General features: G+C 42.5%; 2 protein-coding genes across 4 annotated transcripts; one reads left to right on the top strand and one right to left on the bottom strand.

Moving 5' to 3' along the window:
- The first annotated feature begins 36,839 nt into the window (after window positions 1-36,839).
- RAF1 (Raf-1 proto-oncogene, serine/threonine kinase) lies at window positions 36,840-114,847 on the top strand. Of its 3 annotated transcripts, XM_027582244.2 has the most exons (18): window positions 36,840-37,168; window positions 53,461-53,621; window positions 86,020-86,252; window positions 90,410-90,522; window positions 92,728-92,830; window positions 93,140-93,297; window positions 94,585-94,683; window positions 96,473-96,626; window positions 100,138-100,165; window positions 100,274-100,401; window positions 100,762-100,879; window positions 108,759-108,843; window positions 109,584-109,760; window positions 111,455-111,501; window positions 112,752-112,870; window positions 113,234-113,365; window positions 113,475-113,609; window positions 113,803-114,847. In XM_027582244.2, exons 3-18 carry the CDS (start codon window positions 86,046-86,048, stop codon window positions 113,944-113,946), a joined length of 1,947 nt encoding a protein of 648 aa, XP_027438045.1. In that variant the 5' UTR covers window positions 36,840-37,168; window positions 53,461-53,621; window positions 86,020-86,045; the 3' UTR covers window positions 113,947-114,847. The 3 variants fall into 3 exon arrangements, with proteins under 3 accessions (XP_027438045.1, XP_027438044.1, XP_027438046.1); XM_027582243.2 differs by lacking the exon at window positions 53,461-53,621; XM_027582245.1 differs by lacking the exons at window positions 36,840-37,168; window positions 53,461-53,621; window positions 90,410-90,522 and having other exon boundaries at window positions 86,176-86,252.
- Window positions 114,744-142,274, bottom strand: MKRN2 (makorin ring finger protein 2). Its single transcript, XM_027582246.1, has 8 exons — window positions 142,134-142,274; window positions 128,432-128,560; window positions 126,823-127,004; window positions 125,326-125,630; window positions 123,975-124,189; window positions 121,981-122,091; window positions 116,409-116,553; window positions 114,744-116,252 (listed from the first exon to the last, which is right to left on the bottom strand). The coding sequence occupies exons 1-8, from the start codon at window positions 142,157-142,159 to the stop codon at window positions 116,115-116,117; spliced, it is 1,251 nt and encodes a 416-aa protein (XP_027438047.1). The 5' UTR covers window positions 142,160-142,274; the 3' UTR covers window positions 114,744-116,114.
- Window positions 142,275-144,179: the final 1,905 nt, after the last annotated feature.

Below are 144,179 nucleotides of genomic sequence, written 5' to 3'. Positions count from 1 at the left end.
GAGGGAGAAGCAGACTCCCTGCCGAGCAGGAAGCCCGATGTGGGACTCGATCCCAGGACTCCAGGATCATGACCTGAGCCGAAGGCAGTCGCTTAACCGACTGAGCCACCCAGGCGCCCGAGGTTGAGCACTTTTTTACATACTTAGTATCCTTTTGGATTTCCCCTTTTAGAAAGAGCTAGATCAAGTTTTTAGCCCATTTTTTGTCTGTTGTCTGCCTTTTTTCCTGTTGATTGTAAGAATTCTTGATGTATCTTTGATACTATCCTCTGTTTAATATTTGATGACTAAATATGTATGTCTCGATGATCTTCTCTCACTCCATGGCTCACCTTTTCACTTTTAATGATGTTAAAATCCCTAATCTTATATTCAACAGTCTCTTGTCTCTAAATGAATGAATGAACACGTATTAGATTGATCTCGGGATTTAAAATGATGCTTTGGAAAATAACATCACTCTGTGATATTCCTGCCTAAATACATAAACTGAATCTCATCATGAGGAAATATCTGACAAACCAGATGGAAGGACTTTTTTTTAAAGATTTATTTATTCACTTATTTGAGAGAGAGAGAAACAGCAAAGTGAGAGAGGGCATGAGTGGGGGGGGCGCAGAGGGAGAGGGAGAAGCAGGCTCCCTGCTGAGCAGGGAGCCCGAATGTGGGGCTGGATCCCAGGACCCTGGGATCACAACCTGAGCTGAAGGCAGACGCCCAACCAACTGAGCCACCCAGGTATCCCTGGATGGAGGGACATTTTACAAAAATCTGATCCACACTCTTCATAAGTGTCAATGTCATGCAAGACAGAAAAAGGAGCTGTTACGGATTAATCAAGGCTGAAGAGCTATCATAAATGAGTATAAACATGACCTTGAATTTTCTTCAGTTATAGAGGACGTCTTATTAATGAAAAAAAAGACATTATTAATGTATCATTTTCAGTCTCTTGGCTTTGATCATCATACTGTGGCTATGTAAGGAAACGTACTTGTTTTCAGTAAAGACACACGGAAGGATTTAGGATAAAGAGGCATCATGTCTGCAAGTTGCTCTTAAATTCAGGGGAAAAAACATACTTACAGAAAGAAGGATAAAATAAATGTGGTAATATGTTAACATTTGGGAATCTGGTGAAAGAGATATTTGTTCTATTCTTGCAATTTCTCTTTATGTCTGAAATTATGTCAAAATAAAGAGTAAAAAACAAATCTGTTCATAATAGCTGTTGAAATCAGAGATTAGCCAAGATCAGGAACTAGAGATTTCTGCTACAAACACAAACAACCCAAAAGCAAATGGACAAAAAATTTTAATAGACACTTCAAATAAGAGGAAATGCGCCTAGCCAATACGCATATGAAAGTATGCTTTATCTCATTAATTATCAGGAAATAAATTAAACAAATTAAAATAAATTAAATATAAATGAAGAAAAATAAAAGTAAATCAAACAAAATGACAATGAAATACCACTCCACACCCACCAGATTGGTGAAAATGAGTTGGTATCTGAGGATTCCAACTGTAGCCCCATGGTGCAGCAGGAATGAACACCCACCACTGGGTGGGATTGTACATTTATTGGTTCACTCACTTGGGAAGCTGTTGGGGATTATCTAGTAAAGCCAGAGATACACATTCTGTGGTCCAACAACTTCACTCTCAGATATGTAACCAGAGAAATGCATGCATATATGTGGCAAGACACATGTATGAGAATGAGCACAGCAGGGGCGCCTGGGCGGCTCAGTTGGTTAAGCGTCTGCCTTCGTTCGGCTCAGGTCATGATCCTCGGGTCCTGGGATCGAGCCCCGCATGGGACTCCCTGCTCAGCGGGAGGCCTGCTTCTCCCTCTGCCTGCAGCTCCCCCTGCTTGTGCTCTCTCACTCTCTCTCTGGCAAATAAATGAATAAAATCTTTAAAAAAAGAAATAAAATAAAAATATTAATTAAAAAAAAAAAGGATGAGCACACTGTCCAAAATAGCCCCAAACTGGAAGCAGTCCAAAAATCCGTGAACAGGAGAATGGATAGTTGTGGTACAGTCATACAGTGGAATGTTTTACACCAATGAAAATGAACACACTACATCTGTAGGTAACATATAATAAATAATTATATGTTGTTACAAATATAATATGTACAGATACAAAATATATGTTTTATACAGATAAAAAATAGTATGTTTATATTCTTACAAACATAATATCGAATAAAGCCATACGGTTTTGTTTACATAAAGTTTCCAAGTAGATAAAATCAAAGCTATATTGATTACAAATACATAAACAGGAAATAAAGCTATGAAGGAAAGCGACAAACAGATCCCTAAGCGCGGGGAGAGTGTTTAATCTGTAGGAGGAGTGTGATTGAGCAGGGAGAGGGGGCTGGCGCTGCGGGGGCCTGAGGTGCAGGCAGCGTTCTATTTCTTTACCTGGGTCGTGGTTGTTACACGAGAGTTTACTTTATAACTATTTTTCAACCCGTGTGTCTATCTTGGATACTTTTCTCTGTATTGTATTCCACAATAACAATGGTTTAAATCAAGTACTGTATTAAAAACAAAAAGTAATCTTTGCTCTTTGCTCAACTGAGGTGCTATTACAGCATGTGGACACAAGAGGGAGCGCTAACCAGCGAGCAGCGGCGAAATGAGGTTTCCTAGCAACGGAGAAAAACATTGAGGAGTTGTTAACAGTATTCTGGCTCCTGCACCTGCCAGGGCGGCCCCTGGTCGGCTTCTGGTACCTGGAGTGTCTCTGTTGGGTCTAAGAGCGTCTCTGACCTTTCCGGATGGGCTCTTCTCCCAAACGCGAGGTCAAGTCTAGGGAGGCTGGGGAGGTTGCGCCCAATGAACTTGGTTTTCTCGCCAGTGTCAGATAATGACACCTTCAGGCCTTGACCGAGGGCCCTTCTCCGTAAGGCTATAAACGCGTCGTAGTGTTTCCCTCAAAAAACGGAAGAAATTAAGAATGGGGCTTTGCCCCCAGCCTTCTAAGACACCAGGTCACAAAGGAAGAAAGATTTCAAGATTTGGACTGTGGTGAAGCTTTTCTGGATTGTTGACAAAACAGGTTTATGAATAGGTAACTCTCATGCTAAGTGGGGTCATGGTGACGCGCATGTGCAGAATACACTGTGTGAGAGAGCTTTCCCATACTTCATCTTACTTCACAACCATTCTGGTATCACTCCATTTGGTAGATGAAGAAACTGAGACTCAGAGACATTAATGGGGCAAAGTCCAGAGCTTTCCTCCCCAACCGAATTTACGAAAGGATAAATATGAGTTTATTCTGAAAGAGGAGAAGCTGTTGTCTCAAAGATTTTATTTTATTTTATTTTAATTTTATTTATTTATTATTTGTCAGAGAGAGAGAGCGAGCAAGCGCACAAGCAGGGGGAGCGGCCGGCAGAGGGAGAAGCAGGCTCCCCGCCGAGCGAGGAGCCGGATGCGGGACTCAATCCCAGGACTCTGGGATCGTGACCCGAGCCAAAGGCAGACGCCCAACCGACTGAGCCACTCAGGCGTCCCTGTCTCAAAGATTTTAAACAAGTAACTTATTTTCTCCATTGATTAGCAAAACTATTTCAAATCATATTTCTCACTGTTGGGAAACTGGCACTCTTGCACAATGTGTCTTTAAAATGTTTCTATCCTTTGATCTGGCAACCTCACTTCTAGGAACCTATCCTAAGGACAGAATTTGAAAGCCGGGGAGAGGTGTATGTGCAAATATTAGTGGCAGCATTATTTATGACGGCAAAAATTGAAAACAACACAGAGAAACAGGTAGCCAAGGGAACAAAGTAAAATTAATTCCTCCATTTAAAAAAATGATGATACTGAAGCCTGTGGCATCATCAGAAAGGCCACTGTGAAATATTAAATGAGAAAAAAAAAACAGCTGCAAAATGTCCTGGACACTCAGCAAGTTTGTAAATACATAACATCCCATTGGTGTAGGGGTAGGAATAAAGTGGGGGAAAAGAAAAAAAAATTGGAGAAGTGGGAGTGCTTTTTTTCTGTTCTGTTTTTTTCTTAACTTTTTTCCCTCCCCTTTCACTTACACTCAGTTTACTTCTTCTTTTCATTTTTTTCTTTTCTTAGGTATCTTTCTTATATCAGTTGGCAATGTAATGCTCACTCCAGGGAAGTCAGAGAATATAAGAACATTAAAACACTCCCACTCACAAAGAAACAACCTCTAGTAACACCTTAGAGCAGTGTTCTTAAACTTGAACATGTAAACAGGATCACCTGGAAGACTTGTTAAAACCCAGATTGCTGGGCCCCACTCCAGAATTTCTGTAGGTGTGAGGCTGGACTCAAGAATTTACATTTTTTTAAAGATTTTATTTATTTATTTGACACAGAGAGAGAGAGAGAGAGACATCACAAGCGGGGGGGGAGGGACAAAGGGAGAGGGAGAAGCAGCCTCTCTGCCGAGCAGGGAGCCCGATGCGGGGCTCGATCCCAGGACCCTGGGATTATGACCTGAGCTGAAGGCAGACGCTTAACCAACTGAGCCACCCAGGTGCCCCAAGAATTTACATTTTAAACAAGTTCCCAGGTGATACTGCTGCTACTCGTCCCCAAGCCACACTTAGATGACCACTGTCTTAATGTATAACCTTATAAAGTCTTCCTATGTGTCACACATATAGATTCCTCACCAAAATACAATGGACATTTAGGTGGTTTGTCCAGGAGCATTCTCATATGTTAAATCTTTGGTGTATCCTTAATTATTATCTGAATAATTAAGACTGTCATAGTTATTCATTAATTATCTTATTTTTTTCTTAACATATATTGCATTATTTCAGAGGTACAGATCTGTGATTCAACAGTATTGTATTATACAATTCACAGCTCTCACCATAGCACATACCCTCCCCAATGTCTATCACCCAGTATCTTAATCTTTAAAATTATTCAGATGAAGTTTCCAGTTCTAGAAACAATCAGTGGGTCAAAAGACCTGTGTGCTTTTAAGGTTTTAATCTTGTCAAATTGCCACCATAGAATCTCATGTTTGCCATGTGCTGTGCAAATGTGTCATCTCATTTAATCGTCACAATTTATTCATTCATTCAGCATATATTCATTGAATGCTACTTTTTTTTTTTAAGTGGTCTCCATGCTCAGCTTGAAGCCCAAAGCCAGGCTTGAACTCATGACCCAATCAAGACCTGAACTAAGATCAAGAGTCAGACACCTAGCTGACTGAGCCACCCAGGCACCCCTCACTGAATGCTGCTTTGTGCCAGGTACTTTAGGGACTCAGGAGTGAGCAAGATGGAGCAACTCTATGAGGTAGATACTATTGTTATTTCTGTTATATAGCTGAGGAAACCGAGATCCACGCGCTGACTTGCCTAAAAAGACTCAGCGAGTAGAGTAGTGTATCCTGGGGCTGGCTGCTTCAATCATTTGCACAAAGAAAGTCACCGCCTGCTCCAGGAGGCCTCATGCTGCATTGTTCCACAGCAAAGGGAAGATTTTAATTTTGGGTGGCAACTCTTTTCCCTCTTTTTTTTTTTTTTTCATCACAATCCTGGAAAAGTCAGATGAGGAAACAACCTGGCACACAGCATTTGGAAATAAAACTCATCCATAAAGCTGCCAGGAATAAAAGCTAGCCAAACTTTCTCAACTGAGTTTGATTTCCCACTCTTAAGAAATTAGGCAGAACTGGCCCCATTTGATCCCAAAGTTAGACTTGTTAGAAAAACCTCTAACATAGATGTGTATGGACATGTAGCAATTCAGTCAAATCTTGTTTTTCACTTTCCTAAATTAACTAATTAAACTGTGGGCTGTGTATCTCATAGGGTTAAATGCAAAAGCTTGTGAGTCAAACAGATTTGACAAAACAGAAGGTTTTACAATAAATTATTATAACCCTGGAAGCTTCAGTTTCCTCATTTGCAAAATGGGGCTAAGAATACTTTCTTGATAGGTCTCATATAAGACCTAAATGATTCAGGGGTAGTGGTCACCATCTATCTCCCTTTTAATCCACTAATCTGCCTTCTTGCAAAAACCAAACAGTAACCCACACTGCAATTGCTGTGTTGGATGAGGCAGCTTTGCTAGACAGAGTAACATAGCTTGAAGTTCATGGTATCCAACCGTTGATTGACTTATACATTCTTTTTCATCCCTAACAGGAAAAACGTCCAGAAACAGTCCACTCTTTTTTTTTTTTTTTTTTTTTTTTTTTTTTTAAAGATATTATTTATTTATTTGAGAGAGAGAGAGAGAATGAGAGATAAAGAGCATGAGAGGGAAGAGGGTCAGAGGGAGAAGCAGACTCCCTGCCGAGCAGGGAGTCCGATGTGGGACTCGATCCCGGGACTCCAGGATCATGACCTGAGCCGAAGGCAGTCGCTTAACCAACTGAGCCACCCAGGCGCCCAGAAACAGTCCACTCTTAATGTAGAGCAGACAATGATACACATTTATGATCTACCTCAAGGCTGTGTTCTCTCTCCTGCTCTCTTTCATAATAAAGGCTGAAGGGACTGGACCATCAGACATTCTGCAAAACATCACATTGTTCCACTCTATTAGTGAAATAGTGTTTATAGGACTGGATGCATATGACCTGTCTCTGGAGAGCAGGAGATAAACCCTGTAAGAATTCAAGGACTCTAGAGGATAGGCAATTCCCCCCATTAAGTGTCAGGGACTCACCACATCGGTGTAGTTTTGGGGGAGTGGTCTGGGGCCTGCTGGGACAGTCCCTGCAAAGTAAAGAACACGTGATTGCATCTTGTACCTCCTTCCCTCCAGAAGGAAACACAATACCCGGTAGGCTTCTGCAGGCTGGAGTCAGCATATTTTATACTTGAGAATAGGAATCCAACCTACTTTCTGAATGGTGTGGAAGGCTGTCATTTTTTGAGCAGGTCCTGGCCAGAAACGAGCTCTGCAGTAGATCCAGGCTGGACTGCAGGCTTCTTTGCCTCCAGGGCCACATGGCCCGGAAGACCTTATTGTCCTCGATGTCTCTATGGTGGGAAAAGGTACCACATGTCTATGGCAAGCCCAGTGAAGTCAACACAATCTAGACCCCTAGCGCTCTGGAGCAAGGCCAATCAATCTGCAACAGAGAATCATCGCCATGTGAGGAACTCCTCCTGGGGTGGGTACTGGTAGAGATGGAGCACCTGACCATAGAACATTAAGGAGCCTGTAGCTGAAACAGCCCATTACCAGCTGGGATCTGTGAGACCTACCAAGTCATTAAGGTCAGGTGGGCTTGACAGTAATCCAAAGTAAGATGGTGCATCCGGGATCAGGCACAAGCAGGGCTGGAGGTCACAAGTAAGCTGCACAGGCAGGTGGCCCAGACCCCCATGTCACCCATCAACATGCAACAACACGTCTCCTTCATCTCACACCTATGGTGGCATGGGGCTCTCTTATGGCCAGCTGACGAGGAGGGAGAAGGCTAAGCTTGATTCCCAGATGGGTCTTTTTGGGAGGTGGGTGTAAGCTGAAAATGGAGGCCAGCTAGAGTAGAGCGTCACCCAGGAGTGACCTTTAAAGACAAGAATGAGGTGGACTCTTACCAATGGGCTGGGCTTTGGACGGTGTACTTGGGCATCCACTCTGTGGACAAGAGAAGTAGCATGAGGGAAGAATAAATACAGACTGTGGGCTGTGGCAAAAACAGGCAGGATAAATATTGAAAGACTGGGGACAAGGCGATCTGGGAAAGAAGGTTGTGTGTGGACCCACGGGAATGGGCACAAAGTGTGAAGATCTTGCATCATATGTTGACATCCACCAGAGAGCATCCATCATGGAAGATGTACTAAACAACCAAGCAGGCCAGAGTGACTCAGCCAGGTCATCAGTCAGTCTCTGCCATCCCAGTTTTGGCATAATAGACTCATAATGAAGGCGCCATATGGCAGGAATAGAGGTTCCACGTTCACTAAGCATGATCTAGCTACTACCGCTGCTGAATGTCCACTTTTCCAGCAGCAAAGAGCAACATGGAGCCATCAACGTGGTACCATCCATCAAAGAACCCCACCAGCCACTTGGTGGCAAGTTAATTAAATTGGACCTCTTCTACCTGGAAGAAGAAGCAATTCATCTTGACTGGGACACATCTTCCTAGTATGGGTTTACCTTTCCTGGCTCCTGGGTCTCAGCCAATCTAAAGACTTGCAGAGTGTTTGATCTATTAATGTTTGGTCTCAGATAACATCACATTAGACCAAAGGACTCCCTTTATAGAAGAGGAGGTGCGGTGGTGGGCATAGGATCATGGAATCCACCGGACTTATGATACCACATTGCCCAGAAGCTCCTGGCCTTTGGAGGACTTTGGACTTTGGAGGATTTGGGTGCTGAAACCTACATCCAAGCCAGTCAAATTGGAGCTCAAGAAAAGAACAGGTTTTCGGTCTCTCCCAGTCCCAGCTCCAAGGAGTATCTCATTTCTATCCCACAGACTCCTAAGAAGCAGGTTCTTTAATTCTTAATTTTTTCTGACTTGTGTTCTTTCTCTCTTGCTCATATGCAATAAATTCTGCCTAAAAGCCATTGTACCAGCATGCTCTCTTGAGTACCACTGCCATGAGCTGCTTCCCACAGGCCCCTGGCCTGCCTGGAGGCTTTCTTGGTCAATAGCTGGCAAGGTTCCAGTCCTGTTGGGCCAAAGGCTCTGTCATTCCTTCCCTTTCCCAAACATCTGAGCAGATCCACGACTCCAGCTTTCTAGAGTCATAGGCAAGGAATCTTGGTAGGAGGTAGGCTCAGATTCAATTTCTGTTCTTTCCCCAGATGCGTTTAGCTCTTGCCAATCTAACAATCTCTAGAAAACTCTATTTTATGCCCAGAAGTTGGGATGAGCAGAATCCTGAGGAATCATAAGGTTCCTCTCGGTAACAACCACTTTCCTATTGTCTTCCAGCTGGATCTGGCAAGGGATCTACAGGTGGTGATGATACCATGTTAGAGGGACCTGAGGTCACCTTAGAGCGGGCTCTAAAGCCCCTCCGCCTCTGGCTGGCCTGACTTGTCTTCTGCTAAGACCATGTTCTCACAGGCAACAAGGGGGTGAGGGAAGCAGTCCAGGACCTGAAAACCTTCCCCCTCTTCACCCGGCTCCCGCTGTCCTGCAGATGCTGTTGCGATCACAGTTTGTATAAGAAAGAATTTTATATTTGAAATGTTTGGTAGGCCTAAAAATAAAAAGTACTTTAGCTAGAAAAAAAAGATGCAGATGAGGCACCAATTTGGAAATGATACTCTGCAAGGAAAGTTACGCTGCAAGGAGGCAGCATTCACCCTAGACCAACACCATGGATGGGTGCAGTCTGTGAGCAGAATAAATGGATTTGGGAATTAGGGGGTGGAAATAAGAGTGATTCCTCTCACCATACTCCCCATGAGCCACTGGGAGAATTTGGGCTTCCCATCCTCACAACTCTGGGCTCTGTAGGTTCTGGTTCCTGGGGGCGGTGGAGGGGGGGTGGGCAGGGGTGCTTCCGCCAGGAGACACAAGAGTCCCATTGGACTTTAAGCTATAGCTGCTACCTGATCATTTCAGGCTCCTGGTGCCAAGGCAAGAAGAGGAGCCACCCTCCCGGCAAGTGAATTGACTGCAACATCAGGCGGAAACAGAGCTGTTGTTACACAGAGGACAGAAAGAAATACATTTGACGCTCCAGGTGACCCACTTGTGTATTTCTCGATGGTAAATAGACAGATGGCAAATACACAGATGCAGCAACCATGACTAAGATGAGCATGGTGACAAAGGTCTCAGACCCCTTAGAGATGAAGGTCTGGGTCATCAGGCTAGGGAAGCCCCTTAGGCCAGCAGAGGTCTGAGCTGAGGGTTAGGGAGTCTAGAATGGGAGAGCGATAACAAGTATACCAGCTGTAGCATGAGAGCTGTAGTTTTTTCCACTAACCCGCTAAAGTGTCCCCAGAAAAAGAGAAGGATCAGAATGCTGGAGGAGTCGTTCTAAGATGGTGTTAATTTATTTTATAAAGCAAGGGATCCAAATGATACAGAATTGTGGTGAAGGCGGTGGTGCTCACATCTCTTCAGAAGCCACAGGCGCACTCTCAGCTGCCAGGAGTCTTGCCCTTTACGGATGGGGCTACCTTGTCCAAGGTTATGGTCCCTCTTTGGAGAAAGCCCCAGCCAGTGACTGGTCAATGTAGGGGTACAAAGCCCTGGCCCCCTTCCATCAATTCAGGACATCTATAAAGAGCCATCCCATTTTCAGAGCTCCCAGTGCCTGAGGTCTCTGTTATAACTCCTTTGCAGTTCATTTCCCTGCATGAAATTCTGCTGTCCTCACCCCCTTGCAAGTGTTGATACCGGGAGAGCGTGCCATTAAATCTCTTGCAAACCTCCTCCTCCGAGTCTGTTTCCCGGGAACCTGGCCCAGCCCACTGTGCACATCCTCAACCACACGAGTTAATGTCAAACCATTCCCAAGATGGTTTGGTACCAACTTACATTCCTCCCAACAATGCATAAGAGTTCTATTGCCTCAACATCCTCGCCAAATCCTGGTATTGTTAGACTTTTTATTTTTAGCCAATCTGGTGGGTGTGAAATGGAATCTCATTGTGGTTCGAATTTACATTTCCCTGATGACTAATGAGGTTGGGCCCCTCATGGGTTTACTGGCCACTTGGGTTTACTCTTTGGGAACAGCCCCAGCTCCCTCGCCAGTTCCAGTTCCACAGACGCACTCACGTAATGCTGTCTAATAAGGGAGTGAGGCCACCAATCTCAGTGAAGCCCTCTGCCCTCTTCTGACTTGACATCTGAGCAGTGTGACATTTGGTCACCACTTCGTCCACCCATCACCCTCTTTTCTTGGCTTCCTTGACATTGCACTGTCCTCATTTTCCCCTCCCTCACTGGCTGCCCCTCGTCTGTCTCCTTGGCAGGCAGAGGCATGACTGTTGTGTGTTTGGGGTCCTCAGGGCATAGTCCGTGCTCTTGTCTCATCCCGCTCTGACCCCCTCTGCAGGCACGCTCACACAAACCCTCAGCTGCGGTTACCATCATCATACACCAAGGATTCCCACAGTCCTCTATGTGGACACCTCCACATGAATGTCTCAAAGCCTTTCCACTTCCATCTACACAAAATAGAAACCGTGACTCTTCCTCCCAAACCTAGTTGTTGGCCAGGAGTTCCTGCTTCAGTAAAGATGCCACAATCCTCCTGATTCTAAACACCAAACACCCAGGAAGCCTCCCTCTTTCCCCCTATTCAAGCCATCATGTTCAAAATTGGTTATCTTCAGTTTACCCCTCCAGATCCACTCTCTGTCCTTCGGCATTCTACTCTCTGCCTCAGGAAGTTGATTATATGGCCACCATGAAAGGCCTTCCTTGTTCTTTAGTTTCTGATTAGGTTGGGCCAATGGCGTTTTTGTTATTGGGGTGTAACAAGCTACCTCACAACTTGGCAGCTTAAAAATACCACTACTTTGTTGTCTCTCATGATTCTGTGGGTTGACTGGGGTCATCTGGGGTCAGTTCTGCTCCACCTGATGTCCACAGTGGTGGCTGTCCCTTGGGGACTCAATTCTGCTGGAACATCCAAGATGGTACTCTCATGTCTGGCCAGCTGGTGCGGATGGCTAGAAGTCTGGACTGAGCAGGAATAGGAAGGCTGAAGCTCTCTTTTTCCAAGTCATTTCAGGCCTCTCCCTCTTCCTAAGGCCTCTCCCTGTGGTCTTTCCAGCACAAGGTAGACAGACTTCTAATAAGGCAGCTCAGGGTTTCCCAGCCTGCAGAAGTTGAAACTACCAGGCCCTCTTAATCCATAGGCCCAGAGCCAACACAGTATCACTTCTGCTGCCTTCTGTTGGTTAAAGTAGGTCACAGGACCAGCCCAGATACAACACGGGAGGGAGTACACAAAGGCATGAACATCAGGAGGCATGATTCATCAGGGGCCATCCTTAGAGACTAGCCACCCTAGTCTACTATCTGGTCCCCAAGGTCTCTCCAGCGTGCAAAATAGCATGCAAAAATAGTCATGCCCCTGCCTGCTTCAGTCCTCCTTCCCATAATGCCCCAAATCTTAATCCATTACAGCTTCAGGCTCAGGCCTGAGGTCCAGTTTTTCATCAACTAAATTTCATCATTGTTGAAGAAGCATTTGGGCGTGGTTTCTCCTGATCTGAGGACCCGTGGACTAAAGGAAGAAGTTATCTGCCCCCACATACTCAACTTATAATGAGACAGGAACTGAGCATCCCAACATACACTCCCATCCAAAAAGGGGAAACACTGGGGCGCCTGGGTAGCTCAGTCGACTTGAGTGTCTGCCTTCAGCGCGGGTCGTGATCCCAGGGTTCTGGGATCGAGTCCTGTGTCGAGCTTCCCTGCTCAGCAGGGAGTCTGCTTCTGCTTCTCCCTCTCCCTCTGCCCTTCCCCCTGCTCACTCTCTCTCAAATAGATGAATAAAATCTTAAAAAAAGGTGGGGGGACACAGAGGAGTCATAGGTCCATCGCAATTATGAAATTCCTCTGAGTACAATTCCCTTTCCTCCAGGGGTAGGAAATGTGTGCTAAGGCTCAGGCCTCCTCCCTGGGATTGGTTCTATAGGAACATCTTATTTTATTGCACTTTATTGCACTTAGCAAATATCGCATTTTTTACAAATTGAAGCTTTAAGACTTCTGTGGAGGGAGTTATTGCAGATGCAGTGAAAATAGCAAGAGAACCAGAATCAGAAGTGGAGCCTGAAGACATGACTGAATTGCTGTGATCTCATGATCAAACTTGAACAGATGAGCAAAGAACGTGGTTTCTGAGATGGAATCTACTCTTGGTGGAGCTGTTGTGAAGACTGTTGAAATGACAACAAAGGATCTAGAATATGATGAACTCAGTTGATAAAGCAGTGTGGGGTTTGAGAGGATAGAGTCCAATTTTGAAAGAAGCTTTCAAACAGCTTCACAGGCTACAGAGAAATTGTTTGTGAAAGGAAGAGTCAATCACTGTGGCAACTTTTACTGTCTTATTTTGAGAAACTGCTACAGCCACCCCAGCCTTCAGCAACCAGCACCGTGATCTGTTAGCAGCCAACAACATCGAGGCAACACCCTCCACCAGCAAAAAAATTACAACTTGCTGAAAGCTCAGATGACGGTTAGAATTTTTTAGCAACAAAACCTTCTTTAATTAATGTACATTCTTTAGATATAGTGCTATCGCACACTTAATACTACTGTAGAGTATAAACATAACTTTCACATGCACTGGGAAACCAAAAAATGCACTTGACTCACATTATTGAGGTACTCATTTTACTGAGGTGGTCTAGAGCACAATCCACAATACCTCCGACGTGTGCTTGTATGTGGCTCTTGGCTCCACCCTCTGAGTCATCCTTCTTTTCCACAAGAAACGCCCCATGTTGGCCTGTTTCCTTGCCCTTAGGATGTTGGGGTCACAAAGGCTATTTCTGGTTTATGATGTCTCTGTTCTTTTCAGTCCCAGTTAGTAAAATAAAAAAATGTGTGATTTCCTATGTATCAAATCATCTACTCCATTAGACAAAAGCCAGACTTCCATTTCATTCCGAAACAGGCCCCTTTCTACTTTGGGCCATAGGCAAGCTGCTAAGGGACAATGGCTTCAGAGATTCTCAGAAGTCATTTGTCTAGCTGAGAGGATCTACCTGATATACCCTTGAATCCAGCTAAAGTCCCAGCACAGGGTTGTGTGGCTGCATGCTTGATCTAACCTTGACCCTGAGGCCACAGTTTACTGGCAGCACCCTAGATTTGATTTTTTTAAGATTTTCTTATTTATTTATTTATTTATTTATTTATTTATTTATTTATTTATTTATTATTTGAGAGAGAGCATGTGAGCGCTAGCCCACAAGCAGGGGGAAGAGGAGAAGGGAAGGAGCAGAGGGGAAGGGGAAGGGAGAGCGAGATAATCTCCAGCAGATTCAGCGCTGAGCACAGAGCCCAATGCGAGACTCAGTCCAATGACCCTGAGATCATGACCTGAGCCAAAACCAAGAGTTGGACACTTAACCCACTGAGCCACACAGGTGCCCCCTTAGATTTGATTTTTGCCACCAGGTTCCCTCCCTCCCCCTAGGTTTTTATTTTCTTTGAGAATCTTTATTAGGCTACATAGGGTGGGGATGAGATGATTTTCCATCCCAGCAAGCTTGAGGTTAGAAGTTTTCCTTTAGATTCCCTTGAATACCAAACAGTTCTTTCTTTGGTCCATCTCTCTCTATCCACACCTCAGCTAAAATGAACCATTGGCTCTTTCAACATTCTGCCTTGAAATCTTCCTAGCCAAATCAACAAGTTCATGAACTAAATTTTCTGTTTTCCACATTATTACAAGGAACAGTTTAACTAAATTGTTCTGTCAGTACGTAAGTTGGGTTCCCTTGCCTCAGCCTTTTATAACAATTTCCTCACAGTCCTTCCAGGTTCCAATAACAACCTCATCAAGGCCCTTTGAGCCTCTGCCCACTGCCCTTTCAGCCAATGTCCCATGCTTTTGGTGGTGTTTATTGGAACTCTCCACTTCTCAACAGCAATTCCTGTTTTGGCTAAAGTTTAAACCAACAAATATTTATGATCTTTCATGATTCTGTGGATTGGCTGGGCTCAGCTCCACACGATGTTGGCTGGGACAGCAGTCATCCGGGAGCTCTGCTGGGCTGGGCTATCCAAGATGGCTCACCCACATGGCTGTACCTTATGGGGACAGCTTGAAGGCTGGGCTCAGCTGGGGCACTGGGACACTGGGTCTCTCTCGTTCTCTCGACTTGGCTTCCTCATGTGATCTGTCCTGGTGGTCTCTTCAACAGGGCAGGAAGACATAGGACAAGTTTCATAAATTCTCTGCCCCTAGCTAGGCTTATTCCTCACCTGTCCCTGTTCCCGCAGGAAGGCTCTGACTCTGTACCCTTCCGACAGAGCAGATATCTTGTTTGAGCCACCATTTACTGACCACTTGGGATTGTTCTGTCCTGTGCTGAGTTCTGTGCTAGGGATTTAACTTGTATTTTTTTCCATTAAGCCTCAAGGCAATCCCTGTTAGGCAGGCATGCATGACTGTCTCATTTTATAAATCAGAAATGTTCTGACTTGCCCAAGATCATAGGACTAGATAAGGGACAAAGGTGGACTGGAATCCAGGTCCACCTAACTCCACAGTCTTTGCCCTCTTCAGTTCACTGCCTACACGTCCAGGGTCAGTCAGGGAACCCCAGGACTAAGTCACTGTTGGCTGAGGAGATTCTGGATTTTATACCTTACACCATGTGTACGGGATACCCCACCAGGTGTACCGTACACATGGTGAAATACGTAAAGTTCACCAACCTCCCATGTACAGCTCAGTGATCTTTACATATGTACACACCAGTGTGACAACTATCAAGGTCAAGATATATACCTAACACCTCTGGCACCTTAACATGCTTCCTCATGCCTCTTCACAACTTCTACTCCTCTGCCTTCTATCATCATCAGTTAGTTTTGCATGCTTTTGAACCTCTTAGAAATGGAATCATAGAGTATGGGCTCTTTTGTCTGGCTTCTTTTACTCAACATGGTATCAGTGTATCAGATTCGTTCTTGGTAGGCAGGTAACAGTAACCCCTTTTCATTGCCATGTGCTATTCTGTTGTTTGGATACACTACATTTTTGTTATCTAGTCTCCTGTGAATGGATATTTGGGTTGTCTCCAGTTTGGGGCTACTATGAATAAAGCTGCTCTGAACATCCATGTACATGTTTTTGCGTGGACTTAAGCGCTCGTTTGTGGAATATAGGCAGGAATAGAACAGCTGTTTCATAGGGTAGGTATAAGTTTAACCTTATAGAAAGTACCAGTTTTCTAAACTGGTTGCTCCATTTTACACTCCCACCAGAAATGAATGAGCACTCCAGTTAGCAGATTGAGATATAATTCACATACCCTAAAATTCACCCTTTTAAGGTATAAAATTCAGTAGTTTTAGTATACTCACAGAGTGGCACGACCATCCCTGCTAATTCCATAACATCTCATCACCCCAAAAGAAGCCCCGTGTTCATTAGTAATCACTCTGCATTCCTCCCTTCTGCCCCCAGCCTCCTCTCCACTGGAAACCACCAATCTCCTTTTTCTCTCTATGGATTTGCCTGTTCTGGACATTTCATGCAAAGGGAATCATACAAAGACAGTTGGCCAGCTCAGTCAGTTAAGTGTCCATCTCTTGATTTTGGCTCAGGTCATGGTCTCAGGGTTGTGAGATTGAGCCCCACAACCGGGCGCTGTGCTCAGCTTGGAGTCTGCTTGAGATCCTTTCCTTCTCCCTCTGCTCCTCCCCACCAGTTATGCGTTTTTTCTCTCTCTCTCTCAAATAAATAAATAAATAAATAAAATCTTTAAATGGGGGGCCTGGGTAGCTCAGTCGTTAAGCGTCTGCCTTCAGCTCAGGTCATAATCCTGGGGTCCTGTGATCAAGCCCCACATTGGGCTCCCTACTCTGTGGGGAGCCTGCTTCTCCCTCTCCCTCTGCCTGCCGCTCCCCCTGCTTGTGCTCTCTCTTTCTCTCTCTGTGAAATAAGTAAATAAAATCTTTTTTAAAAAGGCAATCATACAATCAGGACTTTCGTGTCTGACTTCCCTCATTTCTCCTAATGTTTTCAAGGTCCGTCCATGTGTAGGCATGTGTCAGTATTTCATTCCTTTTGTTGCCAAATAATATTCTGTTATATGCCAATATCACGTTTTGTTTACCCATTTATCAGTTGATGGACATTTGAGTTGTTTCCACATTATGGCTATTATAAACAATGCTGCTATGAATATTTGTGTGCAAGTTTCCGTGGGGATATCCATTTTTAATTCTCATGTGTATGCACCCAGGAGAGGAATTATTGGATCTACTTGGGTCATATAAGATCCAGGGAAAGAATTCCTGCTGCAGAAATTTCCAGCAGGAAGACAGTCCACCCATACATCTGGGCCTCATCATCCACTCTGCAGAAGATGATTCACAGCTGGGAGGCATCCAGAGTCTTCACGATCAGCGGCAAAGTTAAAATCTAGATTTATCTTTGGAGATAGTGTGTAGAGCAACCTCCTGGGGTTATAAAGGACAACAGACCTGAAATCCCACAGTTCACTATTTCCTAGTTATGTGAACTTGAGCAAGTTACTTAACTTCTCTGAGCTTCAGTGTTCTTATCTGTAAAACGGGCACAAATAACTCCTACTTTACAGATAGCATGGGTTCTAGTGTTTCGGTGCTGACCAGCGAGAGAAGCCGGAATCCAGTAAGCGCTGGTTCCATCCCCTTTCGCCTTCCTTCAGTTGAGTCTTCCTGTGTCTGAAAAATGTGCTACCCTGAGCAAAAAATAACCTCAGGCAGGAGCACTGGCTCAACTCTAGCTGTGCAGTAAAATCACATGGGGATTTTTTTTTTATTTCCAAACATACCAGTGCCCAGCGCCTAGCCCCAGGAGTACTGATTTAATTCACCTGGGTTAATGAGTGGGCATCTGTTTTTCACTGAAGCTCCCAGCTGATTCTAAGGTATAGCCAGGGCTGAGAACTACTGTGCTAAGTAATGAATTAACTGTGATTGAGAGGCTGAAAGAAGGTTCTAGTGACCAACCATCTGATTTGCCCAGGACCAACCAAGTTTTAGCACTACAATTTCTGCATCCTAAGAAACCTCTCAAATCTGGGCAAACTGGGAGATTTGGCCACCCATGAGGAAGATGATATACGGATGTTGATATGTGGTAGATATTTAGGATTTCCTTCCAAGTTGCAGGTTTGAAGCCAAAAGCCTTTTGAATTTAGAAAATAAAGACTGTAAAACTGCTTACTACACCCCAGCACAGAGTTTGAAATGTACAGGGAAGCTACCAGCTCTGCAGCTCCCCCACGAGCCATGGGAAGGAGACAAAGGTCAGGAGGGAAGGGACTAGTTAGGACAGTACTTCCCAAACTTTAGTGTGTATGAAAATCATCAGAGAGTCCTATAAAATGTAGCTTCTGATCCAGCAGGCCTGTGGGAGGCTTGGAATTGTGCTTTTCTAACAGGCTCCCAGGTGACTCCAATGCTGCTGGGTCCAGAGACCACACTTGAAGGAGCTAGGGTCCAGAGACAATTTTTGGAGCACAAGCTTTGGGTGAAGATGTAACTTCTCTCTTACAATCCACATGACTCTGGAGAAATTCCTTCTTCTTTCATTTTCCTACTTCTTCTTGCAATTTATCAGCTATAAAATGGGGATAGAGGGGCGTCTGGGTGGCTCAGTTGGTTAAGCGGCTGCCTTCAGCTCAGGTCATGATCCCAGGGTCCTGGGATTGAGTCCCACATCAGGCTCCTTGCTCAGCAGGGAGTCTGCTTCTCACTCTCCCACTCCCCCTGCTTGTGCTCGCTCTCTCTCTCTGACAAATAAATAAAATCTTTAAAAAATAAAATAAAATAAGGATAAGAATAGGTACATCACTGGGAACATCCAGAAGTTCCACGGTAGTTTATTTTTTCAATTTTATTTTTGACAGAGAGAGAGAGAGAGAGAGAGAGCGAGCACAAGCAGAAGGAGCAGCAGGCAGAGGCAGAGGGAGAAGCAGACTCCCTGCTGAGCGGGGAGCCCGATGCAGGACTCGATCCCAGGACCCTGAGATCATCACCTGAGCCGAAGGCAGATGCTTAAACGTCTGAGCCATTCAGGCGCCCCATCCATGGTAGTTTAGAAAGCAGGTTGTTGTGAAGATCCCACGTGCCTGACATATATTAAGGGGCTGACTGAATATTGGTTCTCTTTCCATCCCCATCTCCACCCAATTTTAGCTTCTGTTTCTTGAAGGGCTCTGATCATTTTCCTTCTTCTTTCTTTCTTTCTTTTTTAGACAGGGAGTAGGGGGAGGGGGAGAGGAAGGGGGAGAGAGAATCTCAAGCAGACTCCATGTCCAGGGTAGAACCCGACTTGGGACTTGATCTCACAACCCTAAGATCATGACCTGAGCCAAGATCAAGAGTGGGACTCTTAACCAACTGAGCCACCCAGGAGCCCCTCTGATCAGTTTCGTAACAACACAGTCCTTCATGTAGTAGTGGGCATCATATTGCCCAATGAGGAGTAGGCATTGTATTGCCCACTAAAAAACTATTGCTAGGGGAGCCTGGGTGGCTCAGTCGGTTAAGTGTCTGCCTTCAGCTCAGGATCCTGGGATTGAGCCCCACGTCCGGCTCCCTCTTCAGTGGGGAATCTGCTTCCTCCCTCCTGCTCATGCTCTCTCTCTCTCTCAAATAAATAAAAATCTTTAAAAAAAATAAAAAAAATAAAAAAACTATTGCTGAATTGTTCAGAAGTGCTGAGTAGAGGCATGTGACTGAAAACCAGTGCCAGGATTGTGTGACCAGCTGCACCTTTAATTTAACCATTTGTGTGCCATGCAGAGAGAAACCTCTTTTAGACAAGATGTTGGTAGTCAACAATAGCTTTTCTTTCAAGGCAAAAAAAAGAGAGAGAGAGAGAGAGAGAGAGAAAGACTACGGGAGGACTTTTTTTTTCTTTCTTAATTCTCAGTCTCAGAATGTTAAGGTTGGAGGAACTGAGGGAAAGTACTAGATTCACAGAGCCCTTGAAAATGTCTTTGGAATTAGAAATTCCCAAGTTTGAATCCTGCCTCCATCCGTCAGTATGCTGTATGACCTTGGGCAAATCACCAACCTGCTTTGAGCCTCAGTTACCTCATCTGTAAAATGGAGAGGATGATCCCTATCTGGTCGCTAGTACCACCCCCCTCCAAAACCATGACTCTGGACTCCTGCCCACCATGCACCAGTCAGCTGCTGTGTCAGGGCTCCTCTGGGGAGCGGGGCCACTGAGGCAGGAGGCCGGAGGGAGTCAGGCTGCAGGCTGGCAGCCTGGGGCCAAAGGGCTCTGCATCTTTTGTTGTTCCATTTGAGCCAACATTAAACCTTCAGGGACTTCTAAGAGCATCCTCGAGTTACATCTCCCACAGAAAATACAAAGGATGGAAAACACTGCCATTGTTCCAGCCACAATTTGACACTCTCCAGTTTGCTCCAGTTTGCTCCAGGCCCTATCCTGCTCTACTGCTCGCCCACGCCTGCCAGGCCCCCGTGGGACTTTGCCTTCGCATCTCCTTGTCCTTGCTCTACGGTCTGGGGTATCAGATGGTGGCAGGCTCTCATGCAGTCCTTACTGTGAGCCAGACCTTGCTGAGAGCACTTTATACACGGCAATCCTCGTGCCCATGTGCTGAGGTAGATGCTATTTTTAGCCTCCATTCCAGGAGTGAGGAACAGAGGAGCAGAGATGCTAAGTGAACTACCCAAGATCACACAGCTAGGAAGTGGCACTGCTAGGATTTAAATTCAGGCGGCCTGCCTCCCAAGTGTGTGTGTTAACCACTACCCCACACAGCCGATGCCAGAGCCGTTGAGTAGCTTGCTCCTATTGCTTTTTCTCAAACTAGCATTTGTTTTTCTGCTATTAAAAAAGATACATGCTCATAAAAAAATATAGAGGAAGCTTTAAAGAAACAAGTGAAAAAAAGTCTCAAACTTTCACTCCCCATCCCTCCCCAGAAGTAGCATTGGGAGGGCATCTCGGCAGATGTACGCAATATATGTTATACAAAATTGGATAATAACCCTACAAAACAAAAACCTACAATGATGAGAGAATGATCCAGAACTCACAGTTGGCACCCATTCAGCCTCGGTTCCGCTGTCCCAGGTCATCCTCTGCCTCTGTGACCCCTGGGCAGTTCTTCTAAGTTTCGGTTTTCCTTCTGTAAAATGGGGCTGATGATAGTCCAATCTCATAGAACAGACCTTAAAATTCAATGATAATACACAAGAAGTACTTAGCATGGTTCCTGGAATTCAGTGAGTGCTCAATAAAAATTTAGTTTCCCTTACGATTATTCAGGGCTGATGTATGCTCCTTAGGCCAGGGAGCCTCCAGCCCAAGGAAGATCCAGATTCTGGCCACAGAGAGAAGCAAAAAGTGAAGGCTGGCTGCACACGGTCTAAAGGGCTGAGGTGAGGCATCCAGCATGAAAGCCTGTGGTCAGGATCTGGAGGTCCAGGAGCAGTTTAGAAAGTGAGGTGCATGGGGCGGGGGATGGGGGGGGTGGCAGAGCACAGCAGCTCACAATGGGGATTATGTACTGGGGGTGGGAGTAAGGGCTGGAGATGCTTCTGGAGTAAAGCCCAAAGCTGTACTCCCTCTCCCAGCCTTCCAGGTCTGGAATAATCACCCAGCGCTGAAACTTGCCTGAAGCCTCCTCCCTCCAAGTAAATAGGTGTTGCTATTTCAAGCCAGGCCTGTGATAAAAATACTTGCTTTGCTTTGGAGGGATTTTTTTCTTTTTTCTTTCTTTTTTTTTAAGCCATGAAAATTTTCATTTTCAAATAACAGGGCAGTAGGCTGTCTATTTTAGGTTGGGGCCTTTGGCTTGCTTTCAAAGTCATGGCCCAAATGAGATCTATTTAGAAACAGGTCACTGCCCACTCTGCACGCGTTGATCGTCCGGTAGAACAAGCCTGGATGGATGCACCTAAGAGACTCTGGGGCCTGTACCCGAGGGGCAGAGTTGGAGCGAATTGCAATGCGAGCCATTGTTTATGCCCGAACGTGACAGCGAGCCCCGGCGTCTCCCCTGGGGGCCCCAGAGCCCTCCCCACGCCCCCGAGTTGTCAGGAGGCCGAGCAGCCAGTCAGTCTCTGTTTCCACTTGGAGAATCCTGGGTCAGGGTGGGGCTGGGATCTGGGAAGGCTCTCCACCTTTTCTATAAATCTGCGGGGCACGCAGCAGCTTCGGAGCCAGGCAGGAGCTCCAGTTGGGGTTGGCCATCTGGAAACGGACTGAAAGTTTTCCATCCTCTGTGGACCAAAGGGTGCCTTTAGGAACTGAGAAAGAAACTCTGGAGGGGATGGCCTGAGGTGGGGTGGAAAGAACCTGAACAGATTTCAGTTGGAATCTTGGTCCTGCCCCTCACTAGCTGTGTGACTTTGGGAAGGTAACTTCACTTCTCTGACCCCTTGTTTTCTTCTTAGTGAAATGGAGGTAATAAAAGCAAACCTTACAAGACTGTTGGGAAGATTAAAGAAGATAATGTATCTTAAAGCATCTAGTACATATAGAGTGGTCATCAGATATGGAAACACAGAGGAATTTTCAGAGTAAATGGTTTATTGGTAATACATATCTCTGTATTTCCAGACATTAGGGTTCTTTTTGGTATAATTGCTAGCACTGATATACTTAGAATGTGCCAGGCACTGTTCTAAATGCTTAACGTATATCACCTAATGAATGCTTTTAAAATTTTTTAAATTTAAATTCAAGTGAGTTAGCATCAATTCATTAATTCTTTTTTTCTTAAAGATTTTATTTATTTATTTGAGAGAGAGAGCATGAGAGAGAGAGAGAGCACATGAGAGGGGGTAGGATCAGAGGGAGAAGCAGACTCCCTGCTGAGCAGGGAGCCCGATGTGGGACTCGATCCTGGGACTCCAGGATCATGACCCGAGCCGAAGGCAGTTGCCTAACCAACTGAGCCACCCAGGCACCCGAATTCTTTTTTTTTTTTTAAGATTTATTTATTTGGGGGGGCGGGGAGTGGCAGGCAGAGGGAGAGGGAGAGAGAGTCTTAAGCAGACTCGGTGCAGAGCCTCTGGCAGGGCTCGATCTTATGACTCTGAGATCATGACCTGAGCTGAAGTCAAGAGTCAGGTGCTTAATGACTGCAACACCCAGGCGCCCCAACTCATTAATTTTTAATAACCCTAGGAAACAGGCACTACATCATCTCCATTTTACAGGTGAGGAAACAGGCTCAACAGTCAAATGACTTACCCAAGGCCACACAACTAGCAAATGGTATAACCAAGAATCAAACCTGAGCAGTCAAGCCACACTACTGCTAACCATTATGCTATACTTGTTTTTTTCTACTACAATTGATGTCTTGATGCTCAGATGATGCTAACAGGTAAAAATAATGACAGCAACAATCATGGGTCACAGAGTCCCAGCACTGCAAAGAATCTTAAGAGGTCACCCAGTGCGGGGCGCCGGGGTGGCTTGGTCCGTTGAGTGCCCGACTCTTGGTTTTGGCTCCGGTAGTGGTCTTGGATTCCTGGGATGGAACCCCGGGGCGGGCTCCAAGGGGAGTCTCTTCCTCTCCCTCTGCCCTCCCCCCCACTTGTGCACACACACTCTCTCTCTCAAATAAATAAATAAAATCTTTAAAAAAAAAAAAGATGTCACCCAGTGATTATGGTCTTAACCTTCTGCCTTTACAGTCAAAAATACACTGAAAATATTTGGGAAGTAATTAAGAGGTGATTTTTTTTTTTAAGATTTTTATTTATTTATTTGACAGAGAAAGACACAGCGAGAGAGGGAACACAAGCAGGGAGAGTGGGAGAGGGAGAAGCAGGCTTCCTGCTGAGCAGGGAGCCCCATGCAGGGATCATGACCTGAGCTGAAGGCAGCCGCTTAAGGATTGAACCACCCAGGCGCCCCTGGTGGGTATCTCTCTCTGTTTGATTTATTTGCATGTTCCTTTTTGTGAATTGTCTGTTCCTATCTTCTATTTTTCTGTTGGGTACTTGGTCTTTTCTTATTGATTTTGGAGCTCTTTTTATAGTAGAGAAACCAATTCGTTGTTAATTGAATTACAAGTATTTTTTTCCCCAGTGTGCCACTTGACCTTTGCTCTTGTTTAAGGTATTTTATTACCATGCAGAAAGTTGACTTTATTGTTGAATTTATTAACCTTCTTTTACAGCTTCTGGCATCTGTATTATGCTTAGAAATGCCTCTCCTATGCTGAAAAAACTATTTTTTTTTAACTTTCACACGTTTTCCTCTGGAATGTCTATGGTTTCATTTTTATATTTAAATCTTTCAATCATTTGAGTTTCATTTTGGAATTTTGGTATTTTCCTAGGGGCTCAGAAAACAGCACTCTTGGTCCCATTCTTCTCCATGCCTGGCACTTCCATGTTCCGTGTGAGATCATCTCTGTCCAGTTTTCCTTGGTTCCAATTTTGATAGGAAAATTTGGCCTTCACTTGGTGTCTATATTAGTTTCTAGGGTTGCCATAACAAAGTTCTACAAACTGGGTGGCTTAAACAATCAGACGTTTAGTCTCGTGGTTCTTGAGGCCAGAAGTACGAAATCAAGGTGTCGGCTGGCCTGTACCCTCTCTGGGACTCTGGGTGCAGTCCTTCCCCGCCCTGGTGGTGTCTGGCAGTGTTCTGTCCGTGGCTTGCAGCCGCCTCACTCCAATCTCTGCCTCTGTCATCACGTGGCCTTCTCCCTGTGTGTCGGTCTTTTCCTCTTCTAATAAGGACACCAGTCCTATTTGGCTAGCGCCCTCCCTACTCCCATATGATTTCATTTCCATTTGGTCACATCTGCAAGACTCTATTTCCAAATAAGGCCACATTAGCAGGTGCTGGGGATTAGGACCTCAACACAGCCTTTGGGGAGACACAATTCAACCTATAACGTTTGGTTCCTCAAAAATAATCTACCCTCCGGAGAGACATCTTAAAAGTTACGGAATAAATCATAAAGAAAAACACAAAATACAGGTGAAAGACACTGTTGCTTAAAACCCTCCCAAACTGGCACAACAGTAATAACTAACTACAAAACCACTACAAATAAATGAAACAGCTCCAAAATAAAAAGGCAAGGGAAAAAAAGAGAGAGAGAGACTAGGAACAAACATTTGCCATCAATATTTAAGAAGGGAATAATTCACAAGAATTCACACATGTTGGTAAGAAAAAAACGCCAATACCCCCACAGTGCAAGGTCATGAACAGGTTAAGTCAGAAAACGGATATGCGGGAAAATATTCACCTGCATGATTAATCAAAGAGCTGCAGTGATAAAGTACTTTTTTAAAGCCGTGATAAAGTACTTTTCTTTTTCTAATAACCGACAGAAAAAAGATCATGGTATTTTTGTGCCGGCGCAGTGATGGTGAAACTGGCTATTTCCCATGCTGCCGGTGGCAGCGCCCTTTTAGAAAACAAGCTGCCAATATAGATCAAGGGCCATAAAAATGTTTATTCCAGTTGATCCAGTAATTCCACTCCTGGAACTCTATTCTAGAGAAATAATCTGAAGTGTGGAAGCTGTTTGAAAAGGCAGAGCAAAGGGACATTTATTGGATCCCTGCTTGATGCCAAGCTCTTTACATATCTTATCTCAATTCTCTCAATAACCTTGTGAGGTCAGTATTTGCTCCATTTACAGATAAGGAAACCAATGTTCTGTGAGGTTAGGCCCCTGTCCAAGGTCACACAGTTTTTTTTTTTTTTAAAGATTTATTTATTTATTAGAGAGAGAGAGCCCACACTGGAGAGAGGGGCAGAGGGAGAGAGAGAATCTCAAGCAGACTCCCCGCTGAGCACGGAGCCCAAAGCCTCAATGTCATGACCCTGAGATCATGACCTGAACTGAAATCAAGAGTCTTACACTTGGGGCACTTGGGTGGCTCAGTCAGCTGGGTATCTGCCTTCAGCTCAGGTCATGATCTGAGGGTTCTGGGATCGAGACCCGAGACCCGCATCGGGGTCCCTGCTCTGCAGGGAGCCTTCTTCTCCCTCTGCCTGCTGCTTCCCCAGCTTGTGCTCTCTCTGACAAATAAATAAATAAGATCTTAAAAAAAAAAAAGAGTCTGACACTTAACTGACTGAACCATCCAGTGACACTGGGCTTTAATCTGAGTTCTTTTTTTTTTTTTTTTAAGATTTTATTTTTAAGTAATTTCTACACCCAACATAGGGTTTGAACTCACACCCCCGAGATCAAGAGTAACAGGCTCCACCCACTGAGCCAGCCATGCTTCTGATCTGAGGTCTAAAGTCACTGGGCTCTCCTCTCCCCCTGGCTGGTTGGGAGCCAGAGCACCCGGCCCCTCCTTCAGGCCTGCTCACTCACTGCCAAGTACGAGAGGCAGTGAGGTTTGCACCAAGGGTCTCTAATATTTCCTTGGACTCTGAGGTTTTATGAATTTATTTATTGCTGTAAGTAAACATCAGGAAGGATAAATACAGAGATAAGTAAGAATTATGCAGAAAATATTTGACAGACTTCGTTTTCACCTTCAGCTTTGGACTTTCAGCCAAGATTGATCTTTGTTTTGGATTTTCATTTTGGGTATATTGATGTTTTCTTAATTAAGATTAACTACTGGGGCGCCTGGGTGGCTCAGTCGTTAAGCATCTGCCTTCGGCTCAGGTCATGATCCCAGGGTCCTGGGATCGAGCCCCGCATCCGGCTCCCTGCTCCGCGGGAAGCCTGCTTCTCCCTCTCCCACTCCCCCTGCTTGTGGTCCTGCTCTCGCTGTGTCTCTCTCTGTCAAATAAATAAACAAAATCTTAAAAAAACACTAATTCAATGGTTTTAAGTTTAGAAAAGGGGAATGTAAAATGCTGCCTGGAACTGAAGAGCCCAGGTCTGGCTGGTTGCAGGTCAGGTTGGTTTCAGTGCTTAACAGATGTTAAGGACCCTGCAAGCCTCCAGGCTCAGCTCTCAACTGTGCAAAGGTAGCTGAGGCAGCCCCAGGCCCCTCACAGTTCAAGTCCATGGGAAAATTCAGAAGACTCATTCGGAGCGGCTTCAAAAAGCTGGAGATTCACTTTGGTTGGATCTGATTGGGTCATGTGCCCATCCCTGAACCAATCACAGTGACCAGTACCATGTGCCAGTTTGATTGGCCAACCCTGGATCACATGCTCTGTGTAACACTGAGCACTGTCTAGACAGTATGCTATGTTTGAGTTTCTCACACGTGGCTGTGTTTAATTTGTTCCTCCCTTTCTCCCCCTACCTCAACCTCTGCACAGTGAGCCCCCTGGAAGGCAGGGACCATGCTGGGCATCTTTACATCTCCAGTGGCAGGCTCAGTATGTGGCTCCTGGCATGCAGTATGTGCTCAGTAAATGTTCATTGAAATAAACTGATAATGGAGAGTGAATTGGGGAACTGAGATGTTTGTCCATAAGGTTTATGCAAAACAAAGCAACGCAAGCACTGCTCTAGCCCTGATTATTTCATTCTCCCTTTGGAATCAGCCAACCCAAGCTAATGGAGGAAACTGTACCCATTTTAGACTCTGGACATCGGTGACAATGAAATAACCCGAAATTAAAGTTTTAGTTGTTCAGGAAGCCTTAGGATTTGCTTCCAAGCTGGAGCCACAGTTCTTCTGCCTTAGCGAATAGTGAAATAAGTGTATATTAAGCACCAACTGTATGCTCAGCGGTACATGCTGGGGGATGAGGGTGGTAGAATATCGCAGAACTGAATAATATGGCCCTCATTCCAGAGACTGAGAGAGGCCTGAGCCACTTCCATCTTTTGACGCTCCTGGTGTATTTTTTTTTTTTACGTGCACAAGTGCCAAAGCCCATATTAAAAAGAGCGCATGATGTATTTTAAATGCTTATAGTTAACAAAGTAATGTGTTTAAACCATAACCCCCCATTTCCAGCATAACGCAAATTAATAATGCTCTTTACAAGGTAATGACACCATTTATTTTGGAAACTTAATTCATAGTTGTGGCTGATTGTCCTTTTCACAGATGGCTGTATCCCACATGAGTTTCTGTAACCTTGCCAGTCCCTGCCCATCAAGAGCTGGAGTCTGTGTCCCCTGCACTTAAATCTGGGCAGCACTGTGACTGCTTCCACCGGCCGAGTACACTGGCAGTGAGGCTAGGTGACTGAGTCATAAAAGACTGCGCAGCTTCTGCCTTGTTTACTGGTGCTCTTGCAACGCCATGTGGGAATTCTGACTCCCCCAAGGCCACCGTGCTGGAAAGGCCAACTGGAGGTACGTTGGCAGAGAGTCCTGGCTAACCACTCCCCGTTCCCCCACACATACCTTCCGGCCATCTCCACAGAGCTGCCAGACATAGGAGTGACAAACCATCTTGGAAGTGGACCCTCCAGCCCCAGCTATTCAGATCACCTCCAGCCATCAGAGTCCTGACCCTGGACAAGCCATCCCTGCCAGGCCCTGTTTGCATTTCTGACCCACAGAATCTGGGAGCATAACAAAATGTTTGCTGTTTTACACCACTAAGTTCGGAGTGGCCTGTTACACAATGGGCAACCGGAGTAATAGTCTACCAGAGCCAATGTGGTCCACTGATAAGGCTTCAGGTTAAATTGTATGATGAGTGCTTTCTTGTATTCTTGTCAGTGTAACCTCTATGACTGTTTGTGGAGAAGCTTCCAGGGCCATAGGGCCCTCCTGGCTTCTCTCCAGGGTCGTCGACATAATTTGTGGGGCCCAGCACAAAAATGAAAATGTGGGGCCCCTTGTTCATAAAGTAGGAATAAAATGACTTTAAAGGCATTAAAGTGTAGAACTTTTTCCTTTCTCTCTCTCACCTCATCATGGTATTTCGTCTGCGCTCTTTAGTGTCGGATTCCCTGGGCGCAGGGATACTTAGGGCGAGTGCAGACCCTGACGGCTGTGTGTGTCTGCTGGTTGCTGGAGTCCCCCTCCGGGCTGGCTGCCAGACTGAAAGGCTAGACCTGGGCCGGAAGCAGGAAAGTCCATCTCCCCTTCCCTGGACGCACCAGCTCAACTCCTGGTGGATAGTGTGACCCTTAAGGGACTGCAGCCTCTGTGCCAGGTGGTGCTCAGTACCTGGATCAGAGGTGGAAATGAGGGCCCCCACGCCCCCACCTTGCCTGCCAAATGTACAGTGGTCCTGACACACTGGGGAGGGCATATCAAGATCAAACATGCCCTCTCCCTCACCTGTGCCTAGGCCTCCCCTGGGCTACAGGACCGCCAAGGTTGCTGGGTGGGAGTGGAGACAGTGAGGCTGGGCAGGACCCGGCTCAGGTTGGGGGCGGAGGCGAGTGCCAGAAAGGAAGGGGAATAGGCTGCTGAGAACCACCAGGGAGACAGGAGGCAGGACCACTTGTGAGCAGAGCTTCCAAGCCTCTGGGGTGTAAGCTCCATTGTCCTACCGGACTTCACTTAACAAAACACAAATTCAAAGATAAAATTTATTATGCATTTCAAAACAGAGACCACAGAGTTTTAAACCCCAAGAGCTGGGCCTTCTGAGTGTGGGGGCCCTGTGTGACGGCACTGATCTCATGCCCAGGAAGCCCACCCTGGCTCTCCCCAACACAAGATGCTTTTTTTTTTCTAAAGATTTTTATTTTGGGGCGCCTGGGCTCAGTTGTTAAGCATCTACCTTCGGCTTGGGTCATGATCCTGGGGTACTGGCATCGAGTCCTGAGTCAGGCTCCCTGCTCAGTGTTCTGAGCTGCTCCCCCTGCTTGTGTTCTCTTTCCTCTGCTGCTCTGCTTCCTCTGCTGCTCCCCCTGCTTGTGTTCTCTTTCTATATAAAATAAATAAAATCTTTAAAAAAAAATTAAAAAAAAGATTTTTATCTTTAAGAAATCTCCACACCTGGCCTGGGACTCGAACTCACAACCCTGAGATCAAGCATCACACACTCCACCGACTGGTGCCCGAGCCAGCCAGGTGTGCCTCCTCAACACAAAACACTTTAATAGGATCTCAGCTTCACCAAAGTCTTGTGAGGTGGGCGTATTATCCCCATTTCACGGACAAGAAAATCTCTCAGACAGATGGAGTAGCTTGTTTGCCTGGCCTGGAGTCACATGGCTAATGGAACAGGAGATGGAAATTCAATGTCTGCTTCCAAAGACGGTAGCTTTCCTGCCCGCTGAGGCAAGGAGAGGTCAAGAAAAGGCTGCATAATAAGGTGTGGGCTAAAGCAGGCGGAGTCACATGGAAATTCAGAGAAAGGACAGAACATTGTAGGTTGCAGCTGCCAGAGGAGACTCCGTGGAGACATGGATGTTGAGCTGGGATTAAAAATAGGGAGGAGTGGGGCACCTGGGTGGCTCAGTCGGTTAAGTGTCTGCCTTTGGCTCAGGTCATGGTCCCGGGGTCCTGGGATCGAGCCCTGCATCGGGCTCCCTGCTCAGCGGTGAGCCTGCTTCTCTCTCTGCCTGCTGCTTCCCCTGCTTGTGCTCTCTCTCTCTGACAAATAAATAAATAAAATCTTAATATATATATATATTTGGAAGAATATTTCCAGCAGAGGGAATAGCATGACCTGCTTCACCTAGTGTGCTGGGTTCCACAGGCCTGAGAGGAGAACAGGTGCCATTCCCGGGACGGGAGGAGTCAGACCAGTGACCTTGGAGAGGATGCCCTTTACCAAATGTCGTGAAGGGCACTGAGGCCTGGGCTTGAGCAACTCTTCTGGAGGGATGTTTCGGTGTGAAGGAGAGGCATTTCGAAGGTGGCGGTGGAAGGCAGAGCGTTGGGGCTTAGTGGAGGGATGAGTGAGAGAATTGAGCCTGAGTCTAGACCATTTTTAGACAGATTTGGCCCTAAAAATTTAAGGGGAAAGAAAAGAAAGAATCAGGGTGGAAGGGGGAAAGGGACATACGAAAGTGCTGGTGTTTTTCTTCGTCACGTTTGGCAGACTTGTCCAGTTAGAGCAGAAAGCAGTATGTCAGGGAGAGGCGTTGGAGAGGGAAGGGAGGAGGAGTGCTCGCTGAGCACCTACTGCGTGCCGGGGCCTGTACTTTCCTGTTTCATTTCCTCCCAGTAACCCCTGACGGCAACTCTTCCTGCTCCTGCACCACCCGAGGGAGAGGCCGAGAATCACAGCAGTGAGGGCAGGGCTGGGATTTGATCTCTTATTTGTCTGACTTCAGAGCCCAGGGCTTACCCTTCTGTACAGAGGAGAGGTGAAGGGTTGGGTTTAGCAAGGCAAAAAACGTGTGTTCTTCTCAGCAACTGCTGCATTAGCAATCTGCTGGAAAGGGGGCAGTAAACAGGGGCTCAGGCTCCTGTTGGGGGTGGGTCGTCACCCCTGAGGTGTGGTCTGAGGCTGGGAGGAGGCAGGTAGAGGTTAGCCAAGGAAGTGGTGGGAAAAGGCTGTGCATTGGCCACGCCCAAGAGGCGGGTGGACCCCATAGTTGCTGCATGTGGGGCTGCCTAGGCAGGGCACCTTTTTTTTTTTTTTTGAAGATTTTATTTATTTGACAGAGAGAGACACAATGAGAGCGGGAACACAAGCAGGGGGAGTGGGAGAGGGAGAAGCAGGCTTCCTGCTGAGCAGGGAGCCTGACGCAGGGGCTTGATCCCAGGACCCTGGGATCATGACCTGAGCCCAAGGCAGACGCTTCATGGCTGAGCCACCCAGGCGCCCCGGCAGGGCACCTTTTATCTCGGGGCTCTGTAGCTGAGGAGCTAGCATGGAAGAAAGGATGTGGTTCTGGGAAGCCTGGAGAGGTGGGCCAGGCAGCGGAGGGCATAGCCCTTAGGGTCCCTGGTTAGTGTCCTGGTGAAGGTCACATTGAGTTGGGGGGCTGGGGTGAGTAGTTTGTGTGGAATGTGAACACTGGAGAAGGTGAGAGGGCTGTGGGACAGACTGTTGAGCCCCTTCTCCCCTCTGTCTCTTATTCCCCCCTTCTCAATCTCTGTTTCCAGTGTGGACCATTTCACTGCACTTCCAGGCCTGTTTTTTGTTTTGTTTTGTTTTAATTAAATTTTTGAGTGGGTAACACATTCGCATGGTTAAACAATTAAAAATTATTAGAAGTTTAAGACAGAAAAAAATGAATACAACTAAGATAGAAAAGATTTTTAAAAATTAAAAAGGAAAGAAAACACGAGAAACAAGAAAAACGTAAATAAAAATTATAAAATGTAAGTCAGTGCAAACTGCTTTTTCCCCTCCTATACTCCATACTCCCAGCTCCCACCTTCCTCCTCGCCTGTGATCACTGTTAGTAGCATTTTGTGTCCTTCAGACTTAATTTAAGCAGATGTTTTTCTTCCTTTTCCCAAAAAGCATACAGTTCACACCGTTTTGTGCCTTTTTTTTTTCCTTCAACAGTATTTCTTGGCCATCTTTCCATATCGGTACATAAGAGAGTTCATCTTTCACCTAACTGCATGACATTTCTTTGTTTAGATTACAAGCAATGTAGCAAGGAATAACCTTGTACATAATCATTTCACACACAAGTGTATCTGTAGGATAAATTTCCAGAAGACTATCTTTGACAAAAAGTATACACATTTATAATTTTGATATTGCGAAATTGACTTCTATAGAGATTGTTCCAGTGTACATGCCCCCAAGTAACTTCTGAGAGAGCCCAGGTATTAATTTTGATTTGGTTTCCAAGATGACTGCTTTAGGCTTTCCTGTATAAGATACTACAACATGTATATTGTAGTTGACACCCCAGTAGCTAGTCCCTTAACCACTCCTCCGCCCCTGTTGAGGACTGCCTCATTATGGCTTAAGGGAGATTGACTCTAGGGGAGATATCTTTTGCCCCTCCAGACCTCCCCTTTACTATTCTCTTCTGCCTCGGGGAGGCAGTCTTCAACTGAGAACTTCATGCTGTTTCCCAGACTTATCTGCAAAGTCACATCTTGATACCTTTGCCCATATTGTTCCCACCTCCTGCCCTGTCCTCCCAACTCTTTTCAGTCTGGAAAATTCTGACTCCTCCTTTAAGACTCAGCCTAAGTGCTGCCTCTGTGGAGGCCTCTCTGACAGAACCGGGCACTCCCTCCCTCCTCTGAGTGGTACCACAGAACTCCGGTCAGCTCGCCCTTAGAGCACATTTGGATCACCAGGTGGGGTAACTGTTTGTTTACAAGGCTCTGTCTCTCCCAGAGCCCAGCCCAGGTCAGGCCCACACTTCAAACTCCTCTGTAACTAAAATTAAACTCACTGGGGAGGCAGGATGGTATGGAAAGGCATGGAAGATGTGGGAGTCAGACTGGATATGACTCCATCCTTTGTTCTCTTCCCACCTCACTCTCCCTCATTCTCTGTGCTCTAAACCACACTGGCCCACACTCCTTTCCCACTTCATGGCCCTTCACATGCCATTCCAGCTGCTCGTCCCCTGGTTTCCTCATCTTTCATTGCCCAGCTTTATCTTACTCCCTAAGAGAGGCCCTCCATGGCTGCTGAGCCTAAAAGCACACCCCCTTCCCATTCTATCATTCTGTAGTCATTCCCTTCATCGATTGACCATGATCTTAGTTCTTATGTTGATTTGTTTCCCAGTTTGCTGCATGTCCTCCCCCATCAGACCTTCAAACCCTTCAGGGCAAAGACCTTGGCTTATTCACTGCCATGGGTCCAGGGCTAACACAGGAGCTGGCACATGATAGGCACACGGAAAATCTTTATCAACTGAATGATGAATGAATGAACAAATGAACAGGTCCAAACCCCTTCTCCATCTCTTCCCTAGCTTTGTCCTTGGATTAATTACTCTCTCAGAAGGGTTCCTCATTTGAAGATCAGAAATTTCAGGTAGTAATGTGTACGGGTGATTGTGTAAAATGCCTGATACATGAAAAGTTCCCATAAATGGTAGCTATCACTTGTTTTTCTTTCCTTCACCTGAAAAATTCATCCTTTTTGCCAGGCTTAAAGACCTTGTACATCTTTACAAAGAATTTTTTATTGAGGTGTAACATATGTATAGAAAGAACACATATCAATTTCTACACACACATACACATACATACAAACACACCCATGTAACTACCTCCCAAATTAAATAGAACATTCCAACACCCAGGTAAGTTTCCATGTTAGCCTCCCCCCAACCAATGACACCTATTCTTTCCCTCCTCTCTTTGATCTGAGATCATGGCATGTCCATTCTTCCTCCAAACTCTGACTCATTTCTGCCCCCATTCCTCTTTCTTTTCTAAAAACTCTAACTCTTTTGACCTTTCCTACCACCAAGCCAGAGTTTCGTAAAGTAGAGGACATGCAACCCAGTCGGGTGCAAGATGATGCCTGCAATTCTACTCTTAGGTATATGCCTGAAAGAACTGAAATTAGGTACTCCAACACTACATGTATACGCATGCTCACAGCAACACTATTCACAATAGCCTAAAGAAGGAAACAGCCCAAATGTCTATCAACCAACTGTGTATGGTGGAATATTATTCAGTCATAAAAAGGAATGGAGTACTGATTCATGCTGCCACGTGGATGAACCTTGAGAACATATGCTAAGTAAAAAGAACCAGACAAATGGGTCACATGTTGCCTGATTCCATTGATATGAAATATCCAGAAAAGATAAATCCTCAGTTATAGAATGCATCTTGGTGGTTGTCAGGGGGTGGGTGGGAATGGGATGGGGAGAAACTGCTCAATGGGTAAGGGGTTTTGCTTTGGAGTGATGGGAATATTTTGGAACTAGAAGTGGTGACTGCAGGGGTGCGCCTGGGTAGCTCAGTCATTAAGCATCTGCATTTGGCTCAGGTCATGATCCCACGGTCCTGGGATCGAGCCCCGCATCAGGCTCCCTGCTCCGCGGGAAGCCTGCTTCTCTCTCTCCCACTCCCCCTGCTTGTGTTCCTGCTCTCACTCTCTGTCTGTCAAATAAATAAATAAAATCTTAAAAAAAAAAAGTGGTGATTGCACAATACTGTGAACATATTAAATGCTACTGAATTGTTCACTTTAATAGGGTTAAGTTTATGTTATGAGTTTCACCTTGATAAATTATTTTTGAAAAAAATGAATAGCCACTCTTACTTGTCAGCTGAGAGGTTTGAATGAAGCACAGGCACCCTAAGTGAAGTGTGGGCAAATAGCAGCTGGGGGCCACCGAAGGAAGAAATGGCCTGGGGGTCAGCAAGTGTGGTTTTGTTGCTCTACCCTAAGTAGTAATGATATTATGAGAAGAGATAGCTATAATAATTACAACTAACACTTCTATGTTTAATACGAGCCAGGCACTGTTCCAAGTGCCTTACATCTTAAACTCACTAAATCCTTATAACTCTAAGAGGTGGACACTATCATGTTTTACAGATGAAGAAACTGAGGAACTGAGGTTTAAATGAGTTATCTCAGTCACAGATGAGGAAGTGGCAGTCCAAATTCGAAACTAGGCAATCAGACTCCAGGTACTGAAGTCTCAACCCCAGGCTCTGTGCTAAGTGCTTTCCATGTTTTATCTCATTTAATCCTGTGAGGTACACATTATTGTTATTACTCCTATTAAAAAAAGACAAAAACAACTCTCATGGACCTAGTTTTTTTTTTAAAGATTTTATTTATTTATTTGAGAGAGAGAGAATGAGAGATAGAGAGCATGAGAGGGAAGAGGGTCAGAGGGAGAAGCAGACTCCCTGCTGAGCAGGGAGCCCGATGTGGGGCTCAATCCCGGGACTCCAAGATCATGACCTGAGCCGAAGGCAGAAGCTTAACCAAGTGAGCCACCCAGGCACCCCTCCTGGACGTAGTTCTATATTCATGCCTTCCAGTCTTTCCTCTGCATTTATTTTCATGTTGGTCCTCACATAGTTGCCCTCACATAGTTGCCCTTATCTCATCTCGCTTCATCTTCATTTTTCTATATACTGCACATATTACTATCTGAATTTATTATTTATACTTTCTTTTGGTCTCTCATCACTAGAAGGCAGGGCTTTTGGTTGTAGATTTCCCAATAACCAGAACAATGTGTGATACACAACAGGCTCTCATAAAAATTTAAATGAATGTTGCGCATTGTATTGGGTGGTTTTGTGTGCCTGTGCTTGAATAGCATCATACCATACAAAATGTTCTTATAAAAAAAGTAATGTCTTGGATTTAAAAAAAAAAATCAGTACCTAGATCCTCCTCATCCATCTTTTTAAAGGTTTTATTTGAGAGAGAGAGCACAAGCTGGGGGAGAGGCAGACTCCCCGCTGAGCAGGCAGCCCACACGGGGATCATGACCCGAGCCCATAACCGGGATCTTTTTAAGACATAATATCCCATACTGTGGATGTAGCACCGCTTATTTAAAGTTTAACACATCTTTCCCAGTGTATCTCTAATGCAAACAATATGGCAATAAATATCTTAGCACATGCCTGTTTGTGCTATGGGTATGGGTACACATTTCTCTAAAATTAGTGCCTAAAAGGGGAATTGCTGGCACGAAGGGCGTACACATAAAAAATGTCAGTAGACAACGCCAAATTGCCCTCCCCATAAGCATTCCGGCCAGCGCTGAATTTGGGTACAGAACAGGTTTTCATATACTTTGGACCAGACTGGATATTATGTCTTGTCAACTTTTTGCCAATCTGATGGGGGGAAAGTTCCCTAATTTACAGATGAGGAAAGTGAGGCTCAGAAAACTTTTATGGTCGGGGTGCGTGGCTGGCTCAGTCAGAAGAGCATGACTCTTGATCTTAGAGTCGTGCGTTCGAGTCCCACGTATGGTGTGGAGATTACTTACTTAAACTTAAAAAAAAAAAGGAAAATTTTAGGGACTTTCCTACACAACCCGTAAATGGCTGAGTGGCGGTTCGAATTCTGACATGCCTAAGGCTAGGACGCGCCAAAGCTATGCACAGTATACTGTGTGTCCTCCGCTAAGTCTGGTTATCTTCGGGCCTTGTGATGCTGGCAGGCTTGCGTTCCCCTCGCCGCGAACCCTGGCCGTTGTTGACGGCCGACCCTCTCTGCCGGGCGCCGGCCAACACCGGTCCCATAGTCTCCACGGCTCCGAAATGGCGACCGTCGACATCACGAAGCCACGCCCTCCCCCCGGGGGCGGGGCCTGAGTTCAGGCTAGAGTGATAGATGCCCGAACGAAGTTTGAAGTCCGCTGCCAGGAGGGTTCGCGCAGAAGCAGAGAGCCGGTGGCGCCGCAGGTCGGGAGGAGGAGCACCGAGTGGAGGGCTCGTTTGCCGGGGCCGCCCGAGAGTCTCTTCGTCGCGGGCGTTGGGGCCGCCATCTTAGATGGCGGGAGTAAGACGAGGACGAGCGTAAGACGGGAAGGCTTTCCTGCCGCTCTCCTTGGGCCCGGAAGAGGGCCAGCTGGCCCGGCTTTGGGGCGTGTGCCCCGAGGCGCGGAGCGCGAGTGCGACGATGCGGGGACTGCCCGGGGCTCCGTCCCCTGGGCTAGGGACGCGCCGAATGTGACCGCCTCCCGCTCCCTCACCCGCCGCGGGGAGGAGGAGCGGACTAGACGCCGCCGCCGGACGACGGGACACGGAGGCGGCTCGACTCCTTCAGGTAGGCGGCAGGGCCGGCCCTGGCTGTCGGGGGATCCGGGCGGCGGGGCTGAAGGGGCAGAGTTCCCCGGCGTCCGGGCCTGGGCGGCGTTGATGGAGCGACCCCGCGGCTGCCGGGTGAGGGCCCGGGCCAGGCCGCTGTCACCTCGGGTGGCCCTGGGCGGGCGGGAGCCCTGGGGCCCGGTGTCATGGCCGGCCAGCCGAGTTTCCACATTCTCACTCAAATTTCCTTGTGTTTCGGGGAAATGTGCTAGCGCCACCCCTGTACTCGGTGCACATTTCTTATATTTTGGCAATGGGAAAATCTGCCCAGAATTGCCCCGTATCTATGTTGTCATTCAGGTGGACTAATTTCTTTCGGGTCGCGGAGGGGGTCCCGGTCTTGCATTTTATCTCAGAGTCCGTCACTCAAGAGACACCCTTACAGGGAGGACGAGAAGAATCGGGGACGAAAGGAGGAAGTGGGTCAGTGCCCCACCACAAAGGCATAGGGGCCTCGCCTTGGGTTTCGGGACTCTGTGGGTTACTAATGAAAGGTTTGGAATGCGTATACTGAGGTTTGGCCCTGGGATGCTTTAGAATGAAGATCCAAGGCTGTCTTTTGTGTAAAGTGAGAGCCGCCAGGACGCTTCGGTTCTGCAGCTGCAGAGGTTCTGCAGAGCTAGTCGATGCCCAGAAAGAGGAGTTTGGACATCATGAGAGGAGAGGAGGCTGTGTTCATTCATTGTTCTCTTTTCTGGGCTCTGGGTGTGCCCTCTGGTATTCATTTCTCTGGTGGGAAGAATGTTGGATCCCCTATGTCTCCTTGAGATGTGACCAGGTTCTAGAGGGTCGTTTAATCTAAGTAGGGACGAATTCAGCTCATGTTCATGGAGTATTTCTGCCTACTTCGTCCTCTGTGGGCTAAGCGGAGGGAACCTGCTCTTCTTTCTTTCCACCAAGGCGTGAAGACAATGCGCTACGATAAGGATGGACTTACCAAAGTGTTGTGGGAATTTGGAACAGCTAGTTTTGCCTGGGGGAGTTGAGGAAGCTTGAACACTGGAGGGAACTTTGGCGGCCAGTTTTGGACCGATGAGTTAAGTGCTTACCAGGTGAGGAGGAGGGGAGAGCATTATAAGCTGAAGGAACCGCTGGTACAAAGGCATTGGGACATGCAGGAGTTGGGATGCATTTGGGTGCAGGAAGGAAATGGTGAGAGATGAGGGTCTAAAAAGTTGTGAAGGATCTTTATTGTAGAGAGAGTGAACTAGTTGATTTAATTTGGATTATTTTAAATGAATATTCTAATCTTTTCTTGCTGATAACTAATTTCCCCCTTGATGATGTTGAAGCTGATAGTAATTGAAAAAATTTACTGTGTTAAACCCATTTAAGAACATTTTTGATAAGTGCTTTACGTCAGATGTTTTGCACTTACACAGTGGTGAATGAACTGAACTTCATATTCCTAGGTGTTGTTGTAAAAGATTTTTCTAGGGTTTTACTTGCTCACCAGAATGTTGACTTTATGCATGTAGTGCACGCTGCTAATACTGCATTTTAAATGGTTGTTGGCAATAAAAACCACGCTGCCGGGTCATGTAGAAATTGGGAGATTATATGAAACAGCTGAAAGTATTTTAATTTATTAAGTGTGTTGTATATAGTGAACTTTCTTTGCATTGATTCTGTGGTTTACAATTTTGTTAAAAAGTCTTTAGCTCTATAAACATAATTTACCCCAAATTGCTGTATTGTCGTGATTAATGCTTATGCTAAAGTGATTATTATGGTCTTAACAGACTTCAGCTAGCAGTTCCTGAGTTTTTCTTGGGTTGTGATGGTTATAGCCACTGAAGAACATTAAGATACTTTTGGCTTGTTTTCACCCTTATCACTTCAAGGGCTAAGCTGTTTAAAATGCAACAGAAACATTTGACCCAGTTGAACACTGGATACTTGGGAAAATAGACCTGTTAGTGTTTCTGATGGAAAAGCTTATCTTTTAGGTATGTGGTGTTTGTGATTAAAAATTGAAGCGGGGTTGCTTAGCCTTGTTAAAACTTTTGTCAGTATTTGAAAAGTGTAAGCCTTCAAAGTAGAAGGCTTGAGTGAAATACATTAGAACATATTTTAAGGGATTTGGGTTAGCAGAAGAAAACAGGGAAACAGATTAAGCTGGTCATTTGTGATGAAAAGGAGCTAAAAGATGAAATGGAGAATGATTAAACATCAAGTATTGTATTACAACTGCTCTGAAACTAGTTGTGTTTAGTTTAAAACATGCCATTTGTGAAATCCAAAGTAGGTGGTTTGCTCTGAAGATTAAACAACAACTTCTTGGAAGTTAAATTTGAGTTTTCCAGAAGTACTAGGTTACTTATTAAATGGAAAATACAATAATAACTTTAAATTTCTATTTCAAGTAGTTTGTTAGTAGTAGATGTATGATTCTACTACATTTTAATTTCACATAAAACTTTTTTAGTAACCTGCTTAAAAATAGAAAAATGTTATATGAGGGAATGCTTTTGTTTGCATGTTAGGAACATAATAGGCCATACATAATAATCCTGGTCTTGGGAGGAGCTTGTTAGCCAAACAGCATGCCTTAATGTTGACTTGCAGAAGAGAATTTTAAATATTGCTTTTGAAAGGCAGTGGACTGTGTGACAGTAGGGGGTTTATGAAACCACAGAATCAAGCTTGCAAAGGTTTTTTGTTTTTCAAATTGTACAGGTCATGGAAGTCATTTCTTAAAACTGTAGTTGGAAAATTGCTCACCTTGACTAAGTTAATTGGAAAACCAAGGAACACTGGGTTTATTTACGATGAGGTTGTATAGAGTTAGAAGTTGTCATCGTGTGTGTGTGTGTGTGTGTGTGTGTGTGTGTGTGTGTGTATGGATGGTTAAGAATTCCTGTTTGCTAAATTGACTAGGTGCTAAATGTAACACTAGATGTTTGTGTTACAATTTAGTTAGTATTTCTGGTATAGGGCTAAACTACCTTGCCTATCATCTTCATGATAGTAATGGTTGGGTATTTTATTGCCTTAAAAGTGGAGTAAAAATTTGGGGTGCCTGGGTGGCTCAGTCGTTAAGCCTCTGCCTTAGGCTCAGGTCCCAGGGTCCTGGGATCGAACCCCCCATCCGGCTCCCTTCTCAGCGGGAAGCCTGCTTCTCCCCCTCCCACTCCCCCTCTTGTATTCCCTCTCTCACTGTCTCTCTGTGTCAAATAAATTCTTTAAAAATTTTTTTTTAAAAAATGGAGTAAAAATTCCTTAATTTTGTATTAAAGTTTTCATCTTTCATTTTACAGTGGCTGAATCATTTTGTTCCTCCATTTCACCCAGAATACTTGTGTAGCTCTCAATGATTTTCGTGGTTAACTTCAGAGCTTTTAGCCTTTCTCCTAAAATTGCTCCTAAAATCTCAGTTTTTAACCAAGGAAAATGTCAAGTGGGTGTTGTTTCTTTGTTATTGGTTTTGGCCCAGGCTATCTCAAGTCTCTTTGGCAAATCACTCACAAAGTGTGTTAATTGCTTCACATTCCAATCAGTGTACATAGTTTTTCTTGAGGAACACTTGATACATAGTTTTATTTTTAGACCAGATTCTAAGGGAGTTTAAGGGGTGGGGATTAACAATCCTAAAGCTAGTTTCAAATTTTAAAATCTTTGTGATTTTTGAGATTGTTGGTATTTTTGGTTAATGAATGGAAAGCAGCGGGCAATGACAGTCATTGTTTTAGGGGTCCCCCAGTATGTTTAAATGCTGGTGAGGACCTTGTGGATTTTACTGGTGTCCTCTTCCTCCTCTTTCTACCTGTTGGATTCCATTTATTGTCATATAGTAACAAGCATAAGCACATTTTTACTGTTGGAATCAAGATCTTCTATTTTCTACAATCCTGCTATGGAAAACAAAAGTGGTCTGATTTCTTTGAAGCTACTTAATACTAGGCATCACATTTGGACAGTGTTTACTTTTTTCCATCCATGTACATTTCTGATGGAAGAGTCAGGCTAGTTATTGTTTAACTGTGTTAATATGTCTTTAAAATTGAGTTTTCATTCCTTTTTTTTTTTTTTTTTTAAAGTAATCTCTATACCCAACATGGGGCTTGAATTTACAACCCCGAGATCAAGAGTCGCATGCTCTACCGACTGAGCCATCCAGGTCTTAATCTAGGTATTTCTGAGGGATCCTTTTCAACCACGGATAGCTTTTAACATCTGTACATTACCTGGGTTTGGGATAGATGAAATCCTGAATTTTCCCTGGAAGAATACGACTTTTGTTCTCTGTGGCAAATCTCATTAGGAAGCTCAGAGTTTCTTTCTTTCTTTTTTTTTTTTAAATTTTTTTTTAAAGATTTTATTTATTTATTTGAGAGAGAATGAGAGAGAGAGCACGAGAGGGAAGAGGGTCAGAGGGAGAAGCAGACTCCCCGCTGAGCAAGGAGCCCGATGTGGGACTCGATCCGGGTTCTCCAGGATCATGACCTGAGCCGAAGGCAGTCGCCCAACCAACTGAGCCACCCAGGCGCCCTCTTTTTTTTTAATAAAAGATTTTATTTATTTATTTGACAGAGAAAGACACAGCAAGAGAGGGAACACAAGCAGGGGGAGTGGGAGAGGGAGAAGCAGGCTTTCCCGCTGAGCAGGGAGCCCGATGCGAGGCTCAATCCCAGGACCCTGGGATCATCATGACCTGGGCTGAAGGCAGACTCTTAAGGACTGAGCCACCTAGGCGCCCTGGAAGCTCAGAGTTTCTATGAGAAGCATTTCTCTGGATCCAGAAGATCATTCAGAAAGGAGCTATCATTTGCATTTAAGAGAATTTGTTTATAATAGAAAAGACTGGAAAGAGTTCAAATGTCCAACAATAGTGAAATGATTAAGTAAATGATGGTACAGCTACTTGATGGGGCACTGTACTTGTCATTAAATACAGATTATATGAAGCATTGATGACATGGAAAATGCTGAACACAAAATTATGTATCTGGAATGATTACAGTTGTATAAAAAATACAGTGGAATATTGTTCAGTAATAAAGAAATGGTGTACTGATACATTCTCCAACATATATAAACCTTGCAAACATTATATTAAATGAAAGAAGCCAGTCATAAAAGACCACATATTGTATGATTCCATTTGTATGAAATGTCCAGAATAAGCTAGTTCACAGAGACAGAATGTAGGTTAGTGGTTGCCAGGGGCTGGAGGGAGTGGGGAATGGGTAGGGACTGTGATAGGGGTTTTTTTTGGGAGTGATAAAAATGTTCTCAAATTGTGGAGATGGATTCGCAACTCTGAATATAATAAAATTGAATTACACACTTCCAGTGGGTGAGTTGTATGGTATGTGAATTACTCTCAAGATGTTAAAAAAAAAAAATCTCAAAACCTACACATAGGAAGAAAATACATGTAGATGTTAACAGTGGTTAAACAGTAGAAATAAGGATAATGTTCTTTATACTTTCTGTATTCTCTGAATGTGTTGCTTTTATAATAGAAAAATGCATTTAAGAAAATTAATTGTATTCATGGTGTGGATCTTTATGTTACCCCAAACATTCAGTAGCTGTTAGATTCCATTGACAACTATATTTTTGAGCTTCTTTCAGCTGTTTTCTTTTTTCTCCAGATCGTCAGACTTTTCTTACTATTTGCCTTGACTATTGTTAGAACCTCTGAAGTGAACTTTTTTCTTATTTCTTCCCATGGTTGTGCTTTCTCCACACTGCTGTCAGATTCACTCTTAACTGTGCGGATTCTTAAAAATTAAATTTTATTAATTTTTTTGAGTAGATAATAGTTTCGCATGGCACAAAATTCAAAGGATACAGAAATTTAGGAAGAGTAAGTAAAGTTGTGCAGGGTAATTCTACCTCCCCCTTTGTTTCCCAGCTACCCAGCTTTCTTTCAGGGAGGGAAATAATGGGGTTTTATGTATCTTTTTTAAGATTTTATTTGACAGAGAATGTGTGAGCGCACAAGCAGGGGGAGCTAGAGGGAGAGGGAGAAGTAGGCTCCCTGCTGAGCAGAGAGCCCAGCATGGGGCTGGATCCCAGGGTATCACGACCTGAGTAGACGCTGAACCGACTGAGCCACCCAGGCGCTCTTTATGTATCCTATTTTGTAATGTTAACAAGAATATTCAAATGTAGATGTGCTGGCCTTCTGTTCGCAAAACTTCCAAGAGTCTCCATTGCTTATCACACTAAACATACTTTTTTTTTTTTTAAAGATTTTATTTATTTATTTGACAGAGAGAGACACAGCAAGAGAGGGAACGCAAGCAGGGGGAGTGGGAGAGGGAGAAGCAGGCTTCCCGCTGAGGGGAGACCCTGATGCGGGGCTCCATCCCAGGACCCTGGGATCATGACCTGAGCCGAAGGCAGACTCTTAACAACTGAACCACCCAGGCGCCCCAGACTAAACATACCTCTTGCTTAATGTAGATTCCTCATACTATCTTTGGTGGAATGCAAAGGCTTTTTTTTTTTTTTAAGCACTTATGTAGGTGCGGGCTAGTGTGCTTAGTGCAGGGTGAATGAGGCAAGTTCCTGCCTTCAACTACCTTATCTAATGAGGAGAGATTGACACAATTTCCTCACTTTTATCTTCCTCTTTTAAGAGCCATTTTGAACACCATCTTCTAAATATCATTTCCTGATCTTTTTTTCCTGTTCTCACTCATTATTTTGTTTCCTTCCTTGAGCCCCACCTTTAAACTTTGCATTTATTTTTCTTATGGCCTTTATCATGTAATCATTTCTGAGTTTACTATCCCATTAGATCATAAACTGAAATTAATGCTTCCTACTCTATATGCAGTTCCTTATTTATTGATATTTGTAAAAAGCTTTCCCTTTGAGAGGCTGAGGGACCATGTTTGTGTGCTTCAGTGAAGGTGTTGAGTCTACATTCCAACACTTAATACTAGGTTTTATAAGACCTTCTATTTAAACTTAAATGATTTCTTTTTTTGTACTATGCACTATAGATTTTATATGTATGTATGGTGACATATATGAAAGTATTTGTTTACTTCTTTGCTTAGAAGATTGTACCTTAATCATCTTTGACTACCCAGAGTTTAGCATAATGGCTGATACCTGATTGCAGCCAATTTGTTGAGTGTAAACTGCTAAGTAGTGTTAATTGAACTGAATTTTTTGTATAGATATCCTACAACTCTGGCTAGACTTAACTTCCTTACAGGTGGGGCATATCTTACTCTTGTTCATAAATCTCCAGTTCTTAAAACTTTGTCTTGATTATGTAATGAACATTAACTGAATGAGTGGAGATTCAGAGATTAATCACCTGTGGACTTAGTTCCTTCCTACTACTGTCCATCACAAACACACCGATGTTTGCTATTAAGAGGATATACTTACTAAACTCAAACTCAGAACTTTGTAATTTAGGATATCTGTTGAAGGAGTCATCTTGCTTATCCTCTCCCTCTATGGGGCATTATTTGTAGATTGCTCTGGGTTCTCATTGCTAGCTCCATGAGGACATTTGCCTGCTTTAGTAGCTCCCTGATTCACTGGCCCCAAAGCACTCTTGTCATGCTGGCTATTTCCTTTTGTGTTCATAGTCTTTATACATGGAAGAGAGTTTTAACCAGAGAGGATGTGAGGGGATACGTGATATTCTACCTTCCTTCATGTTAGTCTGGACTGGAATTAGAATGTGATTGTGAATTGTGAGAGTAGAGATCATGCATGACCTTCATGACTCATATTTAGCTGACAGTGTGAAATGGGCCCCTTAGGCTTTTTTGGAGGGGGACAGGTAAGCTATACATAAAATTTACCATTTTAACATATTTGAGTGTACTGTTAAGTGGCATTAAGTACATTTACAGCATTGTGCAACCATCACCAATACCTATTTCCAGACATTTCTATCATTCCAAACAGAACCCGTACCCATTAAACAAAACTCGCCGTTCCTTCCTATTTATCTTTGGTAAATTCTACTTTCTCTCTATGAATTCACTCATTCCAAGTACCTCATATAAGGGAAAATCATACAGAATTTGTGATATTGCATCTGGTTTATTTTACTTAATGTTTTTCCAAGGCCCATCCATATTGTACCATGTTATCAAAATTTCATTCCTTTTTATGGATGAATAATATTCCTGTGGGTGTGGGTGTGTGTAAGGTATTTTGTTTATCCATTCATCTGTTGATGGATTCTTGGGTTGTTTCCACCTTTTGGCTGTTGTGAATAATGCTGCTATGAATATTCGTTTACAAGTATCTGTTTGAGTCTCTGCTTTCAATTCTTTTGAGTGTGTGCCTAGGAGTGGAATTGCTGGATCATTTGGTAATTTGGTTTTAACTTTTTGAGGAACTGCCAAACTGTTTTCCACAGAAACTGCACCATTTTTTACATTTCCACCAGCAATACATGAGGGTTCCAGTTTCTTTACATCCTTGTCAACGCTTGTTATTTTCCCCTTTTTAATGATAACTATCCTAATGGATGTGAAGTGGTGCTAGGCTTTTTTCTTACTGCTAATTAAATCTAATGAGGAAACAAACTTAGAAGTTCGCTATATTTGCATCTGATGGATTTTTTTCACAAATATATTTGTACATAATGCTCTTCAAAGAGGTATCACACAACTAATGACTCCTCTTTTTTGAAAAGAATAAACTTTTTTGAGAAGCTAGTACATGTAGTTGGTGTAGTTTCTTTATGCCCTATATCCTTTTACTCTAAAGTGTATTCTGTCAACTAGAGAAAGATGATTTCAGTTAATCCTGTGAGATAGGATCTATTAAGTGAGAAAAGTAGAGTGCAAAAATTAATACACAAAGATCTCATCTTTATAAAGAAAAATATTTACAAGTGTATATATATATTTTTAAAGATTTTATTATTTATTTGACAGAGAGATAGAGTACAAGTAGGCAGAGAGGCAGGCTCTCTGCTGAGCTGGGAGCCCGATGTGGGGCTCGATCCCAGACCCCTGGGATCATGACCTGAGCTGAAGGCAGACGCTTAACTGACTGAGCCACCCAGGCGCCCCTACAAGTGTATATTTATGCATAGAAAAGGTTAGATACATATATCCACAAATGTTGGCAAGGGCCATCTATAGGTTATTATCTTTTGTATTATTTAGACCCCCCCATTAACATGTATTCTGTAATTAGTGGTTTTTTTTTTTTTTTTTAGGATTTTTTTAGAGCACTTGTGCATGGCGCGGGGGATGGGGTGGGGTGGGACAGAGGGAGAGAGAGAATCTTGAAGCAGACCCCTTGCTGAGTGTGGAGCCCCACACGGGTCTCAGTCCTAGGACCCTGAAATCATGACCTGAGCCAAAATCAAGAGTTGGTTGCTTTAGCGGGCTGAGCCACTGAGGTGCCCCTGTAATTAGTGTATCTTTTAAAAAACTAATAGATTGGAAAATATAAATTATTACAAAAAACCTATGTATGCATGTGCATATGACATCTGTATGGGATTATAAGCATGGAGAAAATACCAAAAAAGTAATAGGAGGTTGTTAACACAGGTTACTTGGTCGGGTTAGATGGGGGAAGAAAGGGAAGGGTAAAGCAAAGAAGGGATTTTAAAAAACATTTAGGTGCTATAGAAAAAATAAAGCAGAGTAACAATTTTAGAGGGTACTGAGGATGGAGAGGGGTTGCTATTTATAATGGGTGTGTTTGTAAAGTTATTAAATATGAAGGTTTAAAATAAAAGGAAAACAAAGTTGTGTAAAAAGTAAAAGACGGTACTGTTCTTCGTCAGACTTGTTTCCAAACTTTTCCTCTTCTCTACTCCCTGGATACACTTTGGCTTTTACTTAACTCTGCATCTATCTATTGACATGCTACCCCTTCTAGTTCAGGTACTATGGTGAAGTCATCCTTAACAGTCCACCTCTTTCTCCACTCAAGCTAGAAGTAACCTTTCCACACTCCCAATTTCAGACTTGGTTTCGGCTTAGGTCGTGATCTCAGGGTTGTGAGATCGAGTTCAGTGAGGAGTCAGCTTCAGATTCCCTCTCTCTCTTTCAAATAAATAAATCTTTAAAAAAGTCACCACCCCCCCCCCCCAAAAAAAAGACTGCCACATTTTATAGGACTGCTTGTTATCCTGAAAGTTCTTAGCACAATGCCTAGCACATAGTCAGTTTTGGTAAATGGTTTTCTTCTACTTTAAAAGCTTCTGGAAGGCAAGGGGCAATGTCTGAATTTTATATTCTTCAAAGCAGCTAGCAGTTAAAAGTAGATTCTTAGAAATTGTTGAATGAATAGTGCTCCTTATTCTTTTTTTCCTCTCAGTTCTATGCCTGGTTGCAGTATATACAAAAGCATCTGGTTCCTTAGATTATATATTAATATTTTTATGTGGTAGATAGTGATTTAGTATCAATGAAAAAAGGTTAAGATAAATATTGTAATTCTGTCTTTTCTCCATTAATATTTTATTCAGGTACTTGAGCACCTAATTTTATGTAAGGTGTACTATACTGGATGATGGAGTATAACAAGATTTAAGAAATATAGTTCTTTTCCTTAAGGCGTTCATACTTTGGTATATAATTACATAGGTTACGTTTTCATGTTTTTTTTAATCCTGTGGCAAAGTATCTGGGTATAATTTAGGGCTTTAATGAGTTAATGGTCTAATTACAGGGAAAACTTGTGCACATGTCCTTGTTTTAAGAAAATTCTTGAAAAGTTGATTTAAAATATTTTCTGAAAAAAAAAGATGCTATAGATTTTTGCAGGTGCCTTCTTGTAATTCTACAAAGTTCTTAAAGCAAGCAAGGTGGGTGCCTTTGGGGATACCACTAAAGACTAAGGATATCTTTTCTATATGAGAGCCATTGACTCTGGAAGGAATGATAGGAGATTTGACTGAATCAGATGGTTACTTCTTGAAATAGTTCTGCCAAGTTGTAAACATGAAGGACTACCTCCTATCTTAAGGATAAATTCCAGTGTCTGCCTGTGCCAATGTGCAGAATAGTGGATTTATTTATTTTATATTTCATGTCTTTATTCTTGAGGAAGGCAAAATGCTATTTTTTAAGTTACTTGTTGATTATGCAAGGTTTGCCACTAAAATTCATGCTTTTTATGTGGAATAGAAATTAGCGGTACGGGGTTGCCTGGCTGGCTCAGTTGGTAGAGCATGCAGCTCTTGATCTCAGGTTTGTGAATTCAAGCCCCACATTGGGCATAGAGCTTATATTTAAAAAAATTTTAAGTAAATAAATAATTTAGTGATAAAAGGTTAAGTCAGTGTTTCCAGGTATTAGCAGGCTGAGATATCTGGGTGGTTTTTGTTTCCCTTCCTTCACCTTTGTGCAGCCATCTTACTACCTCATTATTACCTGGCCATGAGAATGTTCATCCCTAAACCAGATTTTATTTGTGCATTGTATATTTTGGTACTTTTGTTAATGGTATACTTTGTAAATGGGTCTGTTCATTTTAAAATTAGCAGTTACTGCCTAAATAAAGAAACTGACAGGTTTGGAGATGAAAAGTAAAACTTGGGCTGAAAGAGTTCAAGATAAAGTGACTTTAAATTAAAAATAATGAAAAACTAATTTGTGGCAAGAGTTAAATATGAAATTGTTCCTAGAGGTCTTTTACTGTAGAGCTGATTGCTTTAATATATTGTTTTGAACTAGCTGATTTTTAACTTGTATTTTTAAAAAAGAATCTTTTCTAAACTTGGGCAGCCTTGGCTTGCTAACTTTTAGAAGGGTAAAGTGTCACATTTCCTCATGTGCCTTTATGCTGCCCAGTCATCTGATGAGGTTGCCAGTTTGTGGTCAGAAATTGAGAAAGAGGAGTGAGGAAACTCAAAATATTGACACACATACCACCTTGCAGTGCATCAGGGTGCCCTTTTGGACTGGTTGGAAAACTGTAACCTAAGCCTTTTCCAAACTAGACATATTTCCTAGCTTGGATGAAATGACATTTGATTTTTTTAAGTATTTGAGCATGTCCGTCAGCAGAAACTTTCTCTGGGTGAGGGTGATTTTTTCCAGTGTTGTGTGACCAACTGAATGATAATAATGATAAAAGAACAAAACACTTCCTAAAGGAAGCTTGGGGAAATCATGAAACATTGATCACCCGATCTCTCAGGTGGGCCAAGGCTTGACTGAAGAAAAGAATGAGCTTAAAGGAGAAATGAATAGTGAAGTTGCATTATAAGCACTTTAAAATATAAGTATTTAATTGCATTTTCACTCTGCCAAAAAATAAAAAGTTTTTTAATAGTGCAGGCAATTTCAGCCACCATTATTCATTCTGAGTATACATTCTTAAGAGATTTTTATTGCATTTGAAAAAAGTGATCTATTTTGTTATTCTCAGTTCTCACAAGCCTTATAGTTTGCGGCACAGTTGAGTATGATTCTTTTTTGTCTAAAGATATATTAAAAACAACGAAAAAAGACCTATAGATAATAGCTTACCTTGTTGACTACTGCCTGCCATGTTCTTTTAAGAGCTGACCTTAATTCATTTAATCTTCCCAACAGCCTGATGATACAGGTAAATTATGATCTTCATTTTAAAGAGGAAGAAAGAGACATAGAGTAAATACCCTAAATACAGCCCATCTATTTAGGGAGAGATTAAAGGGATTTTCTAGGGTAATTTCGACTCCATCCTACACCCTATCTTCACCCTAGAATTTAGCCCCTATGTATGATGCAGACTTAGTGTTTTTGTTAGAATTCTGGGAATGCCTTCCACTTCATAATTCTCTTTATGATCCATGGTAGTTTTATTTCCTTCTTACAAGCCTTATATTATTGACCCCTCCTAATCCTGTATTACGTTTTAAACTAAATTCTGAAGTTATTGAAGGCATGATCTGGGTCCTAAACTAATTTTCCTCTCCAAGTACTTATTTTTCATAGAACCCTCAGAGATAGCCCCTTTGAAAAGAGGTTTTTTTCCCTTAACTTTTGTTGACCTAAATGTAACACATTTCTATTATTTTTTCCTGTAAGATGATAATCATTTTGCTAATACTTTATATGTGAACACTTTTCTTCAATATTTGATGTAGGGATTTAGTTCAAAATAACACTTTTAGAAAAATTCTTTCTAAAATGTTTTCTTTCTCCACTAACCAGTGTTTCATAAACGTCTAGCAAACATCCTGTCACTTACGTGTAAAGCATACCCAGCTTATGCAAGCACAGGGTGAGGATTGTGAGTTTACACTGAAGCCTTTAATCTAAAGCTTAGAATGATTGGAGGTATTCACCTGATTCTTTATCTTAAACATTTATCACTTAATGGAGGGACTTCTCTTTTTGGAAAGTTTTCTGTGCTAATTTTGCCAATTTTTATGAAAGTGTTTAAAATGCTTGGAATGGGTGACTCAGTTAAGCGTCCGACTCTGGATTTCGGCTCAGGTCATAATCTCAGGGTAGTGAGATTGAGCCCCAGGTTGGCCTCTGCGGGGGCGTGGTGTCCGCTTGAGATTCTCTCTCTCCTTCCTTTTCCCCTCCCCCTGCGCATCTCTCTCTCAATAAATAAGTAAATACATAAAGTCTTTAAAAAAGATTCCTGGGGCGCCTGGGTGGTTCAGTCGGTTAAGTAGCTGCCTTCAGCTCAGGCCATGATCCCAGGGTCTTGGGATCGAGCCCTGCATCGGGCTCCCTGCTCCAAGGGGAGCCTGCCTCTCCCCCTCATGTGCCTGCATGCACGCGTGCTCTCTCTCTTTCTCTGTCAAAAACATAAATAAAATATATCGAAAAAAATTTGAAAAGATGCTTGGAATTTTATGTAATAGATAATTCTCTGAAAAGTGAGCATAGTGGGAAGATACCTAAAATGATTTATTGGCTTTTAGTATAAAGCTTCATTGTACAATTAAGTAATTAAAGCTGAGTAGAGACACATCTTTGGAATTGTGTTATGATCAGAATGGCTATTAGTGGCTTTAAAAATTGTGAACTACTTTGTTTATTTCATTATTACCATTTCTCCTGCTTTATATTCCCAGTCTATTTTCTAATTTTCTGATCTATCAGAAAGATATTTAAGTGTTAGAATACTTGAATTAGTTTACTGGTTAAAATATAAACTGACATATACTTCAAATATAACTGTATATCATATAGTGTTAAAAGAACTACTTTTACCTGTATTTTACTTAAAGAGCAGTGAGCTGGGATATTTTATATTTTTCTTACGCATCAAGTCACTGTAAGTTGTACATGGCTTATTTTCTCTCTCTCTCTCTCTCTCTCTTTTTTTTTTTTAAAGATTATTTATTTGACAGAGACAGCGAAAGAGGGAACACAAGCAGGGGCAGTGGGAGAGGGAGAAGCAGGCCTCCTGCTAAGCAGGGAGCCTGATACGGGGCTCGATCCCAGGACCTAGAGATCATCACCTGAGCCGAAGGCAGATGCTTAACCCACTGAGCCACCCAGGGACCTCTAAGTATTTTTTATTTTTTAAATCAGTGTGTTGTAATAGAGCTGGGATTTACAGTCTGAGGATTTGAAAATTTTTTTGTTTTGCTTTTAAATTGTGGCTAAGCCTTTTGAATTTCATTTTCATCTAAAAAAGAGATAGGAATAGTACCTGCTTTAGCCTGTCTGACAATCCTTTGAGGTAATGGAGAGGAGAGCTGAATAACCTGTGAAGCTTGTCAAATTGTAAGTTCTCTTGAAGTAGACTTTTTGAAATCAGTCTCAACCTTACAGAATGCATTGCTACGTTCTCAGAAAGTAGCTTTAAGGTAGATTGCTTAGGAAGTTCTTAAAACCTCATTTTACATCAACATGCTGGCTGCTTTAGGTATGTTTGCTCTACCACTTTAATATTTTTAAGTGAAATGTAAGTATTTGAAGAACTAAAAAATGAGATTTTTCAGAATGTCTTATTATAGAAGAAAATTTAAAATGTGGATGAAGTATTTACATTGTTTGGGGTGTGTGAGTGTGTTCTCCTCAGAAAGGCAATAGTAAGATTTATTTGGCACATTGGCTTGGCTGAGGTAGGGAGAGGGTAAAACAAAGTCAGCTTTAACCCCGAATTTGTCCAACTGCTTCTTGACTCTTTTAGGCAGAAGTTTTAGGACTTTTTGATTCTTTTTTTAAATTTTATTTATTTATTTGACAGAGAGAGACACAACAAGAGAGGGAACACAAGCAGGGGGAGTGGGAGAGGGAGAAGCAGGCTTCCCGCCGAGCAGGGAGCCCGATATGAAGCTCGATCCCAGGACCCTGGGATCATGACCTGAGCCGAAGGCAGACGCTTAACGACTGAGCCACCCAGGCGCCCTAAAATTTTATTTATTTATTTGAGATGAGAGCGAGAGAGCGAGTGAGCATGAGCTGGGGGGGTGGGGAGATGTGCACAGAGGAAGAGGGAGAACCGGACTCCGCACTGAGCAGAGAGCCCTCGTGATCCTGACCTGATCCGAAGGGGCAGATGCTTAACTGACTGAGCCATCCAGGTGCTCTGACTTTTTGATTCTTGTATGCTCCTGAAAAGCTTCCTGGTTAATCAGGATTGTTAAAATTTTTTCTCACCATGGGTCAGAGGAATCTAACCCCAACTTTCAGGAGAGGAGCTGTGATAAGATAATCAATGAGAAGTGTTCTCTATCTCCAGAAGTTGGTAGAGTAGCATTTCCAGACAAACATTTATGCCTCAGATTAGGCTTTAAGGTGGGAGATGGACCTTGAAGCAAAGGACTCAAATCACTTAAAATTATACCCTAGGTACTGGTAGTTACATTTTCATAATTGTAGTCTTTTCAGATTTCACTTGTCCTGAGGCTACTTAAAAGTACTTTGTATGTGTTGCTCCCTAATAATCTTGCACCTTAAACATAATCTTGTTTTCAAAACATTTTTTTTACCATCTGCTAAACTCAAAATGCAAAAACAAGAGGGCTTTTGAAAAGTTTATTTTGTTTTCTAACTTATGTTTTATTAATCTGGCATGATTTATTGATTTTTGGAAATACCTCTGAATGCAGCAATTTGCTGAAATTATTGCTGGAGCTGGGCCACAGGGTGAGAAGGCTGAAATGAATGTGTTGAGTTTAAAATTAAAATGCCTTTATCACAACTTGGTGTTCTCCTGGATTATGAGCATCAGAATAAATTATACAAGGTTTTTTTCTAAGATCACTTCTAAACAGTTTATTAGGAATTGTACTAGGAAATAATTTGATTTCTTAAAAATTTTTCACAAACATGTATGGCCCCTATATTTACTACTCTCTTATTTTGATCCTTAACGTGTTTACATACCCAGAGTGTTACCTGCTGTAACCGGTTTCTCAGCTACGTGGTGCTTTGTGGAGATTGGGGCATGAGGATTGTGGGATCAGTTCTCAGAACTCTGCAGACTCTCTGGAAATATAGTACAGCTTTTTGCCTTCGTCAACAGAGCTGAAGAAGGACGGGGGGTGAGTGGTAGGTACTATACTGTTAATAGCCATTTGATTTCTTTCCTGAGGTCAAAAGTACAATATTATGGAGAGAACTTATACCTTGCCTTACCAACGTGTAGATGTTTAAAAAGTTAATCTTATTTCTGGAAAGCGTAAGGAGATGAAAATCACTTACGCAACGGTCTTCAGACGTTTCTACTTAGCATATAGTGGAAAACTCATTGGCTATACGGGTGTGTGTGTTCATGGAAACCCTCAGGAATGTATTCCTGGTTTTATTTTTTTTTTTAAGATTTTATTTATTTATTTATTAGAGAGAGCACGCAAGAGAGCATGAGCAGTGTGAGGGGCAGGGGGAGAAGCAGGCTCTGCCGAGCAGGGAGCCTGATGTGGGGCTCCATCCTGAGACTCTGGGATCATGACCTTAGCCGAAGGCAGATACTTATAACTAGCTGAGCCACCCAGGTGCCCCGTATTCCTGATTTAAAAAAAAATATGAATTTACTGTAAAAGTTGTTTTTCTTAACATTCCTGTATTTTTTAATTATTCAAGAAGGAGTTTGAGAAATATATGATGAGCTATAGAAATCAGCTGATTAGCTTCCAGCCGATTAAACTGTTGACATTCAACAGTCCCTTGTTTTTTTTTTTTTTTAAAGATTGATTTCATTTATTTGACAGAGAGAGACACAGTGAGAGAGGGAACACAAGCAGGAGGAGTGGGAGAGGGAGAAGCGAAGCAGGCTTCCTGCAGAGCAGGGAGCCCGATGTGGGGCTCGATCCCAAGACCCTGGGATCATGACCTGAGCCGAAGGCAGACGCTTAACGACTGAGCCACCCAGGTGCCCCAACAGTCCCTTGTTTTTATTCACAGAAAAATTGGTTTTATCCTTTTACTAAAATGAAGAAGAATTATTCTTAGGACTCCTGTTAATGGCCTGTGCTATTTGAACCATAGCAAATACAGGGAAAGTAGTGACTGCTATCCGATTATAGAGTCATTTGCAAGCATGATGTGAAAATGTATCAGCTTCCCCAAATTTTAGCTTTTGCATGTTCTGGGAATTGTTTATTTTTTCTCCTTAATTTTACTGAATGGTTGGTTTTGTGGTTGACAGCATATGTATATGAAGAACGTGTTAAATTAACATCAAGAATCTAAACTATAACTAGCATTGTATGGTTATGCTTAAGAAAGCATTCGTTTTTTTGGGACATGTACCCAGTATATTTGGGGATTATTGTATTTTCTTTAAGCTGAACTCTTCCCACTCCCACATCTGAAGTCCTTCTTTTTCTAGACATTCTTTTGCATTCTATGTGATCTTCTGCATGTTTAAAAACACAGTTCTGCATTTCTTTAGTAGGGGCACTATGGTTTAAAACCACTTTTTAATTTCAGTGGTGTGTATTTAGGACAAATTGGATATGTGTGTATGTGGAAATGTTTAATTCCGTGTGCCAGAGCAGGTGAACAAATTGGATATATGTGTAGGTGGAAATGTTTAATTCCGTGTGCCAGAGCAGGTGAACAAATTGGATATATGTGTAGGTGGAAATGTTTAATTCCATGTGCCAGAGCAGGTGAACAAGAATGGTGCTTGGTTTTATTTTTAAAATAAAACAACTGTGAAGAGAAATGCCAAACAACACTGGTAAATCAAACTTTGGAAATAAGTCCAGCATTATAGAATTCCATAATGACTTCAGTTGGGTGTTAACAGCTGGTTTTTGTCTCTTTGGAGTCTGTATGATGAGCTCATATGACTTTAGCTGACTGCCAGTCATCGGTTGTATTGTGCATATTCTTACAGTTGTAGAATTCCACAATTGTCAGTGTTCTAGTCTTAAGAGTATAGCCCCTTAGTATAGTATAGTGTGATTCATAAATGACTGCACTGATGATTTGATAGAACTCAGCACTCACTGGACCCAGTTGCCAGCATTTGTTATTCAGGAAATGTCTTAAGGACCTGCTGCTGTATGCTAGACACTGTTTTTATTTTTAAAATTTTATTTATTTCAGAGAGAGAGCAAGAGAGTGCAAGCATGAGTGGGAGGAGGGGCAGAGGGAGAAGCAGACACCCTGGGGCGCCTGGGTGGTTCAGTTGTTAAGCATCTGCCTTCGGCTCCTGGGATCGAGCCCGCATTGGGCTCCCTGCTCACCGGGAAACCTGCTTCTCCCTCTCCCACTCCCCCTGCTTGTGTTCCCTCTCTCGCTGTGTCTCTCTCTGTCAAAAAATAAATAAAATCTTAAAAAAAAACAAAAAACAGACACCCTGCTGAGCAGGGAGCCTGATCCCTCCATCCCAGGACCCTAGGATCATGACCTGAGCCGGAGGCAGATGCTCAATCAACTGAGCCACCCAGGCACCCCTTGGTTGTACCATTTAAGAATATGCCCAGTAGGCCAGTTTAAGGATATTTCTATGAATTCCCTCCTTTAATCCCTTGATTTCGGTAATTGCCACCTGTAAACTACTGAAGTAGACCACTTGTTTGTTTCTTTCACACACCCCCCTTCATGTAACGGTATCCCATATTTTTCTCTGAGGATCTGTCAACCCTTATTCCCTATTACATAGCCATTCAGTTTTTTTTTTTTTTTAAGATTTATTCATTTGAGAGAGCGTGTGCACTTGCGCACTCACAAGTGAGAAAAAGCAGCAAAGGGAGAGAATCTCAAGCAGACTCCCTTCTGAGCCAGATGAGGGACTCATCTCATGACCCACGAGGTGACCTGAGCTGAAACCAGGAGTTGGATGGACGCTTTAACTTACTGAGACACTCTGGTGCCCCACAGCCATTTAGTTTTAATGACATTGACCTCATCTTTAGGTTTAGGGGAGAGTTTGATTAGCTTAAAACAATCAGTAAAGCCCAGCCATTTGGACGTAATGATTTGCTCACAGTGACTCTCTGAAGGTCAATGAGATGTAAAGTCATGTTAGGGAGTTCCTCATTCCAGAGAGCTTCCTTGAGAAATGCAATTTACCTCCTAGACTTAGATGAGAATGCCTGTAGCTCTCAGAATCTGCTTGTAGTCACTGATACTTATGGCTTGGCATGGGGGAGTGCTAGCCTTAGAACAAAACAAACACCAAGGAAGGCAGAGAGAAGAAAGCAGAAGAAACTAGATCTTTAGTGGTATCTTTGGACCAGGCTTTCCTAAAGCCATTCTACCTTTGGTCTTGTTAGTTAAATGACCCAGTAAATTATTTTTATTCATGCAGTTTGAGTTGGGTTTTCTGTTACTTGCAACTCAAACTTTTAAGTAATAGCACCCAGCTTACCCCTAAACCACCTATAATTCACTTCAAATATCTGGGAGCCTGTACTTAGGAAAATAAGGTAAAAGTGTATGCTGCCAGGTGAATTAAATTTGTCAGCAAGTATTGGTTGACCTGCTCATCTATTCATTTATTCAGTTTATGTTTGAGCACCTACTCTGCCAGACCCCATGCTAGGTGAAGGAGCTGAAGATTGGTTCCTGCTTTCAGGGAACTTACAGTTTAGAGGAGTAATAGTTAAGTGTCTTTTTTTCTTGAAATAAGCTTCTCCCCACCATTGTTTCAGTTTTCTTTGTTGTAGGATGTGCTGCTCTGTCTCATTTGTATCTCGTTATTATAATATTTCTAACTTGCAGTAGAGTGTATAGTTTTACTACAGCTAAATAATATGTAATATATCCCCCACCTCATTTGTTAATCTCCATAAAAGTATAATGGGTAAATATACTTGAGCTGTTAAAAACTGTTACTGGCATATAAAACAGCAAGTCATAGAAATGAGCAAAGGGAAGAGCTGGTCAAAGGGTTTCTAATTGCTGCTGATCCTTCTCCTAGTGATACTCGATTCCTTATGGATCATGCAGTGCTTTCAGTATTTTGTCTATAGAAGCTAAGGATGCTCGGGGCTCCTGGGTGGCTCAGATGGTTAAGCGTCTGCCTTTGGCTCGGGTCATGATCCCAGCGTCCTCGGATCGAGCCCCACACCCGGCTCCCTGCTCAGCAGGGAACCTGCTTCTCCCTCTCCCTCTGCCTGCTTCTTCCTCTGCTTGTACACACACTCTCTCTCAAAAATAAATAAAATCTTAAAAAAAAAAAAAAGCTAAGGATGCTCCCCGAAAGATGTAAATGCACACATGCACAAGATTCTGTATTCATTTTCTGGGAGTTCTTGAATTCACTAAAACTCTCAGGGGTTAACAGAAGTTAAAACTCTCAGAGGTCTCAAGTTAACCTCCATACCTGCCGCTAAATGATGCTCTAGTTTTTAAGCTTGCTAGTGAGCATAATATACCACCCCCCCAAACTGAGTAAGTTCAGCTTCCCACCTGAAAAATTTGTAATAGAAGAGGTGCACAGTTTTTGCTCACTTTCAGAGTGCTATGTACTAGACGCTAAGCTAGGTACTTTACATACATTATCTTATTCTTCACTGTGATTTGGTACTGTTTGGATTATTACTGTTTTGTTTTATAGCTGAGGAACCTGAGACCCAGGTAGTTTAAAAGTAAGTTGCCTAGCACTGGGTGTTATGCACAAACAATGAATCATGGAACGCTACATCAAAAACTAATGATGTAATATATGGTGATTAACATAACAATAAAAATTAAAAAAAAGTTGCCCAAGTTTAGATAAGCCTATAAGTAATAAAGTTGGATTTCTTTTTTTTTTTCCAAAGATTTTATTTATTTATTTGATAGAGAGACAGCAAGAGAGGGAGCACAAGCAGGGGGAGTGGGAGAGGGAGAAGCAGGCTTCCCGCCAAGCAGGGAGCCTGATGCGGGGCTGGGATCATGACCCAAGCCGAAGGCAGATGCACAACGACTGAGCCACCCAGGTGCCCCATAAAGTTGGATTTCAAACCCAGTACCTTTCCTTACTTCTTAAGTAATTGCTTAGTTTGGTCCTCAGAATGTAGTAAGCAATCAGATTATTGCTGCTGCTGTTCATTTATTTAGCAGATATTTTTTTGAGTGACTGCTCTTCATACTTTTACTTCTTAAGGATAGAAATGTTTTTTCTTAGGACATTTAGGTGGAAGGAACAGTATCCTTTTCAAACTAGATTAGTGAATCTTGTGGGTGCATACTGGGCTTTGGGGCAAGAAAAGTTGCAGGCTGTATGTGAGAGTGGAGTCAGGAAATAGTTCAGAAACCCAGATGGCCACTACTGAGTTATTGCAGACCTGCCTTTTTGTTAGGTAACAGCTTTATTGAGATATCATTCACATATCATGCAATTCACCTTTATATACATTTATAGTATATAATTAAGTTTTTTGGGGATATAGTAACAGTTGTACAACCATTACTACAGTCAAATTTAGAACATTTCCATCACCCCCATAAAGAAACCCTTTAGCTATAACCCTCCAAACCTCTCTATCTCCCCAGCCCTAGACAACCACTAATCTACTTTCTATCTCTATGCGCTTACCTGTTCTGGACTTTTATATGAATGGAATCATGTATTACGGTTTTTTATGATCTACTTATTTCATCATCCATGTTGAGGCATGTATCAGTACTTCATTCTTTTTAATGTCTGAGTAATATTGCATCATTTGGATATCCATTCCTCCATTGATTGGGCGTTTTTGCTATTAGGAATAATGCTGCTGTCTAAGGTTCTAATAACCTACAAGTGCAACTTAAAGGCCTGTAATTCCAGTCTGTAGGAAAGAGAGAAGCCTGATGTTTTTTATTGCTCTGGGCAGTCTTTTGGAAGAGAAAAGAATAATTTTTATTGGGTTTTATTTGGAAATATTGAAAGTAACAGGAGGATACTTTTTTTTTTAAGATTTTTATTTGTTTATTTGACACACAGAAGAGAGAGAGAGAGGTAGCGCAAGAGGGAACACCAGCAGGGGGAGTGGGAGAGGGAGAAGCAGGCTTCCTGCAGAGCAGGGAGCCCGATGTGGGACTCGATCCCAGAACCCTGGGATCATGACCCGAGCCGAAGGCAGATGCCCAACGACTGAGCCACCCAGGCGCCCCTCATAACATAAATGTACTACCTTAACCATTTTTGTGTATATAGTTCAGTGACATTAAGTACATACACATTCTGCAACCATCCACCACTATCTCCAGACCTTTTTCATCATCCCAGACTGAAACTCCGCACTCATTGAACTCCCCAGTACTACCTCCCCTTGCTGCCCCTGGCAACTGTAATTCTACTTTCTGTTTCTATGAATTTGACTAGGTATGTAATGTAAGTGGAATCATACAATATCTGTTTATTTTTATTTTTATTATTTTTTAAGTAAGCTCTACATCCAGTGTGGGGTTTGAACTCATGACCCTGAGATCAAGAGTTGCATGTATTAGTACTTCATTTCTTTTTTATGACTAAGTAATATCTTATTGTTTGGATGTACTACATTTTATTTATCCATTTATGGGTCTTGTGAACACTTGAATTGTTTTTTGTTTTGTTTTGAACACTTGAATTGTTTCCAGCTTTTGGCTATTAGAATTAATGCTGCTGTGAACATTGGGGTGTGTATATTTTGCTTTTAGTTCTTATGGTTCTATCCAGAAGTAGACTTCCTGAATCATAGAGTAATTCTGTTTTTAATTTTTTGAGGAACTGCCGTACTGTTTTCCTTGGTGGCTGCACCATTTTACATTCCTACCAGTAGTGCTGCATAGAAGGTTCCAATTTCTCCACATCCTTGCCAACACTTCTTTTTGTCTTTCTGGGTAATAGCCATTCTAATAGGTGTGAAGTGGTATCTTGTGGTTTTGATTTGCATTTCCCTGATGATTAGTGATGTTGAGCATCTTTTTGTGTTCTTTTGGCTGTTTCTATATCTTCTTTGACAAAATGTCTATTCAGATTCTTTGCCTTATTTTTAAATTTGGTTGTCTTTTAAATTACTGAGTTGTAGGAATTCTTCTATATTCGCTAGAATGTTCAATGTTCATATTGTATATGCAAATCTCTTGTCAGATATATTATGTGCAGATATTTTCTCCCATTCTGTGGGTTGTCTTTCACTTTCTTTATGGTGTCTTTTGAAGCACAAAAGTTTTTAATTTTGATGAAGTCCAATTTATTTATTTTTTCTTTTGTTGCTTGTGCTTTTGGTGTTGTATCTTAAGCCACTGCCAAATCCAAGATCATGAAGATTTATTCCTGTCTTTCCTCCTAAGTGTTTTATAGTTTCAGAGTTTTAGCTCTTACATTTAGGTCTTGAACCAGTGGGTTAATTTTTGTATATGCTGTGAAGTAGGGGCCCACCTTGATTCTTCTGCAGGTGGATATCCAGTTGCTGTGACCATTGAATTATTTGGCACCTTTCTCAGTTCTCTTCCACTTATCTGTATGTCTATTCTATGCCAGTACCACACGGTCTTGATTATGGTAGCTTTGTAATAAGTTTTGAAATTGAAGTGTGAGTCCTTCAGCTTTGTTCTTCTTTTTCAAGATTGTTTTGTCTATCCTGGGTCCCTCGAGTTTCCATTTGAATTTTAGGGTTAGCTTGTCAATTTTTATGAAGAAGCATATTTTGGTAGGAATTGTGTTGAATCTATAGATAAGTTTGGAGAATACTGCCATCTCAACAGTAAACTGGCTCTTACTGTTTTGAACCTACATGGACCAACATTCTTTTAGCTCCTGAGTATACGTTTTCTTTTTTTTTTTTTAAAGATTTTATTTATTTATTTGACAGAGACACAGCGAGAGAGGGAACGCAAGCAGGGAGAGTGGGAGAGGGAGAAGCAGGCTTCCCGCCGAGCAGGGAGCCCGATGCGGGGCTCGATCCCAGGACCCTGGGATCATGACCTGAGCCGAAGGCAGACACCTAATGACTGAGCCACCCAGGCGCCCGAGTTTACATGTTTTCAGTTCAAAGGACCATTCTGTCTAGTCTCTGAATTTCATATCCAGTCCCTAGCTTGGGTCCTTGCTACATTCCGTTGTAGGGGGGCCTAGAGGGACAGGATCATGAATATGAACATACAAGGTTGCTGCTCTGGGCTTATTCCTGTGGGTGAAGGAAGGAAGTTCTCCAGAGAGGAGTGTGGGTTTGAGAAACAACATAGAGTTGTCCAGCACACTTTTCACTAATGGAGGCAGTAATTCAGGGTAGAAAGGCTGTGGTACATTGGAAAGTATAGTGGAGAACCTTGCAGTACATCCATGGTTGAGGCAGGAGGAAGAATAGAAGCCAGTAAAACAGATAGCTCTTAAGAGATACAATTGGAGACAGAAGAAACCCCTGGAAATGCAGTATAATGGAAGTCTGTCTGTCTGTCTTTAAATTTTCTTTCTTTCTTTATTGAAGTATAGATGACACACAGTGTTACATTGTTTTCTGATGTACAGCATAGTGATTATATGTCATGCTATGTTTACCACAAGTGTAGCTACCATCTGTCACCATACAATGATATTATAATACCGTTGACTATATTCCCTGTGCTATACCTTTTATCTTCGTGACTTACTCATTCCATAACTGGAATGAAAGGCTCTTCAGGAGCAAGGCAGAAGGAGCATTAGGCTGAGAAAAGCTCTAGATTTGATTGCTAGGATTTTACTGATGATCAGACTTGCTTAAAAGCCTGACAGATAAGTAATGGCAAAGTACAAGCTCATGTATTTAAAGAATGTATTGCCTGTTTTAGACAAAGATGTTCGATATAACCATCAGAGAAATGCGCATCTAAACCACAGAAAGAGGGCGCCTGGGTGGCTCAGTTGTTAAGCATCTGCCTTCGGCTCAGGTCATGATTCCAGGCTCCTGGGATTGAGTCCCGCATCAAGCTCCCTGCTCAGCGGGACTCTGCTTCTCCCTCTCCCTCTGCCCCCCACCCCCAGGCTCGCGCGCTCGCTCTCTTACCCTCCCTATCTCACTCTCTCTCAAGTGAATAAATAAAATCTTAAAAAAAAAAAAAAACCCACAATGAGATTATCACCTCGCAGCCATCAGAAATGGCTATTATCAAAAAGACATGAATTAACAAGTGTAGGTGAGGATGTGGAGAAAAGGGAGCCCTCATACTTTGTTGGTGGGAATGGAAAATAGTATGGAGGTTCTTTAAAAAATTAAAGATAGAACTACCAAATGATTCAGCAATACCACTTCTGGGTATTTATCTGAAGAAAATGAAAACACTAATTCAGAAAGACATGCGGGGCGCCTGGGTGGCTCAGTCATTAAGCGTCTGCCTTCGGCTTAGGTCCTGATTGGGATCGGGCCCCACATCGGGCTCCCTGCTCCGCGGGAAGCCTGCTGCTCCTCCTCCCACGCCCCCTGCTTGTGTTCCCTCTCTCACTGTGTCTCTCTCTGTCAAATAAATAAATAAAAAATCTTAAAAAAAAAAAGACATGCACCCTTATGTTCATTGCAGCATTGTTTACACAATAGCCAAGACAATGGAAGCAACCTAAGTGTCCATCAGCAGATGAATAGATGAGGAAGATGTGGCATGTGCATGTGCGCCCACACACAGAGATATTATATTACACAGCCATAAAAAGGAATGAAATCTTGCCATTCATGACAACATGGACGGACCTAGGGGGTGTTATGATAAGTAAAATAGGTTGGGCAGGGAAAGACAGGTACTATATGATTTCACTTACATGTGGAATATAAAAAGCAAAACAAATGAACAAACAAAACAACAGAAATAGATTCATAGGTATAAAGAACAAACCAATGGTTTCTGGAAGGAAGGGGAGTGGGGGATTGGACCAAATAGATGAAGGGGATTAAGAGGTACAAACTTCCAGTCATAAATAAGATATGGGATGTAGTGTATAGCATAGGGAATATAGTCAGTAATACTGTAAAAACTATGAATGGTGACAGACTGTAAGTAGTCTTACAGTGATCATTTCCTAATATATGTAAATAATGAATTACTATGTTGTATACCTGAAATTAATATTGTATGTCAAATATACTTCAGTAAACAAAATATACTGCCTTTGCTAGACTAGTGTTTCACCAACTTTATTTACATACTACCTTTTACTAGAACAGAGAATCATCTATTGTATTACTAAATATTTTAAATAGCTCATGTTTAAAATTAAGTACATTTATAGTACATTTATTTTTTAAAGGAAACTTTAAAACATTACCATATATAGAAAACCAATATAGGCATTCCTGCCACAATGCAATAAATGTTACTGAAAATCCATACATTTTGGCATATCGATTTATACACTAAAAATAACAGGGCTTATAGGTAAAATGAGGACAGACCAGATTCAATTTAAGACTCGTAAATGTAAATGCGAACGTAAATATTAGCATAGTTCAAAAGACAGTTTAAGTTTTTTTTTTGAAGATTTTATTTATTTATTTGACAGAGACAGCGAGAGAGGGAACACAAGCAGGGGGAGTGGGAGAGGGAGAAGCAGGCTTCCCGCTGAGCAGGGAGCCCAATGAAGGGCTTTATCCCAGGACCCTGGGATCATGACCTGAGCTGAAGGTGCAACAACTGAGCCACCCAGACACCCGACAGTTTAAATTTTTTTTTTTTTAAGATTTTATTTATTTGACAGAGAGAGACGGAGAGCAGGAACACAAGCAGGGGGAGTGGGAGAGGGAGAAGCAGGCTTCCCGCCGAGCAGGGAGCCCCATGTGGGGCTCAATCCCAGGATCCTGGGACCATGAGACCCGAAGGCAGACGCTTAACGACTGAGCCACACAGGCACCCCGCGACAGTTTAAATTCTTAATAAATATATACCATAGTAAATATAGAACTTTAACTTTGTTTTAGAACTTTGAGTCACAGAGTTAAGGGCTGAATGATAACATCATCCTGAATGCAGAGGCAAAGCAGGTGCAAGTTTCTTTGCTGGAGATGTAGTGATGTATTGAGGGTGAATGGATGTGACTCAGTATCACATGTTGATTTCTTTTTTGCAAAAATGGGGAGAACCATGTTAAAAGCACTTTTCAAAATACATAGTCATAATGAACCCAGAAGAAGTTGCTAGAATAGGAATCACATGTAGTACTAGATTCCTTTGCTGCTGTTCTAACGAAACAACAGTATTAGTTTTTAGTTAGATATTATGGTCTGTCAGTGGCTTTGAGTTGGAAATCTTTTTTTAAATTTTTTATTAAAAAAGATTAGGAAGTGCTAAAGAAGTATTAAAGATACCAAACAAACTTTTTCCTTACCATGATCTTTATGGGGTGTTATTTTATGTCATGTCCACAAGTTTCCTAAAATCATTTTATAAACCATGAATAATATGTTGGCTATGCTTTGGGAAACCCTATGCTGTTAAGACCCTTTTATTCATGTTGTTCAACTACCTAGAGTTTCTCAAGACCCAGGTCTCACTGTCTCCTCTACAAGAGTGTACTTAAAGGGATATAGGATCATGTAGAACTTTAAAAATGTGAACTTTCCCCCTTTTTCTCTCTCAATTCTCTGAAGAAAAGAAGAAGCAATTGTATGGATGATTGCTGTTGGTGGTAGTTTGAGGTTGCTAATCATGTAATTATGGCTTTTTTTTTTTTAAGGTTTTATTTATTTGAGAGAGAGAGTGAGCCTGAGTCGGGGGGTGGCGCAGAGGGAGAGGGAGAAACAGATCCCCGCTGAGCAGGGAGCCTGATGTGGGGCTACATCCCAGGACCCTGAGATCATGACCTGAGCTGAAGGCAGATGCTTAACCAACTAAGCCACCCAGGCACCCCGTAATTATGGCTTCTTGTCCCCTGATGCACAATTGTTATCTAGGGATTTCCCTCCGCTGGCCTCCTGGGGATTCCATTTGCTTTCCTGTGTGGATGCCATTTCTTAGATCTCAACCTTTTCTCTTTTGTTGATTTACTATTACTCATCTAACAAATTCCTTCAGAAAAGGATCATGAAGAATAAACATTCTGTAATTTTGAATGTCTGAAAATAGGTCTCTCCTACCTTTATTGATAGTTTGGCTGATTATTCTAAGTTGGAGATAATTTTTCCTTAGAATTTAGAGGCTTTGCTACATTATGTCTTCCAGTGTTGGGAAATTTGAAGCCATTCTTTTTTTCGTTTTTTAAAAAGATTTTAGGGCGCCTGGTGGCTCAGTCAGTTAAGTGCCTTCATCTCAGGTCAGGATCCCAGGGTCCTGGCCCACATCAGGCTCCCAGCTTGTTGGGGAGTCGGTTTCTTCCTCTTTCTCTCGTGCATGCTCTTACTCTCTCCCTCGCAAAAGTAAATAAAATCTTTAAAAAAAAAATAAAAGATTTTATTTTTAAGTAATCTCTACACCCAATATGCGGCTTGAACCCACGACCCCAAGATCAAGAGTCTGACTAAGCCAGTCAGGCTCCCCTGAAGCCATTCTTATTCCTGAAAGCTTTGTATTTTTTCTCTAGAAGTTTATAGGATCTTCTGGTCTTCCATTGTAAAATTTAATGTGCTAGGCATTTGATGGGCTCTCTTCTGATAACTCCAGTTAATCTGAGAGCTCAAGTCATTTAGTTGTGTTTTCTTTCTCTGTGTGTTTTGGTCTTTATCATCCATGTTAGAGGCTCTCCTGAAATGTCTGGTAATCCTTAGCAATCTGTATTTTTATTTTTAAAAGGATAGGATTAAACAGCTGATTGGAATCTTTGAGTGCAGTGGGTTAGGCTTGTGTCTTTGAGTTCAGTGTAAGGCAGGGGAACTCATGTCAGTTTCATTGGGCCTGGTTGCCCAGCTATGGAAGAAACTGTTGGTCTCTGCATTCAGTTAACATTGTTTTCAGAATGGCATGAATGCTTTCACCTGTACCTGGCATCTCCCACTCTAGAGACCTTCCATTTTACCTTTTCCAGGAATAAACCCGTCTTATTAGAAGGGGTTCAGAGAGCTCTTTGGGGACTAGGCCATTACTGAATTCAACTTTTCTTTGAAGGAGTATAAAAAAACACAAAATAATCTCACTCAATACTTAACCTGCTGATGGAAAGCTGACCTGGTATGAAATTCTTACAAATGTTTCACCTACTGATGTTGGCTTTATCAATCTGTATCTTTACCCTTTTTAAACCTTTAGAAGCTTTTGTCACGTGCTTGCTTCGGCAGCTCATATGCTAGAAGCTTTTGTCCCTTCTAAGAAGTTGAAGTAGCATCACAACCCTCCTTTTCCGGGTTAAACCTCCCCCACCAAAAAAAAAAAAAAAAAAAAAAGATTAGAAAAAATGTGGCCAATCACTTCAGAAAATAAACTTAACTTAAAAACAGTCACTCAAGGCCAGTTTTAAAATACTAAAAATATGAAAGTGGCAGCACTCATACATAATTCTTTTTTACATAGTAATTCCATTCCTAGGGTGTTAGGCAAAATACCTATATATATGAAGGTGTTTATTTCAAGTTCTCAGTTAGGACAAATAGAGCACACTATTGTTTGTAAGATGGGTTCTGATTTCAGAGATTTTAAAATTTGAAAAAATTTGTGACTTAAAAATAGTAAGAATTAGGGCGCCTGGGTGGCTCAGATGGTTAAGTGTCTGCCTTCGGCTCAGGTCATGATCCCAGGGTCCTGGGATCGAGTCCCGCGTTGGGCTCCCTGCTCCTTGGGAGCCTGCTTCTCCCTCTGCTTCTTTCTCTCTCTCTCTCTCTCTCTCTCTCTCTCTATCCCTCTGTCTCTCATGAATGAATAAATAAAAAATCTTTAAAATAAAATAAACTAGAGAGACAACTAAATTTAAAAAAAAAATAGTAAGAATTACATCCAACACAATGGAGTATCACTACAGAAATGATTATCAAATATTTAAAATTAAATTGGAAAAGAGAATAATGTAGCACAGGATTTGGATCAAAAAATGCAATTGTGCATATATATATGGACAAGGATTAAGGCCATTACTAGCTCCAAGGCACCATTGCTAAATAGCAAAAGGTCCATAGCTCAGATAGAAGGGCTGCCTCCTTTGTATGAATTAGGAGAATCCCCTTCCTCTAGGCTGATGCTGAGTACCAGGCACATTGCTTAGCAAGTGAAGCATGGGCTGAATTTCTACCCTCTCTGATTTCCTATGCTGGGTATCCTTGTGTAAGGCAGAAGCTATAACTGTCATTTACTATATGTAAGGCACAGTGTTAAGTGCTTTACAAAGATTGGACAATTTTCATATCTCAATGAAGTGTTATCTTCTTTTACAGTTAATTCTTCAGCTCAGGCATCTTCTGAACTCCATAATTATGAACCTGCTGCTTGTGTAGTTAATTTGCAATATAGCAGCTGCAGTAGTCCTTTTAACACCTAAGATTGTGTGTCTTCTCTGCTCAGAACCTTTCAGTGGCTTTCCATTTCACTCAGTAAAAGGTAAAGTCCTTACAGTGACCTATAAGGCAGTATGTTATCTGCATTGCCCCCCCCCTCCCCTCAACTGTACTTTGACTTCACTGAATTTTATGATATCTTTGCTGTTCTTTGTACACAGGATTTAGGGTTTTCTCTCTGGCTGTTCCTTGTGCTTTGAATATTCTTCTAGCTATCTGCAAATCAAACTCCCTGACTTCCAAATCTTGGCTCAGCTGTACCTCCTCATTGAGGCCTACTCTGACCAATATAAATTGCAACTTGCCTCTGTGCCCTAGCAGTGATTATAACCCACTATCATCTTACATAATTTATTTTACTGTGTGTCTCTCTGCTGGAAGATGTACTTCTAATACCAGGGATCTTTGTCTCTCATTCACTGAGGTAACCTAAGCAACTAGAGCAGCACCTGGTACATAGTGGGTGTTCAGTAATGTTTATTGCATGAATGATTGAATGAAAATGGTGTGGGAGAGGTTAAGCATTTTGGCAAAAGTCCACACAGCTAATAAAAGGTGGAGGTAGATTTTGAACTGATATTTATGTGTTTTGTTTCTACTATTGGAAGATAACATCCAAAGAATGTATTAGGATGAGTAAGATTATGAATAACTTTTTTCTTTTATCCTCCCTCCCCAAATTTAATTTTTATTATGTCCTATTTTAAATAAAAGCATAATTAAAAAATAGGTTACCAGAGTAGAAGGAAAAAGCCAGCTATCAGGAAGCTAGAGCAGGCAACCACAAGGTTGAAATCTGGCACCGCATCTGAGGAAGAGCTTGTCTCACAAATGCACTGATCTTATCTGCCTTAAGGGGCGCCTGGGTGGCTCAGTTGGTTAGGCGACTGCCTTCGGCTCAGGTCATGATTCTGGAGTCCCTGGATCGAGTCCCGCATCGGGCTCCCTGCTCGGCGGGGAGTCTGCTTCGCCCTCTGACCCTCCCCCCTCTCATGTGCTCTCTCTCTCTCATTCTCTCTCTCTCAAATAAATAAATAAAATCTTAAAAAAAAAAGAATAAAGAATGATGGTGTGATAAAGTCCTGGTAAAAGTTGTGAGTGCTTTTGATCTTAGATATTTTGTGAGTACTCTTGGTGCTCTGTGTAACCTTGGACAATTTCATTTAACCTTTTCGGTCCTTCAAAACCAGGATAATAGTCTCTCTCAGAGTTGTTGGGAGGATTAAATGATATGGTATTGTAAAGAACTGATACTTATTACGTACATATTGAAATATAGAGCTACATATTATTATACATAATGTTGTAGGTTCTTAATGGTGTTGTACACACTGAAATGTAAAGAACTCAATAGTTATTAGCCAGTGTCATTATTATCTTTATTGCTGCTGCTTATTTGGTACAGAATTTTTAGAAATTTTAGAAATATTTGATGTGTCTTGTTACTTAGTGAGTTTTGGCACGTGGCAAAGTAGAGAGCAAACTAATACTGTTATTATTCAGATAGCTATAACAGGATTTGCTAAATATATGTATTTTTCATGGATGCTTGTTTTTGGTTCTGATTTTATATCTTACAAATAACCATTGTTTTCTTAATAATTTACATAAATTTTAGCTTCTATAACTACCATCCATTGGTTTTGAAGTCTTGGTTGAGTAACTCTTGTGGGTCAGGTGTCCTACTAAGTTCTGGGAGAATAAAGAAGGCATGCACTCAATCCTTAAGGAGCTTACAGGTAGTTAGGGAGGCAGACATGTAAATAAGTGGAAAGTGCTGTTAATATATATTTAAAGGGGTGCCTGGGTGGCTCAGTCGTTAAGCGTCTGCCTTCGGCTCAGGTCATGATTCCGGGGTCCTGGGATCGAGCCCCGCATCGGGCTCCCTGCTCAGCGGGAAGCCTGCTTCTCCCTCTTCCACTCCCCCTGCTTGTGTTCCCTCTCTCGCTGTCTCTCTCTGTCAAATAAATAAAATAAAATCTTAAAAATATATATATATTTAAATATTATGACTATGAAAAAGTAAGGAGTAATAAATTCTTTATGATTAGGGAGCAAAGAAGGGAGGCTTTATGAGGGAGAATTTCAGGTGCTTTGCCTAAAGAACATTACGGACCCAAAGCCTCAGTAGAGGCATACAAAATTCTATTGAGGGGATGCCCTCAAAGAAAGACTTCTGGAAACCAACTTTGTACATTTTAAGGTTTTCATACTGTACAAGGGCTGCAATCTCTGAAACAATTCAGAAGAGACTTTATTTTTTAATTGCAAGATTGTAAATAAGTACAATCTTTGTTGTATGTGCTTTGGAGAAGGATTTAAATTGGGGAAGGCATCTACAGTAAATTCAGTGAAATAGTTAACACCACACTCTCATTTGGTATTTTCTGTGAAAGCCGAAAAGAACATCATCTCAGCAGGCAGGAAATGGAAGGCCTCATGGCAACAAAGATCATTATAAGAAGTGATAAATGAGAAAGTAGAGGAAGGGCTATTTTTAGAGAGAGATGAATATTAGAAATTCAATAATTAATTTAGTAAATAAGACTATATATAGAGTGTAAGAACCATGGATATATACCTTCCATGCCTTAAAAATGGCATATTATCGGGGTGCCTGAGTGGCTCAGTTGGTTAAGTGCCTGACTCTTGGTTTCCACTCAGATCATGATCTCAGGGTTGTGAAATTGAGCCCCACATTGGGCTCCACGCCTAAAAAAATGGCATATTAAAAGTTAGCCATGTAACCCAGTCAGCCATTGGAGAATGGTCTCAGATTGCTGTCAGTGTGTCCATTAAAGTAGATATCTTCACAGTAAATTTGAATGATAAATAAAGTCACAAAATAACTAAAACTGAGAAATGAATGAAAATTTAATATACTGAGTTTTTTGAGTACACATAGCAATAAAGTATATGAAAACAGGAAGAATTACATGAAGTAGGAGCGCTATTTCTAAATGTAAGGTAGAATTAGCACACACAGAGTTCATTGGGAGGGATAAGAAAGACACTTTAGGACTATATGGATCCTTTAAAAAAGTGATCATTCAAGGGTAATAAGATGTATTTTGTATGGGTTAATGCATTTGGAGAAATCAATGTAAGGTGGTCTAGGGATTCTGGGCTTTCAAACTTAGTGGTCCACACTAAACAGTACTTTAAAAAAAAAAATTCAAGTAATCACTACATCCCGTGTGGGGCTCGAGTTCACAACCCCGAGGTCAGGAATTGCCTGCTCCTCCAACTGAGCCAGCCAGGCAGCCCAAAATGTACATTTTTATAATGTGTGTGTATCTGAATCAAAGATTTCTTATCTGTACGATGTGTGATACATCCTGTTCTATCTTATTTTTGAAGAAAGCTGGTCATAACTCACCAAAATGATTTCCTGACAACTAAAGGAACATACCCCATAGTTTGAAAACGTACTGAGTTACACTCTAGGAAAGAAAGAGACTTGAGCTTTTTAAGTCTCTTCTCTGAAGAATCTGGCTGTTAAGGTACTGATTCTTGGGGCATCTGACTGGCTCAGTAAGTAGAGCATATGAATCCTGATCTCGGGGTTGTGTGTTCGAGCCCCACGTGGGGTGTAGCGATTACTTAAAAAGTCTTAAAAAAAAAGGGGTACTGGTTCTGTCCCTTTTTGAAACCATATTGGTGCTGTTTTAATTATACCACAAAAAGGGCTCAGGCTTTTTCACCAAACAAGTGTTTAAGGTCAGGGAACTTCTGTGATAAAAAAGCTAATAATTTTGTACATATGAAGAGAGTTATCTAAAAAAACATTTTTTTATCATTGGACAGAAATGAGCTTTTAAAATTAGATTCCATATAAACTCTTTGTTACCAAAGTTATCTTCAAATGGTGTACTTAATCCTCTTTTAAACAATATACTTTTATGTAAGAGTTGAAAAGTTTGTATAAATACCAAGAAATACGTTATGAACAATTTTAATTTATCTTTTTTTTTTTTAAGGTTTTATTTATTTGACAGAGAGAGAGAGTGAGAGAGGAAACACAAGCAGGAGGAGCGGGAGAGGGAGAAGCAGGCTTCCCGCCGAGCAGGGAGCCCGATGCGGGGCTCGATTCCAGGACCCCGGGATCATGACCTGAGCCGAAGGCAGACGCTTAATGACTGAACCACCCAGGCGCCCCTATCTTTTTTTTTTTTGATGTTTACTTTTGACACCACACAACATGTATAGTCCTTTATTTATTTTTTTTAGTTTGTTTTGGAGAGGGACAGGGAGAGAGAATCTCCAGCAGACTCCCTGCTGAGTGAGGAGCCTGATGTGGGGCTTGATCCCACGACCCCAAAAATCATGATCCGAGCCAAAATCAAGAGTCAGATGCTCAACCACCTGAGCCACCCAGGTGCTCTTATAGTCCTTTAAGGTGTTTAAAAAATTTATTGCTGGCAGATAATGTGACATTGGCCTCATTCTGACATTATGGAAAACAGTTTACCATTTTAGCAGTGAAACCCGGTAGTTTTTTTTGCCCCTTAAATGTAAAAGTGTATAAAATACTCCCTATATAAAACTTAAAAGTTTTCTTTTTAAAAAGCTTTCTCAGGGGGCGCCTGGGTGGCTCAGTCGTTAAGTGTCTGCCGTCGGCTCAGGTCATGATCCCAGGGTCCTGGGATTGAGCCCACATCGGGCTCCCTCTCCCACTGCCCCTGCTTGTGTTCCCTCTCTTGCTGTGTCTCTCTCTGTCAAATAAATAAAATATTTAAAAAAAAAAGCTTTCTCAGGCAAAACAAAGTAGCATTTTTCATAACTTTTCATAGTGTTTTTCCTAGACAAAAATGTCTGGTTAAATATTCTTCATTTTTAAAATTTTAAAATTTTTAATTGAAGTGTAATTGACATAAGAATGAGTTTCAGGTGTACAGCATAGTGAATGGATATTTATATACATTACAAAATGTTTACCATGGTAAGTGTAGTTACCACCTGTCACCAAAGTTAATATAATATTAACTACCTAGTGCTGTACTTTTCTTTCCTGTGACTTATTTTATAACGAAGTTTTTACTTCTTAATGCCCTTCACCTGTTTGGCCCATTCTACCCCTCTCCTCCCCTCTGGAAACCACCAGTTTGTTTTCTTGATATAGAATCTGTTTCTGTTTTTGTTTTGTTTTTTAGATGCCATGTTTAAGTGAAATCGTACAGTATATGTCTTTCTCTGACTTACTTCATTTAACCTACTACCCTCAAGGTCCATCCATGTATCCATGTTGTCACAAATGGCAAGATCTCTCTTTTTTATGGCTGCGTAGTAGTCGTGTGTGTGTGTGTGTGTGTGTGTGTGTGTACACATGTACACACCACATTTTCTTTATCCTTTCATCTTTTGGTGGACACTTGGGTTGCTTTCATATCTTGGCTATTGTAAATAATGCTGCAGTGAACATAGGGTGCATTTATCTTTTCAAATTAGCATTTTTGTTTTCTTTGGGTAAATGCCCAGAAGTGGAATTACTGGATCATGTGGATCATCATTTGATTTTACTGTGTTGAGGAACTTCCATACTGTTTCCATAGTAGTTGCACCAGTTTACATTCCCACCAACAGTGCACAAGGGTTCTCTTTTCTTCACAGTCTCACCAACACTTGTTATTTTATATATATATATAGTGGTTTCTTATATGTACACTAGCCATTCTGACAGGTTTGTGGTGATAATCTCACTGTGGTTGTGACTTGCATTTCTCTGGTGATTAGTGATGTTGAGCATCTTTTCATGTGTCCATTGTATGTATGGTGTGTTTTTGTTTTTGCCTTTTTTTTTTTTTTTTTTTTTTAAGAAATGTCTTCAGGTCCTCTGCTCATCTTTTAATCAGATTGGGTGTTTTTTTGTTGTTCAGTTCTATGAGTTTTTTTTTTTTTTAAAGATTTTATTTATTTATTAGAGAGAGAGACAGCCAGAGAGGGAATACAAGCAGGGGGAGTGGGAGAGGGAGAAGCAGGCCTCCCGGCGAGCAGGGAGCTGGATGTGGGGCTCGATCCCAGGACCCCGGGATCACGACCTGAGCCAAAGGCAGATGCCCAGTGACTGAACCACCCAGGTGCCCCATGAGTTCTTTATATATTTTGGATATTGACCCCCTATTGGATATATTGTTTGCAAATATCTTCTCCCATTTAGGGGTTTGCCTTTTCATTTTGTTGGTATTTTCCTTGGCTATGCAAAAACGTGTTAGTTTGATATGACCCTATTGTTTATTTTTTGCTTTTGTTGCCCTTGCTTGAGGAGACAGATCCAAAAAATACTGCTAAGACCACTGTCCAAAAATTTACTGCATATGTTTTCTTTTAGAAGTTTTATAGTTTCAGGGCTTATATTCAGGTCTTCAATCCAATTTGAGTTTTTGTGTGTATGTGTGCATGTGGTAAAAAAAAGTTACTTCACTCTTCTGCATATAGCTGTCCAGTTTTCCCAGCACTATGAAGAGACTGTCTTTTCACTATTGTATATTCTTGCTTCCTTTGTTGTAGATTAATTGCCAGTATAAGTGTGGGTTTATTTCTGGGCGTTCTGTTCTGTTCCACTGAAGTGTGTGTGTGTGTGTGTGTGTGTGTGGTGTGTGTGTTGTGCCAGTGCCATACTGTTTTGTCCATTGAAGTGTGTGTGTGTGTGTGTGGTGCCAGTGCCATACTGTTTTGATTATTATAGCTTTGTAGTATACTTTGGAATCTAGGATTGCAATCCTTCCAGCCTTTTCTTTCTCAAGATTGCCTTGGCTATTTGGAATCTTGTGATTTCATATAAATTGTAGGATTATTTGTTCTAGTTCTGTGAAAAATCCTATTGATACTTTGTTAGGAATTGCACTGAATCTGTAGATTGCTTTGGGTAATACGGGCATTTTAACAATACTCTTCCAATCGATGAGCATGGTGTATTTTTTCATTTATTAATTGTCTTCATTTTCTTTCTTCAGTGTCTTTAATAGTTTTCAGAGTACAGGTCTTTCACCCCTTGATTAAATTTATTTCTAGGTATTTTATTTTTAAAATCATTTTAAAAAAAGATTTACAGGGGCGCCTGGGTGGCTCAGTTGGTTAAGTGGCTGCCTTCGGCTCAGGTCATGATCCTGGAGTTCCAGAATTGAATCCTGCATCGGGCTCCCTGCTCAGCGGGAAGATTTACAGAATTAGGGTGCGCATGAGCAGAAAGAGAGGGAGAGAATCTCTGAGCATGGAGACAGTTGCTCAGCATGGAGCCCAATGCAGGGCTCAATCCCATGACCCTGAGACCATGACCTGAGCCAAAAACCAAGAGTCAGATGCTCAACCAACTGAACCACCCAGGTGCACCTCTGGGTATTTTCTTTTTAATGTAGTTGTAAATGGGATTATTTTCCTAATTTCTCTTTCTGTTAGCTTGTTATTAGTATATAGAACCTCAACAGATTTTTATATATTGATTTTGTATCCTGAAGCTTTACTGAATTCATTCTAAATTTTTTTTTTTTTTGGTGGTCTTTAGGGTTTTCTATATATAGTATGTCATTTGCAAATAGTGACATTTTACTTCTTCTTTAGCAATTTGGATGCCTTTAATTTCTTGTCTGCTGTGGCTAGGACTTGCAGTACTATGTGGAATAAAAAGTGATTAGAGTGGGCATCCTAGTCTTGTTCCTGATTTTAGAAGAAAAACTTTCAGCTTTTTACTGTTGAGTATCAGGAGTGGGTGTCATATATGGCCTTTATTATGTTACAGTATATTTCCTCTGTACCCATTTTATTTATTTTTTTAATCATAATGGATGTTGAATTGTTAAATGCCTTTTCTGCATCTATTGAAATGATCATATGATTTTTATCATTGATTAATGTGGTGTATCAGATAGTTGCAGATCTTGAACCATCCTTGTCTGCCTGAAATAAATCCCACTTGATCGTGGTGAATGATCCTTTTAATATATTGTTGACTTTGGTTTGCTAATATTTTATTGAATATTTTATAGCCATGTTTATTGGCAATATTAGCCTGTAATTATCTTTTTTTTGGTAGTGACTTTGGTTTTGGTATTGGTATGCTGGCTTCATGAAATAAATTTGGAAGCATTCCTTTCACTTCAGTTTTTTGAAATAGTTTGAGAAGGATAGGTATTAGGTTTTCTTTAAATGTTTGGTAGAATCTGGGGCACCTGGGTGGTGCAGTCGGTTGGGCATCTGACTCTTGGTTTCAGCTCAGGTTGTGATCTCGGGGTCGTGAGATTGAGCCCTGTGTCAGGCTCCATGCTGAACACAGAGTCTGCTTTAGATTCTCTCTCCCTCTCCCGCTCATGTGTGCATGCTCTCAAATAAATCTTAAAAAAAAATTAAAAAATAAATGTTTGGTAGAATTCACCTGTGAAAGCACTGGGTCCTGAACTTTTGTTTTTTTAAGAGTTTTTTTCTTACTGATTTCATTGCCAGAAATTTGGTCTGTTCAGATTTTCTGTTTCTTCCTGATTTGGCTTTCTAAGATTACGTATTTCTAGGAATTTATCCATTTCTTCTAGGTTGTCAAATTTGTTGGCGTATAATTTTTCATTGTCTTTTATGCGTCTTTTCTATTTTCTTTGTCTCAGTTTATTTCTGCTCTTTATTTCCTTCCTTTTACTAACTTTGGACTTTGTTCTTCTTATTCTAGTTTCTTAAGGTGTAAGGTGGGATTGTTCGTGATTTTTCTTGTTTCTTGAGGTAAGCCTGTATTGCTATAAACATCCTTTTTTATTTTTTATTTTTTTATTTTTAAGATTTTATTTATTTATTTGAGAGGGAGAGAATGAGAGATAGAGAGCACGAGAGGGAAGAGGGTCAGAGGGAGAAGCAGACTCCCTGCTGAGCAGGGAGCCCGATGTGGGACTCGATCCCGGGACTCCAGGATTATGACCTGAGCCGAAGGCAGTTGCTTAACCAACTGAGCCACCCAGGCGCCCTAAACATCCTTCTTAGAACTGCTTTTGCTGTGTCCCATAGATTTTGGAACATTGGGTTTCTGCTTTCATTTGTCTTAAGTTATTTTTTATTTCCTCTTTGATTTTGTTGACTCATTGGTTGTTTAGTAGCCTATTGTTGTAGCCTCCACATCTGTGTGTTTTTTCCTGTAATTGATTTCTAGTTTCATACCTTCGTGGTCAGAAAAGATGTTTGATAGACTTCAGTCTTCTTAAATTTTTTTTATTTTTATTTTTATTTTTTTAAAATTTTTAAAAAGATTTTATTTATTTGACAGAGACAGAGACAGCAAGAGCAGGAACACAAGCATGGGGAGTGGGAGAGGGAGAAGCAGGCTTCCCGCTGAGCAGGGAGCCCAATGTGGGACTCAGTCCCAGGCCTCAGGGATCATGACCTGAGCTGAAGACAGCCGCTTAACGACTGAGCCACCCAGGCGCCCCAGTCTACTTAAATTTATTGATACTTGCTGTGTGGTCTAACATGTGATCTCTCCTGGAGAATGTTCCATGTGTACTTGAAAAGAATGTACACTTTGCTGTTTTTGGATGGAATTTTCTGTGTATATATATGTTAAGTCCATCTGGTAATGTGTCATTTAAAGCCATGTTTCTTTACTGATTTTTGGTCTGTATGATCTATCATTGATGTAAATGAGGTGTTAAAAGTCTCCTGGTATTATTGTATTACTGTCAATTAATTTCCTTCTGTCCTTCCGTCCTTCCTCTCTATGCCCAACATGGGCTTGAACTCATGATCTTGAAATCAAGAGTCACATGCTCTACTGACTGAGCTAGCCAGGCGCCCCTGTCAACTTCTTTCTTTATGCTTGTTAATATTTGCTTTATATATTTAGGTGCTCCTATGTTGAGTGCATAGATATTTACAATTGTTGTATCTTCTTGTTGGATTGATCCCTCTATCATTATGTAATGCCCTTCTTTGTCTTGTTACAGTCTATTGTTTTAAAGTCTTTTTGTCAGAAACAAGTGTTGCTGCCCCATTTTTTTTTTTTAATTTCCATTTGCACAAAATACCCTTTTTTATCCATTCATGTTCAGTCTGTATGTGTCTTTAGGTCTGAAGTGAGTCTTTAATAGGCATCATATAGTTGGGTTTTTTTTTAATATTTTATTTATTTGACACAGAGAGGGAAGGAGAGGACACAAGCAGGGGGAATGGCAGGTAGGGGAGAAGCAGACTCCCTGCTGAGCAGGGAGCCCAGTTGGGGCGTGATCCCAGGACTCTGGAATCATGACCTGAGCCAAGGGCAACCGCTTAACCGACTGAGCCACCCAGGCGCCCCGGGTTTTGTTTTTTTAATCCATTCATTCATTCACCCATTCACCAAACACTATTCATCCTTTGACTAGTGTTTAGGTCATTTACATTTAAAATAATTATTGTGGTATAGGTGTATACTTATTGCCATTTTGTTAATTCTTTTCTTGTTGTTTTGTAGTTCTCTGTTCCCTTTTCCTTCTCTTTCTTTCCTTGTGTTTTGGTGACTTTTTTAGTGTTACGCTTGAATTCCTTTCTCTTAATTTTTTTGTGTCTGTTACAGGTTTTTGGCTTGTGGTTACCATAAGGTTCATATATAATGTCCTATGTATATAGCAGTCTATTTTAAGTTGATGGTCACTTAAGTTCATACATTCTAAAAACACTACATTTTTACTCCCTCCATGTTTTGTTTTTTTTTTTTAATTGTGTGTGTGAGAAAGAGAATGAGAATGAGCAGGAAGGGCAAAGGGAGGGCGGAAGAGAATCTCAAGCAGACTCTGCTAAGCACAGAGCCCAACACAGGGCTCAGTCTCTCACAACACTGAGATCAGGATTAAGCTGAAACCAAGAGTTAGACGGTTAACCAACTGTGCCACCCAGGCACCCCCCTCCCTCCATGTTTTATGTATATGAGGTCACATTTTACATCTTTTGTGTATCCCTTAACTAATTATTGTAGACATAATTGATTTTATTATTTTTGTCTTTTAGCCTAAATACTAGCTTTATAAGTGATTGATCTCTGCTATATGTTTGCTTTTTTTTTTTTTTTTTTTTTGACAGAGCACAAGCATGGGGAGTGGGAGAGGGAGAAGCAGATTCCCCACTAAGCAGGGAGCCTGAAGCAGGGCTTGATCCCAGGACCCTGGGATCATGACCTGAGCCGAAGGCAGACTCTTAACTGAGCCACCCAGTCTCCCTTATATGTTTGATTTTAGCAGTGAAACTTTTTTTCTTTTGTAATTTTCTTACCAGCCTATTTTTTTCCACTTAAAGAAGTCCCTTTAACATTTCTTGTAAGGCCAGTTTAGTGGTGATGAACTCTAACTTTTGTTTGTCTAGGAAACTCCTCTTCAGGTGTGAGTGATAACCTTACTGGGTTGACTATTCTTGGTTGTAGTTTTTTTTTTCTTTCGGCACTGTGAACATATCGTGCCACTCTTTCTGGACTGCAAACTTTCTGCTGAACAATCAGCTCATAACCTTATGGGGTATGAGGTTTCCTCTTTTATGTAACTAGTTGCTTTTCTCTTGCTGCTTTTAAGATTCTCTGTTTATCATTAATTTTTGACATTTTAATAATGATGTATCTTTGTGTGGACTCTTTTGGTTTATCTTGTTTGGGGCTCTTTTTGCTTCCTGTGTCTGGATGTCTATTTACTTTCCCAGGATAGGGAAGTTTTTGTTATTGCTGTTTTTAAAGTAGGCTCTACACTCAGCGTGGAGCCTAGTGTAGGGCTTGAACTCACAGCCCTGAGATTGAGACCTGAGCCAAGATCAAGAGTCAGATTCTTTTTTTTTTTTAATTTTAAAGATTTTATTTATTTATTTGACAGAGAGACACAGCAAGAGAGGGAACACAAGCAGGGGGAGTGGGGGAGGGAGAAGCAGGCTTCCCGCCAGGCAGGGAGCCCAATGTGGGGCTCAGTCCCAGGACCCTGGGACCATGACCTGAGCCGAAGGCAGATGCTCAACACCTGAGCCACCCAGGCACTCCCAGGATAGGGAATTTTTTAGCTGTTATTTCTTCAAATAAATTTTCTGCCCCCTTTTTTCTCTCTTCTCCTCTGGGACCCCTATAATGCTACTGTTATTACAGTTGACATTGTTTCTGAGTTCTCTTAACCTATCCTCATTAAAAAAAATTTTTTTCCCCTTTTTGTTATTCACTTTAGTGATCCCACTACACTGTTTCCCAGATTAGTGATCTGTACTTCTTCATTCTCTAATCTGCTGTTGATTTCCTCTAGTGTATTTCTCATTTCAGTTATTGTATTCAGCTCTGATTGGTTCTTTTTATATTTTCTCTTTGTTGAAGTTCTCACTGAGTTCTTCCACTCTTCTCTCAAGTCTGGTGAGTATCTTTATAACCATTACTTTGATTGTTTATTTCTGTTTCATTTAGTTCTTTTTTTCTCAGGTTTTATTTTATTTTTCATTTGGAACATATTCTTCCATCTTCTCATTTTGTCTGACTCTCTGTGTTTCTGTGTATTAGATAGGTCACCTATATCTCCTGGTCTTGAAAGTAGTGGCTTTGGGGCGCCTGGGTGGCTCAGTTGGTTAAGCTGCTGCCTTCAGCTCAGGTCATGATTCCAGAGTCCTGGGATCGAGCCCTGTATCGGGCTCCTTGCTCTGCGGGGAGCTTGCTTCTCCCTCTCCCTCTGCCTGCCGCTCCCCCTGCTTGTGATCTCTCTCTCTCTGTCAAATAAATAAATAAAATCTTAAAAAAAAAAAAAAAAAGTGGCTTTAAGTAGAAGGTGACCTTTGGATCCTAGTAGCTCAATGTCCGTCCCCCCCCGCCCCCCACCCATCACTAGAACCAAGTGTTTGATGAGTGTCTCCTGTGGTTGGTGCTAGTCCCCATCTCGGCTGGCTGCAGTGACTGGGTGTGACTGCTGTGGGTGCCCTGGTTGGCAGGACTGGCTCCTGGCACAGCTGGCTGTTGCAGGCATGCTGGTGGGAGGGGCACCAGTCCTGTCTGGGGCTACCCACTGGGTGTGGTGGGGCAGTAATTGTTTTAAGGGGTTGCTGGTCTTTACCGAGGGTGTCCACTGGGTGTGGCGGGGTGGGAGCAGCTTTGGAGGGGCACCTGCTGCAATGGTGGGGCAGGTCCACTGGGGAATGCTGGGGCAGGTGAGTGGTGGTAGCAAGGTAGAAGGAGAGTGTCAGAATTGGTTCCCACCAGTTAGGCTGAAGGAGGGCAAAAAAAATGATGCCCATCAGCTCTTCCCTTCCTGCAGAAAGTTTCTACAGATTCTGCCCCATTAGCACACACCCTAAAATTAGTAAATCTCTTTTGTGTATAATCCAGATGCTTTTCAAACTGCTGCCTTTGTGCTAGGTCTGGTACAGTGTGCTAGGTCTGGTACAGTGTGCTGGCCGTTTAAGAACAGTCCAGTTTTCTGTAGCCCTCTGCCTCTCCTGGAGTTAAGATCGGCTGAGTTTCAAAGCCAGGTGTTGTGGGGGCTTGTCTTCCTGGTGAGGATCTGGGGCAGGGGTTACCTTATGTAGGGCTAGATTGGTTTGCTTCCCAGGGAACACCTGTGTGTGTGTGTGATATCCCTCCTGCTTGTGAGTTACTACACTGGGGGTTTCAAAGGTTCCCAGCTGTCTCTTCCCCCTCTTAACCTTCTCAGTATGGTCCTATAAAAAAATCTTTAACTGTGAATACTATTTTGCTAGTCTTTGAGTTGCACTTTATGTAGTTGCAGCCTTGTTGTGTCTGTAGGAGCAGGTGAGCTCAGGATCCTCCTACTCCACTGTCTTCCCAAGCTTCCCTGGATAAATATTCTTTAAATTAGACCTTTAGCCAGTGTGTTGGGGTAGCATCCCTTCCTGGGAGTTCTTATTTTTGTAAACTAGTCTTGCTTTAAATTGTTTATAGTTTGGTTTTATGCCTTTAGCTCTGAAATACTTTAGTTTATTGAGATTACAGATAACGCTGCAGTAAGTATTCCTTAGTAGTGCTGGGTATTTCTGTAGTGCTGGCTGTTACATTCTCCCTTTAAGATAGATTGTCAAATGGTATAGAAATTCAAATATTTAAACAGCTAAGAGACACTATTAGTTAGACTGTTGCAGTTTACATTCTTACCAGCAAGTAGGAGAGGTAGGTTTTCTTGAATGCCTGTGATGGATATTTTCCTTTTCTGTCTTAAATTTTATAAATGCGATGTTAAAAATAGTATTTTGCTTTTCAAAATTCGCATTTCTCTACTATATATGTGTGTGTATATACACACATACAAACGCACATAAACGTGTTTCTATTCTGTGAATTTAATTCCATTTTTTTCTGTCATTGTCATGTTTTTGTTAATTTTTAGGAGTTCTTTGTATATTAGGAATAGTAATCCTTTATAGAGAAAGAAAGAGAAATATCTTTTTTAAAATGATGGATGTATTCCAACATAGTGAATTTCTCCATTCATAAGAGAGTGCATTAGTTTTGAAACTTTTCTTTGGGATTGTGAAAGACTTCACATTTAGAATTTCATTTCTACTTTGGGCTGTCTAGTTTTAGTATGTCTCTAGGTATGTCTGAGATTTGGCCAACAGATCAGTAGGAGAGAGCAAAATATTAGAAGCTAGGTTTACATTTATGTTATATTTATTTGAGAGTAGTATCAGTGGGGTTTCTGAATATCTCCAGTTAAGACAAGTGTATTGATGCTGAATGGCTTTTAGAAGCGGACTTTTTCTTGTTTTCAGATGTGTACCCTTTAGTAAACTGATTAAGGAATACCTTAGAATAGAACTTCCTGTGGTGAACAGGTTAGTGGCATATCCATCATCCCTGAGGCAGCTGGTAGGCCCTTGGTCTTCCTAGCCTGTCTGCTGACCTCAGCATGCCTTACAAATACGGTTCATTGTTTTGTATGAGTGACGTGAAAAAGGTTGGGAAACATTGACTTAATATGCTTCTTAGCCTAGTAAGTGGTCTTAACAAACCCACATAGAAAAATAAAAATGATAAATGATAGTCTAAAACTTGAGAATTTAAGTGGGTTTTCTTTTATTTTGTCACTTTTAATGAACAGTTATTATAGTATGTTCTATACTAAGTGCCAGCACTGTTATTTTCTAAGTGCCTTCAAGACTTAGAATTCATCATAAAATGAGTATGTTCTTGGAGTTAGGCCATGTTTAAGTCTTGTCAGTGGGTTCTTTAGCTAATAGTTTATAGTACAGTCTCTATACCCCTCCCCCCAATTAAATACATAATGCTGTTTACTGCAGTTTGTCATTTGCTGAATGGTAGATATTTTTTAAAGGTGTACTACTAAATGGAGATTTAACTAACATTTACTAGTTCTGACAGATCTGTTCTATTAAAAAAATTATACTCTATAAAATCAATCCAATCTTTTAAAAAAGGCAGGGTGGGGGTCTCCTGGGTGGCTTAGTCGGTTGAGCATCTGGCTCTTGATTTCAGCTCAGGTCATGATCTTAGGGTCCTGGGAAATGAACTCTGTGTCCGACTCCGTGCTCTGTGGGGAGTCTGCTTGAGGATTCTCTCCCTCTCTGCCTGCTCATGCTCTCTCTCTGAGTCTTTTAAAAAATTATATATGTTTTGCAACATTATTCTGGTTTCTAACTTAATTCATTTAATACTTGAGTGCCTTCAGGTTCTAAGTACTGTATTAAGGACTAAGAATATAGTAGTGAATAGGATTTGGCAGGGTCCTGCCTTTGTGGAGTAGAAGGAGGGTGGATGGTACTAACCTAAATCTGTACTAACTAAATCTGATCAATTTAACATAGTAGTAAGTGCCATGAAGAAAATAAGCTGGATTATTTAATGGGGGTAGGGAGGAAGGTCTTTTGGCTGGGGTGGCTAGGGAAAGCATCTCTAAAGTGATCTTTTAGATGAAGGCCTTAATGATGTGAAAAGTCCAGCTCGTTTGTTTCTGAAGGTGTCAGCCTTCCAGGTGGAACAAGAAATTCAAAAGTCCTGCGACTTTAAGCTTGACATGTTTGTTCAGAAAGAAGGAGTTTGGCTTATATTCTGAGTCTAAAATAGGGGAGGGATATGTTGAGTTGCATCTTTAAGATTGCTCTGGTTGCTCTGTATTTCTAGATCAAGGGAACCGTATCATTTCAGGCTAATGAGATGCTCAGATGAACCCTCTTTCCTCATCTTTTTCTCTCATCTGGTTGTAAACTTCTTCATCTCTTCCTTTTTTAGTTGGGAAAAAAGATCTAGGGAAAAGAGCTGTGGGTGCCCCTAAGAAGTGACCTTATGGTAGTGAAGGGTTAGAATTAGGAGTGTGAAGGAGCTCAGGTGTAAGTGCCAGAGGGGAAGGCAGTGTGTCATGGCCCTGCCACTTGAAGGCTGTGATGTCTTGCCCTGCCTCTCCCCCTTACACAAATACAATAGGCTTCATAGAAATTTACAGTTGTAATAGTAAAACACAAAAAACCAAAAAGTAGATAGATAATATATAGGAAGTAAAAATTCCTCACAATCCTGCTGAAATAATCCCTGTTAATACTTTATTATTCTAGATTTTCTCACCTCTTTATGATTCTAGATTTTCCTCTTTCTAGACTAACATAAAAAGAGGTTCAAACTATATTTTTCATTTTTTGTTTTGTCTTGGATAGCTTTTCTCCATCTGCACATACAGATTACTTCATTTACCACATAGATATTAACATTATGTTTAGTTCCCTGTTAGGTATTTGGTCTCTCCCAGTTTTAAGGCTATGAACGATGCTATAACGAAGACGTTTGTACATATATCTTTTCTCTTTTTTAAGTTTTTATTTAAATTCCAGTTAACATTCAGTGTAATATTAGTTTCAGGTGTACAATTTAATGGTTAAGCACATACATACCATCCATCACCCAGTGCTCATCACAAGTGCACTCCTTAATCCCCATCACCTAGTTAACTCATCCCCCTACCCACCTCCCCTCTGGTAGCCATCAGTTTATTCTCTGTAGTTAAAGGTCTGTTTCTTGGTTTGCCCCTCTCTTTTTTTCTCTATGCTCATTTGTATATATCTTTATACACTTGCCTTATACTTCTGTAGGATAAATTCCTAAAGAGTGCAATTGAATTACTAGGTCAGTCTTTAAGTTTTCTCACCTGCAAAATGGGGATGTAAGTCCAACCTAGAGTATTTCTCTAAGGATTAGCTTGGATAATATGAATGGGATGTATGCAGTATATACTTCCTCATAATCATAGGCACTTAGTAGATGGTAGGTATTATTAATAATAAGACAAAGTAAGTTTCTAAGGGAAGAAGGTGTGAGAAGGATGGGATTCCCTGTCAACATCACCATTTTCTAAAGAAGGAGATAAACCTCACTTCTGCATGATTGCTGACTCCCAGTCAATGCCAGGGCATGGTGTGTCCAAACTGTACAGTATCTAACTTTATCGTTGTTCTGTGACTGTCTGTGGATTTCTATTGCAGTTTTCTTGTTGCCTACTTAAAACACTTGGTTATTTTTGGTTAGGTGACGATCTCTGCTTGCTCCTGTTTGTAAGTTCGTTTTTGTACCAAACTGAACTGTGAATGTTAGGGTGGAAGGTTCATGAACTTTAAATTTAAACATCCATAGAATCTGGTTATTTTACCTATCATTTGGGTATTTTGGGGCAAGTAGTGTGATTTTTCTGTGCCTCATTTGTTTAAAGGGTAAACGGAGGATGGTATTTAAAGGCTTTGAGATCCTTATACACATTAAGTGACATCATTTATATATCAAGTGTCTAATACACATCCTAGAAATACTAATTTCCTTCCTTTAAGGCAGAAAATTATGGCTTACAGTTCTTTTTTTTTTAAATTTCACTTCTCATAGTACTTACATGTTACTGTAGATACCCAAGGGTAGTCACTTGCACTTAATACACAATAACTAAAGAAGAAGAGAAATGTAATTTAAAAAATATTAGAAGCCAGGAGACCTGGGCCCATGGTCCAGGTTGGCTTTTAACTTATAACCCTTGATGAGTCTTTTGATCTCTAGCCCTGATTTTGCTCATTTTTTAGTTGTCTATGAAATATTTTATGGGAATAGACTAATATAGAAGTTATCTGATTTATTTAAGCAGAAGGTGTCACTTAAGAGAAAGTCCACATACTACTGTTTTCTAAGTACTCTATATATTGTGTTGTTGAATTAGTTGCTTTTGTTCTAGAATTAAGGTTTTTTTTTTTTTTTAAATCTTAATCAGGTTTAAGTGTTGTGTAAGCTGCATCAATGGAGCACATACAGGGGGCCTGGAAGACGATCAGCAACGGTTTTGGATTCAAAGACACAGTGTTTGACGGCCCCAGCTGCATCTCCCCTACAATAGTTCAGCCATTTGGCTTTCAGCGTCGGGCATCAGATGATGGCAAACTTACGGACTCGTCTAAGACAAGCAACACTATCCGTGTTTTCTTGCCAAACAAGCAAAGAACAGTGGTATGTAAATGTCTTCTTTCAGAAAATTTCGCAGTCCATCTGCCTATAAAAAAGCATTTTGGATCATTTTACCCACCTTGAAGATGGGCAAAATCTTCACTGTCACTTAGCGTCTTTATTAATTGGCTTTCCAGTTGCAGATTTCATTACTTTATAGTGCTGTGTTCCTTCCACATCCCCTACTTTACTCCCACTCCTTGGCCTTCCTTTTATTATTACTCTTGCCCGGAATATCTTCTGCCACTTCATTCAAACAGTATGTTTTTGTGCGGGTTTCTTGAAAAGACTTTTCTTTTGAAAAGCTCCCTTAGACCTTTCCAGCTGATTTTTATGTATGTATGTATTATGGATATTAAAACGCTTACTAAAATTTTTGGACATTACAGTCACATATATAGAAGAAAATAAAATTACCTAGAAAAAATTATTTTGGTAAATTTTGTAGGCCCCAGGAAAGCTGAAGGTAGCTTAGAAAGCACAGCAACTTAGAAACTGCCTCTCAGTTTTCTGACATAGAATCCCAACTTTTCCAAGAAATTACTGCTCAAAACAGTTTCTTATTATCCTGGGTGAAAAAACCCTGCCTGGTTAAAACAGGAAAGTGAAGTTGTGCTAATTTTGCTTGGTGGGACATTTGGAAAAAACCTATAGTTCAAAACTTCCATGCCTCCTCCTTTCCCACCCCCATTTTTGAGTAAAATCAGTGCATTGTGTTTTTTTCTGTGTACCTAGATGAGACAAAGTTCTGAGGTTAGGAAGTTCAGTCCAGAATTTTCTGTTTGTTCCTGACAGTTCCGCTCTCCTCTCCCCAGTTTACTAATAAATTCCGTTGTACTTCTTTTGTGAACTTCAGGAGCCTCCAGTTACAGTATGGTACATTTACGTACATTTTGAACTGAAGGCAAAACTGAAAAGGTGTTTAAAGTTTGAGTAAATTTATCTTTGTTCCCCTTCCTAAAAATAAAAGTTTAATGGCTGGCAAAATAAATAGTAATAACCTCCTTATGTTTCAACAGTGACCTTTCATTTGCAAGATGATTTTTACCTACTATTGCTCATTAATTTTCTTTCTAACCTTAAATGGAGAACCCAGATGGGGAGTGTGAATGTAATGGGAAGCTGAAGACCATATAGTACTGCTTCAGGCAGGGTGTTACCGTGCGGTCTTCCCTATTCTCTACTACCAGATTGCCTGAAGACTGGGAAACTTAGTTTGGCTTAATAATTAAGTGTATGGACCTTTAAGACACCCAGGCCCCAATTTAAATCCCTGTATTGCCTTTTATTACCTATGTCATCTAGACAAGTTACATAATATTTTGAGCCTCTTGTTTCCTGACCTTAATGAAATGAGGCTCATGCTGAATACAGTAGCTAGTTTATAAGAAAATGGTAGCTGTGATTGAGTTTTTTCTACATCTTTGTAGCCCTTGACAGCTTTCGGTTGAGCACAGCTGGTGTTTGGAAACCAGTGATTTGGAAGCTTGATTCTCATACAGCTTATGAGAAGGCTCTAGCAGAGAAAGTTAGTTTCTGCTAATTCTTTGACCAGAGATGGACCATCACTGTCTGGAAGAACCGTCTTCTTTCAGCAGGCGCCCATCTTTAGGGGACCACTGGAAGGAGTCCCTTGGCGGCCAGCATGATGAGTCGGCAGTTTCTAATCATCCCAGGTTGCTTCACTGCTTGGAACCCAGAATGACTCTCATAATCACTTAGTGGGCTGCAGAAATTAGTCAGACTTAACTAATTTCAACATGTATCCATGGGGAGTTGTAGAGAAGAGAATGACCGAAAGGATACATATATGATTTAATTAATTGTAGAAGTATAATTGGTAGTTGATTGGGGAAAAAAACAAACAACCTTTTTCTTGTCATTTTATGTGTGTCTGTCACTGCCTGTTTACTGGATGGGTGATTGGACCATAGCTAAGGACCATTAATTTACCATTAGAATCACCTGACATGGGTTAAAATACAGATTTCTGGGCTTCATTCAAGATCAAGTGAATCAGAATCCTTGGATGTGTTGGAGTGGGGTGGCTGGGAATCTATATTTACAAAAGCTCCTTGGCTGATTCTAATGCCGGTCACATTTGGGAACCCCACTGGATTAGAGAATATTTAAAGAACTGTCTAGCTCTTAAGAGTCTATATGTCTTTTATTTATTTATTAAAGATTTTATTCATTTATTAGAGCGAGCATGAGCAAGGGGGTGCTCAGAGGGAGAAGCAGACTCCCTGCTGGGCAGGGAGCCCGACGTGGGACTCGATCCCAGGACCCTGGGATCATGACCTGAGCCGAAGGCAGTCGCATAACTGACTGAGCCACCCAGGCGCCTGAATCTGTAACTTTTAATGAAGATTAATGATAGAGCACAGATAGCACTTTATATTTTTCAGAGCCCCATCAAAAACTGTGATGCAAGTAATGATTGTTAGTGTGTGTTTTACTCTTCATTGTCCTCATTCTTGGTGTCTTGTCTTCATAGTTCAGATCAGTATATCTCACTTTCACTTAGTTTTGTTTCTGAAAAGCTAGAAGTTAGTGATCTTTCTAAGGGTATAACTGCTTCAAGAAGTCTAAAATAAATATGCTATGGAACATTTTAAATAAATACTTCAGACTTTTCAAATAGATCCACGCACACACTCACCTCCCTCTGGGAGGGGACTGGGTGGGCCACCGTCGCTCTCACACTCTCACTGGACACAGGAACTCCACTGTGAGCACTGCGCAAGCCCCGCAGATCTACATTCTGTTCTCCTTACTGGCCAATCTGACTCTAGTTGCCTCACTTTTAATTAACTTTATTGGCTTTGAAAACAAAATGTGTGGGGAGTGCCTGGGTGGTTTGGTTGGTTGAGCATCCGCTCTTGATTTGGGCTCAGGTCGTGATCTCGGGGTTGTGGGATTGAGCCCTGTGTTGGGCTCCGTGCTGAGTGTGGAGCCTGCTTGGGATTGTCTCTCTCCCTCTGCCCCTCCCTCCCCCTCCTCTACCCCCTGTTATGTGTGAGCTCTCTCTCTCTCTAAAAAATAAAATAAAATATATGGGGCTTTTATCAAAACTCTTAAGGTTTTTTTTTCTTTTTTTTTTCCTTATGTTAATCACCATACATTATTAGTTTAAGGTCTTTTTTTAAAATTTTTTTTAAAGATTTTATTCATTTATTTGACAGACACAGCGAGAGAGGGAACACAAGCAAGGGGAGTGGGAGAGGGAGAAGCAGGCTTCCTGCTGTGCAGGGAGCCCGATGTGGGGCTCGACCCCAGGAACCTGGGATTATGACCCGGGCCAAAGGCAGATGCCCAACGACGGAGCCACCCAGGTGCCCCGAGGTCTTTTTATATAGCTGCCATTATTAGCACCCAGAGTGCTCACACTTCTACTAGGCCTGCCTAGCTTTTGAGGATTGGGTACAGGAGAATGTGGAGGGACATACACTAAGGCTACCTGGAATGGTGTGCACATTTATTTAAACTCCTGGTGTTTGTCTTTGTAGCAGGACAGAAGCTCTGTTTCCTCTTCTTGCTTTCCCTTACAGATGTGAAGTGTATATGAAATGGGATTTTTCTTAGGAGGATAAACCATTTTGTTGAAAACAGGTTGAAATACAAATTTTGACCAGAAAAACTCTTGTTTGCTTATAGAACAGATTGGTTTATTTTCCTTTCTGGTGGATGTTCATGCTTGCATGTATATTTCAGCGAGTTAAAAAGATTAGAGCTGTGTAAAGAGAAGTTTGATCATTTTATCTCTCTCAGCCACTCCCCTGATGTTAATACTAGAGGTGTATCTTTTCACACTCATGCAACATATATAAACATACATGGGTTTCCCACCCTTTGAATAATCTGCCTCTGTTATTCTGAAAAATATTTTCCCACAATTAACATATCATGGATACCCCTCTCTCTAGGTCATTATAAATAATGTAGTAGTGGCAGTGACATATAAAGATATTCTAGGCTTTGCTCAAGCACTCACCTATTGCTGGACATTCCAGGTATTTCCTGCATGTGTATGTATTTACCATTAACAGACAATGCTGTCATAAATCTACATATATCCCTACAGAATGATGCATTTAATTCTGTGCTCACTAAGGGATGTGCAGCCTTTGTTGATTCTAAAGATGGTCTTTTGTTTATAGGTCAATGTGCGAAATGGAATGAGCTTGCACGATTGCCTTATGAAAGCACTCAAGGTGAGGGGCCTACAGCCGGAGTGCTGTGCCGTGTTCAGACTTCTCCATGAACATAAAGGGTAAGAACTCAAAAGTCAGCTCCTTTTTCATACTAGTAAGGAGCTGATGGCTTCAAATAATAACAGTTCCCATTTCTTAAAAAGTATACTAGCTTCCTATAGAATATTATGTATTTATATGCCCTTGTTCATAGACAACTCAGAAAAATAAAATACTAAGAACTTGAAATTATTGCTTGAACATTGCATTGAAAAAAGAATACATATTAGGTGTTTGGTAGTATTCCATAGATGGAAACAGTAGTGTCAGCTGATGTGTTTCTTGAGAGCAAAAATTTTTGTGTTTCCTGGAATGCAGTGGACAGAATGGGTACTCAGAAAATGTTTGCATTATTATTTATAGTTAAAGAATCTTATCCTCAAGAGATTAACTCTTCTGTAATTGATTTTTTTTTTAAAGTTTTTATTTAAGTAATCTCTACACTCAATGTGGGGCCTTACCCTGAGATCTAGAGTTACATGTTCTTCTGACTGAGCCAGCCAGACACCCCTTATTCATTCATTTTTTATACAGTTAATGTTTACTGAATCCCTGCAGTTCGGCAGACATAGGACTGAAAGATGCAGGAGAATTTCTGCTTCAAGGAAGATCCATAGTTAATCTTTCTAATGGTGGCGGCAAGATGGAGGTATCCCATCAAAGGCTAGGAGTAATAACCCATAGCTTCCATAATTATCCATTATCCATTATTATCCCCCCCAATTTGGGGGAAGTAATCTTTACTTTCTTCTTGGAAAATGCTAGTTCTGTTACTGATCTTCAGCTTACATCTTTTCTGTTTCAAGGAGTTCCGCAGTTTGAGAGAGTAGCCTAGGGAATGAGTCAACTCAAAGGGGCCATCTTAAATTCCACTGTGCTGTTCCTCTCAGCTTAGGAGGCAGTTTTTTGAAGTGCAGATCTTTGAAGCAGATGTCAGCTTTATCTGGATGTAGGCCCCAGGTTGGTCTCAAGCTAATATGTAGTGCTCCTTAAGGACTAGAGGGATTCTGGGACAGTGAGGGGCTTGTCCACTCTCACTTAAGGCCACATTGGTTTAGAGCTACCGTCGCTTTTCTCTTGGACAGATAGCACCTGAAGACTGATGAGAACACAGGGCTGCCCCCCCCCCTTCTTTTGGGCAAAATAGGACTTTGGAGTCCTTGTATAGGGAATTATATTAAGGAATGGATTATTTGCTATTGGGTAACCAGAAAAATGGCTGGAATAGGCTTCTGGTAAGCAAAGGGAGAAGTTTGAATTGTGCTATATATGTGTTGTTTTCTCCCTACTTTAGAATATTCTTCCTTCAGGAAGTGGGCCTGATGAACTAACTGCGCAAGACATGAGAGAGGAGTTTCATTTTTTTTTGAAGCTTTTTACTTTGTTGTATCTATTTTTCTGTGTTGTGTAGGCACAGAAAGAGTGGTGGCAGAGTAAATGTTAAGACAGTTAAGTCCACTATCAACTTATATTTATAGACTCTGAAACATCTCTACATATGTGAGCCTATTAATAATAGAAAAGTGCATTTCATTCGCAATTCCTTTGTATTTATGCATCTGCCTGACTGAAGTAGGCTACGGAAGATTAAATTTTGCTTTTACAGCAATATTTATACCCAATTTTAGGATTTTAGAATTTTTATAGGATTTTAATATCACAAAGTCCAGTGTATTACATACTTACTTCATCATGAGATCATTATAGTTCATTCTTTTAATACTTTTTTTTTTTTTTAAGAGAAAGGGAGGGGTGGGGCAGAGGGAGAGGGAAAGGAGAGAATCCCAAGCAGACTCCCTGCTGAGCACAGAGCCTGACTTGGCTGGATCCCACAATCCCGAGATCATGACCTGAGCTGAAGTCAAGAGTCCAGACGCATAACCGACTGAGCCATCCAGGAGCCCCGTTGTGTAGTTCGTTATTTTAAAATAACCTTTATTCTAAGAGCACAAGCTTAAAGTCCAGCTGAGCTGGATTCCAACATAGGCCTATACACTCACTGTGTGGCCTTGTTAGGGCCCCCATTCTCTCATTTTTAAGATGGGAATAATAATGCGTACTTGATAGGTTTGTTGTGTGAATTAAATAAGCTAGTGTTATATGGGATTAAGTTTTATGTTTATATAGTAAGAGATAAATGGTAGCCATTGTTGTTTATTGGCCTTGAACTCTTACCTTGGTTAAACATTTCCCTTTTATATTATGTTTTTAAAAATCCCCTTCAGTAAAAAAGCACGTTTAGATTGGAATACTGATGCCGCCTCGCTGATTGGAGAAGAACTTCAAGTAGATTTCCTGGATCACGTTCCCCTCACAACACACAACTTTGTAAGTTACAGAGTTCTCTTTTTGTGGCATGTTGGGTGCTTTGGCATAATATAGGACTTTCTCAGAGGTACGAGGCATATATATTTTTGGATTGTTCAAAACTGCCATTATGCCATTGTTTATAGTAAGGCAGTTTAGGTTTAATTAGCCACAGATAATACTTTAATTTCTGGGCATGAATTTTACAAATGTTGGAAGTACAAGTCTTCATTCTGTTTTAAGACCTCTCGGGGACCAAGACGGAAATTACTTTGTCTTTTGTTGTCTTTCATTTATTCAACATAATTTACACCTGTGTTCTTGTTCTAGGCACGAAAGACCTTCCTGAAGCTTGCCTTCTGTGACATCTGTCAGAAGTTCCTGCTAAATGGATTTCGTTGTCAGACTTGTGGCTACAAATTTCACGAGCACTGTAGCACCAAAGTACCTACTATGTGTGTGGACTGGAGTAATATCAGACAGCTCTTGTAAGGCATTGTTCTTATTTCAAAGAATATAAATGGGTGGGAAGGTATAAACTCTTTTGAAGGTGCTTATTGTATATTTGACAAGTCTGGGTTTTAGACTTACTTTAAATGAATTATCATGATCTGGAAACCATCTACTTTAGAAACATGACAGTTCTGAAGCCAGCGGGTTTTAGTCTGGCATAGCTCTCCAAAACAAGCAGGTTATAGGACTGTTAACTGTCAAATAGAGATTGATGTACTGTGATTCAGTAAAGCAAAGAACGAAAGGATGTGAAAACCAAAAACACTTTAGGCTGTCCTCTCTCAACAGTATCATCTATTCGGTTGCTAGTAGATACTATTTATTTTGTTAAATATGCTGTACAGACCTTTGTTATTGGGAAGGGGCAGAAAGCATGGTTGGTGTTCTTTTCTTCACCTCTAACGGGAGAAAACATTAGTTTTAAAGTGATGTAAATGTAAAACCTCAAAAGATACTTGTGTTTAGTGAGGTTTAAGTTGAAACTACATGTTCCAAATTGCCTTTTAAGAACTGTTAATGGGAGTATGAAAAGTCAAAGTTTTATCCCTTTTTGAGAGTCCTAGAAAAACAAAGGGAGTGTTGTCATTAAACCATGATGGGAATGCCTTTTTTGTTTTCATGGTAGTCACATTGCTTTTGCTTGTGTAGCCTGAGTGGCACAGGCTTGGAGTTCAGCAGACATGGGTGAGAATCTTGGCGTTACCATTAATTAACCACCGCTGAGCCTCAAGTGCACTCATCTGAAGAAAAAAGGTAGTACCCTCCTTGCAGGGTTCCCGTGAGGATTAACTGAAGTAGCACCTGTGAAATTGCTGGGCACAAGTGTTCATCTCATTGAAAGAAGATGCCAGTTAATGCTAATCACTTTTATTTATGATTTTTGGTGCTGAATGACATTTTTCATATTCAGTCTTTTTATCTGTGTGTTTCCAAGACAGAATATTTCCAGAAAAGTTCTGTGTGATTTAGCTTATCATGTACTCTATGGTAGTGTTAAAACTGGATCCTGGACCAGTATTCTTTTTTTTTAGAAATGCACACTAGAGCCTATATGTTCATTGGCAGGTCAGTATTTTTCACGTTCTGTACTCATTCAAACCCAGTCATTTGGGTTGGTTGTCCCTTTTGCTCTGGGTAGCCTAAAATGGTCGAGCAAAATGTGACTAGAAGATGTTTAGTTTGAGTAACTGTTAGCAAGAGTAGCAAGGAAAGGCAGTCTGACTCTGTAAAATTACTGCAATTCTTCCTCTGATTTCATGTAGATTGTTTCCAAATTCTACTATTGGTGATAGTGGGGTCCCAGCACTGCCTTCTTTGACAATGCGTCGGATGCGAGAGTCTGTTTCCCGGATGCCTGTTAGGTAATTTTTTTACTTACAGCTTTTCTTTGGAAAACTCTGTTGGGGTGGGTGGGATTGAAAGCCTGAATACAAAAGATCGGATTTCCTTTGCATTCCCTTCTCTGCCTGTGTAAACCCTTTACTACTGCGGGACTTAATATTGGTGTTAAAGCAAAATGTGGTCTTGTAGCTTTTACATTTTGGAAAGTGACTGTGACTGCAGTTTTCTTCTATTATCATAGCATGTCCCTTTATAGCTCATCACATTTTAAAGAGCTTCAGATTTTGCCTTCCTCCGTATGGTAGCAAGTTGTACCTCAAGGGAAGGGTCCCAAAACTATATACAGTAATACAATAAAGATAAAACTCCTAACTTTAGAATGCTAATTATGGCCTTGCATTATTGCTAAAACCATGGTATTTAATAGACTGCGATCTTTAAAAAGAGTCGAATTAAATTTTTTTAAATTTTTACAAAGATTTTATTATTTGAGAGAGAAAAAGCACAAGTGGGATGAGAGTCAGAAGGAGAAGCAGACTCCCCGCTGAGCAGGGAGCCCCCGATGTGGTACTCGATGCTGGGACTCTGGGATCATGACCTGAGTCGAAGGCAGACACTTAAGGACTGAGCCACCCAGGCGCCCTCGAATTAGATTTTTAATATGAATATCCTTTCTGATGTGCCTGTGAGTTTGGACATAACTTCTTTTTATTCTGATCTCCAGCTTTAAAGTCAGAGCTTTGTTGAGTTCACTTGTTCAGTGTTACATATGAATTTGGAACCTAAAATAAAATCTACATCTTTGTCAAAATATCTGACTTTAATGTATATATAATTGAATAACATTTAATGACCTTTTAAAAACTACCATGGAAATTTTTAAAGGCAGCATATCTCAGAACAAGGAATTTGTATTGAAATGATATCTGGATATACATTTGTGTATGACTTTTATTTTTCTTGATAATTTGAAAAGCAAGTCTGACCAAAATTTTATATGCTTCTGAAAATTTCATACTAGAAGACAAGCTTCTGAGGGCCTAAACATGCACTTACCTGAGAAGGTAATTTTTCGGGGCAGTAGAACAATTTCTCTTAGAAAAACTAGCCTTTTATTCCTTGAATTCATGCATAGTGTTACTTGAATCTGAACAAAACTCAAAATAATCTGTAGAGCAAATAATGAAAATGTTATATTTACTGCATATTCCCACTGTGGTTGATGGGGGAGTGGGGTTGGCTGGAAGAGGCCAGTGATTATTTCACAGTTGCGCATTGGTATCTTGAAAACTGAATTCACATTAACTGACTTTGAAAGCTGGTTAAGTGGGGAGAGGGTGCATAGTGGCTAAAATGCTGGTTTTTTTGCAGAGATGCTCAATAGTCTGTCTTAAATCTAAGACTCTTCCTTCAGGCTCTCTAAATCAGTCTGGGCAAGTGCCAACTCGCTTGGTTGGTGGTGGCATGGTTGGCAAATGCTAATCTATTCTCTCCTAGAGATAGTCTGAAAATTTTGTATATTCTGTCAAGGTGATTTATTAAAAAGAAGACAACTTAAAATGTATTGTTGTTTTCATGTGAATTCCAAGCGCATGTATTCTTTCCTTTCCAAAAATTGGCATACAAAAGCACCTAGACAGAAGAAATTTTTTAAGTGGTGCCTGTTGAAAGAAGGGAACATTTTGTCCAAGGTTTTAGTACAAGTAGGGTTTGTCCCTGAGTATCTTAATGAAGTAAATAGTTGAAAGACTTCACCAGTGGGGAGGGCTGAGTGTCATTCATGGAGTTTTCTTTTTCCTCCTTGTCTAGTTCCCAGCACAGATACTCCACACCCCACGCCTTCACATTCAACTCCTCCAGCCCTTCCTCTGAAGGTTCCCTGTCCCAGAGGCAGAGGTCGACGTCCACACCTAATGTCCACATGGTCAGCACCACCCTGCCTGTGGACAGCAGAATGATTGAGGTAATAGGGCCCCTTGTGGGTGGTGAGGAGTTACCAGTTGGTTATTGGGGTGGGGTTGACTGTTGTGTCAGAGAGTTTTGGGTTTCTTTTATTATTTATTTATTTATTTATTTAATTTTTTAAAAGATTTTATTTATCTGACAGGAATAGACAGAGAGGGAACACAAGCAGGGGGAGCGGGAGAGGGAGAAGCAGGCCTCCCGCCGAGCAGGGAGCCCGATGTGGGGCTCGATCCCAGGACCCTGGGATCATGACCTGAGCCCAAGGCAGACGCTTAACGACTCAGCCACCCAGCGCCCCGAGTTTGGGTTTCAAACCTGATAAAGAATGTTGCTGCACTTTCTCAGGACCCTGGATTTTGTGAATTTATTTTTTAACTATTATATCTGTACCCTGGCTGGATGATCTGACTGGAATATCATTCAAGTGGAGAACTAAAATTTCCTGAAGAAATGTTACTAACATTTGTACTTGTTCTTTCCATTTTAGTTTTGAATAGGACTTGAGTGAACTAGTGAATGAGCTATATAAAGAGTAGTTTGGTGTGGGAAAGAAAATAATAGTGATGGAGAACCACAAGCCCTCTGAGAGACTCTGATTTTATTTAGAAATAAAAGGGTGGAGTCATTGGATTACTAAGGAGGTTATTTAGGGAGATGTAAAAGTACCCAAAGCTAGCGTTTTCAAACTGCTTTTTCTTTTCTTGGCTTTTTGGTGTGTTCTATTTGTTTGGTTTGCTTTCTAATTCATCTTTAATAACAACTGAATACACTTAAATACTTCCTTTGTTCTTTATTCTTCTTTATTTCTCATTGCTTTGAACTAGAATAACAGCCTGAATGCTTCTGCCAGGGCGTGGCCCAGACGATTTTGTTTGAGGGGAAGAGTAGGTATTCTTCTTCATGCCTTCGCTTTCTTGTAAGCTAACAGGGTTGCTGAGACTGTCAGACAGCAGCCTATCAAAAATGAAACAGTCACTGAGTTAAATTTTATATTTCTTGCCAGACTTGTTTTCCTGTTTTCTTTTTTGACAATAGAGTATATAGGAGTTTAAAAAAATGTGGGATTGCTGACAGGTGAAATAAATTTCTCAAGTAAGATTTTGAGGCCAAGGGCATTAAAGGGTTTTTTAAAAAATTAATTCCAACCAAAGACTAATGCTAGATTTATTTAGTTGGTGCCCAGAGCATCACTGTTGTATTCATACCTCTTTTAGAAACCAGATATGTCCATTTGGTTGATATGCCCTGAAAATCTTTTGCTAAAAGCTTATCAGTGACAACTATGTTCTCCCTGCATCATGAATTGTTCCTTGAAAAATCTCAGGGACACCTGCCACTTCGGGTAAAACTGTACCTCACTCAGACCTCAAATCGCTTTACAAATGCCTGTCCTACCAGTCAGAGGTGGCAGGGACTCAACAAAAATGTTGGCTTCTGAATGTGGGCCTGAACTGGCCATTTGAGGGGGCACTTTGAATAGCACAAGATTATTGTGAGGAGGTCATGTGTATGCAAGTTATGAATTTTGTTACTTCTGTTATGATTAGCCCTGATAATAAAATGATATACTAGTGATTTGTTATATGATTTGTTTCTGTGTAAACACCCTAAAACTGAGAGGGGACATTAAAAGTGAAAATTCTTGAATTTTTATTAAAAAGTAACTAGCACTATTGTGTTAATTCTCTCTAAGCTTTAGAGGCAGAGCAAATTTTGATTCTTTTTTTTTTTTAATCACGACTCAGCTTTTTAAAGTATACATTCTTTGTTTAAACCATTTGTCGTTCTCTTTAATATTTAGATTACAAGATGATTGAAAAGTTCTTTCTAGGGCGCCTGGATGGCTCAGTCGGTTAATGGGCTGCCTTTGGCTCAAGTCATGATCCCAGAGTCCTGGGATCGAGTCCTGCATCAGGCTCCCTGCTCAGCAGGGAGCCTGCTTCTCCCTCTCCCTCTGCCTGCCTCTCTGCCTACTTGTGCTATCTCTTTGTCACATAAATAAATAAAATCTTAAAAAAGTTCTTTCTAGGATAAATCCATCTGTAGAAATTAGCTCAGAATAAAATACGAGGTATATAATGGATACAGGGCAGAAAATTACTGTGACATTAAGAAAAAAATCCTAGTGCATAGGAATATAATTCTGGTCAGTAGAAATACATTGTGCCATGCTTTGACTAAAAACAGAGTGGATTAGTTGGATAATAAAGCCATAGCTGCTGAATATTCTGTTGAAATTCAGGTTATTTTTGGCTAGTGTTTTGTCTACCTGCCAGTCATCCTGTCTACTTAAAAACAGAGATTCCTGGGCTTCCCACCTTCCCTCCCAGAAATGCTTAATCAGTCCTAGTTGAGGGGAGGAGGAATCTGTATTCTTAAACACCTCTCCAGGTGATTCTAAAGACTGACCAGGTTTGGGAACCCCAGGTCCAGGCTTTATTGCTTGGGTGGGGCTGCCAAGGGCAGCTTGGTTTATGATTCCTTTTATCTTGTAAAAATGTTGTGGAGTGGAAACATTCCATTAATAGTTCTGTGAAAAAAGTATCTTTATTGTGGTTACACAAAGAAAACAGAGTTGGGGTTCCTAGAAAAATACCCTTTTTGAGGATATGGAGGCAAATGGTTTTATATAATAATTATTTATATATTCCAAGTGAGGATTTATAAAATGGGAATTTAGGTCTTATGGAAGGCCTTGTGATTTAAACTGTTCTACCCAGTTTCTAATAAGTTCTAAAGGTAGTCTTTGATTTCTCAAGCTAAGTAGAATGTAACTAATTTCAGAGTTTACCCATAAGGTCTCCAGGAGCATTTTGTGGTGAATGAGCTCAGGGCTGAGATCCATGCGTGATGGTTTTGGGTTCTGTTTCTGCCACCTACTGGCTGTGTGATCCTGGTCAAGTCTCTATCTGTTTATATGTGTTTTCTTGTATGTAAAATGTAGGTTTTGGACTGGGGGATTTATGGTCCTTCCAGCATTTCATGATTTTAGGCTGGGGTACAGTAACATAGTCATGATGCTTACCCTTATCCAATCCAACTCTGGTCAATGTGCCCTGAATTCCTAGAAAAGTAAGAGTGAGCTTGCCACCTAATCCCCAAGTTCTGTTTTTGTTTCGTTTTATTTGAGCCTCAGTGGAGCAAGATCCTCAATCATTGGAAAGATCTCAGCTGATAATAGTGACTTTGCTAGTGTTCCTGCAGGAGTGTCACTTTGCTATATGCGTTGTTTTCTCCTGAGAAAAAGAATGTTTCCATTCCAAATGAATGTGGTATATGAAAAAGCTAACATCAATTTTCCAAATAATTGGTGATAATCTTAGAGATAATTGGCTACTGCCATTTGGTAAATTTAATCAAAGGAATGTTAGAATATATAATTAGACCTTTTGTATTTTAGAGGTTTTATAATCTACTTTGTTTTTGTAAATTCTCCTCCTCCCCTTTACTTCCCCCAGAGAACATCTTTTCTGGTGCAGAAATTGACCAGCTTTCCTTTTCTGTTTCAGGATGCAATTCGAAGCCACAGTGAATCAGGTACTTGTCCAGAGTTACTTAGCAAATAATAATGGGCTTTTTCTCTTTATGCTATGTATCTTCTGTTGGCTTATCCATGTGTGGATTCTGTTTGTCTTGTCTATTAAGCCTCACCTTCAGCCTTGTCCAGCAGCCCTAACAATCTGAGCCCAACGGGCTGGTCACAGCCCAAAACCCCTGTGCCAGCACAGAGAGAGCGGGCACCAGGATCTGGGACCCAGGAGAAAAATAAAATTGTAAGTATGGCTTACAGTACCTCCTGCATGTGAGGATTTACTAAGAAAAACCTAGTCAGGATTGAGAATACTTTTAATTTGGGTAGGGTGGGGGCTCTAATAAAAAAACATTTAATAAACATTTATAAACATCAGTGCCATTTTTGGCATGCTTGTGTTGAAGAATTTGGTGGCTTGTTGTAAGGCAGGGCACAATTAAAATGATGTTTTTTTCAAAATATCAAAATTGGAATTACAGGTAGTGTCCATCTTTAAAAGATAGGAGAATGGGTGGATTTGGGTTGCTCTTTTCTCGGACACCCTCATTAAACAGAGCTTTACCATTGCATGGAGTGTGTTAATGATCTCTGCTGGTTTCAGAGGCCTCGTGGACAGAGAGATTCAAGCTATTACTGGGAAATAGAAGCCAGCGAAGTGATGCTGTCCACTCGGATTGGGTCAGGCTCCTTTGGCACGGTGTATAAGGGCAAGTGGCACGGTATGTTTGGGGCACTCCTTTTACCGCAAGGCCCAGAGAGGGCCAAGGAGGGGATACTATAGATTCACTGTGCTGTGCCGCTCACAGTGGTGCTCTCCAGGGACACTTGATTACATCTGAAGCTTGAACTTAATATCTCAGTGACATTTCATAGCATTGTTCTTAGATTCAGTGATGCTGTAATTGGTATGGTATCGTTTCCAGGTGAGCCTAGAAATTGGTGAACAAGAGTTGAGCCCTCTAGTCAAGTGTCAGGAACTGATTAAATACAGGCTGCACGGAGGACATGCTTTCAAGTTCCTTAGATGAGTAAGAGTCTGCTGCTGTGAGGGGGGCATGGATTCTAAAACAGAAAGCTGGGAAAAACCTTAGAGATTGGCATGTAGAAAACTGAGGTCCCAAGAGGGGAACTAACATGCCATTGGTCAAACCGCTGGGCTTAGGAAAGCCTGGAGCCTCATGAAGCAGGTTCTGTTGCGCTGCCCTGGCTCGGTTGTGGGGAACCCCCATCAAGCAGGGAACGCACAGACTTCATTCTTGAATCTATGTGGAGTGTTAGTGTTCTTATTGTAATGGAAACACTTTGTCACTTGGAAGAAATGTACTATTTTAATATCTGTGGACACAGCTTACGTATTTTTCCCTCAGATTTTTAATGCCTCTGGCTTTAGGATGTTAGCAAATATAGGGAATATTTGTTTGAAAATGCTCCATGTTCCCCAAAAGGCGTCCTTCTAAAATCACATTTTAATGAAGCAAAAAAAACCGTAAAGTGCCTAGCTGTATTTCTAGTTTGGATGGTTTCATGTTTGTCTTTATACATACAGGGGCAGAGATTGAGAGAAGTTAACATCAAATGAACAGAGCATTAAAATCAAGATGTTGAAAACTGAGAAACATCTCCAGTCTTCTGAGTACCTTACATTAATAAATATATGGGTTTGCCACTTGTAGCTAGCTAATCATCTGATAAATTTCATGTTCTTTAAGGAAACTGGCACAGGACTGAATATGTGATTCCTTTTCCTTTGAAAATTGTATCTAGTATACTACCGGCCTGCCTCCCCGGGTCACAGAGAATTTATGCTCTTGCAGAGTATTTCCCAAATAGATGTCACAGATGTCTTGGCGATTCCCTTAGAAAGGAAAACAATTAAGTTTTTTTTTTTTTTTTTTTTTACTATTGAAGTGTAGTTGACATACGATGTTCTTTTAGTTTCAAGTGTACAACATAGTGATTTGACAGTACTCACCACACTAAGTATAGCTGCCATCTCTGTCCCCATACAGTGTTATGATATTATTGACTATATTCCCAATGCTGTACTTTTAATCCCTGTGACTTATTTTATAACTGGAGGTTTGTACCTCTTAATCCCCATCACCTGTTTGGCCCATCCCCCACTCCTCTCCTCTCTGGCACCACCAGGTCTCTGTATTCGTGAGTCTGTTTCTGCCTTTTTTGTTGATTGTTCCCTTGTTTTATTTTTTAGATTCCACTTGTAAGTGAAATCATGTGATATTTTTCTTTCACGGATTTATTTCACTTAGCATAATACCCTCTAGGTCCATCCATGTTGTTGCAAATGGCAAGATCTCTCTCTCTTTTTTTTTATGGTTGAGTATTATTCCATTGTGTATATATATCACATCTTTATTCATTTATAGATGGACACTTAAGTTGCTTCCATATCTTGGTTATTGTAAATAATGCTGCCGTGAATGTGGGGGTGCAGATATCTTTTCAAGTTAGCGTTTTCATTTTCTTTGGGTAAACACCTAGCAGTATAGTTACTGGATCTTATGATAGTTCTATTTTTAATCTTTTGAGGAACTTCTATACTGTTTTCCACAGTGCACCAATTTACATTCCTATAAACAGTGCACAGGGTTTCCTTTCATTCCACATCCTCTCCAGCTCTTGTTATTTCTTGTCTTTTTGATACTAGCCATTCTGACAGGTGTGAGGTGATAGCCCATTGTAGTTCTGAGTTTTTATCGACATTTCCCTGATAATTAGTGATATTGATCGCCTTTTCATGTACCTGTTAGCCTTTTGTATATCTTCTTTGGAGAAATGTCCGTTTAGAACCTCTTTCCATTTTTAAATCAGATTGTCTTTGGTGTTGTGTGAGTTTTTCACATATTTTGGACATTAACCCCTCATTATATAAATCCTTTGCAAATACTTCTCCCATTCAGTAGATTTTCTTTTTGTTTTTGTTGATAGTTTACTTGGCTGTGCAAAAGCTTTTATTTTGGTATAGTCCCATGGAAGAAGAATGTAATCCTGTGGGATGGAGTGCTTGTATCTGAGACAAGGCTGTTAGTAATTATAGGAGGTGGAGCAGTGCATATTGCTTTTAATGCTTCCATTAGGAGCACTTAATCATTTTTATAAAAGAGTTACGTATTTTAGGGAGAGAGCAGGGGGAGGGGCAGAGGGGGAGAGAGAATCCCCAACAGACTCCTTGCTCAGCATGGAGCCTGACGTGGGGCTCAATCCCAGGACCCTGAGATCATAACCTGAGTTAGATGCTTAACCAACTGAGCCACCCAGGTGCCCCTGCACTTAATAAGTTTTATACCACATTTTTAAAGCATCAGCTGAAAGCCAGTAGATGTGTAGTTAAGTGGTGCTCAAATTTAAGTTTCCTCTTCTTGAGCATTTGTATTTGGGGGGATTCATAATTTTTCAAATCATTAGTTAGATTTGCTACAGTACTGCCTGTGAGCTTGTGTTTTCTCTTAATTCTGTAAGCTTTTGGACTATGGTAAGGGGATGTATTTGTTACAGTGTTACTTCCAGAAAGACTTCTGTTAGAATGTAGATAATATGTCTAATACTTTTTTTTTTTTTTAAGATTTTATTTATTTATTTGACAGAGCACAAGTAGGCAGAGCGGCAGGCAGAGGGAGAGGGAGAAGCAGACTCCCCACTGAGCAGGGAGCCTGAAGCGGGGCTCGATCCCAGGACTCTGGGATCATGACCTGAGCCTAAGGCAGCCACTTGACCGACTGAGCCACCCAGGTGCCCCCAAAGATTTATTTATTTATTTAAGATTTTTTATTATTTGACAGAGACACAGCGAGAGAGGGAACACAAGCAGGGGGAGTGGGAGAGGGAGAAGCAGGCTCCCCACTGGGCAGGGAGCCCAATGTGGGGCTTGATCCCAGGACCCTGGGATCATGACCTGAGCCGAAGGCAGACGCTTAACCGACTGAGCCACCCAGGCGCCCCAACATGTCTAATAACTTTTAAGATTCTAGTTTTTTTTAAGTTTCAAAAGTCAGAGGAACAAGGAGCAATGGACTTTTATGTCAGCCCCTCAGAAAGCAAGCCATGGTCTGTGAATGAAGAAATAAAACAAGAGGGCCAGGGAAACCATAATTTCTGGATTGTTTGTGCTATACTTGCTTCTTTGTGTGTTTTGTTGTTGTTGCTGTTTTTCTGGTTCCTGTATACCATATAATGTTTATTCAGTTTCTTAAAAATTACACTTGTGATTTAAAAAATTTTTGATTCTGCCTAGGAGCTGTGAAAGTAGACAGAGTCTCAGAGCACCCAAGATGGAGGCCTCAGATCCATGAACTAAAGCTCACTTATTTCATGTAAGAAGCTGTCCTTCGGCTCACACACAGAGCATAAGTTTGGGATCTGATTTGCCAGCCTCTGCAAATGGTAAACAGTACAGTAAAGGGATGCAGACAGCAGTACCGGTGGTAGCCGGGGCCATCACTGATGGCATGTGGAGAAGGCAGCAAAGCCCTTGGTCTCAGGCTGCTTTAGTGTTGAGGCCACCAGCCTGGTGGAACCCATGTCTGGGTCCCCATCCCAGCCTAGCGCTGAGGTTTATAACTTTTGATTCAGTAAGAAGAGCCAGAGTGGTGTTCATTCTATTCTGTTCTAGAAAGCAGGGGTGTACCTAATAGGTTTTAGGTAACCCTAAATGTTTAAAACAGGAAATGGGTGTTTAAAAAAGGTGTAAAACATTCCATATTTACCAACTGATAATAGCTCTTCCTTCTTCAGTGGTAGCTGAATGAGATAACCAGTATCTTAACTAAAAACATGATAAAATCAATAGGAATGTGTCTTGTTTGTAGTACATTTGCCTCTGACTTCACTGTTAAGGGAAAGTAAGGAGCCCTAGTGTCATGAAAAGTAACTACTTCCCACAGTTGCTTTGAGCAACCCTCCATAACATGTTCCCTGGTCATTTACCTCGGTCATTTATATTACTTGCTAAAGGAAGGAAGTACCATACTTTAGATGTTGTAAGATTGCCAACTATAAGGGTGTGTGGATGATTCCAGAAGGAAAATAAATGTTAATACTATACAATTTTCTAGTCATCTTAGAAACCTGTTCAAAAGAAGAGATTGGCAGTAAGCAGTATTACTAAATATCTGTTGCGTGGAATGCTGGAGAGGTGGACTTGGGTGGTGTGCTTGGCCCTGAGGACTTCCAGGGCAGGTTGGAGAACAGCCTTTGTTGGATGCCCAGACCTGGTTGTGCACACTTGGGGGCCTCCAGCTGGGCATCGAGTCTCAGCTTCCCCGCCAGAAACTGACTCCTGACCTGTGCTGTGAGCGGCTGGGTCCCTAGTATTCCGTGTCAGCGGCTGTCCGCACAGACCACGCCAGAACTTCAGATGCCTTGTCCGTTCATAACAGTCCTTGCGGACAGTTGCACCTTAGAATTCATTCATTTCTTTATCCGCTGTTTCCCGAACATTCTTCTAGTATCAGGCATTCTTCTAGGGGCTACGAGTGAAGCAGCGAACAAAACAGATAAAAATTCTTTCTCTTATGGAGTTTCTGTTCTGGTGGGGACAATAAGCGAAGTAAAGTAGACAGTGTGTAATAAGTGCTAAAGAGAAGAAAATGGAGGAAAGTTGGTATGGAATGTCAGGCCCCGTGCAGTTTTGGTGGGTTAGTAGGGAAGGACTCTGCTGAGGAAGCAGCACTTGCATGATGATCCGGGGGGGGGGGGGGGGGCGGGCAGATACCTGAGGAAGCAGCAATAGGGGGTTTGAAGTGGTCCAGTCGCCTGTTTGAAAAGGTGTTGGAAGTCGGTGGGTCTCAGATTATGCAAGACCTTCAGGAGGCTTGGGCGAGCCTTGGCCTGAAATTCAGGATACTGGGGAGCTTATTATCAGAGAACTCATTCTAGTTCGGGGCAGCCCTACCAGCACAAAACTGTTCGTTCTTTATAGGAGTTGAAATCCATTTTCCTGTTTGCCCATTGCTCCTAGCAGATTGAATTCCTGTTATGGCAATGCTTGGAGTATTTGCATGAAAGTGAAGGAATGCTATAGTGTACAGTCTCTGGGTTTCAGTAAAAAATTGCATATAATCTGTTAACTACAAACCGTGAGCTGGCAGACAGGATGGGTCCTCGGAGGCGCCATAGGGGCTCTGTCTTTGGTTTGACCCTGTTCAGTGTCCCCACCAGTGACTTGTGTGAAGGCATAGGCATAGGCAGCAGATGACTTACGCGGAGCCGTAGTGCAGACTTGGGTAATAGAGTTTAGAAAGATGAGAGAGTTTGAACTGGCTCTGGTGATGGAACAAAGAGATTATGAACTCTGAACAGGGATAGTAAGTCCTGCTCACTCTGCCAAAAAGTAGAGGCTGGAGGTGGAGATGTTCGTCTGACTGCAAGGTCAGAGTGAGTCACTATAAGCGGGCTTTGGCTGCTGGTGAGTCTTCTGAGCTCTGAGGTTATGTTATGATCAGGTCCAAAATGGGTGACACAGAAGGTGAGTTTGGTGACAACCGGAGTGCACCTGTGGGAGAGCTGTAAAAAAGGGAAGGTCCCAAGGAGCAACCCTTCCTGAGGGCCCATCCAGCATCTCCCCAAGCCTTCTTCTACCCACCCTGGCCTATCCCTTTAAAACCCTACCTAGTGCCTGGGCCACAAGCATTGTCCTTTCCTGGCCCCACCCTCAGCCATGTCAGATCAGCCCACCTTCCTGGGGTTTCTTGCCTCCACCCCTCCTTTCTGTCACCAGTGTCACCGCTGTTGCCTGTATCTTGTCTGCAGATGCAAGGCTCTTGGGGCAAGACTCCTCCCTGGCCTCTGTCCTGGTCTGCAGGGGCCCAGATCACACACCAGAGTTCCCTAAACATAGCTTATAGTTTTTTCATTCCCCTTACGTTCCCTTTGTTCCTGGCGTATCTAGTTTGGGACAGCCTGGCCCATTTAGTTAAATCCTTCCCTTGGCTTATATCCTGTTTGTTTCAGAAAACCTTTCTACATCCTCTCTGCAAACAGATTTACTCTCCTGTCACTCGCCCCCAGCATTCTCATCTTGGCTCAGAGTGCTCCAGAATGAGCAATTCTGCAGGAGACTCTTATCCTCCTACTCAGTCATAAGGAACTTTAGGTGGGGCTGCATGGTTTACCAGCTCTGTCTTCTGGATCAAGGGCAGCTCTGGGCCCTCGGTAAATCCATGTGCCAATGAATTGGATGAGCTTCTGCTATTAAGTGGGGACTTCAGCTTTAGATGATAAAACCAGAGGCCACAGTTTGGGACCTGTCTGTCCTAAGAACCATCTCTTTACCAGTTCTCAAGTGAAGTGAGGAATGTTCCCATGGAGGCTGCTGCAAGGGGGCACTGCCGAGGGGGCGTGTTTGATAAGTGGGGGAATTCTGTTACCTCCAAGGTGCCATCAACCAGCTCCTACCTCGTTTGATCCTCAGAAGTCTGTGTTTCAGTAAAATGAATTTGCCAAGAAAATCTGAGGTCCTTATAGGGCTTTGTGTCATTTATTATAATTACTATGCTAAATACAGCGTAGAAGCACTTCAGAAAGTGTAGCACACATAAAGTAGACTCGATCTCTGGATGTTTCTAAGGTTATGTGAAGAGGCTCGCAGTGTGGCACAGTCTGTGGTCAGTGTGGAAGTTAGAAGGTCAGCCACTGGAGTCAGACTGGGGTTCTGATCCCGGCTCCAGCACTTCTGGTTTGAGGCTGTATGACCTTGGACGGGGACTGAGCTTCTGTGTTGCTTGTGAAACGAGGGTGACGTGACAGTGCTTATGTCATAGGGCAGCTAGGAGGCCTGAAGGCGATAGTGCCAGTGAGGGCACATGGCATACCAGGGCACAGTAAGCAGGCAGTGTGAATCACTAGGGTTACATCTTCATGGTATTAAAGGCAAAGAAGCTTAATTTCAGTATCATCTTTGAATTTGTATAAGGCACCATCTCAGGTCTCACTAAAATGTGGCTGCTGAGGGGCGCCTGGGTGGCTCAGATGGTTAAGCATCTGCCTTTGGCTCAGGTCCTGATCCTAGGGTCCTGGGATCGAGCCCTGCAGTGAGCTCCTCGCTCAGCAGAGAGCCTGCTTCTCCCGCTCCCTCTGCCTGCTGCCCTGCCTACTTGTGCTCTCTCTCTCTGTCAAATAAGTAAAATCTTCCCCCCCCCCCCAAATAATTAAAATCTTAAAAAAAAAAATCAGTTGGAACCAAAAAAGAAAAAAAAATGTGGCTGCTGAGTTTGGTATCACCTGCTTGCTAAATGGCCTGTCTGCTGGCCCCCTCTGTGTCTGCCCACCACTGCCTCCCTCACAGGCCTGGCTTTGACCCTTCAGACGTGTGACCTCGCCACTGGGGAGGCCAGGCTTCATAGGAAGAGTTGAAACCAAACCTGTTCAAGGCCTGTGTGGTATTTAAAGGATAGTAGTAGTATAACATATTTAACTTTTTTCAGCCACTTGAACAATTTAGAAATTTGTGTATTTGTTCTATATGTGTAGGTACGTGATATCTGAATAAGTGATTCACTATCTTTCTCAAAACTAGGGTATGTGAAAAACAGCAAAATAAGGTCATTCAACTGATTGCACTGACTACAAACTAATTTGCAGGAGATGTTGCAGTAAAAATCCTAAAGGTTGTCGACCCCACACCAGAGCAGTTCCAGGCCTTCAGGAACGAGGTGGCTGTCCTCCGGTGAGTAGGGCGCCAGCCTGTCCAGCCTCCCCGGAGTGGCAGGGGTGGGCGTGGCTGGTGGGGCAGGAGCCTGCAGAGCATGTGCACCGGTCTCTGAGGGCCCACGGCTGGGACTGGTGCTTAGTGAGTGTTCACTGTGGGTGGAACTCTTTCCTTACGAGTGGAAGGTTTCCTTCCAGCTCACCTGGTTGTCAAACCTCTAGAAGCCGCCTGTGATGAGCACACCCCCCTTCCGCTCCTCCAGGCCTGTGGGCACACTACACTCAACAGCCCAGGTTCTTCTCTGGGTTTTGGTTTGAGATAGGGAGAAACAGGTTCTATTTTCGCATTTATTTCCAAGAGCTCTTTTTATGGCTAGTTTGCCTTATTCTGGACTTCAAAGCCTTCAGCTTCTAAGTCCTTGAGTCATTATTTAGAGTTGTAAGAATAAGGTGAATAATGACGGATTCCACAGATCTGGGGTCCCGTGACCCCTGTGGGAGGAATCACGAGTTGATTGGAGAGAGTGTCCTCTCTCTGAAGGCCAGCACTGAGGTGAATAACAGTGGGGTTCCTTTGTCACAACACCAGCTTGATGATCAGCAATCTTGCGTGTTTGCTTTGCCAGCCACCCAGATTGTAAGCATAGTGGCATCAAGGACACATAGGATCCAGCTTCAGTGGGAAAGCAGAGTAGATCTCTCTGTTCTGCAGCAACTGAAGAATCAGAGCCTTTTTTCTCTTCCCCCTACCCCCTCCAGCAAAACACGGCACGTGAACATCCTGCTCTTCATGGGGTACATGACGAAGGATAACCTGGCGATTGTGACCCAGTGGTGCGAAGGCAGCAGCCTCTACAAACACCTGCATGTCCAGGAGACTAAATTCCAGATGTTCCAGTTGATTGACATCGCCCGCCAGACTGCTCAGGGAATGGAGTGAGTAGATGGTTTGTTGACTGGAGAGTCTGGGGTCCAGGCATCAACTTGACCTACATCGGGACCTGGGTTAGGAGAAAGCCAAGTCTGCTAAGTGGTGGGCTGAAGGAGGGAGAACTCCAGGTTCCTCGACCAGGCTGAGGCCACCTGCCGTGGGGCTTAGATTCAGGTTGGAGCCACTGCCCTCAGAATTCATCCAGACGCCGAAGAGTGTAGTGTGGGCTCCAAACCTTCTGCTTGGACAGCCGTGGCACTGTCTTCTGCAGGAATGTGTGCTCTGAGCCGTGGTCCACCAGCACGTGTGCTTGTTCCACAGGAGGGGCTGAGCAGATGGTTTTGGATAATTCATTTTCCTTTTGGAGAATGCTTAAAAGTCATCCCTAGCACCTGCACGTAACACTACCCGTTTGAGTCTCTGTGCTTGAACACATTCCTCTGTGAAAGGGGTGTGTGTGATGTGGTGTGTGTGTGAGTCACACTTCTCCTCTGAGGTACCTCTTACGTGGAAGAGCGGAAATACCTCATAGCCCCAGATGTCTGGAGGCGTAAGCTAAAGCTGTGCTTGCAAGTGCTATGTAAAATCTCAACGTTCTACTTTTAAAATTCATACGGAATTTACATTCTATACATTTTTTTTAAAGATTTTATTTATTTATTTGAGAGAGAGAGAATGAGAGATAAAGAGCACGAGAGGGAAGAGGGTCAGAGGGAGAAGCAGACTCCCCGCTGAGCAGGGAGCCCGATGTGGGACTCGATCCCGGGACTCCGGGATCATGACCTGAGCCGAAGGCAGTTCTATACATTTTAAGAAATAAACTAGCCAGGGGCGCCTGGGTGGGTCCGTCAGTTAAGTGTCTGCCTTCAGGTCATGATCCCATCGAGGCTCCTTGCTCAGCCAGGAGCCTGCTTCTCTTCTCCCTGTGGCCCTACTCCTGCTCCTGCTCTCTGTCTCAAATAAAATCTTAAAAAAAAAAAATGGAATTACTTTTTAGAAAAAATTACAGCTATAATCCACATATTATAAAATTCACCCCTTAAATGCATACAACTTAGTGGTTTTTAGCACATTCACAGCGTTGTGCAGACGTCACCACTGTCTAATTGTAGAACATTTATCACGATAGAAGATGAGGTTGGGGCGTCTGGGTGGCTCCGTCGTTTGAGCGTCTGACTTCGTTTCAGCTCAGGTCATGAACTCAGGGTCCTGGGATCGAGCCCTGGGTCAAGCTCTGCACTCAGCACAGAGTCTGCTTGTCCTCCGTCGCTCCTCCCCCACTTGTTCACTCACTCTCAAACAGAAAGAAGATGAGGTCTTTTGTGTCTGGCTCGACTTAGCATAACGGGTTTGGGAGGTTCATTCATGCTGTAGCCCGTGTCAGTACCTCATTCTTTTCTGTAGCTGAATAGGATTTCATAGTATGGGTAGGCCACATTTTATTTATGCAGTCATTGGTGGATGGACATTTGGGTGGTCAGGATTATTTTTGAGTAGAAGTGATGCTTCGGTCACTGTGGCCTCACTTCCAGGTAAGGCATGATGTGGCCCAGCCTGCATCAGCGCCCGGCCAGTCCCCACCTGTAGCCCCTCACTGGGCGGCAGGCGCCGCAGGTGGCTTCCTTCCTAGCCAGAATTTGAAGCTGCTTTCTTCCTATGTCCCTCAGACTGTTTTTAATGATTTATTTTTCCTTCACAGCTATTTGCATGCAAAGAACATCATCCACAGAGACATGAAATCCAACAGTATCCTTTGACGGTTGTTCCGTTTGACTGCTCAGTTCTAAATTTAGAAAAACATAAGGGAGACTTTTTAAAGTTTATCCCAGCAAAAGTGACTTTGGAAAGATTTGCACAAGAGTTGAGATACATGTAGGGGTTATGCTTGAAGTTTTATTATGCTTTTCATTACTAAATTTAACTTGGAGGGATGGGGCTTTGGTCTTTCATGTTTATGTCTAACATGTGGGACAGTGTGTATCTGGTCAGAAAGTAACTGCAGGCCAGATGTTTCAAGATTGTCAAAAGTGATGACTAAAAACTGTCTTACTTCAATGTACAGAAGTGGTTTCTTTAGAGGTCACTGTCGGAACCAGCCCTTCCCCTTTCTGAGACGGTTCCTATAGAAGGGGACTGAAGATGGAGTTTTTGTGCCGTAGGGCAGGAAATGTAACCCTTGTCCATGTGCCTCCCGCCTGCAGCCTTTCTCCCTCAGGAGTGTGGTTGGTGTTACAGCCCTGCTCGGCTTCGTGGCCAGTGAGAGGAGCCACAGCTGGGTTGAGTCAGATTGTGGGACGTGGCCTATTTGGGCCACTATGTTTTAGTGATGGGTTTTTGGGAGTGACACATCCCATCATGAGAGCAGAACCCACAGATTTGAAGGAGGTATGTGTTACTGGGCATTGGCAGATCCCCCAAGTTGGCCTTAAACTGCCTGACTTCTTTATCCAGAAATGAGGTGAGTTTGGTCCTGATTTGAAGTCACCAGGCGGTCCCTATTCTAGTAAGAAATCTCTTAGGACAGTGTTCAGTGCTCAGTGGGGGATGTGTCCTTTGTTCTTCACGTTTCAGTCAGTTGAGGGCACAAAGCAGGCAGAAACAAATGTAAGCCATCACGGGCCAGGCCTGTTCCTTGCAGATGGCAGCCTGTGCTCTTAGAAATCTTGGGGTTTAAGGCACCTGTGTTATATGGGAAGGTCAGAAGGCCAGGGACCTGGCATCTAGAAGTGGAAACGGGGAGAAGCAGCATGGGGAAACTGCCTGATTTTTGGCGGGAGCCAAATAATCTGGCACCCTGAGCAACGGCTGTGTGCCTCCTGGAGGAAGGGGCCTTTCAGAAGCACTTTTTAAAACTTTAGAAATCCAAGCAAACCAGTGCAGAGAAGGCTGGGGACAGACAGGAGGCAGAGAGATGCTGTGCTCTTAAGACCTTTGGGAAGTGTTTCAAAATTAACTTGACCATTCTTTTGAAACCAGAGTCCTTAACAAGCATTGAGATATATTTCTCCATGAAGGCCTGACGGTGAAAATTGGAGATTTTGGTTTGGCAACAGTGAAGTCGCGCTGGAGTGGTTCTCAGCAGGTTGAACAACCCACTGGCTCTGTCTTGTGGATGGTGAGAAAGAGGCGAGGCTCCCACTAGCAGGGTGCGGAGCACAAGGGGTGCCCTGGAGGTCTGTGTGCAAACTTACAGCGTTTGACATCTCCCCACCGTCCAGATACCTCAGTGAGGCCTTGAGTGACATCAGACAGCCTGAGGCAAATGTGGGCTTCCCGGAAGCTGGTGATCAGAACCAGGCGGAGGCATAGGTGGTGGGTCCCAGAGACTAGGCTTCCTGAGCCTGTGTTAGCCCGAGCCTGAGCGGGGAAGAGTGTAGAACTAGGGAAAGGCCTCTTCTGCCCAGGGGGAGGGACAGCCTGGCGCCTGGATGTCTCTGGGGCCCAGATGGTGATGAGTGAATGCATTTTGTCCCTGTAGGCCCCTGAGGTGATCCGAATGCAGGATAACAACCCGTTCAGCTTCCAGTCTGATGTCTACTCGTACGGCATTGTGCTCTATGAGCTTATGACAGGGGAGCTTCCTTACTCCCACATCAATAACCGCGATCAGGTACGTGCCCTGATGCAGACTGGCGCGGGAGGGCCGGACAGGGCTGTGCGAGCCGCCGCTGTCCGTTTTGTTCCTCCACCCAGCCCCCCGACTGTGTGCTTGCTCTTAGATCATCTTTATGGTGGGCCGAGGGTATGCCTCCCCAGACCTCAGTAAGCTATATAAGAACTGCCCCAAAGCAATGAAGAGACTCGTGGCCGACTGCGTCAAGAAGGTCAAGGAGGAGAGGCCTCTCTTCCCCCAGGTAAGACTTGGCGCAAGGGTGCAGGGCCAGCTTCGAGGAGGGGTTCCTAAATGGAAATGAGCAGGGAGGTGGGCTCATGGTCACCACCAGGTGCCGCAGGTGGGGTGGGAAGGGCCTGCGTTTGGGCTCCTCCCCGAAAGCTGCCGCTCCTGCTGTGACACCAAGGCCACCTAATGACACTGCCTCATTGCAGATCCTGTCTTCCATCGAGCTGCTCCAACACTCTCTGCCGAAGATCAACCGGAGCGCTTCGGAGCCATCCCTGCACCGGGCGGCCCACACTGAGGACATAAACGCCTGCACACTGACCACGTCCCCTCGACTGCCTGTCTTCTAGCGGACTTTGCACCTGCACTCAGGCCACCGGGCCAGGAAGGGAAGTCAGCAGGCACCAGCAGGCACCAGCTTTCTGCTCCCCTTTGATGGACGCAGAGAGCTCATTTTCAGAGAAGCTGCTGCTAAGGACCTTCTAGACTACTCACAGGGCCTTAACTTCATGTTGCCTTCTTTTCTACCCTTTCTGGCCCTGGGAGAAGGAAGCCATTCAAAATGCTGATTTGTCCTGCTCCCTCCCTGCAGCCCCTATGCTCTTGAGCTGAGAGCCTTCTCCAGATGCGCCCGCGGCTGCCAGATGGCAACCCGTGATCTGGAGCCCCAGCTGTTGGCTGAATGAGTATTTTTTTTTAGGGCAAAAACAAGCACTCAGAGGGGAAATGAAGGTAGCAGACAAACCAGCCCTGATGTGGACATGTGGGTATCAGCTCCTAGAGGAATGCTTATCATGGAAAGGACTGTTCTTCAGAGAGTGGTGTGGCGTCAAACAGGTAGTTTTGCACATAACACACCAAACAGCCCAGGACTGTCGAGAGACCACGGCCGCCTGAAGGGGCATTGGTACTATGGACCTTGACTTCCGGGGATACTTCCCTTTCCTTGGAGGTCTCCAGTGCATCGGGACGGTTTTCCAGAAGAGGCGCTTGGCCCTCCCCTCCCCGTCTCCTCCTGCCCTGTCAGGGAGCAGTCTTCCATCTCACTGAATCTGTCTTCCAGGAGCTGCCCCTGTGGGGCGGGGCCACCAGGCCAGCCTTTCTCTTCAGTCACATCATGTGGATGCAAGGAAACCAGGAATACAGGTTTTCTTGATGATTTGGGTTTTAATTGTTTTTATTGCGCCTGACAAAATACAGTTATCTGATGGTTCCTCAATTATGTTATTTTAATAAAATAAATTAAATGTAGGTTTAATGGCTGTTTCTTCCTTCTGCTGAGCTCACAGCCTGAACTCTACCCCATCTGTTCATCCCTCTGGAGCAAGAACTCAAGCAGCAGGAAATGGGCCCAGAGCCTCTGCTGGGAGAGAATCTAAATCAGCCTTTGTACTGTCACCCTTCACTAAAGAGTTAACTATAAAAATTATGCAAAAAGCACTCTAAACTCAGGTAAGAGCAGACCTTTTTCTACCCACACTTCAATGCATTTTATAAAATATTTGGTATCTATAACTGTTTATAAAAATAGATTAATTCAGGCTTGGGGTGAGTTTGTTCTGGTTCACAATGTTAGGGTCCTTCAATTAAAGTCACAACTTAAGACAGAGGAATTGTTTTTTTAGGACCTTTGCTGGGTCAGAACTGGAAACTTTGTTGGGTGCCATTAACTTTCTACAAAATTTGAAATCAAAGCCGGGCTTTACAGATTGCGTGGCTTTGAGCAGGGGCACACGTAAGAGCATGTGTGTGCTGAACCCTCAGTAAAATGACCCTTGGGGCATGAGCCCAAGGAGAGCCCACAGGTGACAGCCAGGGATGTGCTTCCCTGGAGTGCGTGGCCCTGACACCAACCAGAAATGAGGGGCTGTACCTCTGCTTGGCTGCGCTACACTTCCTGCTTCGAGCCCCCACCCGTACAGGGAGGAAGGTTTATACCCGGTTTACTCAACACACGGGCAGGGCAACAAGACTCCTGCTCTGACGGGGGACCGCACTACAAGGAAGAGCACTACAAGTTCTATGCTAAGGTGTGCGGTCGGTGCCCACTGTATGCTGATTTATATGGAGCTTTTCGAGAAACAGCTTTTGACGACACACGAAGTACATGAGGGGAAATGCACTAGAGGGATCGTCCCACAGGGGTGAAGAAGCCTTTGTCAAGAAAACTCTGCTTTAAGGGCAGCTGCAAGGTGACTGTTTCTAGGGACCTAAAGCTCAAGAAGGACAGGAACTACGCTGGTTAGCTGGTCCCCCTAAGGAGCCTGAGGTGCAACTAAAGAGAGCAACTAGAAAAGTAGCGTTTCCATATACTTAGTAGGTTATTTTATATCCTTCACTCCTCCCATGGCTGTAATAATGGAGACGGGATGAGACCAAGGTTAAGTACAACCCCAATCAAATCCAAGCCACGTGCCACGTCGGGTTGCAGTAAAGGAAGCTCTGCACACCCTAGCTTGGGGAAGTTGGGGAAGGCTCGGCCGGCAGAGCCCAAGATGCAGAGGGAACTGTCCACTCCTTAGGGTTCTGACGACTCCACTCCAGACAGGTGCATGAAGAGGTCCCCAAGCTCTGTCATGTCGACATCTTCAGTGTTGGGGACATGCCGGCTTTCTCGATTCTCAATGAAATCCCAGAGCCGTACTGAATTAAAGAACTGCAAAAACAGCCAGCAGATATGCCTGGTTATTATTAACAGCAACATGAAGGCCAGCTTATTTTTCTTTTGCTTACCCCATTCAGACAAGGGGCCAGGAGCAGTACCTGGAAGTGCCACCAGGTAAGTGTCCTTGACAGATGGCAAAATCCTTACCCTCACGGTGCCCTCAGAACTGAGCTGCTTCCGAGGTTTTTCAGGCTCTGCCAGCCGCCCGTCAGGATAAGCGTGGCGGTAAAGGCATTTACTTCCAAATGGGCAGGTCCCCTTGCCTTGCTCAAAGTACTTACAAGCTTTTTTCCTGAAAAGTAGAAAGAAAAAGTCAGGAGGATGATGGGAGAACGTGGGGCCCAGAAGAACCAAGGCCTTCCTCCATCCCTCACCACGATGCCAGAGTTAGATGAGCCTTACTTCCTATGTGGGAAAGTTGAGGCTCAGTGAGGTTAGGATGCTGATTTCCAAGCTGAATCATACTGCCGTGGTGACATGCAGCCTCACACAGAATTGAACCTTATGGGGGACTCCAGTCTTTTGAGCTCGCAGTGCTCCAAAAAGGCCTTCAGGAGAACACAGGCCTGGCAGCTCCTCTGGGCCGACTGTCTGGGCTCCCCAGGGTTCTGGAGCTGGGCTACTTGCTTCAGCTAAAAGTCCCAATGGGAGTCCCACCCAGGGCAATTTCCCTTCCTCCTGGCCAGCAATGTCGTCAAGGGAGAGGGAGCCTTGACTTAGGAGGCACAGAAAAGCAGTGAATGTTAGCAGTTGCCCAAAGTTACAGGTCTCATTCCAATTTTCCTTGGTCTCCACCCTCTAGATCTACAGCAGGGCTTCTTAACTATGGACCCCTTCTCAGAGCAGTGTTGTTTTTTTAAATAGATAAAACACATAGGGTAAAAAAATAACTTTTCGCTGTGTTTTTTAGGCCTATCTATCTTCAAATTCTACTCACAGACCCCATAGACCCCTATGTTAACCCCTGCTCCTGAGGAAAAACACAACCAACTAGAAAATTCCCGTTTCTTTTTACTTAAATGAAATTTGACCTCTACAATCGTAAATGGTCTCATGGTGAAGAAGAGGTGGAGATGCCCAAGAAGGCAAGAGGGCATCTGGGAGTGCTGAGGAAGGGAAGATGCATCAAGAAAGCCAAATTGCAGCAGAAAGGGCAGGCTGCTACCAGGGGCAGCTGGGGTATGTGACGGTGACAGATGACAAGGGGGACTCCTAGATGCCACTGTTCTCCTTGTCTTCTCAGACAAGCGGATGGCAGAAACCGGTGATGAGGGGGCTCTGACCAAGTTCCCTCACAACCGTCCACTGCAGGAAGGAGGGCCGTGCTTGCCCGGGCGCCTGCTCCCACCAGGTCTGACCCTGGCGCCGGCTGGGGAGTGGGTCCAGGCAGAGCTGTGTGTGTCCACCCGTCACGGCCTCCACCCCTGAGACTGTGAGCAGACCTTCCAATGACGGCTCAAGCGGGGAGGTCGCTGGGCGCTGGCTTTAATAAACTTCTACAGGTTCAAGAAATCATTCTCTAGTCCTGCCTCCCAAATAACTGCTTTTTCCTTCCCCAGCCTTACCTCCAGTGCACGCAGACAGCCTCCTTGTTCTCAGCTCTCCCATGCGACTGTGACTCCTGCTTAACAGAGCCCCTCCCCGGTCACCCTGTCCCTTCCGTACCCACACTGAAGCCACGTGAGCACTGTCCTCTGCCACCCGCCTGCCGCAGTCATTTCTTAATTGGCCTCCTTCCCACCAGCTTCCAGCCGCTTCACAGATGACTGGGGAGCATGCCGAACAGTGTGTCACTTACTTCACTCCAGTCTATCCTTCCACACGCCTCGTTCAACCCCAGGGCCACTCCCACTGCTCCCCACACACATCTGTACCATTCTGTATCCAAGCCATTCCGTTCCCCCTCACTCCCAACACAGCGGTTCATGCTACATGGCTCAGGGGCCCCATGCTGCTTTCCCTGATGCTTCCAGTGGATCCAAGTGCTTTCTCTGTTGGGACATGTGGCTTGGGCCGCTCAGGAAGAATCTGTCACCAGAAAACATGGATCGTAATTGCCCTTTTGCAATTTCCCTTGAAATTATCTTACTAATCTGTACTCTATGTCCCCCACTGGTGCTTAGCTTGAAGGCACCTAGCCCATAGTAGGCACGCATTAAATGTGTGTGAAATGCCTAAAAACACCATCATCAATGAAAACTAAGGCCAGGAAAGACCCAGACAGAAAGAACATGAGAATTTCCAGACCACGCCAACACAGCTGCTTCCTACAGGCTGGCCCCTCTGCCTTGCCACTCCTGCCCTCTGGTGGACACATTCCACCACATGCAGGAGGGGACCGGGTAAACCAGGAAAGTATTAAGCCTTTATTAACTGCTCACAGGCCATCTCAAGGAACCATTAAGGGAAGCACCCACTGGAAAGCAGGGAAGCAGTCCCCGCAGAGAAGGGCATGAGAGGGAGAACTCCAGATACTATGTATTAATTCAGCCCAAAGGGCTGGCCCAGACATCAGTGCAGCAAAAGGTCACAGACCCTTAGCTGAGGGTAAGAAACCAAACAGATTCGAACTGCTGCCCAAGAGCTAGAAGCCCAAGAGCTAGAATTTAAAGACTTTACCTGCATATAAAAACATCAACGCTTTATTGTTTGACCTAAGAGAATCCAGAATCTGGACAAGATAACACTGGCAGTGTCTAGGCTACGATTCAAAATGATTCAACATACAAAGAATCAGGAAAACGTGATCTAGACACCAACTTCAAGATGACAAGGAGTTGAAAGCAGCTACTACTGGGGAAGATGAACAGTGAGGGGAAAAAATCGGAAAGAAACGAACAGACCCCAGTGCCCGTGTGGCAGTTATCAAAAAGTCTTATTACATGTTATGAAGAGTCCCAGGAGAAGAAAAAACAGCGGGAAAAAAATTGGATGGCCAAAATTTCCCTTAATTTGGGAATGACAAAACCTTACAGATTACAAGAAAACCACTCCCAGGCAAAATAGCAAACTGCTGAAAACCAAGATAAAGAGACATTCTTGACAGCAGAAAAATGACCTACTATAATCTAAATTACCACTGACTTCTCAAACTAGAGACCAGAATATAGTGGAACAACATTTGCAAAATACTAAAAGAAAATAAACGAACTATTAACCCAGAATTGTATTCACTGAAAAAGGAGACAAAGATGTAAATAGAACTGATAAGACCAGTATATCCTTTAAGAATGAGAAGAAAAGCTATTTCTGCTAAAAAGAAAAGAGTTCATCACCAGCAGATCAATAAATGTTAAAGGCAGTTCTTGAGGCTGAAGGTAAATTATACCAACTGGAAGGAATTCTATACCAAATCAAAGAGCACTGGAAATAGTGAATATGTGAGTAAATATAAACTTTTTTTTTCCTCTTAAAAATCATAGTATTTACCTTGCTGGGTTTTTTTTTTTTTTTTTTTTTTAAGATTTATTTATTTATTCATGAGAGACAGAGAGAGAGGCAGAGGGAGAAGCAGGCTCCCAAGGAGCAGGGAGCCTGATGCGGGACTCGATCCCAGGACCCCAGGATCATGACCTGAGCCGAAGGCAGACCCTTAACCTTCTGAGCCACCCAGGCGCCCTACATTGCTGGGTTCTAATGTATATAAATATTACATCCATATCTTGTAACAGTAAAGTTGCAGGATACAAAATCAATATATAAAAAATCAGTTGCTTTGCTACAGACCAACAGTAAACCACCAGAAAGAGAAATTAAGAAAACAACCCCATTTACAATTGTATCAAAAAGAATAAAATAGCAGGGCTAAATTTAGCAGAGGAGGTGAAAACAGACTTATACCTAAAACTATAAGATACGCTGAAAGAAATGAAAGGCATAAATAAATGGAAAGTATCCCATGCTCATGGATTGGAAGAATGCTATTAAGATGTCCACACTACCCAAAGCAATCTGCAGAATGAAAGCAATCCTATCAAAATCCCAATGGCATATTTCAAAGAAACAGGACACACAACTCCAAAATTGTATAGAACTATAAAAGACCACAAATAGCCAAAGCAATCCTGAGAAAGAACAACAAAGCTGGAGACATTTCCTGATTTCAAGTTGTACTACAAAGCTACAGTAATCCATATAGTATAGTACTAGCAGAAAAACAGACACATAGATCAGCAGAACAGAACAGAGGGCCCAGAAATAGGCCCATGCAGATATGGTCAATTTACAACAAAGGAGCCAGGGATATTCAACGGAGAAAAGACAATCTCTCCATATAAAGGATGCTGGGGAAACTGGGCCACTGTCTTACACCATACACAAAAAAACAGCTCAAAATTGAAGACCTGAACGTAAGCCCTGAAACCATAAAAACTCCTAGAAGAAAACACAGGGGGTTAAGCTCCTGGACAATGGCCTTGGCAATGGTCTTCGTGGATTTGCCACCAAAAACGAAGGCAACAAAAGGAAAAATAAAAAAGTGGGACTACATCAAACCAAAAAGTTTCTGCACAGCAAAGGAAACCAAACAAAATGAAAAGGCAACCTACTAAATGGGAGAAAATATTTGTAATCATCTATCTGGATAAGGGGGTAATATCCAAAATACATAATTTATATAAGAACAAAAACAACCACCACATTCCATTTAAAAATGGGCAGAGGAATTGAATACATATTTTCCCAAAGAAGACATCCAAATGTCCAACAGGCACATGAAAAGGCACTCAGCATCACTAATCATCAGGGAAATGCCAATCACAACCACAATGACATAGCACCTCACGCCTGAGAGAAGAGATTATCTACACTTCCATGTTTGCTGTAACATTAGTCGTAACAGCCAACACACAGAAATGACTCAGGGTCTGTCAACAGATGAACGGATAAAGAAGATGTGGAATATACATACAATGGAATATTACTCAGCCATGACAAAAAAGGAAATCCTGCCATTTGTGACAACATGGATGGACCTTGAAGGCATTATGCTAAGTGAAATAAGCCAGAGAGGGGCGCCTGGGTGGCTCAGTCATTAAGCGTCTGCTTTCGGCTCAGGTCATGATCCCAGGGTCCTGGGATGGAGCCCCGCATCGGGCTCCTTCCTCCACAGGAAGCCTGCTTCTCCCTCTCCCACTCCCCCTGCTTATGGTCTCTCTCTCACTGTGTCTCTCTCTGTCAAATAAATAAATCTTAAAAAAAAAAAACTTAAAAAAAAATGAAATAAGCCAGAGAGAGAAAAACAAATGCTGTATGAGATCACTCATGTGGTATCTAAAAACAAACCCAAACATAAACTCATTTAGTAAAAAAAGTGTTGCCAGAGGCTAAGGGAGAGGGTAAATAAGAAAAAGTTGATAAAAGGGTACCAACCTTCAGCTATATGATGAATAAGTATCTCGTGTAAAACATGGTGACTACAGGTGTAACACTGTTTATAAAACTGAAATTTGCTAAGAGAAGAACTTGGAGATTCTCCCCCCCAAAAATAAATAAATAATAAAGTGATGGATGTTAATTACCACAATGGGAGTATCCTGTCACAATGTAGATCAAATCACCATGATAACACTTCAAATATCTTATAATTTTATTTGTTAATTATACCTCAAAGCTGAAATTTTAAAAATTACATTACTTTGTCGGATTCAAAGGTATGTAAATATAATGCATTTGCCAGGCAGGCACCAGAATCCTATCTGAACTCAAAGTAAGTACTTACCCCATTCCCTGTTTGAAAGCTTCAATCAACTCGTTCTTTTTATTCTGATCTTCTACCCAATACACACTTGGAATTACAAACTCTGATATCACACGGCATTCTGGACAAGACCTGAAATTGGAATCAAGGTTAGTATGGGAGAGATGAAGTTATAAATCCTGTGCACACTGCACCACCAAACCCCTTGTTCAAATGCATGAGCACTCCAAATGTTTCCTAACCAAAAATTCCACAAGGTGCAATAACAATCCTCTAAGAACCTTCTTTACTGTTTTCTTTTTTAAGTTTTTATTTAAATTCCAGTTAGTTAACATATAGTATAATTATTTGTTTCAGGTGTAGAACCTTACTGTTAAAAACGTTCTTTTCAACAATAAGACGACTACCCAATTTGGGGCACTTGGCTGGCTCAGTTGGTGGAGCGCGCAAATCCTGATCTCGGGGTTGTGAGTTCGAGGCCCCCACTAGGTGTACAGATTACTTAAAAATAAAATTTTTAGAACAAACCAGCCCAATTTTAAAATAAGCAAAAGATTCGAGTAGGCATTTCTCCAAAATGGCCAAAAAGCATAAAAAAGATGCTCAAGATCATTAGTTAGCAGGGAAATGCAAATCAAAACCATAGGAAGATACCACTTCACACCTACAATCAGAAATACAATAACGAGAGTTGATGAGGTTGGGGAGTAACTGGACCCCTCCCATGTTGCTGGTGTGGCCACTGTGGAAAGGAACCTGGCAGTTCCTCAAAATGCTGAACAGTCACCATAAGGCCCAGGAATCCCACTCCTAGCTAACTACGCAAAAGAAATAAACACAGGCCACAAGACAACTTGTCCATGAGTATTCACAGCAGCATTATTCGTAATAACCAAAAGAAGGAAACAATCCAAATGCCTATCAACTGAGGACCCCACTAACTGTGGACATCCACCCAGGGCCATGCTCCTCAGGCCTCTGCGTGGGCCCGCGAGGACGGGCCAATGCTGAGAGCCGTCAGATGGGGGGAAGCAGCCAGGCCTAGAAAGGCTAAGTGCTGTAGGACTCCACTTACAATCAATGCCCAGGACAGGCAGAGCCAGAGGCTAGAATGTAGAGGAGTGGCCGCTGAGAGCTGGAAGGAGCAGGGAGGAAATGGGCAGTGAATGGACACAGAGGTTTCTTTTTGGGATGATGAAAATGTTCTAGAATTAGACTGAAGTAATGGCGGCAGCAACTGCGAAAGGACTAAAAACCACCGAACTGCACACTTTTATCTCAATAAACCTGGTATTCTACCACCCACATGTGTGACTTTGGGCACATTACTTGACTTCACTCTACCCCAGTTTTCTTATCAGTAAATGAGAATGGTCACTGGGTCTGAGAGAATTATGAGTTAATGTGTGTGAAGAGTTTCTAACAGTACACAGCACACATTCACTTTTCAGTATGAGTAGGCTCTTACCCCGTCCCTCTGAAGAATTTAAGAACCCTGTGTTGTTATATGTCAAGGATATCTCAATAACGCTGGGGAAAAAAAGAATCCTGTGTTGGCTCCATGGAGCACAACCTGTGTATCATACATTATGTGAAATGTGTTAGATGTATTATTCCATTTAATCCTCAAACAACCCTATTTTACAGATGAAAAAAATAAAGGTTGAAAAGGTCAAGAGGCAATCAGTAAAGGCAAAAGGCACACCACTAGTAACTGTTAGTGCTGGAGTCAAATAGGCCAGTGCTATGAACACTTTCTCATACAGATGATCCCCGCTGAGTGTCCCCAAACATCCTGATGGTTGGCAGGAGTTGTTACCTATTTTTTTTAAAGGAAAAGTACTTGGGCTCAAGAAGGCTACTTGATGTGCCCAGGCTCTGGCCATCACGGGCTTGGACTCACTAGTTATCTTCACACTGGAGGACAAGGAGAGGGATTAAGAGTAGACAGAAGAAGGCCCCCAATCTAACGCTCTCCCCAGCTTCCAGAGTAGAGACCCCCTAGCTGGACTTACTTAATGATTGGGTTCTCAAACTGCTTGGCACATCTCCACTGCCGGATGCAGGACAAGCAGTATGTGTGATTGCAGTTGGAGAGAATCCCAAATCTCCTCTCAGAAGCAGATGCCTTCTCAAGGACCACTTCCATGCAGATACTGCACATTTTGTCCTGACTTGCTTGGAAGGCAAAGGCCTTTTCCATCTCATGTTCGAACGTCGACATGCAGATCTAAAGTATGGAGAGAAAGGAAGGCCACACTGTTAGGTTCTGGGCTGCTGGACACAAAGCTCTCTCAGACCACAAAAAGGACTTCACACCATCACCTGCCCAGCCCCTTGCTTTCCGAGCACGGTACGGTCACCTCCAGTTTAGAGCCAAGACTATGGAGGTCCCAAAAGATTCAAGGACCCGTGTGGAATCAGAATTCCCAGAGCCTGAGACCCCGGTCTCCTGGCTCTTCTGGGCACCCTTTCCCCACTCTGAACTACATCAATATCAGAAATGCTGGACAATCCTTAACTTGAAACATCAGGCTGGTCGTCCCGAGTCAGAGGTAAGCAGCACCACTTCTCAAAAGAGTAAGTTATTTAATGAATGTATTCATTCAGTAAGCAGGTGAACACTTCCAGGTGAAGGATCGTGTATCAGGCATGAGAGTCAATGCGAAGAGCACGAAGATCCAGGCTCTGCCCTCGGGAGCTCATGATGGATACAGATGGGAAACAAACCAACACGTACAGCACAAAGACCTCAACACACCTGGGTGCAGAGGAAAGCTCTCATTCTGCGCTCCCCTGAACGCCCCCAGGAAGACAATGGAGAGTGGAGACTCAGCCTTCACACACTGTGGCCTGCTCATCATCATGAGCTCTGACACTGAGGCTGTGGGCTCCTTTTGGGCGCTCTTACCCATCTTCATACCATGCACAGAGCCTAGTGTGATGCAGCACCTCCATAACACTGGGGACCTAATGACCTGAAAGGTCTCTTCCAATTCTTGGCTCCTCAAATTCTCTAGAACTTGGCCTGCCTGGACCCCAGGCACAAGGGTATGTAAACCTATGGGTGTGTGTGTGTGTGTGTGTGTGTCAGTCACACACACCACACTCCTGAGTTAGATTCATTCTCTGAACTTTGCATTGCTTTATGTTTCCAATGCCTCTTCCCTTTTTCTTTATTCTAAATAATCAAAAATTGTCAAAATGACACTGGGAAAAAGGAGTTGAAAATAGGATTATAAACATGCCAGGTACATATTGAGGGCATTATGGGCAGAGAGATGATTACAGGAATACCAACAATTTTGTCACTTAGTGCATTTTAAATTTCGTAAAATAAGTTCACGCAAAGCCTGGCAATTTTACCTTCTCGTGAGCTTTCCTTTGCTCTGGGTCGAAGGGATGCAGGACTCGTAACCTACAGATCTCGCACACTTCTCCATGCAAGTAGACACAAGCGTCCCCGAACCGGCACTCCCCAGCCGCTGCGTAGGGGCACAGCTGCCGCTCACCGCTGTAGGAGCTGCTGGCTTCCAAGTCGTCAAGGCCGCTCCTGATCGCATCGAGGTAGGAATGCGGCTTCATCTCTGGGCTATTCTGGGGATCACTGCAGCCTCCCGGATTACTCACCACACTTGGGGAAGTCTTTTCGTCAGCCATGCCAGAGAGATCTTAATACAAAACACACAGCACACACATAAAAGAAAACTTGGCCCAAACTTTCTGGTAAGCAGTTATTGAAAACCTAACAAATTAAAGTAACTCTGACCTTGGGAATTCCACTCTTTGGACCATATAGAAAAAAAATAGGCCAAGAGGGAAAAACAGAAGGAATAGTATAAAATGCTCATAGTGACATTACTATAATCATGATTTTGTTTTAAAAAGGAAAAAAACATAATTGGCAACACAGGAAATTCGCAAAACAGACCATGATATACAAAAGAACAGTAAAGTTGCTGTTTAAAAATGACAAATATGGAGATGTCAACCCATGGACCAATAAACACTAAAATAATGATAATAATGATGGTTTTTTTAAACACCAAAATATAAGTCAATGGGAAAATGAAGTCAATAAAATACAGTGCTTTCCTTTATATTAGTAAAGATACCGATCATTATAAAGTAAACTAGAATGAAAATCTAGTGAGTCTTTGGGTCCCGAGGCCAGTGTTGAATCCCTCTATGGCCCCCTTCTCCCCTACAGCCTTCCCACCGCGTGCACTTAACGATCTTTTTAGAGAGGACACGATTACTTGTTTGCTTAGGATGGACTCTACCTATCTTATCCCACACAATTCCAAGAACCAGAAATCCCTTTACTTGCTGAGGACCAGCCAATAAAAATAACTTTTATGATCTGTAGCCTACTTCCTCCCCAAGCCCTGTTCCAGGGTACACACCACTCCCCAAAACCCAATATACTGCTCTATTACCAAAGCTGCTACTGGAAATACCAAACTGGCTAAGCATAATAACTAAGACTATGAACTGACCTAGAAGTAAAACAGTGAAACATGCTCTTTATCAAAATATGTAGCTTTGAAATGAGTCACCCGGTGCTTCTCAGCATTGGGGAACCACCCCGTGGAGACAGCAACTACACGCTGACAAAAGGTGCCTTTGCACGTCTTGTCAGGCCAAACTTGGCAGTGAGCCTAGCCTGCAGGCAGAACCCATCATCTGAATGCTCTGCAGCCGAATGAAGCCGTCCTCAGGGTAGGTCTGGTGCCTACACTCGAACACCTGGCAGGGGGACTAGGTTAGGAGCCCCCGGGGTAAGAGGGACCAGAAAGAAACATCACGGACAAGCAGGACTGCTATTCCAGAAGAGGCAACGAAATGACTCTGCTCACTCACTTCGGTCTCTAAGTACCAACGTTCTCTTTTCACGTTTCCCGGGCTCATGTAAGTTAGTTTTCATGATAGATGCGGTGAGGTCGGAAGCAGGGTGAGGACTGTGGAAACCCGGGGAGGGCACCCCATGGGGCATGGCGCCCGTGGCACCACCGGCTGCAGCAGAAGGCCTCGTGTGATCATATCTAAATGAAACGCACAGCAAACGCATTAGTGAAACACTACCTTACGTGCCTCCTACACTCCCTAGACGGGGACCATCTCTTCCTCTGCTCCACTTGTGGAGGTGGAGAATGAGACAATCTTTTCCCATATTTTAAATAATAGAAGGCTTATCAATTAGTAAGAAATGCCTGGTAATTCAGAGTGAGTGGTAGGTACACTGCTGTCTAGCACCACACTTAAGTGTCCTTGGGGGACGTGAGTGGGACAGAGTACAGAAATCCTGAAAATTCCAGCCAGATGTCGAAGTGAAATCTCCTGAGACTGAAGCCAGTGTTCTTCTGGCAGGAGTCCCCCAAAAGTTAATGATGGCCAGTGTAAGAGCTGTAGACTGGCCTTTCCTGGACTGTCTCTCTGGGGCACGCACTGGTGGGGCGGGGGGTAGGCAACTTCTACAGCCTCCAGTCAGCACAGGAAAGGACATACCAGCCCTTCACTATAAAAGCGCTTGAACAGGTTTTTGGAATGTTTTCCTGTTTAGAACTTGCCTATAGATGTGAGTGGGAAAAAGGCAGACTCTATATGCATATAAATGTTCACTGCAGGGATGCCTGGGTGGCTTAGTCGTTAAGCGTCTGCCTTCGGCTCAGGTCATGATCCCAGGGTCCTGGGAATCAAGCCCCACATCGGGCTCCCTGCTCAGCGGGAAGCCTGCTTCTCCCTCTCCCACTACCCCTGCTTGTGTTCCTTCTCTCACTCTCTGTCAAATAAATATATAAAATCTTTAAAAAAATAAATAAAATAAATGTTCACTGCAAGGGTACTCATAGCAAAATAAACAAACAAAACCAAACTGGAAACCACTTAACTATCTAAGAGAGGAATAGTTAATAAAATGATGGTATGTTAACATTATGAAACATAAAACTACAGTTAGGAAGTAAAGTAGCCGCTCAGGGAAAAGCTTGTGACATGTTAAGTGAGGAAAAAACCAAGACATATATACTGTGAGTGCAATTTTGTAAAAGACTCATAAGAATAAGGCCTGAAAAGTGTTTTGAAAAATTAAAATTACTTTTATTGTAATGAAACTGAGATTTCAAAATGTTCTGCTATACTTTTTATTGTTAAATTACTTTCAAATTAGAATTTTCCCCTCATCGGGGTGCCTCGATGGCTCAGTCGATTAAGCATCTGACTCTTGATTTCAGCTGAGGTCATGATCTCAGCGTCGTGAGACTGAGCCCTGCTTTGGGCTCTGCACTGGGCGTGGAGACTGTTTGGGAATCTCTTTCTCCCTCCACCTCTGCCCCTTACCCCCCCACACTCTCTCTCTCAAAGAAATAAAATCTAAAGAAAAGAGTTCCCTTCATCGACACCCATGCATGCTCCAAATGAAGGCTCTGAGTCCCTGAGAGTATTTAAGCTGATAGAACAGCTTGGGGCTTGCCTGCAACGAGTCCCATAGGCGCAGTAGCCTTTCTGATAGTATTTGCAGATGGTGGATGGCTTGCTGTTCGCCAAGTCATGTGAGAACAGGCACTGGTTTCCTTCCCGACACACACCATGCATAAAGTACCTGAAGAGACAAGCGGAGGCATAAAACTTTTAGAGGCACACTTAGCTTTATGAAATAACCATATTCTTAAATCTAGCATACAAATGCTTATCATGCATGTATTATATATCAAGGCTCTATTAGGCACTGGAGATACACATTATTTCCTTGATTCTAAGCCATAGTGATTTTTGATACATCACAACTAATTCAATGACCGTTTTCTGGAAGAAAAATCCCATAAATGTCTGTTTTAAGATATACCCTCTTGATTTGAGATGTTACATATGTAAATGTGAGACTCAAAACTGAGAAAATGCTCTGAAAAACTGTTCTGTTCTCATGAAGCTTAAAGGGTATGGTTGTAAAGGAATCAGAGACCTGGGCCCAAGATCCAGCCCTGCCATATAAGAGCAAGTCACAAAACAAACTTCCCTGTGCCTCACTACCTTCATCTATAAAATGAAAATTACATGATCTACTTACTGGGTTGTGGCAAGGATCAGATTAGATAGTGAGGCACCAAAAGGTATACACAAGAACATCCCCCTGAGGTGTCAGGTTCTGACCCCGAAGAAGTACTGGAAGGCACCCTGATTCCGTCCTGCTAGAGTACGGAAACCCGGCTAAATACTCAGAGCAAACAGCAGACAGATTTCGAAGGCACGTGCCCTGGTATTAAGGGTAAAGAGTCCTGAAGAGTATTTTTAGACTCACCATAACAAAGCTTAGAAACAAGTTTCAAAAGGATCAAGCAGATAGCGAATAACTTATTGTCAGCCAAAACATACTTTAGCACTCTTTGAAGGAAGACAATAAAATCCAAATGCTCAAAAACACTCACAATGGCATCCAATAAAAAATTAGCAGCTATGCCGAAAAGCAGACTAATGTGACCTATAACCAGGAGAAAAATCAGTCAATTAGAGGAATGACAGATGATGGAATCAGTAGACAGGACTTTAAAAACAGCTACTATAAGTATGTTCAATTATGCTGAGCATGAAGAGAAATGGAAAATATAAGAACCAAATGGAACTTCCAGAAATGAACAGTACAATATCTAAAATGAATACTACACTGGATAAACTTACTGTAAATTAGACAGGACGAAAGAAAATCTCAGAAGACCTGAAGACACAGCACTAGAAACTACTCAAAATGAAGTACAGAGAGGAAGAAAGACAAAGGACAGATTTTTGCTTCTGGCTATGAAAGAGCGTGGAACTCGCCCTTCAGGGTAAAAAAAACAAACAACAACAACTAGAAAACAGAACAATAAATATGAAACAGCTGCTCTGAGACAGAGACAAAAGACAACACAAGACTAGTCTTTGAGAGAAGGGAAACAGGGGATGTGAGCCCAGGTTCATCCTGGTTTCTGCTATGAGGTGTATTCTGGCCCTTGATGCAAGGAGGTGAACCCTGAGCAGAGCAAAGCAGTCTTGCTGAGCTGAAGAGACAGACTGGAGATCAAGGAGGCTGAGGTAAGCTCTATAAAGAGCTTGTAAATAGTCACACACACAATCAATTGACTTTTTTTTGAGTTTTTTAAAATAATTTTTATTGTTATGCTAATCACCATACTCAATCAATAGACTTTTGATAAACGTGTCTGGGTAATTCAATAGGGGAAAGGATAGACTTTTCAACAACAAATGCTGGACCACTGCAGTATCTATATGGAAAAAAAATGAAGCTCAAACATTATATTATGTGTCTGCTGATGTGACCCAATATGAATTAAGTATAAAACATAGCCTGTGATACATTCTAGCCAAAAACATTTAACTCGAATGAGTTAACGAATATCCAGATCTAACTCACAGTTTATAGGAAATACAGGGGAAGAGAAAAAAGCTAAAATCCATCATGAGAAAGCAATCAGATAAATACAAAAGAAGAGGTGGGATGTGGACCAGGTTTCTTTAACAAGTGTCATGGAAGGTGGGGAGGGGAACCTGAGTTTGGAAAAGAGATGGGTGTTTTTTTAAAAACTTAAATTTACCATACACTCAACAATTCCACTCCTGGGTATTTACCTAAGAAAAATAAAAACATATGTCCATACAAATACTTGTACATGAATGTTCATATAAGCATCATTCATAATGGCCAGAAAGGGACAACTTGTACAATTCCATCAACTGGTGAATGGGTAAGTAAAATGTAATATAGCCATACAATGGGATATCATTTGGCAATAGAAAGGAATGAAGTACTAATGCATGCGATAACATGGATGAACCTGAAATACATTACGGTAAGTGAAATGACCCAGACACAAAAGACCACATTTTGTATGATTCCATTTATATGTAATGTCAAAAAAGGGGGCAGAGCACATGCTTCCTGAACTTGGGGTGGTTGAGTTCAAGCCCCACGTTGGGTGTAGAGCTTACATTAAAAGGGCGGTGGGGGTGGAGACAAATATGTAGGGACAAAAAGTAGGTAAGTGGTTTGCCAGACTGGGAGAAGGGGCAATGGGGAATGACTGTGAATGGGCACAAGGGGTCATTGTGGGGTGATGAAAATGTTCTAAAATTTAAGTGTGGTGTTGTACAACTCTAAATTTACTAAAAATCTTTTACTTGTATGCTTAAAATGGGTGAATTTTATGGTATATAAATTCTACTTCCATAAAGCTGTTGAGAAAAATTTAGGGGCACCTGTGTGGCTCGGTCAGTTAAGTGTCTGACTCTTGATTTCGGCTCAGGTCATGATCTCAGGATTGTGAGATCGAGCTCCCTATCTGGCTCCACACTCAGCAGGGAGTCTGCTTCTCTCTCCCTCCCTCTCTCTGCCTTCCCCTCGCTCATGTGAACTCTCTCTCTCAAAGGAATAAATCTTAAAAAAAAGAAAAAAGAAAAATTTAAAAAGGAGGGAGCTGTGCTAGGTTAGTAGACATTACATAAGGTACATAATAACCAGGTGCAATATTTAGTCCAGGATTATATCCTGGTTTGAACAAACCAGATGAAAAGACATTTTTGGAACAAATGGGAAAATCTGAATATGAACTGGGCATTAGATAAAATGAAAACTTATTGACATGGGAAGTTAAAGATTAACTGAAAAAAGCAGATTATAAAACAGCATTTACAGTAAAATAGTGCAGTCACTATGGAAAACAGTACAGTGGTTCCTCAAAAAATTAAAAATAGAATTACCATATGACCCAGCAATTCCACTTTTGGATACATATACAAAAAACCCCAAAAGCAAGGACTTAAGTACTTGCACACCCATGTTCCTAGCAGCATTATTCACAGTAGCCAAAAGGTAGGAACAACCCAAGTGTCCATCGATGGATTAATGGAGAGACAAAATGTAGCACATACATACAATGGATTATTCTGCCTTAAAAAGAAAGGAAACTGACACATTTTACAGCATGGATGAACCCTGAGGACAATGTGCTAAGTAAAATAAGTCAGACACCAAAGGACATATACTGTATGATCCCTCTTACGTAAGGTTCCTACAGGAGTCAGATTCCTAGAGACAGAAGAAGCATGGTGGCTGCCAGGGGCTGTGATGAGGAGGTTGGGGAGTTAGTGTTTAATGGGGACAAAGTTTCAGCTTGGGAAGATGAAAAAGTTCTGGAGACAGACGATGATGTTCCACAGCAGTGTGAATGTATTTAATACCACGGAATTGTACACTTAAAAAATTGTTAAGATGGTAAGTTTATGTTATGTATATTTTACCACAATTAAAAATTTTGAAAATAACACATTACATTCTCACTTTGGAAAAATCAATTTTTAAAAATGCATACACACATACATACATGAGTTTTAAAAATCTAGAAAGATATATAATTGCATGTTAAGAAAGGCATTCCTTGTGGGTAAGGTATATGGTAATTTTATTTTCTTATTTTTGCTGACCTGTACATTCTAACATTTCTACCACGAACATACACTGCTTTTGGAGTAAGAAATGATTTTAGTTTTAAAAAAATATACATACTGGTGAAGGTATGGTTAAAAAAAAATAAAATGCTCAGCTCAGTACCTATCTCACAGCAGGTACCCCCAAAAGTTCAGCTCTTATTAAAGTCCAGTAAAGCACAATGGCAATTAAGCTGACCGTTACAAAAGCGACCTGTGCCTTATCACAAAGCATGCAGAGTGCTGAGGAGACACATACCATGAACTGAGAGAGGGCAACATCCCAGAGGAGGTCAGGCCCAAGCACAGTCTGCAAAGTGATGGGGGTGCCAATGGGACAGAGGACAGAGAAGACCACAAGAGAAAGGCAAAGCAGGGAGGCACTGTGAGGGATGCAAACAGGCCTGCCGAGGGACGAAGCTGGAGTATCATTTAATTGTGCTCCAAATTACCCTGGTGTCAGCTAAAATACTGATGAGTGCATCTTAAAACAAGGGATAACAAAGGGCCCGTAGTCAAGTCAACTTAGGAAATGGCAGTCTAGTCTTTCTCAGAGATTGACAAGAGTAGCAGAGGAAAGGTTTTGAGAGTCCTGTCATAAAGGAAACTGTTTACAGGCATACTTTGTTTTATTGTGCTTTGCAGCTACTACATTTTATAAATTGGAGGTTTGTAGCATTTACCCACATCATGTCTCTGTGTAACATTTTGGTAGTTCTTGCAATACTTTAAACTTTTTCATTATTATTATATTGTTATGGTGATCAGTAATCAGTGATCTCTGATGTGGCTACTGTAATTGTTTTGGGGTACCATGAACCCTGTCCATATACGATGGGGAATTTAACCAATAAACGTGTGTTCTGACTGTTCCACAACAGGCTGTTCCCCATCTCTCTTCTCTCTCCTCGGGTGGCTCCCCATTCCCTGACACACAATCATAGTGAAATCAAGCCAATTAATAACCCGACAGTGGCCTCTAGCTGTTCAAGTGAAAAGAAGAGTCATAAGCCTCTCACTAATGAGGAAGGCATTTTGCAAACTGAGACAGACCAAAAGCTCTTGCACTGAACAGTTAGCCAAGTTGTGAATGCAAAGGAAAAGTTCTTGAAGGAAATGAAAAGTGCTACTCCAGTGAACACACAAATGGTAAGAAAGTATAACAACCCGAATGCTGATATGGAGAAGGTTGTAGTGGTCTGGAGAGAAGAGAACACCAGCCACAACATTCCCTTAGCCAGAGCCTAATGGGGAGCAAGGCCCTAACTCTCCGTAATTCTGAGAAGGCAGAGAGAGGTGAGCAAGCTGCAGAAGAGAAGTGTGAAGCTAGCAGAGGTGGTTCTTGAGGTGGAGGAAAGAAGCCGTCTCCATAACATAAAAGAGCAAAGGGAAGCAGCAAGTGTTGATGTAGAAGCTGCTGCAGCACGTTACCCAGGAGATTGCGCTGAGATCGTTAATGAAGGTGGTTACACTAAACAACAGATTTTCAATGCAGATGAAACAGCCTTCTAGTGGAAGAAGATGCCATCTAGGACTTTCAGAGACAGAAGTCAATGCCTGGCTTCAACGCTTCAAAGGACAGGCTGACTCTCTTGTTAGGACCTAATGCAGCTGGTGACTTGAAGTTGAAGCCAGTGCTCATTTACTCTCTGAAAATCCTAGAGCCCTTAAGAATTATGCTAACTCTACCCTGCCTATGCTTTGTAACTGGAACAACAAAGCCTGGATGAGAGCACATCTGTTTATAACATGGTTTACTATTTTAAGTCCACTGTTGAGACCTGCTGCTCAGAAAAAGATTCCTTTCCAAATATTATTGCCCACCGACAATGCACCTGGTCACCCAAGAATTTTGGTGGAGATGTACGAGATTAATGTTGTTTTCATGCCTGCTACCACAACATCCATTCTGCAGCCTAGGGATCAGGGAGTGATTTCAATTTTCAAGTCTTCTTATTTAAGAAATACACTGTGTAAAGCTATAGCTGCCATAGATAATGATTCCTCTGGTGGAGCTGGGCAAAGTCAATTGAGAACCTTCCAGTAAGGATTCCTCATTCTAGATCAAGAACATTCGTGATTTGTGGGGAAAAAGTCAAAATATCAACATTAATAGGAGTTTGGAAGATGCTGATTCTGATTTTCATGGAGAACATTAAGGGGTTCAGGACTTCCCTGGAGGGAGCAACTGCAGATGTGGTGGAAACAGCAAAAAACCTATAATCAGAAGTGGTGCCTGAAGACGTGACAGAATTGCCACGATCTCATGATCAAACTTGAACGGATGAGGAGTTGCTTCTTATGGATGAGCCAAGAAAGTGCTTCTGTGAGATCTGTTCCTGGTGGAGATGTTGTGAAGACTGTTGAAATGACAACAAAGGATCTAGAATATGACAAACTCAGTTGATAAAGCAGTGCAGGGTTTGACAGGATAGACTCCAATTTTGAAAGAAGTTCTACTGTGGGTAGAAAGCTTTCAAACAGCTTCGCAGGCTACAGAGAAATTGTTTGTGAAAGGAAGAGTCAATCACTGAGCCAACTTTTACTGTCTTATTTTGAGAAATTGCTGCAGTACCCCAGCCTTCAGCAACCAGCACCGGGATCCGTCAGCAGCCAACAACATTGAGGCAACACCCTCCACCAGCAAAAAGATTACAACTTGCTGAAAGCTCAGATGACCGTTAGAATTTAGCAAGAAAGTATTTTTAAATTAAGGTACGTGCATGGTTTTAGACATAATGCTATTGCACATTTAGCAGACTACAGTATAAACGTTAACTTTTATATGTACTAGGAGACCAAGTAAGTTCATCTGACTCACTTTATTGCAGAATTTGCTACATCGAGGTGGCCTGGAACCGAAGCATGCCTATATGGTTATTACACACACCCTTTCCCAGGCTTTTTTCAGAAAAAGCCACTTGAGCTGCAGGGTGGAAGACAGATTTGGAGAGGGCTGAAAGTGTAGTGGGAAGAGCCTATTAGGAGGTTGCTTTGTAAAGGAGTTTTATCTGTGAACCTATGTTTTAACTTTATTTAAAAAAACATTTTATGGAAAATTTCAAACATATACAAAAGTAAACTAAAGGGCAGAATGAACTCTCAAGATGTCCCATGCTGAGGCTCAAAGAGGAGCGATGACTTAAATACAGAAGGGCAAATTGCTAGGATGGGGACCCCAACTCCAGGCTTCCCAGATAGCCCTGACCTTCTCCCAGCACAACTGACTTCCCTGTCACTCTGCCTTTGCCCATGCTGTGGCCCCTGTCAAAAACACTGCACCCCATCTTTCAGTGCACTGAATTGTTACAAGCCGCCTTCCTCCGTGGACCAACCCAGGAAGACTTCTCACCCTCCAGCCTACAGTGCACTGTCGCTCCTTCAAGTCAGAAGACTCACTAGTGGCAGCCACACACTATGGTGCTTCCCAGTCCGAGGCCTCTGACCAGAGAGAGCTAGTGCTCGTGAACACACAGTCAGGAACATCTGGTCTCTAATGAAGAAAGCCTGGGAACAGCTTCAGGAAGGCACAGCTGGAACATCACTAAATGTGACTGAACACAGAAAGCCTAAACCTAACCAATTACCTGGCTGTGTCTGGAACTGGAGACAGGCTTAGCAACGGAAGGCAGGCAATGGTCTCTAAGGTAAGTCAGGAAGGCCTGAGAGACCCAGACTGCCCTTTCCAGAGAAAGGATGCCAGATAACACAAGTGACAATTCATGCTGTACTTCAGCCTCTGCGATGGGCCTGGAAGGCTGCCTCAGCTGGAGGCCACAAGATTTGAAGACCTCCGATCCCTTCTTACTCACTAAACATACTTCCAACTTTCCTTACCTGTTCATCTTCCCAAAAGCAGAGGAAGTATTGGCCAGGCCCCCTAACAGTTCCTTTTCTCTCAGGAAAATGAGAAAAGGGTATCTAGTTTTTAGGTCTCTCTTGAGTTTAGCTATAGTAGAGCCACCTCAACACCAACAGAATCACACTTCTGAGCCTACAAAGAGGAGAACAGGACCCTATGACTTAAGTGACTACACAGAGGCACCATCCTATAGGGTTTTTCCTAGGTGATCAGCTAGGTTTTTTCCAGGTAACACCCCCCTGGGGGTCTTCCACTAGGTCAGAGGCTATACAGTAACTTGCTTTAAGGTGGCTGTAGGTTAACTTAAGGAAAAAAAAGGGCACAAAACCTGACAAACTATACAAAAGAGTATTTTTTTGTTAGAAACTTAAAAGGAACTTAAAAAAAAGAAGGCCTATACCAAAAGGATATTTTTATTCACAGTAATGACTTTAAAAGTGTGCAGAAAAGAGTTAACACAGCAAGTCTGAGCCTGTTATCCTTAGAAAAGCCTATTTACAAGCTGGCCCCTGCCTAGCCTCTGGAGTTTGATTAATAGTTTGCTACATGGTTAGAGAATTTCCCAAAGTGATAAGAATGGCTCACTGTCCTTAAACTCTACAATATGGTTCATGCTGAACATCTGCTTTCCTTCTGGGAGTCTGGAATTTCGGTAGATGCTAAGCAGAGGGTGACCAGCCTGCGCACTGAATCTTTAATGGGCTTCTTTGGGCACATGTTGCTGCATTTTTGTTGCTGGGGGAAGAGTATGCTACGTGACCTTTTATGGGAAGGAGTGAAGGTAGGAAGCCTGCACACAGGTTCCTCCAGATGCTGCCTGTGCTTTTTTCCCATATGATCTAGCCATGACTTCTTACTGTAACACTGTAGTAAATCTTAGCCGGCAGTCCAACTATATATACACGCTGAGTCCTGTGAGTCTTTCTAGCCAAGCTCTGGATGTAGGGGTGGGTCCTGGGGAATCCTGGGCACAAAAATATATTATACTTCTACAGAGTTGAATAATTCTTCTGAGAAATGCTATAAGACTACATTATTTCAATAGTCCTTAAATATGGCAATCTTTGAAGGTACAAAAGTTCAAAAAAACATTCACCAACAGCCAACTCTGAATGGCAAAGGGTATCAGGATTAGTAAACTCAGGGCGCCTGGGTGGCTCAGTTGGTTAAGTGACGGCCTTCGGCTCAGGTCATGATCCTGGAGTCCCAGGATCAAGCCCCACATTGGGTTCCCTGCTCAGCAGGGAGTCTGCTTCTCGCTCTGACCCTCCCCCCTCTCATGTTCTCTCTCTCAAAAAAATAAAATCTTAAAAAAAAAAAAAGATTAGTAAACTCATAAATACTGAAGAGAACAGGCTCAAAGTGGCTATATGAACAGCTCCACAAAAGTAAGATCTAATAAATACTTCATTAATAGTTTACTTTGGGGAAACTAAACAAGAATAGTTCCTTAAAAGTGCGGGGGAGGGTAGGGGTAGGAGACTACCATAGGTTCTTTACCAAACACTATTTGTTAACCAAGCATGGAAAAGGACAGATTCTTAGTGGTGGTCCTACAAGGGTGCCTTTTATAATTCTACTGCCTCCCATAAGTCCTATTCAGACAACCTGCCTTTCAAACTCTACTATCTTTCTCATTAAAACAAATATTTAACCATCAACTAGAGCTTCTAGTTAGTTTTGCCACCTAGAAGCTGGTGACTTCATGCAAGGCATTTCACTTCTTTAAGTGATTAAGCTGAAATTTAAACAGCTTCAAAAATAACTTCTAGACCACCATCAGTGCCTTCAAGAAAGGGGAGCATGAAACAAACGTTATAATAAGAGATGAAACCAGCCCAGTCCTATTTTTGTAGTATATGTCATCATTTGTACTCCCCAGTGACAAACACAAAACTAGCTTGAACATACCTTGCTTGTCCTTTGGGGCATTTTGTCAACCGCTTAGAGATACCCCTCTTCATCTATGTTATACTAAGCTTAATCCAGGCCTCTTTCATATAGTACCCTGTAATGAACTTCCAACAGCTCAATCGTCATGATGGTCAAACCATCCCTTGTATCTTCCCAGAGAACACTGAAACATGAATTGGGGTGGGGGGTGCATAGAATGGAGGGGGAAGTGCATAGCTGGAGACCCAGAGTAAGATTTCTGGGGGACACTCCAAAAGGGTCTTTTATGCTAGGTGACCCCCAAAGGACTGTTTCAGACAATGCAGCTATTATATGTTGCAAAGGACACTGGTTCACTTCTGGCCACAGAACCACTAGCAGCTCTAGCTGCAGCTGAGGGCTGAGTCAAACAAAATCAATCTAGTTTCTTACATGCCTTTCAACAGGGCATATCTCTAGCAAAATGCTTCTGCAAATCATATCTGAGTATATGGGTAATTTGCATTCTCAGTGTCACTTTTCTTTATATGTCTCTACATATTTTCAGACTTAAATTTTATGGCTGTATTGCATGTGATAACAGATCTACTGAGGGGGAGAGGGGTTAATGCTGGACCCAGTGGTAGACCTGAAATAAATGTATGAGAGGTAGGGATGAAGTATAGTGTAGCGGTTAACACTGTGAAATCAGAGAACTTGCTATATGACCTTGAGCAAGTTATTTAAATTTCCAATTTCCCCATCCATCATATAATAATTGTACTTCATAGACTGCTGTGGTAGACTACTCTAAGGTTTGGCTGAGACAATGCACGTCAGTGCTTAGCCTACCACACAAACACAATCATTTGTTGTTACTATCTGATCTGTTAGCCAACCCTGTTAGTTAGGCATTACCAAGTCCATTTTACAGATGAGGAAGTTGTGGCACAGGTGGTACCAGGATCAGAATCCAGAACTGCCCAACTCCAGAACTCAAGCTCTTCTACTACCACTTACTAGCTGATAAGGTCCTTTATGTTTTGTGACTTCCAAAGGATTAAAAGCTCTAAGCTTGATGGTCTAAGGAAACAAGTTCTAGGTCTTCACCTAGTGATAATAAGACAAAGAGACCTCTATCACAAAAGGAGGAAGAAAAGACAGCAGGCATAAAGGCATTCACCAGCGCTTTGAAAACAGATTGGAAGACACAGGGCCATGGTTAGCAAGAAGAATCAGCAAAAAATAACCCTCAACTTGAGATTCTGGTTAGAGTGGCATGCTGAGGTATCAGGAGAGCTGACTGACAGCACAACTGTGTGAGCAGCCATTCTTGTCATTCCAAGCAATAAATATATGGAACGTCTTTGTCGTTAAATTTAGGAATTCTAGCATTTCACATCCATCTCTTGGAGAAACATCTGTGTATCAGAATAGAAGAAAACTAACACTTTGTGTTGCTGCTATTCAGAATAAGCATGTACATCACATCCCACAGCCAGGAAAACAAACCAAAAAACCAATCTGCACCCTCAGAAAAATTAAAACCAGCTGAGCACCCTGTTAAGGTCTGGTCCCCAAAATAAATCATATCTTGAATATTTCCTGTGAGTTACCAATGTCTGGAGGTAAGACTTTAGTGAATAAGATAATAAAGTGAGAAAAGCTTTTCCACCATGAAATATTAATGTAAACTTGGTACTCTAGGTAATATTACGGTTTTTTTTTTTTTTTTTTCATTTAAATGTGTTCTGTTTTGGGGGCGCCCAGGTGGCTGGGTTGGTTAAGCGTTCGCCTCTTGGGGCTCTTGGTTTCAGCTCAGGTCATGATCTCAGGGTCCTGGATTCAAGCCCCATGTCAGGCTCTGAACTCAGCAGGGATCTGCTTCAGATTCTCTCCCTCAGCCCCTGTCTCTGCTCGTGCTCACACACGCTTGCACACACACACTCTCTCTCTCTCTCTCAAATAAGTAAATCTTAAAAAAAACAAAGTGTTCTGTTTTTTATTTGGTGGGGCAATCCTTGTGAGATCTGACTCCTTCAGACCCTTTTGCAAGTAAACATTTTTTACTTTCTATGTTTCTGCATGCATTTTCCTTTCAAATGCACATGTGAAAAGCTTTAAAAATTCCTGCAGTGAAGAAACTTTACCGTCACCCAAATTTATTTGGAGGCCATCCAATCAAAGTATAGATTCTGATGCCACACCTTGGCCACTCAGAAGCTGAATGACCCAGGGCAATCACTTCACTGCTGAGACTCCATTTCACAATCTGTAGAACAGTGAGGGTTGCTGGGTTACACGTGATATGGCTGGTAGAGCACCTCAAAGAGCACCCAGCACATTGTACGGGCCCCAACAAACAACGGTTAGTACTTAAACAGAAGTGATCCCTCTCCAACATTCCAACCCACTCTTGATTTAATATGCAATAACGTCCTGCAGGATGCCTCTGGGAAACACAGAATTAAACCTTTCAGGTTAGGCCATCTCCCAGTGCAGAAGGAAAAAGCCAAGATGATCCTGATTTAAATTTTTGCTCCTGCATTTAGATGTGAAGTTAGGGGCCAGTCTCAAGTCCTTCTGAACATAAGATTTGTCTATAAAACTCGATACTACACAGAGTTGAGATTCAATTATAAAGCATTATATAAATGTGTACTCTTTTGTGGACACATCTTACGAGGAGTAACCAGAATGTGCTATACAATTACTTAGAATACTTGCTTCATACAAATAAAAATGAACACACAAAGGTCTTCACAAAAGATCTAGCACAAATACCAAGCAAAATTATTTTCTATAGACACTAAGTGCAAATTTCTGACAACTGCTTCATATAAGCCAACTGGGCTTTGGATAAACTCTTTGAACAGTTAATATATACTAACAGAAAACTTTTTACATAGTCCCTTCTCAATTATTCATGCTAATGAAGAACAGTAACAACATAGATGATACTTAAACTGTTTATTACATAATCAAACCATACGACTGATTTTGGGGGGCAATGTTTCCCACACAGTTTTTCCTGAAACCAATTATTAAAATAAAATTTGCACTCTCCAAGTATCAGTTCACTAAGACTAGGAGCCCAGTACCACTAAGCCACAGGTTCGCCAAGGAACGAGGGTGTTACACAACCAAGCTCCTTCTGCTTCACAGGAGCAGTCACAGTGCAGCGTCTGGTTTTGAATTTTCTGCACCATCCATCCATTACCGTTGTATTTCTCCATGTAAATGGGTGTCTCAGTAAGAGTATCACGTAATCTCTTTCAGTCTGAATGTCCTGCACTGTAAAACGGGCATCATTTCTGCCTAGTACCGTTACCAAGAAGTGTAGTGACAATGAATATACAGCACTTGGAAATATGCGAAGCACTTCACCAACTTCCAGTAAATGCTACCCATCATTATTATTTTCCGCACAATTCTTGCCGACTCTGCAAGTTCAGGCTGCATAGGAGTTCTAAAAACTCTTAGGAAACGAAGACCACTTTCGGGACCCCAGCTTCTTCGAGGCCCTTATCATTGATCAACAACCTATTCCTGTGTGATACCCCATTAGTAAACGACCACTTAGCTTCCCTTTACCCAAATCTCCTTTTCCAGCTAAACTCTTTCCACAGGCCCCACCCCCACCCCCGGGCCCCAGCGCCCTGCACCGCCCTGGCTAACACGCCCTTCCAGCCCACAGGCCCCCGCGCTGGCGTCGCCCGGGGTCTCGGCCCCAACACACCGCCACCCACACGCCGGGCGCCTGGCTCCCGCCGCAGCGCGAGCTCCGCGCAGAAAAGCGGGACCGCGAACAGCTGAGCAACTTCTCAAGAATCCGCTCCAGCCTCAGTTTCCCTGGCGGTGGGGCTGGGGTGCACCGGCCGCCAGCGGCCCGTGGGAGGTTGGGGGCGCCGAGGGAAAGTGAAGTGGCCTGGCGCTCCCGGCCCCCGCGGCGCCGCGCACTAACCTGCAGGTGACCTGCTTGGTGCTCATGGTGGTCGGGCTTGAGGGCCCTCGTCGTGCCGCCGCCTCGAGCACTCGCCGCCGCTGTCGCCGCCTCGGCTTCGGCCCTGCCCATCCCGCGAGGCCGCGTCACGCCGGCGCACACCGCCCCTCCCGTGTGGCACCTTTGTAGCGCCGGTGGGAAACCTCGTCGCCGTCATAATTGGTTCCGCCTGGGGGCTGAGCTCGCCACCCCCCCCCCCCCCTCCCGCGCTATAGGCCAGGCATTTCCGAGCCTCCTGGGCGGTGCCCGGCTGACACCCTAGTCCTCACAGCCTTCCCCCGTCCGGTCCTTACAATCGCCTCACTCCCCACGAGGCCAAGTTCCCGCCTCTCCAATCCGCGCCTTAATCCCAAGAGCTTTTTCTTATCCAAACTTGCACCCGTTAGGCCCCTTTCTCAGGCCCCGCCTCAGCTGTTCCCAACAGACCTCGCCTCCCACTTTAGGAATTCCTTAGCTTCCTCCCAACTGATCTTTTTCAAGAGGTCTACTCCCACCCCAAGGTTTAGTTCCGTTTTTCCCCCCTCCGGCACTCCTGGGCTGTTCGTCTTCCATTTCCTAGGGTGGATACCCAAAAAGGTATTCGTGACACTTCTCTCTGCTTCTCTATATTCTTCAGATCTGCTCCCACACTTCTCTCCAGTGCGTCCTCTGGTTTCCATCGTCAAGGCTCCAGTCTAAGCAACCATTACTTCTTGCCTAGACCCATGCAATATAGCCTCTTACCTGGTTTTCCTGCTTCTGCTCCCGCCCTCTTCCAGTAGGTTATCACCGAAACGTATTTTTTTTAAAGATTTTATTTATTTGAGAGAGAGAGAGAGAGAATGAGGGATAGAAAGCACGAGAGGGAAGAGGGTCAGAGGAAGAAGCAGACTCCCCACTGACCAGGGAGCCCGATGTGGGACTCGATCCCGGGACTCCAGGATCATGACCTGAGCCGAGGGCAGTCGCTTAACCAACTGAGCCACCCAGGCTCCCCCGAAAAGTATTTTTTAAAACATGAACAGGATCATGTCATTCACCTCCTTTAACCCTTTCAATGGTTTCCCATTGTTTTTTTATAATATTCTTTTAAAAAATTTTAAACGTTGGGATATAACTGTCTAAAATATACAAAACACATGCCTCTGTGAGCTTTTTACACGTGTATACACTCATAAAATCACCAGATCAAGATGAAGAACATTATTCATACCCCAGAGAGCTCACTTCCGCCCTTTCCCAGTCAATACCTCCCAAAGGTAACTGCTTGTTTTCACCTCTCACCACAAATTAGTTTCGATTGTTCTTGACCTTGATATAAAATGATGTCATTCGATATGTACTCTTTTGTCTGTCCTCTTTTGGCCAACATTATGTCTATGAGATCTATCTGTGTTGTTGTATATAGCTGTATGTTAGTCTTTCACTTTGCTGTAAAAATATTAAATTTTCCAATGAATGAGCATGGTATAAACTTGCAGTTACTTCAAACTTGAAATTCTCTCAGAAATTTAGGAAGTACATTGGAAAATTAATATTTCAGTGTATAGGTCTTCAATGACTTTTATTAGATTTATTCCTAGGTATCTAGATGAGTTTTTTTGATGCTATTTTAATAGATTTTTAAAAATCGTTTTTAAAAAAGATTTATTTATTTGACAGAGAGTGATAGTGAGAGCAGGAACACAAGTAGGGGGAGTGGGAGAGGGAGAAGCAGGCTTCCCGCTGAGCAGGGAGCCCGATGATGCCGGGCTCAATCCCAGGACCCTCGGATCATGACCTGAGCCGAAGGCAGACGCTTAATGACTGAGCCACCGGGTGCCCTTAAATGATATTTTTAGGGCGCCTGGGTGGCTCAGTTGGTTAAGCAACTGCCTTCAGCTCAGGTCATGATCCTGGAGTCCTGGGATGGACTCCCGCATCGGACTCCCTGCTTAGCAGGGAGTCTGCTTCTCCCTCTGACCCTCCCCCCTCTCATGCTCCCTCTATCTCATTCTCTCTCTCAAGTAAATAAATAAAATCTTTAAA

The sequence above is a fragment of the Zalophus californianus genome, chromosome 1 (assembly GCF_009762305.2).
Source record: "Zalophus californianus isolate mZalCal1 chromosome 1, mZalCal1.pri.v2, whole genome shotgun sequence".
NCBI lineage: Eukaryota > Metazoa > Chordata > Mammalia > Carnivora > Otariidae > Zalophus > Zalophus californianus.
Note: the sequence above shows the minus strand (reverse complement) of the source record. Positions and strands in the feature narration are given on the sequence as shown.

Bases quoted from the DNA above. Each gene is read 5' to 3' on its own strand.
- RAF1 (XM_027582243.2), top strand. From the start codon at position 86,046: ATGGAGCACATACAGGGGGCCTGGAAGACGATCAGCAACGGTTTTGGA. The intron at 93,298-94,584 runs GTAAGGCATTGT...GATTTCATGTAG, and splicing joins AGTAATATCAGACAGCTCTT to ATTGTTTCCAAATTCTACTA. The intron at 100,880-108,758 runs GTATGTTTGGGG...ACTAATTTGCAG, and splicing joins GTATAAGGGCAAGTGGCACG to GAGATGTTGCAGTAAAAATC.
- MKRN2 (XM_027582246.1), bottom strand. From the start codon at position 142,159: ATGAGCACCAAGCAGGTCACCTGCAG. The intron at 124,190-125,325 runs GTAAAATTGCCA...TCCATACTTTAG, and splicing joins AAAGGAAAGCTCACGAGAAG to ATCTGCATGTCGACGTTCGA. The intron at 116,554-121,980 runs GTAAGTACTTAC...TCTACTTTTCAG, and splicing joins GCTTTCAAACAGGGAATGGG to GAAAAAAGCTTGTAAGTACT.